At 43.2% G+C, this 112,712-nt stretch overlaps 1 protein-coding gene and 1 long non-coding RNA gene across 2 annotated transcripts; one reads left to right on the top strand and one right to left on the bottom strand.

The window, feature by feature from the left end:
• Window positions 1–11,353: 11,353 nt before the first annotated feature.
• Window positions 11,354–43,299, top strand: LOC112953247. The gene is made up of 3 exons (XR_003250549.1): window positions 11,354–11,447; window positions 13,737–13,824; window positions 43,249–43,299. It is a non-coding gene; the product is annotated as an uncharacterized LOC112953247 (long non-coding RNA).
• A 2,584-nt stretch (window positions 43,300–45,883) lies between these two features.
• EPAS1 (endothelial PAS domain protein 1) lies at window positions 45,884–90,977 on the bottom strand. The gene is made up of 16 exons (XM_026046241.1): window positions 90,970–90,977; window positions 77,003–77,193; window positions 67,727–67,878; window positions 67,083–67,167; window positions 66,569–66,687; window positions 66,263–66,465; window positions 58,194–58,300; window positions 53,664–53,811; window positions 52,724–52,932; window positions 52,203–52,390; window positions 51,338–51,448; window positions 49,063–49,547; window positions 47,837–47,960; window positions 47,626–47,743; window positions 46,910–47,098; window positions 45,884–46,330 (listed from the first exon to the last, which is right to left on the bottom strand). Exons 1-16 carry the CDS (start codon window positions 90,975–90,977, stop codon window positions 46,179–46,181), a joined length of 2,589 nt encoding a protein of 862 aa, XP_025902026.1. The 3' UTR covers window positions 45,884–46,178.
• Between the last annotated feature and the right edge of the window lie 21,735 nt (window positions 90,978–112,712).

Raw genomic sequence — 112,712 nt, 5'->3', positions numbered from 1 at the left:
ATTCTATGATTCTATGATTCTATGATTCTATGATGCTTTGGCTTGATGTGCCGGTTATTGCACAGACACAAACATCACGCACCGTTCTTAGCAGTGGGTTTAATATTCTCTGTCAAAAGATATCAGACTTTTAAGTCAACGGGCAAACTAAAAGAGAAATTATTTCAGAAGAACTCAAAAGTGTTTTGTTCAGCCAATACTAAACCCCAAAATACTAAAATAATTAAAATACTATAATCTGTAACTAAAATAGCTAAATAACTACATAATAAATGAATAAAAATAAATAATAACCAAAATAATTAAGATACTAAAAATACTAATAAGAAATAAAAAAAACTATTCTTTATTTTTTTTCTTTTTTATTCTTTTTAAAGAAGAAAGTGACAATTCTGAAATGTAAATACCATTTAGTGTAGAAAATAGTGTCATTTTCATTTAGAAATATATAATAGGTATAAATGTATTGTGTGATAGACTTCAAAGTTAAAACATTCTTCTGAATGCTCTGACCTAGCACCTTATATATATTGTTGCTTTTGCTCTGTCTTCACCTATGCAAGTTGTGCCACACTTTGGGGATCTAGCTTTCCTTACGAGCTGGACAAACATTGAAGTCATCAGTCAGGGATGTACCCTTTTTCAGGGTAGACCTCATGCTACTTTAATAACCAACCTTACCTACCTGAGGTACCTTAACAGGGAGCAGTGTTTTGGCTTTTTCTGTTAATAAGTTTGCACTATTGGCACAATCCTCAATCTCATTTAAAACAGGTTGAGGAGATTTCTGAAGAGTATTTCCTGAAGGAAATAAACATTAGCAAAAGGTAGAAACATTTAGCAGTTGAGCCTGGTACAATGTTTCTTTCTGTGTCCTTCCCAGCCTTCTTTCTCTCGTCCTTACTTACAGATTTGTGGGCCGACTATGGACATATTCCCTTCATTTCCTTCTCAGGCAGGTTTTAAGTTTCTCTATTTGTGTGTTTCACAATTCTGCTATATCCCTGCCCCTACATATCATCTTCAGTGATCTTCATGTCTCAAGGCTGTCCCAGCTCCTCCGGGCTGTTGGGCAGGGACAGAGCCCTGAATGAGCTTTGGCAAGTGTTCTCAGAACATCCTTTTGCATTCATTCTCCTGCAGCTTACCTACAGGTAAACCCAAGGACCTGACAATGACCTATACAAGTAAGAACTGAGAGGCTTGTGACACTGTCAGCTAAGCTTTGTCCAGCATGTAGTCCATGGAGAAAAATGATTTTCTATCTCAAAGCTTGAACTCAGCCCTTCATTGCTTGATAAATTGCCAGTTAAATTGCCTAATGAGCTGAGAGAAAACCCATCCATTATTCAAAGCTGGCAGAGTTTTCTTTCTCTTTAATAAGTGTTTTCTTCAGAGCATCACCTCTTTTTCCTTTCTGCTTCCTTCAGATACTGAGCATGAGGCATCTGTGACTCTGGTTTAAAGTCTTCTCTTGTGTTTTCCTTTTATCTGCTATTATAACTGTAATCACAGCACTTTTTGGTTATATATCAGTAGGTATTATAGCTCTCTGTTCTGGTATGCATTGATTTGAGTCCTCTAACCACATCTCTTTTTCTTCAGATTTAAGCGTAATACTTATACATCATATGTTTATGTTTTGAACTGGCATTTATTGATTGGCACTAAAATCAAGATACATTTCTGGTGGAAAATACTTATTCTCATTCCCAGATAGTTGATTTCTTGGAAATACACTGATTATCATAAAAGAAGGCATGTGTCGTTCATGGTCACAGTACTACCGCTAAAGACATTTTTCTAGTATTTACAAGATAATCTTAGGGCTCTCTGATTCTCACAGCAACATAAATGTTCTTTCCCTTTGTTTTCTTCTTTCTTTTCCTCCACAATAGATAATAAAAAAAAAGAAAATTTCAGATCTGACTTGTATGACGCTGAGTTTCTGAGTATGTTTGACTCCWTCCATGAGAGAAAAGACATGTTCACAGGCAAAGACTGAACTCTTCTACAGCCTCCTACTGTTTGTCTTCACTCCTACAGATTGGCATCTCCACTCTGCATGTGCACCTGCACTGCCTGCAGATCTCTCCTCTGTCTCCCTCTCATTCACACGTCAGCAGCCAACCTGCTCGATCCAGAAGTGCAGCTCCTGGCGTGGCCAAGTGCCTCCAGCAAGCACTCTAAGTCAGTGGAGCAACATCTTGTGAAYGAAGTCATGCTGCTATTGCCTGGTCCTGCTTGCTGATAGCATATTATGTAGTAACCCAGAAAGTATAATAAGGTAAACTATTCACACACATATTTTGTGCACCACCTTGAACATTGATCACTTTTCYGGAAACCTCAGTAATCTGGAGAAAAGTCTCTAATAGGCTGTTCCTGCCCAGTAATGTAATCATCCCATAGCAGTCTAATTGCTATTTGACTGGAGGAAGAAAACATGAACTTCAGTGTTCTCCATCTCTCAAAATCACAAATATTTTTTTACTTTATCATTGATCATCATTTTCTTAAAGATACTATGTTTCTGTTTGCAAAGCTCRATAATTTGTCTGTCTTCTCACTGTTCGGTGCATTCATCCTTCCTGAGGTCACTCCAGAAAGACTTACCAGCACATACATTASGATGATATGCTTTTTTTACCATTAGGCTACCATGGTAGTTTATGTTGGAGCAGGAATGACAGCTATAGCAAATCATTTTAAGGTGATACAACARTTTTCATCTTTCTTCTATGACCCTGTTCTTCCCCATAGTATTGTCTTTCAAATTTGGGGTTAAGGGAGACTTGACTGTTGATGATGACCAGCACCATTCCTGAGCTGTGCTGTAAAGGCACATGTACTCTATAAGGGCATGGTCTGTCCCTCTTCCTCATCCCACTATTGCATGATGTGGGCATTTAAGAGGATCGCTAGAGGAGCAGCAAATAAGCTGAAGAATAGGGCTAAGTGCTTACCAGCTACAGACCTACRTGTTAGGATTAGAGGAAAAGCTGTTAGCTGCTATAAGGAGATGTTGAAAAGGAAGCTATGGGAGCTGTTCCTTGAAAGAGGGTGTCCTTAGGCAGTTCTCCTTAGAGATTTTAGCTGACACAGCAGAGAACCTGCAAGTGTTTATCCTCAGGGAACAGGAGGCAGATAGCAAAGATAACAAAGATGAGCCTTGCTGGTAGGAAACCTCAGCAAGAGTAAGACTAAGGACTGAACATGAAGCTTCTCAGCCAGCAGGGAGGTCTGGATGGGTAGTACTGGGCTGCTTGTGAAGTTTGTCAGTAAGTGCCAATCCCACAAAGGGAAAGGTTCTCTAGGTCTTGCCTGGCTTGCTGGGGGAATGTGAGGGGAGCTGAGAGGCGCAGTGCCTGCAGGGCTGCCCTCTGCCAAGGGCTTGCGTGCGCTGGGATGGTGCTGCACTGGCACCCTCCCCGTGCAAAACACAAACGCAGGCTGAAGACAGAGACAGCCTTTCACATCAAGAGTGTTCAGTTAATATTTCTTTGCTCTTTGACTCCTCTCTGAGTCATCTACTGTTCTTTGTTCTTAGAGCTTCTCCATGAGGCAGTTCAGTCTTGCTGATATTAATTTGCTTTGTTTTTCAGGAGCAATTGCCATTTAAAGCTATTTGTTAGCTTCCTTTCTCTATTGAGTGCATGCACTCTGTTTGTTTCTTCTTTTTTTGCCTTTTTCCTGTGAGCATTTTCTTGTCTTCTGTTTTGCCTTACTTCTCTAAAAACACCAAACGTCATCTCCCAGATTACTCATTACACGTGTGTCCGCACTTATCAACTTAAGCCAGGCTTGCCAGGAACAACTTGAGTGTATGTGCCTGAATCCTCTGACCTTGGAGGACCTTAGGTCAGAGATGACCTAAATCCTCTGTTTATGTTGTAAGATCCTGAAGAAAGGATCACGTACGTATTTATATCAAGAAAGGAATATTATTGTTGCTCAGTAAGTTACTCATAAAAAGGAAAGAGCCACCCTCAAAAGTCTGTAGGAATGACAGATTTGTATTTAAAAAAGAGTAAAATGTTGGATGGTGATTTGATAACTGATTTTTTCTCTTTGCAATAATAATTTTTGGRAGGGGATGGCTGATAACTGAGAAACTTATTTCAGATGCTAATGTTTTACCAAGACAATTCTGAGAATATCGGGTTGAGCAGGCTGAGTAACTCGGCTGATAGGAGTATGAGTAGTATTAGTATGGGGATACTTCTACATACAGCTGTCATCCTGATCCAGTTCCCRGGGCAGGAGAATAAGAGAAGCTATCCAAAAGAGTCATCACGTCACCTTCATGATGTCTTTCCAGGCTTAAGCACAGGTCCAATTGCTAACAGCACGTGTCTTACCTGTCTGTTTTCAGAATACAAGAGGAGGTTTCCCAAGTAGCTATTATTCCATCCYCTCCCAATCTCGGCGTACATCCAAGATTTTTTGGGCAAAAATGGTTCAATAATGTTAGTGAATCGTCACATGCGTAGCTGCTTAGATATATAGGACACAAATATCCTGATTATTATGAGATTTGCCAGTAACTGAGAGTGTTCCTACTCTTTCAATCAATGCAGTCAACTGRTGCTAAAAAGGCACCGAGGAAAAATAGAATTATCTCAAACATGAGATACCACCCAGCTTACACGTAGTAAAAAAAATGACATTTTATCATTTTCATTGTCATTCTCTGAAAGGAGATAGTCCCATAGTCCAACAGATGCTTAAGTGCTTGGGAAACTCATGTAGAAATAAGCAATGGGAGAAATCACCTGATAAGATAAAGTCTGAAATTAGGGAACCTCCAAAATTTAGGCCCTGCAGATTATAAGAACTGGCCTGCCAATGTTCTATGAAATGTTGATGTAGGAAGCCATATGGATTTGGGGCTATCAGTACTACTTACTAAGTAAAAAAGCACAACTTTATTTTTAGGATCTCCAAACTGTTATGAAATATACTAGGCCAAATCCACGGATGATGAAAAGCAGCAAGATTTCATGGGAGTAAATGAAGCTTTGCTAATCTGATCCTGGGAGAATTTTTTATCTTTGTATCTTTGTACAGATCTTTTGTATCTTTTGTATTTTTGTGTCTTTGTAAATTAATACACCACCCGTATCTTCAATCTAAACCATTCCTCAGAAGATGAATTTGCCCTAAGAGGTAACAGAAATATTTGTACTTCCCATTCTGTTCCTCTGTGACATGCAAATTTCTTTAAGTAATTATGTATGTATATGTGTGTGTGGTAATTAAGTCTAATAGGCTAATAGGTTGAGATTTTCAGTAGTTAAGTACCAAAAGAAAAAGATATATATATAAAGGAGAGAAAAGTCTCTTAACAATTCAGTATGAATCATATCAGAGAGACTCAGGCACAGCTGATGACCATCTTTGGAACAACTGCTGGGTGTGAAAGGCCATTTACCACATCTGTCTCTGATGTGGTTCCAGTTTTGTCTCCTGATCCTTTCTATGCAAGTGAGATGGTGAAGCCAACATGGAGTAATGGACTATCTTCACCTGACAGAGAGGAGGAGAAAACAAATCTATTTCTAAAGTCCATGCAAAACACTCACTTCAAATTCATGAGAAGTAATTCTACCCTAATCTTAAATATGCTGAATCCCTTTAGCACTATTGTGCAGATGGAGTCACTATTCAGTACTTTTAACAGACAATACTGATTTTTTTTTTTAAAAGCTGTCTGAACTGTGTGGTATGAATTCACAGAAACTGGAACTAAAAAAAAAGTCATAAGTTTTAGTCTTATTAGCTACTTCTAATAGTCTTATTAGGTACTCCTAATATCTGTCTCTGCAGCATAACCTCTTTTGCTTGGTTGATTGCTCTTTATAAAACTTTGTGCTACCTTTCATCATTTCAGTGGAGATGCTCTTCATGACATCACCGCTACATGTGCTAAAGCTGTGCTTTACAGCTTCTCATAATCCCTGCTGCTAGCAAGGTGCTCTAAACTGGCCCTCCAAAACAGATGCCCACATGACTTGCAGTGGTCTTTCTAGAGAAATGATCTTCAAGGCTGCAAAACTGAAGACAGATTTTTTAAATCAAATGTGAACTTTTTTCTCCACTCAAATATATGGAGTTCTCCTAGATGTTATATACCCTGCTGTGTCCTTGTGGAATGTGGAAAAATTATGGCAACAAAGAAATGGAAAACAGCAGCATTTTGGAATCTCTGACAATAACAGCAGCACAAATGGCAGCAACTGTGTAGCTTCCTGCTGTGTGTTATCTTCAGTTCTGCTGTCAAAGTGACAAAGCTTGGAAAGATGCAAGGAAAGGAAAGCAGATCAAGAGAGATCAATAGTTGAAGATGGAAGTAGCAGCCTCTACTTCTTGGGTGGGAGATGACAGGAAACGACATTAGCTTCCTCTCCTGGAAGCTGAATTCCCAATTTGAATGTGAAGGCAAGTATATACAAAACAAGAAATCAAGAACAACATCCTGTGGGATGCTGAGAACCCCACAGTTTTTTGAAGTATCATCTGATGAGTCTGGTTGTGAAAGATTGAAAGGTGGTGGGGACAAGGAGAAGGTACAGTTTGGCATGTAGCTCTTTAATGTAGGAAGTTTACTCTGTGCTTAAGGGTAACATACACTTATGAAATAGTATATCATGCCTCCTACTTGCAAATTAAGTCATTCAGAAAAACAAATTGATTTTGTAACTGCACTACAATGTTTGATCTCTGGACAGAGAGGAAAATCCTTTTTACAGTTCTTCCATGAGATTTATGGGAAAATACTTTCATGAGAATGTCTTGAGACTGTCTGAATAAACATATCATTAGTAAGCATTTAAGGCAGCATGATGTCTGCACTGTCCTGCCGCGATTCAGGGAACCTCGCTGCAATAAAAGTGCAATAAATATACTGCCACAGTGCCATTTCTGCATCCACTTAACACATATTACCTTTGGGAGTTGTAAGGTAAATACACAAGCACACACCTGCATATCTCTTACATCCTTCTGAATCATTTTCTGATCACATGGTACTTAGAGCCCATATTTAACTGGGTGTTTGGATCATCAGCACAAAAGGSAGTTAAGAATTGTATTTGTTCTCAGTCAAAGGTAAAGATTGGTAGGCCTTGGTCCAGGCCTCCCTGTGTCAGTGTGCCTTGGACTTTCAAAATACATCTGTAAACTGACAAAACACCTGATGAAGGATTTAACAGCCTCAGTAACCTACTCTGTTTTATCTTCAGTGGATCTATCACCCAGCTCTCCACACATCACCCATCTAGTAAATACCCTCATTTTGCACTGATATGTATGACATGTGGAACAGGACAAAGAAAGGTTGAGATTGCTGTGTTTATTTACATGATGTAATGTCTAACTGATAGACAACTGTCTAAGATGTGCTTTATAYAAACTACTAATAGTAGAGAAAAATTGTCCCCTTACTCCTCCATAACCATAAATACAAAGGTTTTCTCTGGGGTTCTGAAAGGGCCCCCATTACCATCCTGTAAGCATGTCCTTTACTGTATTTGTCTCCACGAGGTCACTGTGAGCTTGCAATCCGTTCCTATGAGGGTTAYCCGTTTATAGATCAATAACTGAAATGCTGGAACATCTACAGAAGGGAATAGGGGACAGGGGAGGATGCTGGGCTGGCTGCATCCGCAGGGTTCAGTGTGATGCCTTGCAGACCAACTGTCCAGGCCTCGCTCTCTGGAAATGGGACAGGTATCACGGTGCTCCACCTGCCCCAGGAAACCTACCTCCCAGGAAGGCTTCCTGGCTTTGGCACAGGGATGTGCTGGGTGCCCACAGACTCTGGCAGAGAGCTTCACTGCACAGTGCATGTGTATTTATAAGGGAGCTAACAGAGGCCACACAAGATGGCCTTGTAACAGAAGGGGAGAAACCCAGGACTATTGAAGAGCCTCAATATTGCCCCTGCCATCAAACAAGGAATATGACAGAATATGACTTTGACAACATGGCCTCTGTGACTTCTTCCAGGCCCCAAACCAGTATGTCTTCTACGCTGCTTCATCTTTACRATGTTATTTATAACACAGTTGTGAGTGAATGACATTATTATCCAACAGGTTATTGGTTACTATCTCTCCAATAGGTTCGGCATCATTTGGAGCATTCCCCCATAGCAACAAAATGATATGCAATAAGAAATCATTTTGAAATGTGGTCTGTTTATTCCCACCTCTTTGAGGTAATACAGAGATTTGGCCTTATCATTAATGATTTTTCACTGAGAGCTTTCAGAAGYGAATTTATTAGAATGGAGGGAGGTGCTGGGGAGATTTTAATATTTTATGATGCTTTCACTATCCTGTGCTTGGCAGAAGCCTCGCACTAGATTAGAGGTCCACCTTTGGGATGGTAACGTTCCCCTCTGTGCCATGCCAACCTCTATGGCAAACATAGTTCCTATCAGCAATAGAGTGGCAAGCACTGGCAAGCACCTACTTTCTTTCTAATCAAGGTATCAAGATTTCTGAAGTTTCCTCACTGGTAAGGTCAGCGTACCAAATGCAGCCCCAAGAAAAAGGTGTTTTGTCTACTAAGAATATGACTAGATCCTTTCTGCATTATTTCATTCATGCAGGAGAGGACATTTCCAACTGAGAGACATCTACCATATGGTGTGTCAGGTTAGTGCAAGCGCATTCCTATCAACTTTCTGGTGATGTTAGAATCAGAATGCAACTCACCCATATGGCCTCATGAATTCCTGTATTTATTTCAGTAGTTCTTGTCTAAGTCTGCATGGTCTTTGCATAGTGTTAGTAACATGGAAACAACCTGAACGGTATTTGATAATCAAACTGGGTACTCAACAAACTGTTCAAATCGGGGCTTTCAAGGATGAAATGGGCATAATTTAGCTTCATTCAGGACTGGATCCCTGAGCTTGACCTCAGTCAGGACGATACTCTTTGGGAATGCCTGTGGCAGTGTGTTTACAAAACCAATGCTAACTACAGGACTGTCTGAATCAAGGGAGTAGAGGGAAGAGTGTCTCACACCCACACTCTGCTGATGAAGAAAGATCACAGGCTCATCYTGCACTTCCAGAGCCTCTATATTTCTGAAATAGCATAGAACTACACAGTGGGTCCTACAGACCACGTATGTAGAGAAATCTGCAGAAGATTGAAATCAACTATGAAACAACATTTCTGAAAGAAAATTTGACCAAGTCAAGTTGCTTGCTATGAGTGTGGCCTACATGTGCAGACGCAGAGAACTAGCACAATCAAAAATAAATAAGAGCTTTCTCCCAGCGGCAGCTCCTCTTTTTCCTGCAAAAGTCATCATTAGTTTTCTCTAAAAGCCAACAACTCACTTGCTGTGGGTTTGCTGTGGAAGGCAGCAATTAGAGTTCATTTTTGTAAAAGACCTGAGAGTAACACCCATAAATAAGCTACTCTGAAATCTTTGGCCTTTTCTTCTCTCTTAGTGAAATCATAAGAATGTCACCTATTTAGCTAACAGGTCTCTCTTGTTTTCAGCTGAGCCCAAAAATGCTTCCTGTACATAAGCAGGGTTTAGAGCAGGGCAAATGACTTAGAAGTTTTCTTTTCATTTTTGGTAACCATTGGGGTTTTAATCAGCAGGGGAGTTGCTATTGATCTGCATTTAATATTGCTAACCCAGAGACCCTGGGAATTATTCACAAATGTGATGCTGTGGGAAGTGCCAAAACACACAAGTTGCATAGTAGTAGTATTTTTAATGCCTGCTTGGTGCCAAATTTTGGAGGGAGGTAGAAAGGGTACTCTCTTAGCTATCTGGGTGCCCACACTGTATGTAAACTTATTTCATCATGGATGAGATCTGCGTTTTTTTCTATGTAGTTTGCTGGCTTCTGGGAGTTACAGCTCCCAAAACCTTAAAACACCATGAATCCAATGACAAAGTCTGAAAAACTAGTCATAGAGCAAAGAAGAGAAGATCCCAACTTCTCCCTAACTGCTGCAGGTAGAGCTCTGATCAGCTTCTGTGCTTTGCTGAGGTGAAAAAATCACCCTTTGAGTTGTCGGTCCATGTCCCATGTCCTTATTTTATAACAGCAGGCACTCCTCACACACAGGAGAGCAGATGGTTTCATGTGAAACCACAGGAAACTTGATGGTTTCAGCTGCTTCTAAGCATAAAAGTGGGCGATGTTTTACAGCTAGTTGGGATTTCATGAGAACCACCGCGAGCAAAAAGAGCTTTTCAGCCCTCAGTCTGGTAGCGTAAAGTTATTCCAAACTTTCAGAGGCCGCTACAAAGAACCCTATATTAATGGTTAAAATGATATTGTCATAATTTCCACGTTTTTCTGTGCAGCTGCCTTATACTCCATGAGCCCTGAGGCYGGTCATCACCGACCCAGCTCACCCGCTAGCCCGGACTGCCTTTCGTGGAGGGGGATTGCCACCTTCTCCCACAGCAAGGTCAGCAGCACCAAACTGCAGGGCGAGCTTGGAGGGGGAGGGAGACCCGAGCAGTAACCGCAGCAGTTTCATATTTAGCAGCTGGTTAGACTGAAATTCTGAAATTGAAGTGGAGATTTAAAAAAAAAAAAAAAAAATTAACACACCAAATTCAATGTATGATATATATTTTATATATTAACTTTTTTTTCCTTTTTTTTTCCTGTCTTTTTTTTAGTTATTATTTTACACGTAGGGCAGGGGAGGGGAGGGCCGTGCGGGGGGCAGCGGGACGGGCGTTTTTGCCCCAAAGCTGCCGCGGCTCCGCCCCGGGGCGGCCCCGGCGCCTCCGCCGGGCGCCAAGGGGAGCGGGGCGCGCGGGCCCTTCCAGCCGGGACTAGGCGCGGTTTTAGCCCGGTTTGCGGAGGCCGACTCGGCGTCCCGAGGCGAGGATGCGGGTTTTGGGGGAGCAACCTGGAGCAAGGAGCCGGGGGCGAGCAGCGGTGCCCCCCGATGAGGTGCAACCCCCGCTCAGGTCTCGTGGGGAGTGGTTTCAAGGTGAGTCGCACGTTTGTGGGGAGCACCTTCCTGCTGGGCTTGGGGTGGTGGGCGAGCAGAGGCTTCCCGGTGCCCTTCAGGGGTAGGTGGGTGTCGGGGCTGGGTGTCTGCAGGTGCTACCTGCTGGTTTCAGCCTCATTCATAGGACTTGCAGAGTGAAGCTGCTCCTGCCTGATGTTAGGGTTAGCTGCTCTCAGCTGTGCTGCAGTTACGGGAGCAGCTCCCCTTGCAGCGTGTGGGACCCGGGTGTGCTCCCACCTGCAGGTGTGGGGCAGAGGGCCTGGCCGCCCTCATGAGCCCAGGCGAGGCCTGACCCGCTAAGTGCTCACACCTGGTGCCACCGACCTGCGCTTTCCACAGGGCCCTGCTTGCCGTAAATCCCGCTCGCTTCATCCTCTTTAGACRTGCACTGTGTTGGTGAAGTAAATTTTGTTCTTGGCTTTCCTTTAAGGACAGGTATGTTTGTAATGYTGTGGCTAGGCTGGTTGCTTTTGCACTGAGGGGGTTTCTTTCTTCCTGCATGGAGCTTGGGAGCTTCAGTTTGGAACTTGGGAACAGGAGCCAAGTCCTTTCAAGCCCCCTGAATTATTAGATGGGTGTTATTAGCCCAATATTAGATGGGTGTTGCTGAAATGGTCATTTGGCTTCTCAGAAGTCAGCCTATTGAGATTTGATGGCTTGTTGTTGTGAAGATTTAAAAAGAGGATTTTAGAAAGATTAAGGGCTTCYAAGGACCTCACCATGTGGGCAGCCTCCCTGCTACAGCCTGATGCAGCTGAAATCAGAGAAGATGATTGTGTCAACCTGAGGGCTGGCCTGGAGGAAGCGCTCAGGAGCATTCATTCCTCTGTGGGTCGATGGGATGGTACAACTATGAAGTCTTTGCAGCCACAAAACTTCCTAGGTATTTTCACTGGACTCAAGCTTTGATCCAGGTTGTTCAGTAGTTTCCATGATGCTCTTCTGGTAGTAGCACCACATAGGTTGTGGGTAGGTGGTTTTGTTTGTTTGTTTTTRTRTATCTTCTTTTAGTGAGGGAAGCAAGAAAATAAGTCCTTTTTGGTTTTGTATTCCAGCCTTAGAATTGCAGTCAAGGTCTCTCATTTCCATTAYGGGATCTCCCCCACTTCTCTTTTGTGTCCCACCACTAGAAGTTTCATCACTATTTTTCTTTTTTCTTTTTTTTTTTTTTCCTATTTCACTGTCAATGAAATCTGTGAAAGTCCATAAATCCATACATCCATAAATCTTGGTGGAGTGGGGTGAAGAAAAAAGAAGAAAAAAAATCATGTGTGGCCTCTCTTGCCAGTCTAGTTCCACCATAATATAAGTGACCAGGGTGAATAAAGGTATCCTCATGCCCATGAGGCTAAATCATTGGCCTCCAGCAAGCCAAGAACTGAAGTTTTTTTAGCCCTCTGTGGTAGGGAAGGGAAAGATTAAGAAACTTGTCCCTTCTGCAACAGCATGGTTCCAGTAGGATTGGCCTAGCAAGGGATTCTTAATGCCTGTAAGGTGGAAATGCCTGGTAGGTTTGTACACCAGGACTCCCTGCTGCCTCTGAGTCCAGTGATTTTGTTCTAYGTTGTGAAAATGAATGTATTTTTTGGATACAAAATATGTCATCCTTTTGTTACAACTAAAGTTATGTCAGGCCCCCGCTGTCTTCATGCAGAAATAACTATGCATCTTTTTAATTGCTCATAATTAACACTCTTGTTTTCAGCTTGTTCTTAAAAGCCTGAAGGGATTTTGAGGTGGTTACTTTGCTGTTCTGTTTGTTCCAGTGTTTTGCTTGAAAATGGGTACCTGGACTTGGGAATACCACCTTTACTGCATTAATATTCTGAACTGTATCTGTGAGGTGTTACTGAGAAGCTTAAAATGGATGAGTGGACAGCAGTTTTGGAGAGACCAGATTAGGGAATGAAGCCTGAGAGAGGATCTTGTTCCTCACTTGGGTTTATGATAGTGAGGGGGCTTCTCCTTTGGCTAAGGAAGGTACAGAAGGGACCTTGTGAGCATAGGGGGGTAGCTCAGCACAGGGAGAGGGCAAAAAAAGGACGAGAAGGATTTTYCATTTTGTATGATGAGATAAATGGCAGAAAGTGGGGCATATTCTGCAGGTGTTGAGGGTGGTTCTGGCTGAAGGAATGGGCTGGATGGCAGCGGCACCCGTTGTGGTCCCTGCGGATCCAGGTATGTTCCACCGTGTGGACATGGTGACTTAYGGGAGTTGGGTCATTCCCAGGCACGTTTTCTTCCAAGAGCTGGGGATGTCCACCCGAATAGTGGTGTCCTCTGGGTCTGGGGACTGCCACCAGCTCGTGCTTAGGCTGGAAGTACCAGTATCAAAGTGATAACTCTGAAGCAGAGAGATTGCAGGTACAGAGTTGGTGGAAACTTCTCTCTTGGAGGCAGAGGAGGTGAAAACTTCTGTATCTTTCCGAAAATCCTTCCACTCACAAGAAAGAAGGCTCTGGACAATTTTTGATCTGACTTTCAACAGTCTGCATTGAAGATGAGAAGAAACATAAAGATGACTGTGCACTAGTCTGGTTCTCTCTGTACAGATTTTGGGGTAGCCAAGCTCCTGCTCAGAAGGAAAAACTGCAGGGCTGGGATAGTCTAGCTGGTAGATAGGAACTGAAAGCAAAAATGAGAACTTTTGTTTTGGGAGGGGAAATGCTATACACAATCCTTTTATTATTATAATTTTGATTGTATTAATACTTGCTCCTGCAGAATCTGTGTGGTTGCCGTGGCCCTGAGCTTACTACTGATGAACTTGGAAGCAAAGAAAGGTGCTGTACAAAGAGTGGGGTGTTTAAAGGTGAGTGTTTAACCATATACTTCTATATTGAACATACATGTGCAGAATGCTGTCCCTGTGCTTCATAATGGGAATATACATTATCTCCCTCCTCTTTCAAGCTTGCAGGAGGCTCGCTTACAAGTGTTGCCATATCTGGTGGTTCCTGATGGTCAGGGCTGGTAAACACCGAGGTTCCTGGATGCAGAACCTCCTGTGCAAGGCCGGAGGGAAGCAGGTTTAGCAGYAAATCCCCCTGCGACTCATCTCTAGTCTAAGGCTGCCCTCTTCTGGAGCTGGATCAGAGATGTTTCTCAGGATACTCCTTCTTACGCCACCTTTTTCCTTGGACACAAGGGGTCTAATGGGCAAACAAGGCTAGGGAAATGATACAGCAACCTTGCAGAACAGCTACCTAAATGCAACAGAACTACAGGCTGCAGGTCAGACCTCACTGAACTGTTGAGGTGTTTTGACGTCTAACTGCCTCAACACCACCAGAAACCTGATTGACTCACCAAGCAGTGGYCTGAGTCTCCTAACCTATCAAAGATAATTTAAAATCCAATTCTATTCAAATACTTTAAATAACATATTTTTAGTAATCTGATGAAGGGGATCAGGGAGATCATATCTGGATGAAAATTATGGTTGTCAGGGTTCATGTTATTTAGGAAGGTGAAATGGTGGAAATTTGGGATCATCCCAGTTTGATCTGACTGCAGTGTCTGTCTGGACCAGATGATGATTTTAAAAAGCCCTTAACTATCATGTATTCCAAGCAGTAATCTTCAGCTCACTGAAGTGGCATCTGTTGTCTGTTTACAGTAATTTCAATGGAGAAAACGGTTGTTTTGTTTTTTTAAGGGGGTTTGTTTGTATGTTTGCTTCAGGAGAAGCAAGGAAATCAACTCTTTACAAAATCTTGCCAAGCTTTAAAATCGGCCCTGCTAAAAGAAGAGCATATTCTTAATTTCTGTACCTGACAGGATCAACTTTTCAAGAGTGAAGTAGGTGACCTCCTGTGTTCCTTCTGTACAGTGAATAATCCAGACAGTGGTTGAACCAGTGGTACCACGCTTGTGTTCTCTTTTTCATACTCTGTCAGTGTTGGAGAATGTTCTCAAGGTGGTGGGAGCATGTTCTTTTAGAAGCCCAGAGTGAGTGGATAGTAATTAAGGCYTCAATTCATAAGTAGCTAGCCTAATGGAAAGAGTTTTAGGAGCATCCTTTGCTAAGGCGATTTAGAGTAAGTCAAGATAAAATAAATCCTTCAAGGCTATTTTTCTGATGCTTTGCTTTAAGGCTATTTTTCTGACACTTTGCTACCATCTGAGTATGGTGTTCGATTTGGATCTAACCTAGATTATTGCTGCAAGGTTTAGACTGTGTGTTGATTTTGTATATAAGCTACGATTTCTGAAATCCTGCGGGAGATTGTGGTTCACTCGGCTCATCTCTACCAAAAATAGAAGTAACTAGCTAGTCAGTCATCAGTAACAGTGTTTTCTATTGTGCCTTACTGCATTTTAAAGATTAGAGGTTTGGAGCATTTTCTGGTGTTTTCAGATTCCGGTGTTGTGACCTCTAAGTAGAGGGATTTAAGCACATTTCAGGTGAGACACTGAGCTTGCTGAGGAGCAAGTGGAAGAGGACAAGGAGGCAGCAGCCTGGTGGAGGTGTCTTCCCAAAAAGCTGGGGGTTGCTTCAGGAGATGTGCGGAACGTTGGAATTTTTGTGTTATTCTCTTTCTTGCAGTATAAGGGCAATATCTAGAGGCTTTTAACTTTCTGAAGGATGGTGTCCTTGGGGCCATTTCTTATGGTGATGAAACATCAACTCTTCGAGGTGCTGATTCAGGCCCTCTCTGTCAGGTTTGTGCATAGTGCCTTGTCTCAGAGAGCGAGAGACATCCAATGCCTGTGTGAAGATCATTTTTATAACAAAGGAAAAACTGATGGGCAAAAAGGCAGGGTTCTTGTAGTGGGCTCCAACTAAAGATTGCACCTTGAGATAAAATGTTTACTTGCAGCCACTACCTTGCCATGGTGAGAGGGGCAAGTGGGTGGTAGAAATGTCTGACTCAATGGCTTCCRCTTCAACACAAGTGGTGAAGACTTTTGCAGGAGCTCAGCTTTTGCATTACTGAGGTCTTCTGAAACCTCATGACCTGTTTTGATGTCAGATTGAAGGTGGAGCTCCTCTAAAAATCCTAAGGCAACACCTTTAGAAATCAAGTTTCATGCATGATATAAAAATGTCCTGAAACGATCCATGAATCTGAACACAACTCATCTGTCAGCTTCTAATTAKAAGGAAGCTATCTGAGATTTTTTTTTTAATTTGATATATTTCCACTGTGTCAAATGTGATTGAATCCGTTAGCCGGTTTCAAAAAGTGGTAGCAGCAGATGGGATGGGCAGCCTCTAAAAATGTGTATTATTCAGAACACCCTTTTTTGTTTGTTTCTTTTGGCTCCTCCTCCAGAAAGGCTCTGAAGGCCAGCAGAGGTCAGGGGTACCCTCGCAGAGGCTCTTCCGCCTGTGGGAAGTGAGCGGAGAGCGCRAGGCCGCGCCAGGAGGAAGGGAGGCTGGACGGGGAGGCCGGAGGTGCCCGCAGAGGCCGAGGCTCCTCTCCGGCCGGCCTCTCCTCCGGGAGGTGGCAGTCGGCGCTAGCGGGAGCGCAGCTCCCCGGCCCAGCCCGGCTTTTCCGCGCGGTTCCTTCCGTCCCCGCGCGCTGCCTGTCCCTTTCCTGCCTCCCCTCCTCCCCTGTAACCTTTATCTCTCAAGCGGGAGCAGCCGCCTGTATATTGGACAAATATTTGCCTTGCACTGTAAATGCACGCGGGCTTTAAAGTGACCTTTGAGCTAAACCAGAGCAGATTCCCACACAGAAAGGAATTAGTTCTAGTTGCCTTTTTTTTTTTTCCTTAAAAGCTGTACAAACAGAAATTATTAGAATGCAGCCTATGAGCGCTTCATCGCCGCCTCTGCGGAGTCTGCAGGTTTTTAGGGTTTTTTTCCCCCCTGCCTAAATGTCATCGCAGCTGTGGCCGGTCCCTAAGTCCAGTGCCAAAGGCCGGCTTGGTTAAGCCAGGCTCCCCGACTCAGCCGCTGCTGGAGACCCGTGTCACCCTTCGGCCTYGCCGGAGGCTGCGGTTGTCTCCCTGCATCAGGCACAGCCGGACCAGCCCCATCCGTGGTAAGGGGACCAGGGCAGAGCCCCTACCCTGACGTCTCCATCCCTGCAGCCCCCCCTTGTCCTCGGACACATGATTTCCTCATCTGCCTCTGCTCCTCTCCCTGGAGAGCTCACAATGAATGTAAGGAAAGGAGTGGAAAATGCCTGGAGAAGCAGCTAATTCAGTCCTTCCATTCGGGACAAGAGGCCCAAGGTTACCTCTTGGGACCCTCTCAAAGGCATGAGCTGCCTCTTGCTTAAAAACAAATGGAAAACAGACTTTACAGAGTGGACGTTTTGCAGCCTGGCAATTGTATTTCAGCCCTTTTGAGACAGGGTGAAATTAGCCAGGGTGTTCTAGAAATGTAAATCCCCTGGGCCCCATCCCTTTTCTCCTGCTCAGGCGCTCTAAGGGAGCTTGGTGTTTACAGCACAACAATTTCCATGTCCGTCTGGGTGGAAAAAGAGGATCTTCATACAAACAGTAATTTAAACTAGCATCATTCTGTTAGAAGTTACATTTAGCTAAACAGAAGCCTTTTTTGGTGACTCAGCGCTTTTTCTCCTTTTTTTTTTTTTTTTTTCCTGAGAAATCAAGGAGAATATCTGAATTTTGCTTTTATCTCTACGGTTTTTTCAGTGAGTCTTTGGTTTTGCTGTTGTCTGCACTGAAGCTTCCTGGGATGGGATGGAAAATGTCTGAGGGTTGTTTCACRTCATAAAAGATAGAGCAGACTCGGAGAAGATTTAGAACAGAACGACTGTGATTTTTGGAGAGGGGAACCGGCTTCTATCCTGTAGTGGATTAGCTTGAGACTGCTTTGGGGGGAAAGATGCAATTGGGAAAAATCCCTCAGTACCACAAGTGAGGAGATGATGAATTGATTGTTTACTGCTTCTTACAGTATGAGACTCAGAGGGCATTACAATTCTTAAGCTTAGGTTGAAAGCAACAAACAGGGCTCTGTAGCAATGTCTAAGCTGCTGAGCAGAGGCTGGGGATGCTAGAAGTTCACATGGCTTCAGGAGCCCCAGATTTAAGGAGTCTCACAGTCGACACTGGGAGAATGATCTGGTAAAACCTCACCAGGTGCTTGCTCTGGTCCTACATTTTCCCTRAGCATCTGGGATGTGGCAGGCTAGCCTGCTGCAGATACAGATGTGACATCCAGTGTGGGTGTTGTGACCGTGCTGCTGTGATTTTTTTTTTTAATACTATAATTAAAGTTACAAATTTTCACATGAGTAAAAGCTGTTTTGAAAGTCAAAAAGTATGATTTTTGATTTTTTTAAGTAATCATGAATTCCTACTAGTTTCTCCTAAAAATGTATTTCAAATTAGTGATAGGAAATATTTCACATTTCACAACCAGTAGAATTTTCATCCCTCCTCCRCCTTTTTTTTCCAAATCCCCTCTTTACCATCTTCTTGGCTTGGCCTACTGTAATTCCTCACTATGAGCTGGATTCTGGGAGATGAGTGTCCCAACTCCCACAGAAAGTTTCCTGGAGGCATTTGGCAGGGGAACCTCCCTCCAGCTTTTTCTATTATCGAGCTTGAGGTTTGTCTCTTTTTGCTTTGTTTTGTTTAACTGATCACATTCTGGAGCATTTGTTTTGCTCGTGTCTTGAATAAACTAAAAAAGGAAGGAGAAAAACAGCTCTCCTGGTTCCTCCCTTGTGGACAGCAGTAAGTGCAATGTCTGTCCTGACCATGTGCTCACTGCAGAGTGTTATTTAAATGCAGACAAGCTGCCATTGGCATTAAAGTCATTCATGAAAGTGTTCCCATTACAATTTTAAAGGATCTCCTTTTCCTTCTTTCCCAGCTAAGTTCTTTATTTATATTTGTGAGTTGTGTTCTGGACCCAGTAGAGCACTGGAAACCTACTTGGCTAGATGCTTTTTAAGCTTTCCAGGCTGCTGGTGCAACCAGTAATCTTTGTCTTGAAGATTTTGTGCTTGAATTAATTGAGAATGTCCCTTCTTAAAAATAACGACGGCAAAAAATCTAGCCAAGCCACAACTTTTCAGGCATTAATAAAGTTATATAACATTTTACCCCTTCACGATGTTTATATAATATCCTAGGAAATAAATTTCCTAATAACATAAGGAATGAATATTAAATACACATTGCATTAAAATAGACCTGGAGTTTTAGTTTGCTTGGATCTCTGTTGCAAAGATGTTTAGATCAAAGCTTCTTTCTTTAATGACAAATAAATTGTATTAAATACAATTATATGCCTTTCATGAAGATTCAAAGACAGAGCTTGCCAGCCATGCAAATATTTTGGTGCATGCATTACAGGTTTCTTCTGGGCTAGGCAACTTCTAATTTAATTCAAGAAATGAGTGGGGGAGAATTGTATTTATAATAATAAAATAGCTGTTCCAGAAGAAAAGGGTAGGGGCCTATTTACTGACTTCAGCGGGCTTTAGATCAGAAGCAAAATTATCGCAGTTATCTCTAATGCCTCTCAAATTATTATAATAACCTCCCTTTTCTTCTCCTCAGTATCCACGGGGAAAATCTTGTAATCTCTGCTAATTCTGAGGCAACAGTTTCCCTGACTTTATCAGAGGCTTTCCAGAACTGCATTAATGAAACAATGAGACATGACAGCTTGGGTGTTATGGTCCAACAGCGATGTGCCTGGGAGGTTAATGGCACTTGGCTYGTGGTACCAGTCAGTGTGTGCAGCCAACTGCCCAGGTGTAGCCTGATTAATCTCTTCTGGCTTAATACAGGCTGCATGTGTGTAAGGCAGCCCACTTAGAGCTTGTGTTTGAGAGAATCGCAAGAAGAGGCAAATGAAAGTATATTTATAATTGTTACATATATGAATATGTAACAATTGTATGAATATTATATATATATATTTATCTTTTTTTTCCTGGTGGTGCGTGGGGGGAGTGTTTTGTTTAGCTCAGGAATACTAGCTCTGGAAGAGGAAGAAGCCCAGAGGCTTGACAGCAAACTGCATTTGTGCTTTCGGATGCAGTTCAGCCCCTCCTCCAAATCCTTCTATTGTGTTTAGGGAAAAAAATTAAACCACTTATTTATTCCTGCATTAGCAACAGCAGATAGGCCTGGGGATGTGAGATCTGCTGCTGGGGGTGAYGCAGAAGCTGCTCCTGTATGCAAATCCACCTGCAATGCTGATGTTGTGCGTTGCTTATCAATGCCGAGTGATGTCCTGGGCATCTTGTAGAAAAGGACCCAGAGGAGCAAATTCACATCTCCCTGTTCTTACCCTTCCTGGTGACTTTTCCCAGTAGGAAGATGGGCCTGGGGCTGCAGCACTCGCCAGGTCTCTGCCCCTCGGTGGCTGCGGTTGCCATCACATGAGGTCTTGCTCGACTAAGAATAGCTCCCAAGGTGACGTGTGGCCACTGGTCGCAGGCAAGGCGTTGTAACAGGGCTGTGCGTTTGGCTTGCTGTTTTTGCGCTATAGTTTTTCTTTTATTAGTGTTAAAAATGGAAGTATTTTCTTAGCAGCCGTGTAACTAAACACTGCGGTGGTGTCTGGTGGCAAAAATAGGCCCTTACATGGGAGGAGTAGTCACGAATTCATAGTGCAAAACAAATCCCTTAAGCTCATCCCAGAAGGGGATAAACACCTGATTTGGAGCAAAGAAAGCTGGAGTATGACACTTAACTACCACATTGTGCATCTTCCCTGCCTGTTGCTGCCTGCCGGAGCCTCGTTTCCCAGACGGAAGAGCCACAGCTCCAGGGATGTGGCTGCTGCCTCTTCTCCCGGGCTGGGAAGCACCGATGCCGGAGTGGTGTTATCCCGGTGGGCCTCAGGGGGCTGTGGAAGCTGCCGCTCTGTTCCTGTCCCCGGCGGGGAGCTGGTGCCGGGCCCGGGCGCTCGGCCGCTCCGCGCTGGCCTGGCCTTTCCTGTTTGCGCAGGCCCTGCGGCCGTGAGTGTGGTGGGATCTGGTGTCCGGCTCCCCTCGCCGCCGGGGCCTGAGGCCTCCCTAGGGTGAATAACGGGGGCAGCCCCATCCCTCGGCATCCACTGCCCACCAACAGCCAGCGCACCTRCTCTTTCCCATAGGAAATAGGTGCTTCTTTCTGCCTTGGTTACTGTTGCCCCCTTGCCTTGATCCAAGGTCCAGAGCTTTGCTAGGATCGCAGCCGCTGCATAACTGCCTCTGAGTGTGAAAGAACAGGTCAAGGGCAGGAGTTTGTTTTTAAGCTGAGAATGGCCTTGGGAAGGGGAGAGCTGAAGCAGTCATCTGTTGCATATGTATCCRTTGAGGAAAGGAGTTTATTCTGAAGTATCCTTGTGGTGTGGAGGAGTTCCTCCAATATCAATGGAAGYAGTAATAATTCAGAAAAGAGCACCTGAATTCATTCTTTACCTTCCTAAATGGATAGGGGAGACGTGAGTAAGCAGGGAGACGTGAGTGTGTAGTTAGCCAATTCCAAGCCACCCAATACTCTCAGCATCTGAGACATGAACACATCATGCTTGGAAAAATGATGCAGTGAAACCAAAGGCAAAGCAGCATAGCAGCTTTTCCATATTRGCATTTCTTCTCTCACTCTCTTATTTCTCTTAAAATTGTTATCCAAGCTCTAAGCACAAAACTATAACTAGCATGTGGAGCAGATACAGCAATCTCGAATCTAGAAATCAAGAAACAGCAATCTCGAATCTAGAAATCAAGAAATAAGTGCCAGGGCAACGTAACCACATATGGGCTCTCACTAGCAGATTACAAAGGTGATAATGATGCACTGAAGTAAATTATTGCGAGGGAAGATGAGATAGAAGATGTTTATGAAAGAAGGTTAACGCAATTTCAGCACAAAAGCTGAAGAGCTTTATTGGCTGCTGCTGCTGGTGTGACAAGCTCCCTGTTTGGTCCTTGTGGCAGGTAGGTTGCTTGTCCTGTGGGTTGGTAAGGAAAAGCAAYGGATTCTCTCCGCTGCTCCTCTATCATCTAGTAATCAAACTCTTCTACAAACTACCAGCCTTCTTAGCAGTCTGGGCAAGTGTCAGACCTGAAAACAAGTCTGCCTTCCCCTCTCCGTACGCAGAAATGGCATCTTTTTTTCWAACAAATTAGCTGAAAGAAAGGCATACAACACGACCCTCTCTTTCGTGCAGTGGTGGGTGGTGCTTGCRTGTTCAGCACAGAGCAGCCTTTTACGAAGCAAGGCTCGCTCTCAATTTGAGCAGGCTGTGGCTGTTCGGAGCTCATGCGAGAGCTCGCCGGGGAMATGCAAATGTGTATTAGTTTGCAGCATAATCTGATAGCATCTCGGGTCTTGTCCTCACTGAAAAATTGTACCGTCTTGCGAGCGGCACTGATAGAAGGCCCTTAAGTCTAGYGGTTCGCATGTCTTTGCACCAGTGGTCACAAACGAAAGCATTTTCTTAGTGTGAGAGTGACCATTAACAGGGAGAGTGCAGCACGATCACACTGTGGGTGTCTGTCAGTGCATCTAGAAAAGTCCAACGGAAGTCAATAGAGCTGGTATCTGCAGGAGGCTTCTCAGTGAGAGCCACCCTAAATGCAGTTGTCCRTCTACTCAAGAGGTCAGTGGTGGAAGGAAGCAGGCAGGAAACGCCTTGCCTGCCCTGTCCCCTTGGGCTCCCAGGCTGTCTGYTTTGGAGGATGGAGGGCATCCTCCAAAAAGGAGGATGTTCTCCAGGGGCAGGGAATTGGCTAGGTGAAATGCAGCCTGGCCTCTTCAGGGTACCTTCTGTCTTACTAGAGCTCCACGAAAGTCATAAATACACATAAGGATTGGGTCAAATGGGAAAGAACAAAAGTTAGGGTTGCAAAATTTGTAACGCTGAAGTGTAACCTAGAAGAAGAAAATAGCATAATGCTTTGTGAAGCACAGGGAGAGGGAGGAAGAGAGTGCTGAGATTATTTTCCAGGTACTAACATGCGTTAGATTTACTTTGTGAGGTGCCCTGCCCCAGGAGGGCTCAGCTTGCTCCCTACACCGGGATTAGATATATTGTTGTGAGCTTTTCAGGACAATATTACTGTGTTTACCCTTGAAAAACTTCTTGTTATCTATGATAAACTGGTTAAAGCAACAGCACTTCAAAGTGAAGATAAAATGTAGATAAAGATGTTTTTCCACCTATGACCCTCCATGTTGGATATTCACCATTTTGGTCAGGGGGTTTCAAATTTTCTTCTCTTCCTCTGATAAAATAATTTGTATAGTTCATTGAGGTTTCTTGTACAGAAAACTGATGCCTGGCACTTTTTTCTTTCTTTCTTTGTTTCTTTGTTTTTTTTTTTTTTTTTTCTTTTTTTCCCACGAGAACCTCTCACTTTGTGGTTGCTTGAGGAAGTTGACTTAAGCAGTTTAAGATGTAGTTGTGGCTTATTTAGAAAGAGGCACTGGCCGTTAACACTAAAATATATGCCTAAATATGCTAACAGGTGCAAGAGCTGTCTAATCACATGATGGTTACAGGAAACCTATTAACCAAAAAGTTTGGGTTAAAGATGGGTCATGCTGATAATTAAGTACAGAAAGTTAAATTTTTGGTAATTTTTTTCTTTTTTTCTTTTTTTCTCACTTTTTTCCTGCTAATGCCTCTGCCTACAGCTGGAAGTTGAATTTTTCTGTGTTCTAGATTTAGTATGAAAAGTTGTGACTCTGGTTAAAATCAGTGACAGTCATAGCTGTAGTAGGAACAGAAATAGAGGTGTGAGGTTAAGCAGATGTCAGCATYGCTCTGACCTCCTGCACTCTTTCAAGTCTTGGGTCACAGCTCCCAAATCCTTTCTACTGAGTGTCTGTAAAATAAAGGTCTTGAAAACGTATTGTAAAAAATAAAGCCGTGGTCCTGCCCCTTAGATTGTCTTTGTCTTTAGCATCCTTGTGTTTTTTTCGAACCCCTAGTCAGGACTTTTAGTGGACATAAATTACCTGGAAGTTGAATGTTTGAAATCTGCTCCCTAAAGGTGTTTAAGGGGTTATCCTGGATAGCTCRCGTGCAGTTTTTGGCCTTTCCAGGGCAGACGGCAGATTTCCCTGTCCACGGCAAAGCCAGAGCTTCTTGGAAGTCGGGTCCTCGGCACTGTGCGTGTGCAATGGGTCCGCTTGTGTGGCAGCAAACAGAGCTATGTGATACTGTCCTGCCAGGGCCAAGTGCTCTGTGACTCATCGGGTTCCCAGGCCAAAAGAGCCTGGTCTCAGGAGCTTCTGGGGCACATTCTGTTCTGTTTTCCATCAGAGACCTCGTGGCTCTCCCCTTGTGCCGCCTTTTTATTTCTCTCTCCTTACACTGAAACCTCAGATGCTCCCTTCTTGCCTTGTGCCTCTCTCAGCAGTTTACAGTGTTCAGGATTCTTTGAATATCAAGCTCCTGATGGCTGTACAACCCAGCAAATCTTGTAGGCAGCGAATAGGGGAAAAGCAGGAGACCCCCCAAAGACAGGTTTGTCCAGCACAGCATAGGAGACTCTGAAGGCAGCATCTGGTCCCATCTTCAGCGGGAGGGTGGAATTTGCACCACATGGGCAAAGGCAGAATACACAGAAGTCGTTACCTGGTGCAGCAAGTTGTTTGGGACCAGTAAAGCAACTTTATTCAAATGGAGATGGGTCGCAACCATTGAGGGGCGGCCCCTTCCGTTAGCTATCCCCATCCAGGAGAGCCAGCTCGGCCTTCCAAACCCTGCACGCTCTCCAGTGGCAGGAGGAGCTCTGCCTTTTTCTTTTGAGGCAGAGGAAAAAGAGGCAGTGGGATAGTGTCTGCAGAGAGGCCATCAAATGGCCTGGAGTGGAACAGGGAGTAACTTAGGCACCTTGTGAATGCTGTGCTGTAGTTTGAGGTGAGTGTCTGTCACCATTGGCATGCCAAGGACAGGGCAGGGCTTTCCTCTTCAGCAATTAATCTGACTGCAGACAAAGCCTCTGTGAGAACTGCTCTCTTAAATCTCAAGTGTAGAGGGTTTTCTTGTTATTGTTTTAGTAAGCAATTATTGTCATTCCTTTGACTCAACTATTCCATCCTTGCATTGTTTTAGTATTGAGTTGCATAAATTTGGTTTGCCTACCTGATTTCTTTAAGATTTCAGTATTTTTGTGTACCCTTTTCAATACAGCACTTATGTTATTTACATAAGGATGAAGAAATCCAAACTAGGTGTTTTCTGAGTATTTCCCGGCAACCAGAGTAACATGTTTGCTTGTCTGAGCTCTCCATACCCAATCTGCTGTCTTTGCTTGAAACTGAAGAAAAAAAAAACAAACCAAACCCACAAACACAAAAACACTCCCAAATACTCTGCCCACCCTTTATTTTATATATATTTGTCTTTACATTTTTTAGAATTATGTAGCTGTAGGGGGAACTGTAGAGAAGGGGCAGAAGGGTGGCTTCTTGCTGTAATACAGATTTGTCTGTTGTGTTCTCTAGTATCACAAATTTCTTACCACATTTGACTGGAGAATGTATTCTGGGAGATGTGGACTCTACACATCAGTAAAAGCACCAAGAAGTTCCATTTATGCCCACGATAGCAATTTTTTTTGGTTGCACATAGTGTGTATATACATGTGCTTGTAACTAAATAATAAATATATTTTTTAAATGTATTTAAATATATATATTTAGTCAGCGGAAAGCAAGGGTGAAAACAGAGATATCAGAAGATTCTGGTAAGGTCCCTGGGCTGGAAATGGGGCAGAGCCAAGTAAATGAGATGTAGAAAAAGGTATTTGCATTGCAAAAGTGCGCACAGCTCTTTGCTACTCAGCACAATATTGAATAAGCCCCAACAGATGTAGCAATATGAAGTGTGTTCCCCAGAGAGGAGGAAGTGCCTTCCTTAATTTGTGGTAAATCTCAGAGGGAACTAGAAGATTGCATTTGTTAGTACTTCAACTGGCCTTATTTCAGCTTTAGGAACAATTTCCTTCACAAGAGAATTTGGATGTGGCCTAGACGTTACAGTTGTTCATCTTAATGTAGACTCATGCCATTCCTTGCATAAATGAGGAGACGTCCAGCCTTCTCCAGTGTTGTATCAATGTTATCTTGCTATCTCAGCCTTTTCTCCGGGCTAAATGTCAGATTTGTCCCCACTGTTTACGTCTGGCTTGTGCCTTCAGTGCAGCGTGGAGCAAGTGGGTTGACTCTTCTCCTGGGAAACGCCAGCTTTAAGTGGAGGAAGATTGTCACAGTCCTAAACTTTGCCTGAAGAGGCACCCTGCTTTATTCACTATGAAAGATGTGCGTAGGATCRTGTCTGAGTGTTGGGAATCTCTTCTGGAACTATTTTGGGTGTATGGGTAGCATGGCCTGTACTGTATCCTAGAGGAGACCAAAATATGTGTTAACAACTAGAGGGCAATTTTGAAGTTGGCCATATCAGAAAACAGGAATATGTAAAAATTGCACAGATGGCAAGGCAGATGTACCAAAAAGGTCCATTAATAATACAGCAATTCAAGAGAATGTATKTCTCAATCACAGAGGCCTTTAGTTCGTAAATATGCGTCTATCTTTGGAGGATTTCCAGAAAGTCAATGCAGAACCATTGCTGCTAAGCCAGTCAACAGTTGTACTATGTTTTCCTTAGAGTGTTTGTGTAGCCTTGAAAACTTTGGCTGTTTAGGTCTCTGTCAATGTCTTCGGACATTTGTTTCCATCCCTCCTCCCCAGTAGAGATCTYTATTAAATATGGTACCAACTTCCAGAGTTATGCAAGCATAATAGAAACCCAAGACTCTGCAGAGTAGGAGGGAAGGGATTTTGTTTTATTGTGGTACTGGATCATGCCCCAGCAATTTAGTTGCTAGAGACCCAGGGCTCCTTTTCACTTGCCACCTTCTCTCTCCTTCCCGCTTTACTGCCCAGTTTACGTTAGTCATTCGTGTCCTTGAGAACTGGAAGACCTCTGAAGGTAGAGAAGGCACCGATGCAGCCGTGGTCCTGAACAAACGGTGTCTCGGGATCCGCATATAACTATCTGCAATGACTGCTGCCTTGGGGTAGAGCAGAGGCTGAAAAGCAGGCACAGCCTTCAGACTCTACATGCCTGGTCCAGCACAGGATGTCTCAAGTGCCCTGTGTTGGGTTCCTTGCGCCTCTTGCTGGTAGAGGCATGGTGAAGAGGCAGAAAAGTCAGTTTAAATACTAAGGGATTGAGGTGGGCTGGTAATGTACTTGGCCTCAAGGAAGAAGGATGTTTTGTTACAAGGTGCACAGTACAGTTTGGTTAAGCAATATATGTAACCTGGAAGCCCGAGAYAGATGATCTTACAGGTATATGAGGTACCCAGGAAGCCTGAATGTGGTTATCTGCATTAATATGAATCATGTTCACCTGGTTCACTGATCATGAATCACAGTTGAAACATGACTACCAAAAGCAACAGATGTATCATGAGATACAAAAGCAAAAGTACAAAAAGTTATTTGAATGTTGCCATGGTTTTGTTGACAAAAGAAAATAATTTTGTGCTCTACTGAATCCATCCTATTCCATAATTAGAGGGAAAAATGAATGCCATATACCTAAGATAACAGTATCTGATCTGCTGGCTCATAATACCTGTTTGGTTGTTAATTTTTGCCATTGGCAGGAAAATATTTATTATTTTTTATTTTTTCTCCAGTTGGTTCCTTATTTAAAATACCAGACTTCTAAATTTGTGTTGGGCTAGATGTTGGTTAATAATAATAGTAATTAAAAAAAAAACTAAATTTAATAAAAAAATAACATAAAAGGGAGGAGGGTAAACATGAGGAAGTCTTGTGAGGCAGAGAGAAGTAACCGAAATACTTCAGACAGAAACTGAAATATTTACCTGGAAAGAGGTTAGAAAAATTTCTTTGTAAAATGGAATCTGGGTGTGGTTCTTGCATCCACATTTCTTTTGTGTYGAAAGCAATACCAGATCACATTGGTATTCATTTGTATATTGTAGATATGTGTGATAAAAACAGATTGAGAAATATTTTTCTTATTCTGCTATGACAGCTGCATTAGGGAGCAGAGTTTAGCAAGATATCCTTCGAATTTATTGCTTTTAGATGCTTACTGTGGATATTAAAGTTGAAAGAGAATTTTTACACGTTATCATGAGATATACTACAAAGAGCATTTTAGTCCCTAAATACTTTGGTCATATTCAGTAATGACCTATGCTTGTTTTTCACTTTACTCCAGGGAAAACTAAGACAAAAGAGTTTGTGTTATTTCCTCTCCAAGCTACCTCGGAACTTCATGCCAGAGCAAAAGATAMATTTAATTTTAGTCTGCAAACAGAAGTCTGGATAACTAACTCCACATTGATGCTTATGTTTCAGCCTTGTATTTAAAAAAAAAATATTGTGTGCACTTCTGACTTGATCTGGATTTTTTTTTTGTCATTTTAATTATTCATTTTTATGACAAAGCAGATATGACAAAGTCTCCACAACACTTAGGCACAGTTTATACTGTGCCTATATATGAAAAGACATCRTCTGCTCAGCTTTCTAGGATCAGTAAGCCCAAGGAGAATCTCTAGACTAATTCAAGAGGTTTATAGAGACGAAATACTTTGGAGCACATGAGAAGCCACAGAGAACACAGGCATGGGAGAGAACGCGGTGACTCATGTGTCTGCCCTCTTTCCCTTCCCCTCTCCATTCTCAGCAAGCAGGGGTTGCATTTTGTAAGTGCAAGCTGGGGAACCTCGAACAGAGCAAGAGGAGCAAGAGGTGAATACTTCTGACCTTCCAAGAAGCCCTACATGAAGTATGAAGAGGAGGGTTATGTCCACATGGGATGGGCATATCCCATCCCAAATCTCATAGGGAACAAGACACTTTTTAGATTAGGCTTGTGGGTCCGAMCTTGGCATTACGCACTGGAGAGCTTATTTTTCACCAGGCATGGTGAGACTTTTTTTTTGTCCCAAATGGATGACCCCATTTTTCACTGGGTAGGACAGATATGTTGGTGGGAAAGGATGTAAAGGAGGGATCAGGCAGTGCCTTTATATCTTGTTCTCCTCCCAGAGCAAAGCTAATGAACAAACAGACAACCTAATGAATAAAAAGACAAATAATTCAGGGAGACAAGGTGCATTGTTTCCATAAGAGACAAGCAAGGCTTTGGCCTTCTCTGATGTCTGAGAATGGACAATATGATCACATTTGATAATGAGAAGCTCCCGCTCAGAAAAGCTGCAAGGAACTTGGAAGCAAACCTGCTTGCTGGTTAGCCAGCTCTGTGAAGGGGAAGAATAAGCTTCATCTTCCTTGTTTGTCGGTTAAACTGTGCAATGCAGAGTAATTGCCTCTCTAGCAGCCTTTTAGCAATATTAGCATTTCACTTACCCTCTCCCTTTTGAGTGTTTTTCTCTGATAGAACCTTAATTTCAGCTTAGGAGATCATCTAAACTGTATCAAATGTTGCAATGGGAGCAGTTTATCATCTTACATTGCAGACGTAAGAAAATCTGATTCTGATTTCAGCCGAAACAACCAGCCTTAGTATGCTGCCGGAAGCCATGGGACTACCAAAGTCAAGCGTGCTGCACAGAAGTTGCYGTGGCGAGCACAAAACTCAAGTTTTTAACACAAAACTCAAGCTTTCAGTTAGGTCTGCTCTGGATTTTGCCTAGTATGCAAAAGGCCAGAATGTGCAACCAAGTAAGTGAAGCTAGGAATAAATTAGCTAGTCCACTGTTTTTGTGCATCTCCTTTCGTTATGACCTTGTGTTATATGGCCATCAGGCCTTTGTATGTACCACCATACCACCCAAGGAAGGCTCTTCAGGGCTGCTCAGTGTTGGCTGTGAGTAGTCCTTCAAAATTAGAGCAGTTTACTTCTCATCTTTGCTTGCAGAGTGAGCCTAGAAAGAGATTAGTCTTGACAGCCATTCCCAAAATGCATATGAAGTCACACCTCAAAAAGATTGCTGCTAAAACTTATATCTAGAAGAGTGAGTATTTTCTATTCCTATGTGGTATCTAATAATGGTTTTCCAATATTTGGATTTTTTTTTTTTTTTTTTTTTAAAAAGGAGCATACCAAGAACTGAGTCGCTTGCCAACATCTCAGGCAGTTGTGTATTGCAACAGATAATTATGCTCTTGGCAACAGGTTAAGCCAGATGTTCAGGAGCAGCTGCTATCAACCTGTTGGCAAAGGTGGCTATTTCATGGTAATATGGAGAGATTCCTGGTATCTTTCTGGGGAAAGGGGCRTGAAAATGGGGGAAGCTTGTGCTGAATATAAGCTGTAACAATAGGCCGTGATAACAGAAATGTATGGCATCAGTAGTGGAAAATAGGAAATCTGGAAAATGATGGCAGCTCTGCAGAGGGTAGAAAAAAGCCTTCTGGGCATCTTTAGTCAGTGATTTATGCTCATCAGAAAGGGCCATTAGGAGCGGCAGCTGGATCTGTTTCAAATAGTCTAGCTCTGGATTGTGGGAATATGACCTAGAGGCTTTTCTTCCATCACAGGTACTCAAAATTCAGGGAGCTGGGATCCCTTTGCTAGCAACTTTTGTGAGGAAGAGAAGTATAAGGTGTAAGTGTAAGGTCGCAGACACTTTACCATTGAAACAGTGGAGGGAAAGTGSGTGATAATGTTGGAGTATAAGATTTCTTGGCTCCCCCTGTGCTTGTGTAATTCCTCTGATTGTCCTTTGTAAACAAACCAAACCACAGGGACACAAGGTATCTTGGCAATTTCTCAGTGAAGATCAATCCCTATGGCAATTAAAATTGTGTGAGTTTCCCATAGATACATGGACAATTTTTGAAGCTTTATTTCTGTGTTCTCTATGTATTTTGAATTTAGAAGCCAGTTTTCAAAACYTGACTTTATGAACAATAGAGAATGTGAGGAGTTTTCTTTGCATTTTATGCCATGCAGGAAAAGGTTTTGGATGGGGTGAATTAGGAGCTGTATATGTGTCTGCACAAGTCTGTACTGTACTGTGCGTTAGCATGGACGGTGCAGTCTCCAGACCAGAGTTCACTTGCATTTTGTCATCCCTGTGATGGATATCCATGGCTTTGGCTGTGAAACATACCTGTGTGTGGCGTGCATAGGGAGACCGAGTAGTGCAAAGAAGAGGAAAAGTATTTCTTCATGTTATGTTTTCCCATTATGATGATTAAAGTGGTCTTGTTTTACGTACTGTGAGATGTATCTGTAGMTCAATGTGATTTAATCCAATTCCTTGCATGTCTGAGACGGAAGGTGTATTTACATAACAGACTTGTCAGCATGAATATGCGAAACACTTCATAGAGGCATCTGCCTTCAGAAGCCACATGTTGACCATAACTGATGGTCCTTATGACCGAGACCAGTTTCTCACCATGGGAGTTAAAATTCCAGTACTTGGAGCCTCTTGTTTTAGGAGTTTGTTTGCACCAAGTCATAACGTTTTTGCACCTTCAAATGAGATCCGAGGTCTCAGCCTTTGGTATTCCTGCACATGTTTGCGCATGAATGTGCTTACATAAATAGGCCTTTGTGTGCTTCATTACTTCACTTTTCTTAGGCAAATGCTAGCGAGAACATATGAATACATCTGAGAAGAGCCCATTAAAAACTTATTTCCGGGACTAAACTCTTTAAGCCATCCAAGAGGGATGGCTGAGATCATTCTCACATGGTTTGGTGTCCAAAGTATTGCTGAAGGGAAGTTGTGTGGAAAAATGAGGTAATTTTACCTGTTGTTTAACGGAGAAGCATAAAGAAAATGCGTCTTCTATTTTTTTTTCTTTCATTGTGTCGCATGCTTGTTTTAATGAAGAAGCATATGGTATAATACTTGTGTTGAGTTAGATGTCCGCTTGTGTTGAGTTAGATGTCCGCTTTTTGCTTAATTCTCCCAGAAGGTTTAGATATTACACTTTTTTAATTTAAGCATAAACACTGTCTAACCATTGGGAAGACTTTGTGATCAGATTAATGTTTCATTTAGGAACTAGGAACAGCTCAAGACAAAATATTTCCTGTATTGATGAAAGGTTATAAATAGAGTGGAGCCAACTGTACTCAGATTAGTGTTGTGTGTTCCTCTGGAATATGGAGGAAGGGTAGATGGCTACAAACATGTAACAGAAAGCTCCAAGAATAAATCTGAAAAATTGTTAATTTTCTTATTGTTGTTAAACTATTTTGTTCTTTTTTAACACTTCTGTCTTAAATTCTGCGGTAACTTTGGGATATGAAAGCTGCTCTTTAGTTAACAGTTTACTGGAGCATCTCAGATCTTGCCTGTAGAATGTGTGTATGGGAGGGAAGTTTATGGAGGATTCTTTTTTTCTCTCCTTTTTTTTTCCTTTTTTTTTTCTCCTCACCATTGTGTCTAGCAAACTGTAAATTCCTGTATCATTACCCCTTCTTAACTAGAATGCATTTAAGCACATCATTTTAGATGGGCACAATAACACGACCTCCTTGCTGGTGGACTGTTGGTTATCAGTTTTTCCAGTGTATGGTTGTTGGTTTTGAAATGAAATTGAGACACATTTATTGTTTTGTTTGTTTTTTTTTCCCTCATTTTATGCATCTGATTTTCCTTCAGAATGTAGTGGCTGTAAAACCTTAAAACTAAAAAAAAAGGAATATTTCTAAAAACTAATGAATAACCGGGGTGAGAAATAGTGAAGGAGCAGCAGAAGGGCTGGAGAACCAGCTCAGCATTTAACTTTGCAGGGACAAACCTATTAGCTTGCTAAGATGGGTCTGCTACTTTCTATGGATCTCATTGTGTCAGTGTTGGCCATGGCCCCAGKCCATGGTTTGTGTGGCTTAAAGTATGTTAAGTAATGCGAGTGGAGTAAATCTTGCCACTGTTTAGGATTAGATTTTGGGAGCCTGGCTATTAAGAATGGCTTAGCTACAGTGACACAAACTGCCAAAGACACAAGATGTTTCTTCATGTAGGGAGAGAGCCAGGCCCTGGGAAGCACAGGGGAGGAGTGGGGGCAAAGGGCTGCTCTGGATTTGTGATCCTCTTGCTGCTGCTTAGGATGTGCTCCAGCCAGCGCGTGCATTGTGCGAAAAATGCTGTTTCGTTTGTTGATCTTTCATGTAAGGGAGATGGGATGGGCACGAAGAGATGAAAACCAGGTATCTGGAGGATTCTTATGTAACGCTGATGCAGGGCATTGCTAATCTCCCAACAGGGTTGCAGTATTAGGGCAAAGGCACTGCTGGTGAGAGATGATGCTTGGAGGCACGGGCTAGTGTAAACACCTCCATATTGTCTAGGTAGTTTTTGTATTATTCTTACTTATGGAAATTTCAGTAGATCTGCAAGTGGCATCAAGACCCGTGGTGGGAGACATGAAAATRCCATTCAGGGAGACGATCCCTGAAGCCAAGGGCTTCACATCCAAATGGCGTCATGAGGCAGGAAAGAACAGGGGAAAGAACACCCCGCACTCGTGCGGGCAGCTTCTCCTGGGCCTTAGTTCTTCCCACAGAGCTCCAGTCTCCTTCCTCCTGTTTCTGTGTCTCGGGAATCGCCCGTGGCCCCTCCATTAGGAATCGCAGCCTCAGCGCTGATACAGGGATGTCCTGGCCATTCCCAGGAGATCCTCCGGCTCCGGAGCGGACGGACAGTGGAGCATTGCGGGCTCCGTGGCCCTCTCGGTGCCGTGGGGAGCTCCTGGCTCTTGGGATGACCGTGCTGGTGGTGAAGAGTGGGTTTAGGGGAGGTGTTGCACTCCGGGCGCGCTGTCCTTGCCTCTGCGGCGCTGCCCGTGCCAGCCGCCCCGCGCGCGGCCCGTGCAGCTGGGCGCGCAGCTGGGCGCCCCGCGGCCCCCGTGCCAGCTGGGGCCCTCGCCCGGAGCCCGCCGGCCCCCTGTCACGTCTGCCGGGGAGGCGAGCGACGTGGCTGCCGCCCCGTGGGCCGCAGGCCGCCCTTCCAGCTGGGCCGCAGGCCGCACCAGGCCCGGGAGGGAAACACGGAGGTGCGGGAGCGCAGAGGAGGCCATGAGGCCTTGCTGTGGGCAACGCGGCCGTCCTTTTCCAGCGCTCCCGCCGTCCCTGTGGTGACTCCAACTGGATTTTATTTCCTCCCTTGAGGCTCTCTTTCTGTTTTGAATGCCTGTTGCAGTGGCCCATGCTCTGCGCTGCGTCCTGCGCTTTCTGAGCTTCCCACCACGGTGCCTCCAGAAATCTGACTTACCTGCTTTCAAGCCAAGGATAGTCAGACCAGAGACGTTGTTGTTAAATGAGATGGCCCTGAATTGACATCTTAAAAAGCGCTGCTGAAAGAGCATGGTTTTCCCCTATTGTGCATCAGGTATAATGGAACTTCTTGAACCATACAGTCTGGGAATAACCCAGCTCCTTAATTATGTCCATTTTTGCTATGCCAGAACCAAGCTGCGGAGGCAGTTTTATTCTCTTCCCAGGTCTGGGAGGGAGCACGKTGTTTCACGAGTTCAGTAATGCCGCGTGATGATTTTAAGTAACACCTGCATCTAGGGGCGGCTTGTGGGAGGTCATTGTCTGTCATCAGTCCACCAACTTGTTTAAGCTTATTAATCAGTTTGTTGGCTTCAGCATCTTTTGTCACGAATACCTCTGGGAGAAATCTGACACCATTCTGCTTTATATCCTCAACAGATTAATTTCTTTTTCCCTAGCCTTTGTATGAAGGGAGTCTGTCACCATGGAACAAGCTCTGCTTCAAAATAACTAGCCTATGAAGCCTATTATATCTATGAAGTATTCATGAAAAGGTTCAAGGTTTTGTTTGTTCTTTAATTATATCTTAATAATAAGATCACTTAAGCTAGCCAGAAGCTAGGATGCTTTTTCTGCCTGAAACTATTTAGATCCATCAGTCCTCAATTACTTACCTTGCTAAAGAGCTGTTCAGGTTAGTCTGCTGTGAAGTGGAAAGACAAAAGGACTTCCCATTCCCTCCTTGTTGTGCATGGATGTGCTTGGCTGGCTGATGGTCATCGTTCACACATCCAGAATACCCTGGCTCCGTGGAACCCTTGTGCCTTGGATGGGTACATCCAGCCCCCCTGTGCAGGCTAGAGGCAGGGGTGGAGGGGCACGTGGCATCCACGACTTCGCTGCTCAGCAGAGGGACCCCAGCATGAGGTGGCCAAAAAGCAAAGAAAGAGGGTGTTGAAGTTATAGTTAGTATGAATCTCCTTCCTGCTCCAAAGCAGTGATGGAGGAGATGCTGTTCAGTGTAAGGGCACGGTTTTAAAAGGTGAGATACAAGCTCCTTGGTGTGTGTCCGCTCAGGTGGAAGCCACGAGACCATTTCTGTGACTCGCGGTGTGTGGTCCTGCCTGGTCTTCCCATGTCTCTGCAGCCAGGCTAGGCTGCCCGTGTTGGTRCTGCTACACCTATGGCTGCTGTGCTGCAGGGCAGGTGGTGAACAACTGCTCCTTCTTCCCAGAGATTTTCCTCCTTTCCTCCTTTCCCCCAGGGAAGTGCTGAAACGTGACCAGGTAGAGCTGCAGCCCGAATAGTGCTCACCTCTGCGGTGRCGTGATAAATCTGTTCCCCCTCTCCATGGATTGATGTGGTCTGTCATTCCATGCCTCTCATCCTCCAAAGCCCCACTGAATTCAACTGAGGGACTTAGCGGTGACACACGAAGGACTAAGGCTTCGTTCGTAGCCTGGTACATATGGTAGCTCAAATGTATTTCTCGTGCTTTGCTTCCAGGTTTGGGAAGAAATGTATCGCCTGGATTTTCTGTGTAGGCTCCTGATTTGAATGGGAGCCGTGCTTTGCCCAGATTTATGTCTTGCCACTGTGTTTGTTCTAATATCATCAAGCTAAGAAAGAGAACCTCAACACCCCACCCTCTTCTCCATCCACTATTAAAGGTAGATCCAGCATTTGTCAGATCAATCAGAACTGTGGGTTAACCTTATATATGTAATATATATGTAATCACAYTGAGCTATTCTAGAGACAGAGGCAGTAACATGACTGGTGGAGCAGTACTCTGTGGCTCCAATCTGCAGTGTGCTCTCCACTTGATCAGCAGATGCTCTGGGCTGCTAGGTTGGTATTTAAAGGGGTCAGGTTGCTATTATATACTAACTTTCTCTTCTATTATATATAATTACATAACAGAATCACACATAATTCTTATATAATATGTTATATATGCATAAATATATATAATAATATTAATAATATATATTGTATTACTATATATGATATAATATAAATTATATTAYGTAAATTATATATAATATATTATCTATATATAAATATATAAATAAGTATAATATAATAACATACTACATACTGAATTGCTTTCCAAGCAGCAGGGAAGGATCGCGTGTGTTTTATGAGCATGTGAAAACATTTCTCGAGAACACGCAAATTCAAGCTGAGAATGTTTTGAAGTCATGACTTCCAGTTTAYTGGAGTTGCATGACAGTTGACAGTGTTGTCTTTTGTGGCACAGTCTCATTATTGTGTCTGTTCCTTTGTCAGTCCCTTTGTACGTGTATCGCCTCATGACAAAACTCTGCTCTGAGGAGCAGATTTGTATTCCAGCTCGCAGCAGCTCAGCAGCGGATCCCTGAGTGGGAATTTCCATCTCCACTTCTAATTTCTATCTGCTGCAGTGAGTTATCTGTGGATGTGTGGCTCATACTTTAGATGGGCTTATTTACTGGGAAGGTTCCAGTTCGTGCCCATGTCCTGGACACATTGTACACTGGGGTTGGGGGATGGAAATGCAGCTCCTACATATGGGATTGGGTCATTGCAGTGTGTACTCCCTGCTGCCCACAGATGGGCATTTGCTCACTGGACCATCTTGTGCTACCARTGTGGGGCATATGGAACCTATTTGTAACCCCACCAAAGCAGTTCGCAAGGTTTTATTCTTATTTCAACGCAGTAATGAACTGGAAAGCACTGTGACTCCCTTATGTAAAGGTACAGTTCTGGCACCTGTGAATTAAAGGAGATAGATTGTAATAAAATTACCTTCTTCCTTTAAACTTTATTGGGGGGGGGAACACTGTACAGCTTTTTTTTTTTTTTTTTTTTTTTTTTTTTTTTTTTGCTATTACTTGCAAACAGAAATTGAATAAGCAAAGAAAGATCATTATAAATGTGGTTTTAGAGGCGGTTCAGCTTGAGACAAAGGGATTTCTTCACATTCAACCTCATTAGTCTGATTAGTGGCCTTGTAAAATGAAGCATGAAAATGAAACATGACATTGACATGCATTGATTGTACTAAAATCTACACTAACTGCTGGTTGGAAGTGGAAGTATAATCTTCTCTGAACTATAAAATGTTAAGTTTTTTTAAAGTAGCTCATATTTAGAGCCTGTGAATTATATTCCTTGTAGCTGTTAAGGGAGACACTAAGGAGCTGAAAAACCCAAAGCAATTCAGCACGGAAAAATCCGAAGAYGTGACTAAGTTACAAAGCAGAAGGAAATGTTGGGCAGGATCATTTTGTGATTGGGAGGAAATGCATGAAAGTCTGTGCTAGATTTTATTTTAAATGTTGAGAGAAAAGTTGGCATTATTTTCAAAAATCCCTCTCTGTCCTGCTGGTGTCTTCAGGATGCGCTCTGTCGTGTTTTCTTGRTTATAATAAAAATACCTGGATCTTAATTGGAGATCCTGAGGGCAGAGTGGTTGAACTAATGCGTAGGCAGAGTAGTTGAACTAATGCGGCTATTTCAGCTAGTTCAGTTGCCAGCACTGTATACAGATGCACACAGTCTCTTACATCTGGCTTTAGCTGTACAACTACAACGCAGTGTTTAAACCAGTGTTTGAATGCCTGGTTTTGGAGCTTAATCCCACTGTGTGGGATCACATATCTCTATCCATGTGTGGATAGAGTTGATTTAGCTTTGCCAATGTTTTGGACTTTTGCAAGTGCAGTTGTCAAACTCTATTTTATTGTGCTGCCAAGAATGCAGGATGCTCCGTGTTCTTGTAAGGCATGAAAAAAATAATCTGAATGTGTGTTTTGGTGCTGCTGCAACGTTATTTCTCAAGTGAGTCAGGATAGAAAAAATATCATCCCACAGCTCCTTTTGCAAAGGGTGGTCTGCATTTTCCTACAAGGGCATCTTGAAGAGGGTTTCTGAATGCCTTGGGGCGCTGTGGAAAAGCAGACTGGCAATATTCAAGGATTTCGGCCCCTTGCTCGTGAGGGGTGAAGGACCAGGGTGCAGGTTCTGGCAACTCAGGTAAGGAAGCGATCGCTGCCAGATCGCTGCCACGTTGCCTGTTGTGGGTAGGCGAGAGCAGCGGCTTCCAGAGCCGTCTGCTGAGCAAGGTTTGGCTCGAGGGGCTCTGCTCTGTTCCGCACACCTGCAGTTTAACCCCCTAAGCCCTGGACGTCGTGGCTGCCAGGCTGATGGCCCCACTCCTGCGCTGCGCACCAAGCGGGTTGCACAAGCGGTGATCGATGGCCCTGCAGCTGGTCTCCTGCAGCTGAAGCTTTGCACACATCGGGGCTTGTTTGCCTTGGGGTGAGTCACATTTTGYCAGAGGGACTCCAAGCAGGGAGTGATTTCCATGGAAAGGGGCACTGGTGGGAGCAGACAGCAAAGGGAGGAAGGGGGACGCAGCCTTTGCGTTCTTGGCCATCTCTCGGGAAATGCCTCAGCAGGAGAAGCTGGAAGTGTGTCCTGCACATGGAGGTGGCACATTGGGGACCACACAACACATGCCTGCTGTGGAAGGGTCTCTCCTGGAAGCCTGGAGCAGGTTTTGGAACCAACAGGGCAAATAGATGCAGCATGGCAGCTGCACGGTGCTGGGCACCGAGGCTCCTGCTCTTGTTTCTGAGCCCTGAACACAGGCACATTTCACTCTATTTGTTATTTTCAGCACCTGTTTGTGGAATTTATGTACTGGGCAGCACAGAAGAAATCCTGGGTGAACAAAATCCCAGTCAGGTGGGTATGGGCATGTTTATGATACAAAACCTCAGTGCAAACAAGCTCTGCCCACCCGGGACTGTGCTCCAAAAGGGAGAATGGCAGCACTGTTGCCTTGGGTGCTCCCTCTTTCAGAGGCACATCAGTGTTTCAGATGTTTCATTGGYTCCCAATTCCTTTGCTGGTTATCCTGATGAGTTATCTGGTGACATTCTCTTTCCCTGAAGGTGCTTCCTTCTCGATTATGCCTGAGGGGAGGGAAGACCTGTGAGGGATRAGGCTGGAGAAGGTGCTCTGAAAATGAAGGCCCAAGTTAGTGTTTATTAGATGTATAAAGCTGTCACTGCTGGTGTGCACAAAGTCAGGCTTCTGTCCCTCTTTCAGGGCATTTGGGTGGCATTGGATTTGGGGAAGGCGGAATRTGGTGCCAGGTAAGAGCAAAACCTGTATATAGTTTGACTATATAGTGCATATAGCCAGGCTGTTACCATTACACACAGGAACTTTTCTGCAGCAAAATGGGAGAGAGGTTTGGAAGAAAGCCACTTTGGGACCAAAAAGTGTTCTCTGTTGGTGTCTCCCTTATCTTTAAAATCTTGGCAGTGATCAGACTGACCCTAAAAATGGTGACACCATGTAATCCAGGAACCGACTCCAGTTTAAAACAGATTAAAGTTGTTACAAATTGTATTGAGGGATGGTTACATACGGTAATAAACAGCAGATTGATGTAGCTAAAACAGACRCAGGGAAGCGTCTCTTCATTCACTGCACTTCATTCACTGCAATTGCAGTTAAAATAACAGTTTGCAACCTGTTTTCATAGTAGTTTTGTTTTCCCTTGCCTTTGGTATGTTTGGAGGCTGCAGTTAATGACAGCGCTATCTGTGTTAGCAGTGGGGTGATAGAGACAATTAGGATTGCTCGTCCTTCCAGGAAAAAAGCCAGTGGATGTCATAGGCCGTGCCTAGAAATGAGCAGTGACTGCATCTATTTTATGCTTCATTTGCTGCAGTGTAGTAACTTCGTGGTGCTGCTTGGTGGAAGGGCTGAATTGAAAATACATGCGTTTGAATTGTCGTAGGATGCAGCTTCCCCTTGGAAGTTCACATAAATTCCAGCACCAAGTAATGCCGGGGAGCTACTGGCTTCAGCTTGGGGTTTTGGGCTGTTGTGGCTGTTTCAGATTTGCACTTTCCTCTTTCATCTTGAAGGTGCCCTATATGAACATCTCAAGAACAAAGAGCACAGGACAAAGAGAGAATTTGGCAGTAGCTGTTCCATTTTTTTTCTTTTTTTTTTTTTTCATTGAAGAATCTTTAATAAAATAAGTCAGTTGCCTAAATAGTTATAACTAGGARAAAAAAATGTGACTTGTCGACGTCTTTAGGAGCAATCTTATTCTGGGAAACTTTGCTGCAGAGTCACTGTGTTCATTTCACTGCCACTGYCCCCAGCTGATGAACCGGTGGGATTTAGTTTGTGCGAGAGAGTTACAGCATTATGTGTGTTTCCTTTGGTTGTGTTGCCTTGCAAATATAACAGCACAGGGGCATGTGGCTGGACGAGCTGTTTTGCTGCTGGCCTTGCTGGGGTCGTGCAGGGGCTCGAGGGCTCAGCAGGGCCCCGCTCCACAGCGCTGGGGCTGGCGGAGGCCCCTTCGGAGGCGGCGCTCGGGCCRTGCCGCTTGGTTTGGCTGGGCCAGGCCTACGCAGGAGCAGCCTGGGCCCTTCAGGCCCTCAGTGCGGCGCCCTTCCCTGTGGGGCACAGCCACGGGCAGGTCACACGCCAGCAGTCACCTTATAAACCATGGGCGAGAGGAGAAAGCGGAGGGGACTTCTCAGTGACAAAGGCAGGAGCGTCTGCAGGTTGTCTCTGCAAGCCGGGCGCCCCCTGAGCAGGGTAACAAGATAGCTTGGCAGCTCTTCACCACCTCACTAACTGAACGGCATTAACGAAGAGAATTAACTTGTTCCTTGATTACAGGAGTTTGAGGCCTCGAGAAAAATGCTCCCTGTGAGACCTGTGGTAAATGACAACCTGGCAAAGCTGCAGGCACGCTTTCGGAGGAGAGGAGCCTCGCTGATGCCTTTCAACAGKGCAACTGAGGCGTTTCTGACTTTATCTGAAGCCATTCTAATGTGGTCACATAAAAACAGGTTTCATGCCAACTGCTGGAGCTTCCTATGGGGCTTTTGTAGCTTCAGTTGACTAAGAGGGGAAAAAAGAAAAAAAAAAACAGTTTGTGTTACAGAAAAGGGGAATAATGAGGAGTGCCCGAGGGGCTGAGAACCCGTGCCCGGCTGCCCTTGGAGCTGTGGAAACCTGCGGGCAGGGATGAGCTCCCCGGCCTCGCGGGCAGGCCCAGGTAGCCCAGAGGCTGCTGCTGTCCCGTGCCTTGCCTKGCACAAGGGGAGCAGCCGCTTAGGAGAGCTGGGCTTGCCTGCCTAAGGAAAGAGGGGCAAAGCTCCTCTCACTGATCCTTGGGAATCATTTCTTCCTCTCTCAGGAAGTCTGCACTTGGGAGGTGTGGGGGAAGAAGAGAAGAAAACAATGCAGTTTATTTAAATGTGAGTAGTCCTGCATTCCACATGTACTGGCTGTACATGCGAATGGCTTTATAAAGCTGCTCAGGGAAATTAACTGAGGAAACCTCCACCAGCTGGAACAAGAGAGGGTGGGTGTTGGACTGAAGCACTATCCACACACCCACTCCTGTTGCAAGCAAACGTGATGAGCTGCCTCCTCTCCATGGCTTGGGAAACTGAGGGCTTGTCTGAAAACACGGACTTTGCGCCGAGTTCTCTAGGTGTTTTATATCAGGATGCTGAGAACTCTCCGTACTGTTTTGTTTACCTGTAAGGTCGTGATAAACAGCCTGACTGTATGAAACGGAGGCTGTAGTCGAGACACCCGAGAGCCAGGCTCCCACTGCTGTTCAGGACGGGGCTGAATCCTCTAGGGAAGGCAGGATGGGCACATGAGCCGGGGCTTTGCCAGGCACGGGCTGCCAAACCCACCCAGGGCTGGAGCAATCACTTGCACTACCTCGAGACATGGAGCACGTTTAYGTTGCTGTGTCTTTATTACTCAAGTCACCAGTACCAAGAAACAGTGCAGGAACAAATGCTGTTAGGTTTCCTTGCATTCCTCCCCCCAAAAAAATGTGTCATGAAGGTCTTTGACTAGTACCTATGGCAGGGATGGCTCATTAAGTTTGTAAATTTTTTTTTTAACATATAGCACAGTTCTGCTATATGTATATTTGTCACACTGAATACAAGTTTATTAATTGGGTCTCAAGTAAAACTGGGGCAAATGGTACTTTTTTTTTTTTTTCCCCCTCTAGTAATTTTTAAAAACAGGTTCAGCTGTTCAGGCTGGTACTAGGAAAAAAAAATATAGCTTGAACATTTCAAAAAGCTGAACTTGAAAAATTAGCCCAACTCTGAGACCAGCCTATATCATGTGATTTTTATATATATATATATGATTGTTATATCTATAAAATGTGATTGTATAGCCTGTTTTTCAGAAGGACCTAGTAAGGTCCAAACAACATAATTCTGACTATTTCTGTCAATGCCGTTAAAGATGCCAGATACAATGATAAAGATATGGTACTTTTAGGCAGCGAAAGATGCACATGGACATAAGCACATCTACTGGCCTAGTAGGAAAAAAGGTTTTCGAGGRAAAAAAAATCTTAATGAAACACTGTTAAGCAGAACAAAGTTCAGCTATTGATGCCATTTGTATATTACATGTCTGGCTTTTTGGCTAGGATTTAGGTCTTTTTTTGGTACAGAAATTAGAGTAGGAGGTTCACGCTCTAGCACATTCATAGGCTAACACAAGRCTCAATAACATAAGGATTTTTTGCTGGAGTAGAAATTAAAAATGAGCTGTAGGCGACAGGTGTGTGTTCTCTGAGAAAGTATTTGAGGGGAGAGGCGACTGGTTACTGCTTCTTCCCTGGAGACGAGCTCCAAGCTAGCACTTAGAAGCACTAAGCTAGCACTGCTAGCACTGAGCTGCAGTTGAGCACACAGAAACCAGCACCTGAATACGGAGAGTAAAGCAGGGTGTGCTTAAATTACAACTGGGCTCAGTCCAGGTCCTATGTAAGAGCTTGGCTTTGCCCGCGCAGGACCCTCAACGTGCCCTGAAGCCAAGGGGCAGCTTCCAGGGGGTGATGCAGCCACAGCATCAGGCAGGCCCCTCCACGGTCGGGATTTCATGGTGAGCTGCCCTTAATTACTCTTAATTACAGCAGATCCAGAAGCAAAGGATTCTGCTCTACTTTTACCTCTGTCCAGCTTCCAATCATGTGGAGATGTGGCGCTGATAGGGTCTGTCCTCTACCTCTCCCTGCTCCAGGTCGCTTCTTCAGTGGCTTCACTCTGGAGCTACATGTTAAATGGCCTCAGCAGAAGGGTTAAGMAGCAGTAGCTGCCACGGAGTCCACGCTGAATTTAAGTGTGTGGCTGAAAATGAGATTATTAACGTCCATCCTCCTACAGCATCGTGAGTGCTGCTGCACAGGCAAAAGAATATAAGAAAGAAGGGCAAGTTCAGTAAGGAGCAAGGTCGGTGTGCCCAGTGGAGAGCGTCCTTCACGGATGGGGCAGGAGTGCCAGAGGTAGTGCCGATGGCTCAGCTGCTGCCCCAAAACCTGAAACCAGCAACTGTAGCCTCTGAAAATGAACGAGCCTGCCTCGAGGCAGGTGGTCATCGTGTCAAATCGGCTTTCTTATCGTTTTTGTTTCGTTYGTTTTTGAGTAGCATTAAAAAAGGTGCCCCTTGCTCTCAGAGAGGAATCCACTTTCGGAGCTGAAGTAGTCATCTGAATGGCAAGAAACATTCCAGCAGGCCGGAGTGCGGGGCCCTGACACGCCGTCCGAGGAACCTGCGTTCCCCACCTGCAGACGGCTACAGTAAGATTAGCASTAAGGGCCTCGTCAGGTTGCTCCCCAGCTGCCAACCTCAGATACCTTGATTTGTTCTTTCAGTCTTCAAAGACCAATGCAAACCTTTATTTTCTATAAATAATTTAATAAATACTTTCGTTTTACAATGATACAACAAATGACAAATTCATAGCAAATGAGTCGCAAAGTATTTAGGATCAGTATACTTTAATAAGGTATCAGTGTCAAAATACATTTCCTTATCAAGTTAAAGTTCCCATACAGTTATAATATTGTCAATAAGAATTCAGCAATATAGATTACGAAATAATTATGATGAAAAGTATGATTAATATTAAGACATGGAATATTCTTTCAGAGTGTTTTAGTAAACTGTTAGGATATAACATTTTAATGCTGAAGCTACACAAATAAGAAACAGAAGAGCAGGATTCAAGTGTCATTAATCCTTGAAGCCTTTAAGCCCTTGCCACTGCAAATAGTTGGTCAAAGCTGGCTTGCCAATTTCCTGCAGATTTTTATACTTACAATACATTTTTCCATATAAGTTCACTTTAAGAGTAGCTTATTTCTGGTAATGAACTTTCAAAAAGATTTGCAGTAGGGGACTATCATACTTTTTTATGCTATGTACCAATAGCAAAAGATCTTCAGCTTTTTTTTTTTTTTTTTTTTTTTTAATTTAAGTGTGCATAGTATATATGGTTAAGACTCAATCAGCTCTGAAGTGCTCCATGAACTCAAGGCTCCTTTTCTGCAAGCGTCAGTTCATGATAAAAGCAATTGTAGGGAACCGGCTTCAGTGGAAGTCTGCAGGAATAGCTTTGCTCCAAGAACTACTTTCTGAGCCACGTTTTTACCTTGTGTAAATTGCCACTGTTCCATTTTCTTCAACGCAGCTACAATGATTTATACCAGTGGAGGAAGGAGGATGACATATTCCAGCAAATATCTAGGTTTGTGCATATTTCAAAATCAGAACTACTCACCTGCCTTTTATCATTAACTTGAATATTTTTGCTGTATTAAGTATTCTACAATTTATTCCTTCCCGTCCTTTGAAAATATTCAAAACCTTATTTTTTTTTTTTTAAATATGTGCATGATAATGGATGATAGTTGAAAAGGAGATCTGAAAATATCTGGCTGCCTTTTAAATGATATTTTGGCCATTGATTAATATAAGGCAAGTTAAATGGTAGAGAACTGTCTGCCAGCTACTGATCTCACTACACAATCCTTAATCCTTTTCTTGTCTACTTGTAACTGAGTAGCCTAATACACTGGGAAGTACTACTTTAAACTTTTAGTTCTAATGATTCAGTACTGTAGGTTATATTGCTAGCTGCATATAAAATGTATAGAAGCTAACATTAATCAGAGGTGTTAGTACTGGCCGCGGGACAGATTCTGGAAGTATCAGCAACACCATAACAAGTAGTACTAGTTCTAGCAGAAAGAGCTCTTAAGAAGTTGTGTCCTAGATATAGCAAAAGTACCAAGAGATGATTACCAATTGACCCAGAGAGAATTAAAAAAAGAAAAAAAAGCTGCTTTGTGTAAAAATAAAAGTAAAAAACAAGAACAAAACCAGAAAGCCCCATCACAAAGCAACCATACAGGTCTAAATCCTCCACTGGGGTAAATCTGTAGGGCTCCCATGGCCACAGAGCGAAGCCAGGTTAAGTCGGCTGAGAATCTGGCTTGCTTCTGAGGGGAAAAAAACTTCACTGTGCAACTTTCACAGATACCCACAAACATTGCAGTTCACCATTCACATTTCTTTCAACAAAGAGTATTAAAATAAGGGAAGGGGATAAGTCAGAAGACCTGTTTTTTTGTGTGTTTTTTTTTTTCCTTCAGTATGCTTTTCAAATGTTATTAGAGTTACAATATGATAAATGCTGGTAAATAGAAAGACTCAAAGGATTTTCATATGGCAGATCAACAACAACAACAAAAAACTGTGGTCAGAGATCAAATTTGTTGCATTTATCTTTGGCAATAAAAAGAAGTCTTTGCAGTACTGCAGCCAAAGTATCACATGATGAGGCATTTATACCACAGCTTTTTATTAGCATAAAAATTGAAGAAAATTTTAGAGTATAAATTACAGGCAACAAGATAAGGGGAGGGCAATCAAACTCTCTAAACAACACTTTAATTGCAATAGAGAAAATACAGTAGATGTATTTCTTTATATGAATAATAAAGTGAGTAACTTCAAAAGGCCACTATTTGGTAACGTGGACAGGTTCAATATCTAAGTAAAATCCTGTAAAAGTGTATTGGTATTAGAAATTGTCTACTTGCAAAAAAAATATATTTAAAAACTGAAGCTGTTTGAACAGTATAGGCCGAGGAATCTTGCAGGCTTGCTCAGGTGGCCTGGTCCAGCGCCCGGAGCAGTTCGCTGCCCTGCAGGAGCGTGGAGCTGCCCAGCACGGGGACGTTCACCTCACAGTCATATCTCGTCAGCTCGGGCAGCAGGTACGGTTCGAAGGAGGGCCCCAGCAGACGACTTGTCATACCTGAAAGGGAGCRCTCCCGTAAGCCACGGTGGCAGAAGAGCAGAGCGAGGCAGAGGCGCCTTGTTTCCTCGCTCCCTCTCTGCTGCTTGCACCCATTAATTTCGTTTTGTGGTGAGGTCAGTGTGCCCCAGAGCAAGAGCTGTGTTTGCAGAGTGTGTCAGCCGCTGTAGGCATCACCCTGACGGTCTCACTGCTGCTCCGGGGAGGCTTCCACCTCCGCCCCCGCTGGGGGAAAGGATACCAGCTCAAACCAAGAAAGATGGAGTCAGCAAGGGAGTTTTCTAAATTGACACCAACTCTATATGTTTCGCACCCCCCCCCCCCCTTTTTAATTTTGGAATCCACAACCCACAAATCTCTGGTATCAAAGCTGCACTTACTTAAGTTTACTAAACTCTAGCCAATTCTATCGAAAGACAAGAATATGCAAGAGGATGACTAGACCTCTCAGGTAAAAAGGTATTAAGTTCAACTGAAAACAAAGGGCAAAAAATCATTTAACCCATACCTGTCACATGTGAACATTACAGTTACAAAATTTGAAAGTTGGTTGTTTAGTTTGAATTTGATTGCTCTTACCTGACACTTTATGAGTTGGCTGGGCAGCAAAGTCCTGATAATGGGGACTGTAAAACTGAGAGGGGAAAGTTCCTGCTTTCAGAGTCTCACCAGGACTGCCGCAGCGGGGTTGCTGCTGCTGCTGCAGTTGCTGCTGCTGCAGTTGGTTCATTGGTTGGCTCAGACCTCTCGAGTTACAAATAAAGTCATCTTATTCAAAGAAGGAGAAGAAAAAGAAAAAAGGTAAATTAAGCCTCTCATATGCTACAGATAAAAGTAATGAACAGCCAAGTGACCTTGAGGTATATCTAGATGTGTAGCAAAGAAGTCCAGGAGCAGTGCTAGCTCTGGAAGCAGCACTGCAGCCAAGGTGAGTTTGCACAATGAAACACAGTCTTATGGACAGAAAGCATTGGAGCAGCTTTTCTAGCTCTGACATGTCATCACCTTGCTTGGTGCAGTGCAAGGGAACCACATCTCCATTGAGCTGATCTCTGCTATCTTCAAAGCAGTAAGTGTGACCATGTATGAAGTGACCTAGTTGGCAATTATCAATTGCACTTTGAACTATTCAGCTCTTAGTCATATAATCTGATTTTTAATTTTAGGTGATCGTAATTTTTTTCCAGGACTTGTTAACATCATCTTCCTCTCGAAGGAGTATTAGTTTCTATTCAAACTGACATAAAATTTCGTTTCAGGAGTGTGCCTTGCGAAAACAATTTAGTTTGTCTTACCAGTAAGAACACTTGTGCTGAGTGACTTCTTCTCTGTAACCAAGGAACAATTTTCACCTTTGAGAAACTTCATTCTCTTCCACATCAGCTGAGATGGGTTAATGACAGATGGGTCGCCCTAGGATTTGAAGAACAGCAAAGTGAAAAAAGACATTCATGATCTTCATGTGCCCAAGATCTGGAAGGAAGGGAAAGCTTTGCTTACAGTTACCCCACTCAGCTGTTGCAAYGCTTGCTCTTCATAATCCAGTTGTCGCTTCAGTTTCAAACTGTTGGTCAGAGCAATTCTCGCTGGGTTTATGTCTATACGTTGTTGCCCAAAAGCATCCAGTGGCCTGTTAAGAAAMGTTCTGTGGGTGAGTGAACGGGCAAGCAGATCTAAACCACCCAGTTCAGATACAAATTCTGCTTTCATTTAAGGTGTCTTTGGCATGTAACAGTAGATACAACTCAAGCATTTCATCAACTATTCTGTTTTGTTTTTGTCAGTTATTTTGCAAGCCTTGGAGACTTMTGGCTTTTCAGATCAAAGACTAATAAAAGTCTGGTATAAATTGCCTCTAGAAATCTTCAGACAGACATAAAAACTGCTGTGGAATAGAGGGCAGGAATTTGAGAGCCATGCCTGTCCTCTTGTTTTGCATGCCAAGTCTGGACACACAAGTTGTTCAGGGACAAACCTTTTTACAAATGCAAATTTCTGCCAACAACTTAAAAAAAAAMCAATGGAGATTTCAGGTAAACCGCACAGCTCCATGCTTAAAAATGACCMGTGCTATTTTGTGCCCTTCCTGACTGTTTCAGTGTGAGCAACACTTAAGCCCCACATTCTGCAGGCAGCCCAAGAGCTGTTTGAAAAGGGTAAGACACTTGTAGGGCTGTAGCCTTTGAGCTACAATTTCATCCAATGCTGTTCACATGTGCAAGAAAGTGATCAAAAGAAAGATGGCTGCAGGAAAAAGCAACTCTAAATCTTAGTTAAATAGCACCTGCATGAAGCAACAATAAAGGTAGTTGTCCTATTCACTCTTCCTCCCTCCCGCTCTCCTGGTGTGTGTTGAGCAAAAAATACATACAAGATAAGGTAAGCAGCGGTCTCAGCATCAGAGATGGAAGGAAAAAYCCACAGGTTTTTCAGAACTTTTCTAAACTGCATAAAGTAAAGATGATTTTGCAAACTTTGTATAGTAATTACCTGGCTACCAGGAAACCCACTCATGCCTCCTTACAGGTGATGAGAAGTTAACAGCCCAACTCCTCTCACTAGCTGGACTGTCACAGGGACAGTACCACACGGATTGCCCCAGAAGTGCAGCCTGAGCTACCATTACTCCTTATGTCCAGCAAAACAACTTATTCCGTCTCACAGATAAGAACAACTTTCCAACACTCTGACCAAAAAAAACCCCAAATCCTAAAGCACACAGAAACACTTACCTTTTTTTATATAGGAGCATGTTGGGGGAATGTAGTGGCGGCCCTGAGGAGGAACTTGATAAGCATCCTGAGTATTTATCCATGAGTCTCCATTTAGTAGGAACATATTCTATCGGGGGATCAGGTGGCCACTGCGTGTTTGGTCTTCCTCCCATTGAAGACAGGGGAGTGCTGGCTTGGTCATGGTATGGTGGCAGCGATGACCTACTCATGTTGTTGAAGAACACAGATGATAGGGACCCATGACCTGGGTTAATGTTCTTATTTGATAGCTGTGGGCAATACTTGTCTGGGAGGTACTGGTTCTGTGAAGCAGAAGCAAGAGGCTGGAAGATGGTACTCATGCTACTGAGACTCTGCTGGGTATTTTGTGCACTTTCAGGAAGAGGACGTTCTTCTTGGCAGATTGGGCTGAGCTGGAAATCTTCTCCATCCATAGGAATGTAAGGCGCCAAGGTTTCAAGGTCCAGTTCATTGAAATCAGTCTGCACAAAAATAAATGAAGTCCATAAAGAAAGGTTGATAATAAGTTTATGACAGTTAGTGTCACATGAAATACTAGTAGAGGTGAGCCTGAAGAATCAGCACATGCTAAATTTACTGAAATGAAACGTCTCTGCTCCTAAATTTACTTAAATGAAACCGGTCTGCTCCTATTTAAAGACATACCTTACTTCTGTGAATAGCATGTATATTTATCATAAAATCAGTAAAGGACAAATAGAGGAAAAACCCTGCTAGGCTCCCAGATGAGCAGTGCGTGCTAGGGCAGCTTCATGCAGCCTGTCACATGAGTGGGACGTGAACTAGTCTCTGTATTTCACTGAGCTTTCAATAGCTTGTCTGCCAAGACTCTACAACCTGTGGCATATAGATTAACCTCAGGCTTTATCTTGGTAATAGAAAACAAAGCTTTCTGCCTGTCTAGCTACATGAAAATGTACATCTAAAATGTAAAAAGGTTTCTAGAGGTGCAGTGGGAGATATACTAATGTATCTGCGTCTTATTATTATCTTGTCCCTATTATTATTCTTACTATTTTTTTTTCAGAGATAAATAGGGAAATTAATGTTAGCCCAGCAGACAGTTCACGAGAGGGGCATTACTTTAACACTCATTCCCCGGCCCCCAAAACTACCTGCTAATTTAATGTGACACACCTAAGCAAGCAGAGGCTGAACTTGACAGAATTCACATTTGCAGGTGTCAGGCTTTCGCACTGATTTTGATCTGGGTCCATATTTCCCCCTCACCCCACCTCTGACCCTGCTTTTTACTGTTTTTGTTTGCTTGTGTTTGTTTTGGTGAGGCTATGTCCAAACTTATACTGAAAATATACTGAAATATCTTCCAGACATGGACTGCAGTCTACTTTCCTGAAGTCCATTAAGACCCTCCATGAAGAAAGGTTAATAATAATTATCACAGTATCCTACTAAGTATCCTACTAAGCTTGCAAGGCACACTGGCAAACGGAGGCACTGCCTTTGGACTCCAGACTTCCTCCCCAGACTTTSCACAGGACTAGTGGAAGGAAATGGGTGTCTAAGGTCTGAGCTGCCATCCCCTCAATGCCTGTTTCCTCTCTCTTGATGGCTTAAAAAATATAAAMACTTAACAAAGGCACTTCAATTGAGTACCTAAAGTTACGTTTGCTGAATCGGGCCTACGTGTTTTATCCAGGAGCTCACTTGATGTACTGTTGCAACAGTGGATGATAAAGAGAGTTRATAATAGAGAGAATGTCTATGCTTATATCCCAATTACCGTGCAAGAAGATGGTGACTGCAGGATGTCACTTTATGTGCAAGAAATTTCTCTGTCTGACCCACACAGGAACAAATCCTCCAAAAGATAAGTCAAGAACAGTATGTCCAAAGTTACAGTTTTCATTTTGCAGTTACAGGAGACATGGCCACAAGAGGCATTTCCTTTCTCATTTTGATTTTTTTGTAGGACTTTATTTATATTTTGCTCTAGAAAGGATGTTTACTAGCTAAATTAAAAAAATGTTGCTTATATTCCTTCTCTAGCTCTAGAAGCTTCCACACGCTGAAGGCTGTTGACTTGTTTTTTCTTAGAGGTTTCACCAGTGACACCCAGGCCCAGAAATGTAGACCTAAGCTTTTAGAAGCCTTTTTGTTTGTTTGTTTTTTGTTACTGAAAAGTCTCAAAGTCCTAAAGTGCAAATGCAGCTTGCATGTTACGCCACTGTACCTGTACATACAAGATGCATCTCTACTACCTGCTAGGATGAGTTTGTTAGTTCCTTACCTGGGAGCTGCACTGATTCTTTGATTCTGTGTCCATGGCAAAGAGTTTTTCAATCACCTCAATCTTGAGATCTTCATCCACAGAGCTGTAGTAATCCTCCGGGCTGCTTGGCTACACAGAAATAAAAATCTTTTAGAAGCAGCAAGACAACCACTTATGACTTAGTATTGTATAATTTATATTGTGTTCTTCGGTAAGAGATCTTTGCAATGTAAAACAGACAGCAGGACTGTGTCTATAGGATCCTATAGGCTAACTGTTAAAGGCAGGAGCGGCTTTTGCTACTAGTCATTGTCATAATTACTGCGGCATAGCTGGGGGAAAGCAAGGATTGCAGTGCAAAGGCAGGGATATAGCTCCCATGGGATGATTTTGCTGTTGGTGTTTAGCTATATGCAGTGCAGTAGGGATACAGGTGCCCTGGCCCTCTGCATAAGCACTGAGACAAGATCGCTAACACGGAAACATCATCCGTGTAGGATGTAGGGAGGAAGGGGACAAGCTCTTCTCAGTGGTGGCCAGGGACRGGACAAGGGGCAATGGGTGTAAGCTGAAACCCAGGCAGTTCCATCTCCACGTGAGGAGAAACTTCTTCACTGTGAGGGTGCCAGAGCCCTGGCACAGGCTGCCCAGGGAGGCTGTGGAGTCTCCTTSTCTGGAGATCTCCCAAACCCGCCTGGATGCCGCCCTGTGCCCCGTGCTCTGGGTGTCCCTGCTGGAGCAGGGGGTTGGACTAGCTGATCTCTAGAGGTCCCTTCCAACCCCAGCCAGTCTGTGATTCTGTGAGATTATTCTGCGACCCGCCCACACTGATGAGAGCTACCTACAAGCTGCCAGTTCGAACGCTGTAGAAAGCTCTCCTCACCGTGGAACAGCTACTGTTGCTGCTTGCACTTGGCGTGCTGCTGCCAGGGGCCATCTGCGGCCTCGTGAAAGCCGGTATGGGCAGCGCGTCGCCCTGCGCAGCGCGGCTCTGCCCCTCCACCGGCCACGGCTTGCTTGGCGTCAGGGCCACGCTCGTGAAGGCAGGGCTCTCCTCAAACTTCTGCGTCCCTGGATGGAGGTTTAACAATATTAATAGATGCTTTTAGCTTGGTGATCTCGTGCTGTGCTATGATATAATTGCAGCTATTCATTAAAAATAAACTCTGCTCCTAGTTGCCAGGACAGTGAGTTGGCACAGACTCAGTGCACGCTGTTTAGTCAGCAAGAAAGCCAGATTCTGCTCTCATTCACAGAAATTTTCCATTGGTGAGAGCGTGTGGGCTTCTATGGCCACTACTGCTGATTTATACACACAGCAAACAGACCTGGCCCATTAGGTTGCTAAAGGTAGGCTCCTCTGCGGTTCTTTGTCTCACAAAATGTATTTATAGAAGTACCAACCAAAATCCAGGGAAATAATGGCATCGCCGGGTGTTGGTGCCAGCTGAGCAAGTTCTTCTGGTTCTTCCTTTAGTTTAGTAAACAAGAAGTCGCTCTTCTCGGCCACGGGGATCCCGTTCTCATAGGTGGTGCTCATCGTCATCAGGTGAGGTTTAAAGAGAGACTCCGTTTGGTCCATAGAGAACACAACATCATTCTTCTCAATTTCACTAACAAGAAAATAGGTTTTAGGCATTTTGCACTCTAAAAAAAAAGAGATGTGGATAACATAGGTAATAAACTCTTTAAAGATCAGGCCTTTAAAAAYGTTTTGGCCTCTCTCACTCGCATGCCAGACTCCTGACAGGCCAGGCACGGGTCCAGCGTTGCTGAGCACCACAATCTCAAATGACGCAGAGAATGTGGTCAGGATTTCTGTGGGAATACTCGGGGCTTTGTTGTTCTGGGTTTTAAAGGGATGTAGCTGAGGCTATGGTGACCCAGACTATTGCTCAATTAAATATTTCCTATTTTGGCCTCCTCTGTGCCCAAAAATACTTGAGCTTTGCCAAGCGGACTACCCTGCAGTGCTGATCTTTGAGGGGGAAGGCAGCTCRTCCTAGCAACGCAAGCTGCAACGACTACTTGATTTTATCTCTCCATCACAGCGTCAGGAAAACAAAAGGTATGATAGTATACAACAAAATCTTCAGCGCAGACTTCATCCTTTGTTCTAGCAGAGCACGGACTACAGAAGGAGCAAGGAAGCCTGCAGAGGACTCCAGCAGCTTGCACGGGAACGGGCACGCCGCACTTTCAACCAGTGCCTAACACCGGTAAACAGGACAGCACAAACACGACTAACCCGATGCCCGCCGAGCACCAGCACCCAGTGAACAGATCAACCCTCGGGAGATGCCTGCCGAGGGGCGCGCTGCGCCCCGCGGGGCGCCCGGCCTACCTGAGCACGTAGTTGACGCAGACGATGCACTGCGGCTGCAGGTTGCGCGTGTTGTAGATGACGGTGCCCTGCGTCTCCAGCCACACGTAGCCGCCGTGCTTGGCGAGCAGCCGGTACTGGCCCGTCACCACTTGGCCCTTGGCGCACACTGAGGAACAGGGGCAGGGAGACATGGATAATGGAGCAGCGCAGCGGAGCAAGGAAAGGCTCCCTTTAAACAGAACACGCGCGCGGGCAGGGACTGCACTGAAACGCTGGGCAGCCGTGCAGCGAGCCAGGGGAAAATCACTGGCACTGGGGGGGTTTTAGGATTCTTCCCCCAAACAAAGCTGCTGACTACAAGGTTCTCCAAAGCCCCGGTTCTACRTGTGCCTCAGTTTAGGTTCCCAAGATGATTTGTTGAAACAGAGAATTTAGTTGTGCAGACCAGTCAGGAGTTACCGTGTTTAGASGATATATAATCCCAGGAGCCAGATGATTTCAAAGGAAAAAAAACACAGAAAGTCTTAGAGCTTAAACCCTTGGCAGTCCTCTTTTTTTTGTGCTTTGGAGTTAAGAGATGGGGATATCAACACTACAAATAAAGTGAAGATGTTACTAGCACAATATGGGTCTTATGATGCTGAAGAAATAACATCAATCCTAAAAATGTAACGAAGTCACGAATGATAAATGGGACTTTTGCCTAGTAAAGAAAACAAGGATGCTGATTAAACTATATTGTTACTGTGGCTCTGTAATTGCTTGAAAATAGCAGGCTAGAAGAAGCCAGGACCCCTAAGAAAAACAGATAAATAATACAAATTTAACTCCAGGTATTTTTGAACTTGCCTGTGTAGCTCAAGAAATAAATTGACAATAAACTCCACATTTCATCTTGATGTTTGAAAGGGGACACTCCCCCAAAGATGTATTTTACAATATTTGAAGAGAAAGAGATATCAGTATGGAGTTTGGGACTTCTGGGATGCAAGGTTTTATGATGCTGTGCCTCCTCTTAGCCATTTCTTAAAAGCAATTAATATTGCTGTGCAATTTATAGTTGTCAATTGGGGAAAAATGTTATTGATAACAGTGATATGATTAGGGCTGAAGCATGCAAGCACTAATAACTAAACACCTAACATCTCAGAGGAATTGTGCTTGCAAGCAGAAGCAGTCACAGGGAGCGGGAACTGCCACAACTAACCCTTGAACACTTTGACAATCTTTCTTTTCAAGGAGCTTTTGTACACAAACATTGTATGTCACCAAATTAATCTGAAACAATGTAATTTGACTCARCAAGACTAGAACTTGATTCCTTGTTTAGAAAGATTCCCTATGAATGTGGCCAGTAACGGGGGCTATTCCATTTAATGAGCGTTTTTCCTACCTAGTCCACGTACAAATGTACAGTCCAGGCCTGTGAAAGGCAGCACCTGCTTTGCAGATGATTGTTCCTGTGCTTATCTTCCTACAAGTTTGCTGTTTTGTTTTCTTCCCGAGTATTTCATCATCCAGCATTTAATTTATTTAGACAAAGTAGAACATTACCTTTATTGATTAAATACTTCTGGTGGAACAAAATCAAAAGGCTTTCATTTCAAAGTGTTTCAGTGACTGGACTGTTCTGCTCTGCTTGTGAAACATAATTACCCTGCTTCCTAATCATCAGCTCATCAATAAGAGTCATAGTGTAGGCGCCTGTTACATTACAAAGAAGCTTTTTACTGCTTTAATCTTTTTTATTATTATTTTTCAAAGCATGTCATGTTCTGATATAATAAAGTACAGCAGAATCCCTCCTCGGAGCAATCTTGCAAATTACTAATGTATTTGTAAATGTGACTTTGTCACCACCTCTGCGTGCAAGTCTGGCTTCTGAACGAGCTTCTCCCTTTCTTTTGTAATACACATTACCTGCATCCTGATAGAACTGGGAACTGCCCAATGAAACATGTTCAAATTGTATATATTCCCTAGATATGGATGAGAAACAAGAGGAGGCAGGGGTGTCTTTAACTGGGCACAGAGTCTGCTTTCGAACTGCTGAGAAACCCTTGAAAAAATATGAATCATCTGGAAAGCTTGTCCAACTTCTGCTGTGTGCTTCCAAATGACACGGCCCACATGGTCACATCCAGCTCCCCACTCAAGGCAAAGGCAAAATTCCCAGTGGCTTTAATTGGAACAAGACCAGACCCTAAATGGAAGCAGTTACAGACTATTAAGTGCTGAATTGGAAAATGTAACTCTGCAGTCAATCTTTTATGCATAAAGATGAAGATTTTCATCTTGCTTGCATAACTTGTGAAAAAAACGGGTGTGCTAAATAGTGCCAAATAAATTCTAATCTTCCATTTGATGAGGACTAATCAAGTCCTTCATACTGTACATACAGCTATGCTTCCAGCCAAGAACACAAACCCCRTTATGGCTTTTTGAATGCCATGTTGTGATTTCATCTCAAGGAAAAATAATTGCAGTAGAGTAAAACTGCAATAAGCTTGACTTGCTAGTCAATAGGAGGGAAGGAGAGGGAATGAATTCTGCTGCTATCTAAAAGACTCATTCGAGGCTTCTCTCCTGCTCTCTCTTTTCTGTCTCCTCCCTCTCTTTCCTATGGGTCTTTACGACACAAGGGGGTTGGCAGTGTCAGAACTGATGGCTATGCTGTTGTATGAATGTATAGCCTATGCTTAATAAAAAAGGATTGTTTCACAAATAAAGTGTGGTGAATACGAGTTCCGTGCTTGCCTTTGTATCCTGGCTCGCGTTGCTTTGTATARGCTGTGGGATGGGTATTTCTCTGTATAAATGAGCATGGACTGGGAGAAGGAGCAACCTGCCTGGTTCCTGTGTGTGCTGGACATCCTCTCGGCAACGTGGCCTGCAGTGAGAAGCCAAGGGGCTCCTCGGCAGAGCTTGTGGCCTCCTTGCCTTGGTGTCACCAGGGCGCTGGCAGGAAGCCTCCCTGGCCTTGAGGCCAGAGGTCGTGTTTCTCTGYGGCAAAAATGGTCCCTGTGCTGGTGGTGGAGACTCATGGTCCTGCTACAGGCARGACCATTCATCTCCCACACTGATCCTCTCTTACTACATGCATCATGGAATCACCCATTATAGTCTGACCCTAAACATTTATTTTATTAAATATTTATTTATTGCACTTTGAGGAGCCAGGGGCAATTTTGTTGGTGTAACTGACCCCTTCAGACCTTTCCTTGACTACTTCAAGATCAGGGCTCACACCTAACAGCAGTGCTGGCGGGACATGGCCTGATGCAGGAGCCCCACATGGCATCAAATGTAACTTGTGCTCTACTTGAGCTCAACCTACTTGTCAAAGGGAGGAACATCATCCACCCCAGCCTGGTCGAGACTCTTTCTAGAGCCTGTCCCAGATTCCTGGCAGGGTCAAGGCTTGACTCAGTGGTCTTATCTAATCCATTGCCACCATGGAGCCTCTCTCCTGTTACCCAAGMAGCTGCCAATGCTCCTTGTCCATCCCCTCTAGCACCGTCCCATTCTTACACACRTAACTCAGCAGCCCCACGGCAGCCCCACTCGTTACTCATCGTGACTCCCCCAAACCCAACGTAGGACACGCACACCCCACCTAGGAATATCACTAGTTACTTTTATGCTGTTAGAAGCAAAAATAGATTTCCTAAGAAGCAATTTTAACAAACAGATTCCCAGACAACTTTCCATGAGTATGGTATATATTTTTTAACAGCTCTGGAAACAGCATGATTCATACCAACACTGTTCTACAGCATAAACTTTAATCACTGCCAAATATTCTTTCAAATAACATTTCAACTCTAAGCTGCGCTGTATCCTTGCCACTATAGCTAATACATATTCCCTTGGTGCTGTCAGGCAGTTATTTTTTGCTGCTACTTTTCTCTGAAAAGTACAGGAATACTTTTTCTAAGTATATTTGGAGGGACTAATTCCCTGCAGACACGATGTAAGTCGTGGTCTTTTTTGCTGAGGCACAGAGAGACCAAGATCACAGTTACTGTAAGGTGTGGTTTTGTTTTGTTTTTTTTTTCCCATTTGTACGTTAGTGCATCTATGCTGTCTCCAAACAAACAGACACCTCTAAGGACAGAAACTTAAGATGTGCCTCAAAATTATTTGATTGCAATGTTATGTGGGAGATAGGAAATGCAAATGTGTGGCCTGCTGAAGACAGGCAGCAGACAGACAAGCTAGCACAACCAAACTCATATTTTCCCAGTTTTACATTATCTGTGTGTTATCCCTCAGATAGACAGAGATTTCTTAAGAGTACCTGTCACTCAGAGGTAAAGTGTGGCAAAATCAAACCCCGTGGAAACATCAGCAGCAAGGTGCAGCCCGGCACACCCCGTAGCGCGTTAGCTGCTTGCAAGCGGTGAGTTCTGCCCCCAGAGAATATAAAAACCCACATAAACACCCGCCCCACGCACAAGGTGCACTGAGGTTTTCCACTGCGTATGGAGGAGCTGGGAAGCTGCCCTTTTAGCCCAAGCTGCGAARGAAAAGAAGAAGATGACTTACAGTTCTGGTGACTTTTGGTCATATTCTCCGAGTCCAAGGCATGGTAGAACTCATATGCTGAGCGGCCCAGTAGCTCCTCGGGATGATAACCGATCAGCTCTGTTATTCTTGGTTAAGAGAAAACCAAACAGTTAAAATTCATGTCACACTGGCCTTCCGTGTACACGTGACGAGCAGCTATTAGTTCCAGTGCTTAGACTCACACTACCAAAACTTCCAAACTTCCAAACACATGAGGAGCTCTYAAGGGTGTCTAATCATGTTCCAGAATGTTTCCATGTTCAGAAAAACTGCTTTTTACTGCTATTACTACTGAAAGTAAAATTCCTGGGGTAGTTATTATATATGTACTGCAGATTTTCCCAGGCTTATTGTACAGTAGCTCGTATAGGAAATCACAACTGGAAAACCATTGATTACAGAGTGATTTTCTCAAAATGACATTTCTCAAAATGCCTACTGCATACAGAAAGCCACACTAGCACCATTGGGAATAAAATGCATGCAAAGAATGGCGGGTGACAACATCAGATTTAAAAGTGTGTGTGTGTGTGTATATATATATATATAAATATGTTTATTTTACAAATAGATGAAACCATTCATTGACTACTTTGGGTATTGCATTTAATGAAATAAAAGTGCAAGATGAGAAATTACTATTGGTGGAAAAGAAAATCTGCTCTTCTACTTGAGTTTCTCAATTATATTAGAACTTTARCCCATGGATTATATTACTTGGGTGAGTAATCCCCAAAATAAGTAGGATTTTGCACAAAGAAAACCAAGAGCTCCAGAACTAGACTGTTTTCAGAGCTTTTATGAGTACTCAGGCCAGGATTTCTCACAAGTTCCTGAATAAATAAGAGCTCATCAAAATGTGTAGACTATTTTGTCTTAGTGAGGGGGTAGAGGAAAAGGGTTTGGGTTTCCTAAATTAAATCTGAAGTACTGTCACACACAACTTAGACAGGAAATATGGTTAGTAACAAAACACAATCCTCTATAARCTGTGAAAAGCAAAGATGCCATACCTGCTGGCAAAATAAGGAAACATCGCTGTTTTTCAAGCGAACCACAATGCTCTTGCATGCTGCTTTTTTCCCCGAGCTGCTCAAGTGCAATAATAACTTGCAAATTTGCAGAGAGCAGCAGCAAAACCGACTGCGAAGTGACTGCTAAGTCGCCGCGAGCGGTGAAGAGCCGGCACGTTTGGAAAGGGAGAGCCACGTCCCAGCACGTAGCCACCCGCTGCCAAGGCCGGTGCCATGCCCGGGGGCCCTGCCCTGCAGCCAGCCCCTTGGCAGGGGGTTACCTGCCACCCTAACTTTGGACTAGGATTATTTAGGATTATTTAGATTATTTAGGATTATTTGGACTAGGATTATTTAGAGCAGTCTCTGCCTGCATTTAGGACACCATCCTTGGCCGGGCCTGCGCCCTTGGAGGATGGTCTTGGCCCAACGCTCTAGCCAAAAGCTTGTCCTTACAAGACAGCCCTGTAAATACTGCGGAGCAAACAGCAGGAGGGCACGGCAGTCATCTCCTTGCTCACCCTCAAGCAGGGAAGACAAATAAGATGGAGCTACTTTGTATATGGGCTGGAAGCCAAGGTGTTGAGTCAGCTTTTCCCTGGCCTCCACAGAACCGTATAGCTCCTACCCGCAGGACACCTTGGTTGTGTCAGGCTGAGAATTACTCCCTGTCCTGATTTCCATGGAATGAGCCTGGCTTTGTAATGACTTAGTTAAGCAAATACCGTAGTTGATTTTAGTGGACTTCTCCATTGCTGGTCATCTATGTTCTGGATAACGAGTCCGACACACCAGGAGGGACAGACAGGCAACAACTCTTCCTTCCCCAAGGTCTGAGTATTTACAGCASTGACCCTCCAAATCACAAATAGCCATTTGCACATGTTCAAATAAGGAGGCTTAGGTCTTGCTATGAGTTAGACCAACAAAGGCCAAATTGCAAATTCTTGATAAAACTGGCCATTTTATCTCCTTTCACTGACAAATTTCTGAGCTTTTAAACTAAAAAGCTCCCAAGTCAAACACAGATCYTTTCTCCGAAACTACAACTGCTTTTCCTTTTTGATAAAGGCGTAAATTCTCACGACGAGTTGCTCAAAAGAACTGGAGCATCAGGAGAGAACACCAGGACAGAGGGAGTCTAAATAAAATCGAGGCTCCGGGAACGCAGTTGCTGCTTCCWTCCGTGCAGCCAGCTGGGACACGCTGATGGAACGGGCCAGAGGCCTTTGCCAGGACCAGTGTAAACACACAGCCTTCAGAAACAAATACTGCGGCCCTCTGGCTGGATAATGGCATCGAAGCACAAAACCACCAAAATGAGTCTGGAGTTCAGCAGGGAAAGTCCTAAAATTCAGGAAGTTGAGGATGAAATCTTAATCCAGCACTTGGAGGTCACACGTACGGAAGGGTTGGAAGGGGATAGAAGAAAAGAGAAACAGAAGTAACAGCAAAAGCAGCAGCATCAATGCAGATCCCAAACTCTAGCACTGTCCTAAATGGATGTCTGCAATGGAACTGAGATGGCAAGAAATAAAACGTGTGTTACAGCAAGTCTAGGGCCTCTTAACACTTAGCATATAGGAACTGCAAATCTRTGCCAAGTTTGTGATTCTAATCCAGAAATGTCCTTCTCACAACCATAAAACAACTCCTCCTGTTGTGCCCTGGCACGGAACTTGTGGTATAATCCTGCTGTGAGGATGTCAAATTACATTAGATCTAACGTAAGCTTGGATTAAAGTTGGCAAGCGATGGGTTSATGTCCCCATGCTACAAACAATTACCAAGTATAGAAAGCAAAGATAAAAATAAGAAATCAGAAAATGTGTCTCAATCTACACAATAATGAAAACCCATCCTTGGGAACAGGGAAATACCAGTTGTGAGTCATTAGTTTACAGAGCTACTTTTTAAAAAAATGGCTAAATTGCCTCTATACCCTTGTTATCTGCTGCCGCTACTGAGCTTTATTACATTTCCCTTCAAACACTCTTGGGAATAAAGTGTTGGGGTTTGGGGTTTTTTTGTTTGTCTGTTTTGTAGTAATTTAAGGGTTTTTTTAAAGAATTACACCATGTTTCTTTCTCCTACCCCCAAAAACTAAGACTGTCTGAAAACATTTCCTAGGTGTATTTTCAAAGGCTGGAGTTTTCACGGGAGCTCTCGGGGAGCTATTAGCAGTGTTGTTTTGTCCTGCTGGAACCAGCACATCAGGCCAGTATCCCTGCTCTTCCTCCTCCTCCTCCTTCTCCTGAGGGAGCTGCCCATGGGAGCAGCTGGGCCGGCCGCCGGCTCCCGGCTCGCGCAGCCCTCCCGCGACCCTCCAACTCCTGGCACTCGATGCCAGAAGACTCGGGCAGCAAAGAGGCTGCGTGGCAGCTGGGCCAGGACTGCAGTGAAGCTGTTAAAAGAGTCTCTGCACTGAGTTCCCTCGAGAATCACTTCTCTCCAACTCGAGAAAACGCGAAGAAATGGAGYGAAATTCGAGAAAACGYGAAGAAATGGAGCAAAACTCGAGAAAACTCGAAGAAATGGAGCAAAACTCGAGAACTGAGAATTGAGTTTTGGCGCTGAGGCGCCTGCTCCCGCCTGGCCACTTTCCGCGGCAGCCCCAGGGCCAAGCGCTGCCCCAAGGACGAGGGCAGAGCCGAAGGGCTGCAGAACCACATGGCACCCAGGGGACCACGTGGCACCCAGGGGACCACGTGCACCCGAGCCCGGCACGCAGGACACAGGCTTTCACTCGGGCCCTGGGCAGTAAACTGCTCCTTGTGCAGGCTGAGGAATGACAAAGCGGCAAAGCAAACTGTGTGGTGGGTTGGGTGGCATTCCTGACGTGGAAGGCTTTGTGTTGCCTTTGCACTTATATATATATATTTAAAAAAAAWAACTCTAAATTGGTGCTAATTAGAATAATAGTAATTTTAGCTGAAGGAGACTGGTGGGTTGAGAGGCTGTTTGTTTTCCTGCTAACCGCTCTCCTCTAAAAACACAAATACCTTTGGGAGAATCTTAATTTTGCCAAACTGGCACTTCGCTAAATTTGTCCCCATGATGTAACTGTGGTCAAAATCTCGGAAAACACATTAAAGAGAAGGGCAGTAGCCGTCAAGTGCAGATCTGTCCCTGCTACCACTATTTAAGTGCTCTGGGCACTGCATTTCAGTTCTCAACTGTGTCCATTTTTAAGAGTAATTGGCATTTGTTGGGATGTGGAGCAAAGTTTGTGCTTAAGGAAGCTGCTGGAGAAAAAAATTAGCTGGGGAAGGTGATGGAGGAACAAATCATCTGAGTCCTCTTCCTGGATTTGCATGACTTCTGCTCATTTTACTTCTCCGAGACACGGCAAAGCACAAGGGAAGCTCACTGCTTCAAAGACTACATTTCTTAGAAACTAGTTAYTTTTTTTTAATTAGGCTTTAGCCAGCTTTTCTGTCTCTTGACAGGAATACAAAGCTTTTTTAGTCCAYACGATTCCGTGAGTTAAAATAGTATCATAACAAATAAGAGGAATGAGAAGTCAGGCTCTTTGTGAAAGACTACCGTAATGTTTACTGCTCATAAAAAAATAACCAGGTATAGACTCTTACGGCCGTATGTGGACTGTGCGCGTGAGGGTGTGGGACTCCAGACAAAGTCTTTCTTTATTCAAGCTGTTACCAAGTTATTGAAGCTAAATTGGTCTTGACAGGAACAAACAACAAAAATTTATACTTTTTAAAGCAGAATGAGTTAAAAAAAAAAAGAAGCCCCACGCACATTTTCTCTGGGGAAAAGCTGGGTAAGTAACCACTGTGCCAGCCTGCTGCAGGGAGCTGCACGTTGTTGTGGCAATCCTGCTAAGCACCCAAGGCTGCTGCTGAGAGGGAGCCTCAGATAATCCCCAAAGGCAGCAAAAAGCGCAGACACGTTTCAGGGCTTCTCCCAGACCAAACCAGGCCAAAACCGGGCAAAAACCAGGGACCCCTGCCCACTGCTGGACACTGGAAACAAAATACAACACTGGGACACTGACGAGATCCCACATGTACATTCATATTAGAAGAAAGCTGATGTCCTAATTTAGTCTGACTGACACTATTGAAACTGCCTTGTTTCTCTTGTACAATCTCAAATGCATCTCACCATACACCCCACCATCATTCCCTCCTCTTCCTTATCTCCTCCATTAAAAAATTCCAATGAAGAAAAAGAAAGTGTTAACTAATCAAGTGTCTTGTAAACCCCAACCACATGGTTCTGCAGACTGTAGGTTCTCTCCCCTCCTCACAGCAATGGACAGCAGACACTTTGGCATCACTGCACGTTCCTCCAGTCCGCCCCGTGTCCCTGTGGTGATGCCCACGGTGCTSGTGCTCAGCTATAGCCCCAGGGAAACAGAGCTCCTTTCACACCCAGGCTTGCCTTTTCCTGACCTAAAACCACCCTCACCAGAGGTCTTCCCCAACACAAAAGCATTGTGTGGCTGCAATAAGCCCTGCTCGGATTATTGACTTGTACCAGTGATCAGCGTTTCCGCATTACAGCTGAAATAATCCTTCCCTTAAACCTCTTAGCCAAGATAAGCAGAGCAAGGGAATGTGTCTAAATAGTTCCCCATTAGTGGCTGAAACAGCCATTTAACAGAACAGCAACTTGAACTCTGAACCTTATTTTTAATTCTTATCTCAAAACTCTTTCACAGGTCCCTTCCCATGCTAACTCTGTTTTAAGAATACCACCATATTTCACCTCACCACAGGGGAGTCATAGGTCCTCATATATAAATCATTTATGGAGGGCAAAATACGTAGGCAGGTGCATTACACATTTGAAACGAGGGAAGGGGAATTTCTTCACAGCAGAAAGGCAAGAGTGCCTTGACAAGGGCTTAGCCATCTGACTGGCACGCGCTGCTTTTCCTCCCCCTTTTCCTCCGTTCTCCTTCAGACTGCCTTCCCACCCCTGGCATCAGCGGGCCCTTTCATACAATTTGTCTGTTGGCACCAAATTCGATAAGAACCCGTGAGTGTTTTGCCCTTTTATGTGTTTTCTGACACGTCTCGTGCTGGCGAGGGCTCAGCACCAGCTGGGCAGCGCGGAGAGCTGCCGGGCTCGGCCTCCTCCTGGCCACCATCCCACCATCAGCATCACCTCAATAAACCACAAATGAAGCAGCTAAAACCATCTAGCAAAACACGTGCTCATATTTAAGAGACAGTGCCGGAATTCCCTCCAGGTTAAATCACAGGAAGCTGATGTGTTACACTGACAAACAAGGAGTTTTCCCTGTAAATCGGCTCCCTCAGCTTAAAACAGGAATTTATTCTTTTTAAAACCAAGTATATGCATCTCTAATGGAAAGTATGGCTCTCTCTAATTCTCATTTATAATTGTACAGAAAGTCCGACAGAGACCTACCAATGCTGTAACGTAGGGAACCCTCCTCTTTCTTCTAGCCTGTCACCAAGTCAGTTTATRATAATTAGGAAGCAAGGTGCTTTTTATAATAAGTCACTACTACATTGTTGGATTTCTACCCCAACAGCAAAATCCTATTGGTATCTCAATACTTTAATCTTAAAATATTTTAAAAGAAAGTGTGATTTTTTTTTAGTAGCTGCATCAAAGTACATACCATGAGCCACAATTTTCAGAATTTATATCTAATGGATTTTTTCTATGCATACCTCCATGTGTGCCTAAGCATTGGTCCTGCATGCATTATAGGGAATAATGCACCTTCCTGGAGACCTTCCTACCTGAACTCTCAGTCACTGTATTTCTTCTCTGAGAACCCTAGCAGCTTTCTTTAAAGAATGGCTAACCTGTTTTCACACAACTACCTTGTACTTATCTGAGCAGAACAGACTCCTGGTGCCATTTACAGCACATTTCTAGTTACAACATATTTRCTGCTAAATTCTTAGAGAGGACAGAAGAAGGTCAGTCACAAGTTTCCCACTTGCAATCTTGCTGTCACCCACAGCTGCTAACCCTGTACAGTTGCTTCACTGCATTATTTAAAGCAATAATCATGCCTGGAACAAGTTTTTAAAAATCTCAAAAGCACAAGAGAATAACTAAGATTTCAGTTCTGATTTTTTCTTTCTTAAGGTTCAAGGGTACATATGATCCCATTGGCAGCTTCTTGGATGTCAGCAGTTGCAAGCAGCTCTGAATTCCTAGAGTCCAGTAGCACTAGTGAGAACCACCAACAGCTCCACATCACTTTCAGGGAAGATCTCATAAACTTTATARAAGGTAGCACAGACAAAATTTGCTGGAATAGGGCAGGGCAAGAGGAAGCTGCACAGGAAGGGATTTCTGGTTCACTCACACTTGCTGGGAAGAGGGTCCTACAATACCTAGACAGGAAGGRGAGACACGTGGTATGAGAGGCGCTGGGGATCCCCAGGGAAATTATGCAGGGGAATCTCCGTTTTTTCACTTAAGAGGGAAGCACGAGTGAGTGGAGGGCACAGGCCGCTCACCTGACCCAAGAGCTTTCCTTCTCCCTCGTGCCATCCCTAAATGCAGCAGATAACCAGCAATGATTGCTTTTCACTGAGCATGATAGACTAYAGCTTTGTTGCTGAGCAGGCAGATGCTTTGGTCTCCTTAGCAATTCTTAGCTTAGAATTAAGCATCTTCCAGTTAACAGATTATATTATCCTGGGTCAAACCAACCATAACACTATCCTTGGTTAAGGTCTGAAAGGGACATCCTTGGAGGARTTCTCTAAAATATGTAACAGAAATCCTCTTTACTCTTCAGTTTGTTAAGATCTAAGATTCTTATCACACTGAATTTTCTCATCTTCTGCCAGTGAACTTAAGCTCATCATTCAGGAAGAAAAAATACAGTGGCATTACCACCATTTTTTTCCTAAGCTAAGATTTCAGACYGATTAAGTGAGCCTCTGTCTTTGTAACGGAACTTGTTTTCTTCCAGTCCTTCCTTACCAGCTCCCCACAGCAAGGAAGTTTTGATGGACTGWTTGCTTGCTTAGTTTAGGAGGGTAGAAACATCCATGAAAAGGAGCAGGTTACCTGTCATCACAGTAGGTAAATTTCATGTCCATGCTATGGCGGCTCAGGAAGGTCTTGCTGTCCCGGGGGATGTCGATGTTTGAAGGATGCTGAATGGGCTCACACATTATTATAAGGCAGGTGAGGAGAGGCTCTTTATACCCACACAGGGTGTGAGGAGGGCAAGTGTTATATACTTTAACTTGTCCAGTGCAGTGCAAAACCTGAAATAATGATTTTGAATGAGGCACAAACTTAGAACGTACTTTACAAGCTAAAACATCTCTTTAAATTCATAATGCCTTCTTTATGGCTAAACTGTGGTACCTTCCACGTGGCAGATTTGAGGTTGACAGTTCTGCCTCTGTTGGTAACAGTGCATTTCATCCTCATGAAGAAGTCACGCTCGGTAGACATCTCCTTGCTTTTCTTTCCAAAGCCTGGACCTAGGTAAGAGAAAGGAAGGAAAAAAAAAAAAAGAAAAAAAAAAGAAAAAAAAAGAAAAAAAAAGGTCTTGTCACTCTTGCTTCTTAATTCCTACTTATAAGCATGAAGACTTGCAAGTAATAACTGACTAATCCCTAGTTAATTTACCTGCAGAGACTATCAAAGATGCATGGACAAACAAAGGGCCATTTTTAAGTCTGAGACCTAAACTTTGAGCAGACCTTWACTGGGTCTGTGCATTTAAATCTGTGTTTTAGCTTGCAGCACATAAATCTTTGCTAATAGTTACAAGTGAGAACATTATGCCTGTCTTAACTTGATGAAAGGAAAATACTAAACAAGCACTTCTAAATGGTATCATGCTTAGGCATATTTGGCAAAACAAAACAATTACCATTTTTCAGACTCAGATTCTCTCGAATTTCTTCATGGTCACATGGGTGAGTGAAGTCAAAAATGCTGTGTCCAGTTAATTCCACCTGTTTGGAAATAAAAACAGTGTTTAGCCCCTCCCCTAAAAACAACTTATTTATCTATTCACATACTCATTTATCTATTTCTAAATTCTACCTACTTAGAACAAACTGGTCAGTGGAACTAAGTGTACTGATAGCAGCTGAAGGATGGGGCCCAGTATTTTTGAGAGATGAAGCAGGACAACACGCTAAGCTTGACCACTGCAGTGGATCACAGCCAGGTTTAACTCAGCCTTTTTTATTAGTAATTTGTCCCATGTCTTGTAATGAATCCATTTACACTAACCCCACAGCCATATTCAACTGGTAACTGAATAGGATGCACAAAGCAGCATTGTTTCCATCTGATAAAAATTGCTTGAAAATGGTATAATAATATAATTTTAATAATATAAAAATGCCTATTCTGTCCTCCATAGCAGGATCCAGGAAGGTAGGGTTTTGGGTTTTTTTTTTTTTTTTTTTCCCTCTAGTCAACACAACTGTTTTTCTGCATTTAGGCATATGTCTGGTTCCTGGGAATTGTATTACAAAGGCAGAGAAGTGTCAGGGAACAAGTTACCTGGGTTAGACCCATATATTTGTTGACATTCTCTGACAAGAAGATCATGTCTCCATCCTGTGTCACCACGGCAATAAATCCCTCCAAAGCTTTCAGGTACAGGTTGTCCATCTGCTGGTCTGCCTCCAGCTCAGTCTCGTTGTCAGCACATACTGAAAGAAAGGACAAAAACATTTAAAATCTTCAACTTTCCCAGCTACTTTTTTTTTACAATTTTAGCAAAATACTTCCCTGTTAGAATTTCTTTTCCACAGTACTGTTCTGTGTTCTTGAGGAGAAACCCACCTGCATAGTACGTGGAAGGGAAATCCTTATTATTAGAAAGGTAAAAGTTTGAGAGTTTTCTTGATTTTCTTTTTCTCTAAACCTTCTGGTAAATATATACAACAAACTCTTTACTGACCTTATGTGTGTTTGCAGTAAGTAAATCTGTGTTAACACATATGTAACCAGACACTGAGGCACATACTCTATGGGGCACAGATTCTTTTGGCCCAAAGCATTCTTTTCATCTCCCATCAAATACAACACTGCAGTTCCTACAGAAGACAAGGTAAATGTGTGCATTTCTAGCAAATGCCTCACAAAACGACATGTGAATCCAGGTTTAGTAAGAAGTTCAAATACTTCTCCTATTAAGACTGCCCAAGTAGACTGCTCCACTCAGCTCAGAAAAATCGCCATGAAAAATACCTTTAGTATAAGAATAAGAAAACTGTAAGAAATAGAGAATTGTTGTCTTTCTGGATCATTTCCCTTTCATCCAACACATTTAAAGAATCTGCAGGAGAAACAAGCACCCGCTCCTGCTGAACTTGCTTTCTCAGTTGCAGACTGCCGAGCTCCGCACACGCCATCCCACCAGCTCCAACACGCTCCGTTATCTACCTATCTCCCATCCAGCCAGGAGAAAAGGCTCCATATCCCGTTCACATCCTATACGTTTCTACATGCAGGGAAAGGTTTGTGAATCCAACACATCTAATGTCTCCTGGAGCAGCCAGGCTACTGTTGTGACGAAATGTAAATCCATGCTGATGTATTTATGAGAGTGTTTGTGTTTTTTTGGCTAGTCATCTCCCTGTTGTTTTTTTCAACTTCCTCATACAGGCAATTGCCTCTTGCCATCTCTTCAAAACATTAGGACTGTTAAGTTTTCCGCTCCATGTATAGGAAACCCACAGCAGGTGAGTTGTAGGTGATTAGTAAGGACCAGTTTGTGTGTAGGAGTGGACGCAATAATTTCCTTGCCCTGTTTTGCCAGGGGTTTTCTCAGGAGATGGTTTATCCCAGCTCTTCTGTGCCCCTCAGCCGCCGAGGCTGAGCTTATCTTCATGGTTTTACCTGAAGGCAGCACATCTGCACAGAAGGGAGGGCAACAAACTCGGTCCTCCTCTGCCAAAGCCCTAGCGGTGGCTGAGGGCCCTGCTCATCGTCAGGTGCACGGGATGACGAGCCCCAGCACGTTGGGCTGCCCGGAAGGCTCCGGTCCTCTTTGCATCGGCCTTCGTCGATGAAGGAACCGTGGGAAGCTCCTCTGCCTCTTGGAGAACTTGGTTGTCTTTGCTGCTTTAATGTTGCAATTTCAGCATGCYGTTTTGCGTATCCTCTCAGGACCAGAGGATATTTCAGTTTTGTTCCTTTCCTCCCTATAACAACACATTCATCATTTTCTCTTCGTGTTTCTTGTGGAAATCCTTATTTCGGAAGAMGTGTAGAAGCATAAAGTCATTTGCATTTGTTTCTATTGCTTTGTATTTGTATTGCTTTGTAAAACATGTTAAAATGCATCTTTTGCTTTTTTTGGAGGGCTGTTTTTTGGTTTTGGTGGGGAGGATATACGGAAAAGGCTGAGTCACCTATACAGGTTTTACTTTAAAGCACAATCAGTTAATATTATAGGACAAGCCCAATTTATCCCTCCCGCAGTGGCTAAGGCAGGCTCGGGAGCAGGCGCAGGGGGACGGGCACTTGCAATGACCCTGGTGAGAACAAGGCCGCCAGGACGCCGCCTCCCRCCCCTCACCGTGGCCTTGGTCTGCAGGCCGGCAGCACCAGGCCTGCCCTCCTCGGCTTCTCCGGCCCTCCTCGGCCTCTCAGCATTCGGGGAGGAGAAGGCCCTGGCCAGGGAGGGCCGGCCCGGAGCGGGCCTTGGTTGCTGCGTCGCTGTGCGCAGGCACCGCGAGCACGGAGGACAAGGCCGCGGCCTTCAGGAAGCGTTGGAAACGCCAACAAAACGCTCAGCAATGTATTGAAATAAGGTTTTCTAAAAATAATAAGACTTTTTTTTTAAAAAAAAAAAAAAAAAAAAGGAAAATAAAAAATAAATAAATGAGCGACCATCTGCTCCCAAGCTTGTTTCTGCTGTGTAAAGGATGTCAAGGGTTTTTTTTTTTTACTTTTCCGGAAGCAAACAAATGGTTTATTCAGCAGGGATGGTGGCCATGGCCCAAGACAATCAGCCAAGTGTGGGCTCGGAGAAAAACTGACTTTTCAGCTCTAACCCCAGACCCTCCTTTCCCTTTTTTTCTTCCAGCTCATTAAGTTTGCATTAACAAAACATCACCATTCAAAGGCAGGAAGGCTATTCAAAGCGTTTGTATTCTTAAATGCCTCCAACAGTGAAAGACAAACACTTGACTTGTATTATCAGATGATTAAGTTTGCTTTTCCATGTATATAAATTATATTACTTATCCAAAGCCACACAGAGGGCAYGGGATCACTCGCATTGGGGCTGGAGGTTCAAACCCTTAATGTCCTAGCGTAGCCAAGCGCTATAGAGTCAGCTTTAGGGCACGTGGATGGGGATTATTTTTATTAAGATGACCTTAGTCCAGCCGGAGGCATCCGTGATGCGGACTGGGAAGAAGGGCAGARGGCCTATACACTAATGGATATGGATATACACTAATGTATAGGGAGGGCWGCAGCAAGGCCTGGGAAAATCACCAGCTACTAATATCTTTACACACATAAGGAGCTTGGTACATCAGAACCAATGCAGTTTTTTTTGCCACTAGCAAAAAATCTGGTTTTCTTAAAAGCAAATCAAGCCTTTGCTRCCACCAGCTGCTCCCCAATATCCCTCTAGCCTCTCGTTTTGCTTTAAATGTTCTTTATTAATTTACTTTGGGGCTGGACATAAGAAAATCTGACTTTAAGTGAAAAACAGCTGAGGGAGCTGGGATCCAGTGAAAGAAAGAGGTTTAGATGAGGAAGCAGGGGCAGAATTTCACCTTCAGTTTTCTATAGGCTTGGCAATACTTTTATCTAGGTGGTAGCAGCATCTAATGCAGGCTGGCCAGAATTTTCCAGGGCTTACGGAGATGCAATAAATCAGCACTGATTTTTAGGTAGGTCTTCTGTTGATTTCAAATGAATGGTCAATTAAATATTTAAATTAATTAAATTTTAAATTAATTAAATTTTGAAATAAGGATGAATTTTTTGTTTTCCCTGCAACTGCTTTTTTGTGGGTTTTTTTTGTTTTGTTTTCCTCATTTCTCCCTTCAGTTCAGGCACCATGGCAAGGGCAACTGGGCCGCAAATACTCCCATTTAACTATAAATTAGCATAAATACATGAACTACTTAACTATAGTTCAGTAGCAATGAAGTACTGCAGTATCACTGCTCATACTATAGTTACATTGATGGATCCCAGCCAAGGCTGTTCTCACAGAGCACTAGGAGGCCAATAAAGGAGAGAATCCCTGCCCAGTCTAGATCAGGGGATCAGATCAAGTTTGGGGGCACAGAAAAGTAAGGTGCCCTCCCTGGGGTGACTGTCACAGATATAGCAGGATCGTGCCTCGAGTCCCACTCTCATCCCCTGTTTCTATCACCCCAAGCAGTATTGCTCAGTCCATTTTTTCTTAGCTTTTTTTTTTTTTTTTCAAATTAGCTCTATTTCAAAAAATTTCAATCTATTAAAGTAGGAATTATTAATCCACAAGGAACCCTGAAGTGTTGTGGCAAATGCTTATTGCAGTGTTTATGATAACCTTTTATGCTAAAAATAGCTCTTGTAAACAAGCTTTGATTAATTCCCACTGTCAGGATGTGCTCTGTTCCCAAGTTTAAGAACACTTTTTCCGTAGATGCTTGCTCATTTCCTTCAGCCCGGCCTCTTGGAACAAATCTGAAAGCTCAAAAATCAGGCTCCCCTTGCAAGAAATAAGCGCTCAGGTATAAACAAGCTCCCAGCAAACAGTCAGGGATCAGCCCTGCTCCTTTCATGTGGCTCAGAGGAAGGGCCGTGATGCCTGGGGCTCAGCTAGAGCCCACGTCACCCCTCCATGCAGCCCTCAAGGCTTTGCCCCTTGTCCTGGGCRCCACAGGCACCACAGAGGGGTCTTGGCAATCAATGATGTGCAACAGATACCACGCCACAACTGTCCCCTCGCTCGCCGCCGTTCCTGACAAGGGCTCTCAAATCACTCCGTGATGTTGGCCTGAGGTAGGGAAGAGGCAGCAGCAGCGCGAGAGCTTTGGAGCTGGACTTGCCTCTCCCTAATTTCTTGTTTTGCATCAAAGGAAAGCAACGGGGGGCTATTTTCGTCCTGACACGACAGCACATCCTGTTCAAGGGGATATTTTCAATGCATTCAATAAAAACCAATCCATTTAGATACAGCAAGAAAAAGCCGCTCCTCAACTGGAAGCTTCCTGAAGGGCCCTTATCTCTAAGTGCACAAGCAACTTTTCTAAAGAAAACACTTGCAGGTTGCTTGCAGTTTTATTAGGGGGKTTGCATGCAGCCGGATTACACAGGCACTGCTCCTCTAAAGGTGCTTCAACCCCTGCTGTGCTCCGCTTTGAACAGGGCTCTTGGGGCACAGAGCYGCCCATCACCACATACCAGGGAGGCTTCTTCCACCAAAACCGACGGCGTGAGGCGCTTTCCTGCCCAAGAGGCCGCGCTCCGGGCAGTGGCAGCCCTCGGCCTCCACAGGACTGTTTTCCCAAGGCGACGGAGGCGCGCAAGCAGCCGGGCTATTTTTAAAGCCCTGTTTTATGCCACAATGGCCCCAGATTAGCCGCGGCTCGTCCAGACGGAGAACAATGCTCGCGCCGCCTCGCCCGATAGCAGGCGCTCCCTTAAAAGCGGCGAGCAGAGCTATTTTTTCCTCTCTGCTCCCTGCTGCCTTTCCGGCCCTGTTGTCTCCCTCCCTTGAAACAACTTCACACTGGCTTCCTTGCGGCCTCCCTTCTCCCAAGCCGCTTCCGGTCTGCTTCCCTGCTCCCTCCCCGCTCCTGCTACAGGAGCGGCTCCCGGGCAGCTTCCTCCGCTGCTCCTGGACATGGAAAAGGCACCCGGCTCGCAGGGCATGGAGGCAAGCTGGAAAAAATCCTGCTGGCCCCATTCGCCTCACTCCGACGCTCTGGCACACACCTCGGAAGCACATGGGGCTCTGCTCCCTGTATTACCTGCTGGTGAGAGCATGCATGGGAGGAGCACTTAGGCTATGGGCACCACGTATGAACAACGCGTGGCTCCCAGGGAGGACTCTGCTGCTCCCACATGTCAGACGCCAGCAGATTGGCTGGATTGGACTATGAAACAACTGCCATGCTAACCAAGACGGCTACTCCAACCAAAAAAAGCTACATTTGGCCATCTCTTAACTTCCTCCTCCCCCAAATTATGAGAATTTACTCACGTGCAAGCTGTTGTAGGTAACAAAAGGAGACAGGCACTGATATCAAACCTTCTGGCCAAATTAAAGCCCATAAGACCCTCACTCCTAAAGCTCAGCCACAGGTAAACACCAGGTGGTGAGTTTCGGTAGTCACTTGATGGGGTATCAAAACCTTCCCTTGAAAGGAACAAAGATCTCTTCTATATTTACCGCGACCTTTTTCATGCAATGAGGGTAAAAACTATTATGCCAATAGAATTAGGAGACATCTTGAGAAATATTTAAGGCGGCCATAATTAAATGATATTTCAACCAGCATTCCAATTATGCCGCGTAGCGCTCTGCACAACATGGAAACAGAATTATAAAGCTATTGTTTCAGTTTGCTTCCTGCGATACTAATCTCAATCAGGCCGTCAGAGCAACAGCCTGCGTTTCTAAATGTTCAAGGCTTCCTCTCCCACATTCCCACACAGAATTGCCTACTGTGAAAATCAAAGGGAAGCGTGTTACTAAGTAAAGCAGCCACTTTTATAAAGCAAAACCTGGTATTTTTTACCCTTTTGAACTCTGAGATACACAACCAGCTATTTCCTATTGTGAAAGGGGAGCGAGGCTGAGCGCGCTCGCTCCCGGCATGGGGATTTGCAGAGGCAGGGAGCACTGCACGGAGATCCAGCTAATGGAAAAGGCCGAGATCCACGAAGCAAAGGCCCCGTGCCACACCAGGGAAGAAGAAGAAGAAGCCTTCAGCACTTGATGCCAGCTGAGGCTGGCAAGTCGCCTGAGGCCATCTCTCAATTAAGGAGCAGGAGGTTGCAAGAAGACAAGGATGCAGCCCTGGAAAGTCCTTGCTCTCCCTGTTCCCAGAAAAGTGCTGTGAAATGAGGTGCTCCATCCCCATTTGAGAATCATGCCTGCAARACACAGCATGACCTCAAACCTGGTGTACCAGTAGTTTTTGATAACATAAATAATAAACACCAAAAAATGCTAATCAAGCAGCACTTTTGAAGCATCTTCTGTATTTTTCAAGCYGTGCTGCAACCTCATTTTATTGACATTGTATACACAAATGCAGTAAATGTTACTTACTTCAATGCTCTAAGATTACAGAGCAAACACTACCACTTGAGTCCAGTTTACATGAAGCATCTAGCCCAAATAATCACAGCCACTTCCACGGGGACAGAGCAAAGCCAAGAGGGGCTCTGTCTGCTGCGTGTCCCACATCAGCACTGCCCTCATTCCCCTTCCCCATCCCACCTGCCCAGGATAACTGACCCCCCTGCGTTGGCGGCTCCTCACACCATAGGAACTCGTGGGCATCTCCAGTCCCTGGAATGCCAGGCTGCATCCAACACAGATTTGCTTGTCCAGACCTCATTGAGACACATGCGAATCTTGGGATCCATTTGCCCCARAGAGGGGCAAATACGACCTTAAAGGTGGGATTCTGACCATGATAATACAAATTCTCTCTCTAATAATGTCTCTTTACGCTAAACCTTAAAAATCAGCTTTGAAATATTCAGGGCTATGTTAACCTCCAGCCTTCTTGCTTAACTTGGCCAATTAAATGTTTTAAATGTTAGCTGGATCCAAAATATAATTAGTAACCAAGGTATTTTGGCCTGAGTTCAGTCACTTCAGCTTGTTCTCACTTTCAGAAAATAAGACCCAACTTTTCCAGAAGAGTCCCCTTTAAAGTGCTTTAAGATCAGTTCGCCAAAATGGAAAAATAAAGGATTATAAAACCGTGATGCACATCTCAAGTGTCTAAAGATGCAGCTGTGGACAAAACTGTATTTGACTAACAACACTAATTTTAATGACAAGACCTAATTTAAATTGATATTTAAAATGAGGAAAGGGATCAGATTTGCTGCTACATTTAAAGTTAACCTAAGAACTGTCATAGGTAAAGCTTGAAATATTAAAACAGAGATTGACACAAATACAATGTTTAATTTCACATTCTTTTTTAGATTTTGGGTTATGGCAGTATTTCAAGTATATGGTGCTTCAAGACATGTAAATCAGATGCATGAATCAAATTATATCTCAAAACCATCACAGAAAAATCATATATAAGTTATATATGTGTGTGTATACACATATATATATGTGTGTGTATATATGTATTAAGCTATTTTATTTCAGCTTTCCAGATGCATGCACGTTATAACATCATCTGTTACAGCCATTCAGAAGTTTTATTTTCCTCATCTTTGACAGCCTCTGGCTCATGTCATATAAATACAAAAACACAGCATCAGCTTTTCAAATAAAAAAAAATAGCTAGCAAAGTGGTGAGTTATGTGGCATTTTAAAGAATACTTACCTATTTTATGTTAGCTTCCCCAAGCATTACTTATATTGGGAAAACAAAGATGACTTGCAAGCACTGCTCAGCAAATAACCTTTTCTTTCTACAGAGGTAATTGTTAAAGAAATCCAATTCCACAGGCCAAGGTTAGAAAGCTCCTATTTTATGCAAAAGTCTTTGCCTAGCTCAAAAAAGCTATAAAAACTACACCACACAGGAGCAGAATTTTATCTGTCATATTTCAGACTAGCCAACAGCATCCTCCTCCACAAAATGAGACACTTCCTAATAGCATTTATTAAAACAGTTGTTACAGTATGACTCAACTTTTCTAAAGTGAGGAAATGAAATCGTGACTGTATTGGGAGTTTTGCCATTAATGTGGGAAAAGACGGTATCTTGGCTTTACCTTTCACAAATAATTCAGGCATTGTTTTGTTAACATATTTTTGACACTCAGAAGTCACCATGTGAAAGTTCTCCCATAACCAACAGTTATTTTCATTAATCCCGTAGCCCACTCAAACCACAGATTCCCAAAGCGATTGCTTAAAGGCAGTTGAAAAATAAGAATATTTTGTGATTTCTATCAGTTTTCACAGCCCATGAAAATGGTGCTGGTTCACATTTCACCCTAGCCCAAAACAAGCAAGGTTCTCATTAAACAGAACCCATCTGTGTCAAGCACTGAAAAGTTGTTTGCTTTAGTTATCTGAGTCTACCAGGGTTAGACAACCTATCTGCTACCTATTACTGGCCTATAGGACAATTAGTCCTTTCAAACAAAGTATCAGGCGTTCAGCACTTCCAAGCTGCCTTTTAAAGGCACTTGAACAAACACATTTCCCAGGCAAATCAAGATTTACTTGTTTCGGCATGGAAGCCTAAGAGGCGCGTCTGAATTCTGATTAAGCTCTTGAAAGTGAAAGCTTAAAATCTGGAGCTTGCCAAAGCACATTCAGGAGTTTTCAGAATCTTTTGAGATAGGCAAAACTGCACCAGTTGCAGTTTTGATAAAGGAAGACGTTACGTGATGAGAAACACCATTTTCTGCTATCCTGATTAAAATATCCATATGGGGATGAAAAATAAAACCTTGCAGCTTAGTAGGTGGTCACATTACTACAGTGGCAATGGTTGTGCCCTGCGTTGACTTAGAGACCCCATGCTCAGAGAACATCTCGTATAGCTTCTACCTGAGGTGCTGCTTGGTGCTGAAGCCAGCTAGCACCCCAGACAACCTCGAGTGCTAGGCGAGCTCAGGACAAGCCGAGACTACCCACGAGCTGCGGGTAGGCCTTACCTGAAGACAAGAGCTTGTGCGTGCGCAAGAAGCTGATGGCCAGGCGCATGATGGAGGCCTTGTCCAGGTGCGAGCTGATGTTGGGCGGCAGCGGCAGCTCGTGGGCCAGCTCGTAGAGCACTTCGGTCTCTTTGCTGCGCCGGCATCGCGCCGCGTCTCTCGACTTCTCCTTCCTCCTCTCCGAACTGCTCCTGCGAGGTGGTGGGGAGAGAAAGGGACAGGCATGTCTTGAAAAGCCATCCACAGCTTGAGAGAGGCATTTGCAAGAGCAAATCTCCTTGGGTGGTGAATCATTTCGGTCAACTGGGTTAAATCAGTTTGCCAGGCGCTTATATCTGCTTGCTTTGTCTGAAAATGGGAATTTGGAAGGGCTGCTGCAACACCAAAGGGTTCTGATTCTACTAARGTTAGCTTGTGGTCTGCATTTAATGTGACAGGAGGAAAATTTGCCCCAGGCCAGAGATTCAAAATGWAGTAGCAAATCCTTATTCCCAAACTTCACTCAGCATATGTAAAAAGCAACAGAGATATCTAAATCTATTCTATCCAATCTAAATCAGGTTAATTGAAAAAGAGGTAGGGGTAACACTGCTTCCCAGCCGCAACAACTGTTGTGGGTGTGGAGATATCACCCATGAAATGAGCAGCGATGGCTGTTCCCTGCATTACATTACAAGCAGTAATAGTGGGCCAAATTGTGTTTATCCATACAAGGTCTCAGCTCTTAACCCAACATCTCTCTGGAAAAACACTTTTCCTTGACCATGAAGGATACAAAACAGGAAATAAAATACTGTCACATATAAGAAATYCCCTTAGGCAAAGTTTTTCAATTTAGGTCCCCATCTTCTCATGGTCCATCAAAGTGGATCCTTGAGTGAAATAGCATGACACAGAGTCAGCCTCCTTGGGCCTCCACTGAGAAGAAAAGAGCAGGAAGTAACAAAGACATTTTATGAAGCAATAATGTAAAGCTGAGCCACCGAGGGGCATAAAGCAAAACTGAACATATAAGAAATGTGAGGCCTACACTTATTACAAACTTGAGATAGGATTTTAAGAGAAAACTTCACTGACTGTAATGTTGCTTTAAAAATAAATAAATAAAAATTTGGAACACCACAAACCATTTCCACTAATAGGTGTTGAAAAACCTTCTGCTATTCCAACCCCATGTAGCTCTGCTGATAATACAAGTGTTACCTTCACTTGCATCAGTTGAGGTTTTGCACTTGAGTCATTTCATCACATAATAAACTTATTTTTTTGTGAACTCCTGAAACACTGTATCGGTTCAAACAGCACAGCCTGGACCAGCACAGAACATGATGTGGAAAAGATTAACCACAAAATTTTTGTTGCYGCTATTACACAGTCATTTCTAGAACCACCAGTGGCAGCTTGCCATTTGCAAGGCCTCCTAAAAACGAAGCATCGTATAATCCGCTTTTTCCAATTTTATTATAAGACAAGGAAGCTATAAAACAAAGTTTAAAGGGGAATGAATGAAAAAGTCAAGCAAAACAAAAAAAAAACAAAACAAAAAAAAAAACACTTAAACACATCGGAAGAGGATGAGGAAAAACAAAGAATTCAACAAATATTAGCCACATCACTTAATACTAGAAACTGTTCCAATCACGGCTAGCACAATGTAAAGCCGTGTAAAACAGAAGAGCATTAATATGTAGTAACACATTTTAAAGAGGAAGAAGATCTCTTAGGAGCTAGGCAAGTGTTGGCAGGTGCCTGCAGAGCCCATGCCCGGTTTGGTGTTCAGCATCACCTGGAAGGTGTTGCTGAACCTTCTTCTGCAAAGGAACCTTGTTCTGTAGAGCGCACAGGAAGCCCATGGGTACCCCTTGCTATTTGTTAGTACTGAAGKTTCCATATAGTCTAGAGAACAACTTAAGACACTCAAAGGCGRGCATCTGCTTTGGGAGTCAATAGGTGAGAGGACAGGCTAGTGGTTGCGCTACCAGAGAGCAGAGCCTCACAAACACTCATGACATCTCCTCGAGATCCACCATGACCCCACCACAAACCTCTTTCACAATTATTGTGCCGGAGGTGACGAGGTGAACGACTCCCGCGKGGTATCTGCTGCAAAGGGCATGCACGGGACGAGACAAACACGTGCCCAGGTGCATAACAGCGGGATCACGCTTTGCTCCTGGCTGCAGGGACATTGCTAAAGCAARTACCACGCGCGCCTACAAGCCAGTATCTAAAGGATCGGATATTCACCAGCTAGCACTAACTCCTCATTTTTACTATTTGGGCTTCTCTTTGATAATTAAAAGTTGGATCATATGTACATAAAATGAAGTCCCTTCATTCTGATTGCTCATGAAGGTAGTTAATAGGAAATGGAATAGGAATAGGAATAGGAATAGGAATGACCCTGTGTCATTCCAGGGCAGATGCAATAAATGGGAGAGCAGCACATGGGAATTCCATGCAGCCATATTGCTTTTGAAGTCCTTTTTTCTCTCAGAATAAAATATTTCTACACCGTGCCTATGGAGATTCCAACTGGGGAACAATTTTTTTCCAATACTACCAAATGAAATTAGAGATTAGAAAGAAAATTGAAAAAAAATCAAAAAGCATGCAGCAATATTTATGAGAATTTTCAGTTGCAGCTTCAAATATCTAACCTGAACCACAATCATTTGCACTCTGGTCTAAGTCCAGAATCCACAATTTTCACTTCAGAACCAATCTTGAGAAACCGAAAATCCAGTCCCTGCTTGTTTAAGTACCAAGATTTGGGTACTAAGGCCAAAACTGTGTCGCAATTCACGCAGTAAAAACGGGTTGTATAAGAGAGGGAGCTCTCATGACGCCACTCCAACCACAAAGAAAAATATTTAGCTTTTCTAACCTCTATAAATATAACTATGAAGTGGGGCTAATGAGACGAGCTGGCTTTATTAACCATGGGTTTGCTTGAGATTTCTAATAAGGAAGGCTAGGAGCAGAGAGTTTCATGGCACCGCAGCCGCGCACCCGCAGCACCGCTCCCCGCCACARTTCCCATCTCCCTGCAAGCGGTGCTGCTCGCTGCATCCCGCACCCGAGCCTGCTCAGATCTGAGCGGGAGCCTGCTTGGTTGCTTTAAATATGTCCCCCTCTCTCCCTCCACTACAAGCCAGCGCATTTCCCCAAAAGGGACCAACTGCTCTTCTTGCTTTCCAAGAGTATCCTGTACTTAGTCATCTTGGTTGCAAAAGCCTCCAAAAACTGCAGTCAAGAGACAGGATGCTGCAAGGCGTGGTGTTTTCATTAGCCACTGGCAGACCGCTAAGTCTCTCTGTAGTTTTGGCCCTGGGTAATGCCCCGTTTTATGCCCCGGATTAGCATTTTACCCTGGGTACGGCTTGASAAGGCAGTCTAGAGAGCAAGAAGGTGCCTGCTTAACAAGGCAGTGGCTTGAAAGCAGGTTTGCACGGAAAGGCTTGCACTGCCTCCTATCACACATCRTTAGGGTAACGGGAAAGGCACAGGCTCTACCYAATTTATGAATCATTCCCTCCCAGCCTATAAACCACCCACTTATGCGGCAGAAACGGCGCAGGCGCGTGCGTCACTGCTCCAAGGGAGTGACGCCAGCGGGAGCCTGCGCCTCGCTCCCCCGGCCTGAGCCGCAGCCTTACTAAAAGAGAAGGGGGAAAACGCAAACACATCCATCCATCCACAGGTCCGCAAATGTGAGGGMTGTCGGTAGGGCCTGGAAGGCGCCCGCGCCTTCCCCGGGGCGCTCGGCGATGTGCGGGGCCGCAGCGCTCACTCGCACGCAAGTCCGAGGAGAAGGGAGAGTTAAGGACAAGCAGGCCTTACTCCTCCGGCCCTGGAGCACAAGCACCTCACGATACCCCTAGAAAGACTATTTACACAGCTCGCCGCTCGCTCCTGCCCGTGTTTAGTTTCGATTCTGAAAACAGACTTTACGGGATATCGCATATCGATGTCGACAAACAATTCGCAAGTGCGCACAGTTCCGGGAAGCTCCCAGCCTTCCAGGAGCAGGAGCGCTCCGTGTTTTGCCCAAGAGCCCAAAGGGGAAGCAGGTCCAACGGATACACCCACACGCTGCCCAAACAAAGCCCACAATCCTCCCCAAACGCAACCCAGAGTTTTGAGGAATGCTCCAGAAGGAGCAGGAGTGGGATTCCTATCCCCTCGCTCACTCCGAATGGCCCCTTGCAACACAGTTTMCTGAAATCCATGGGAATGCCTGCCGGCCCGGGTATTACTCACTCACAGTTAAGATCCTAATCCAGCTCTCAAAGGCCTCTCTTGCCCCATTGCTGAAAACCCAATGCGTGGTGTTGCTGCTCACAGAAGCTGCGGCCCCTGTAGCTATTTTCATGTGGCCAGGCAGAACCAGCGGGGCTCGGGGCACGTTTTGCTGCATACCTGGTACTGCAGCAACACGGAGCCTGGGGGAGACCCCAGGCTTTGCACACAAAGGTCACATCGCTGCGACCATCCYGCCAGCAGCCGGGGTCTAAGTGCCCCTACACAGGGGTCGGCACAGCTCTGTGTGAGCTCATTTAGTTTAGGTTGTGTGTGTGTGTATATACATATACATACATATATATATTCACACACACACGCTTGCTCCTCTAGGACTGCTCCTTGAGCCACCAGCACGGTGAYTGCACTGAATTACACACCTTCCTTGCAGGCTCCAGATCGTTCATGTTTTCAGAGAAAGTATTATTTTCATCCTGCACGAAAATAGTTTTTATGCAATCTGGCAGCTTTCCCTCATACGTACATACAGTATCACATGCACATAAAATTTTTTGAACTACATACTTCAATTTTACTGACTTCAGTTTACCTCATTATTCTGGTGACCCTTGGACTTTGCTTTACACTGCCGTGTATGCCAACTAGTAAAACATCATGCATATACTGTATATCCAATGGCTGGTTTTTAAATGCTTCTAGCTCCAGCATGTTAAAGGTCAAGAATCCACTGTTAATTAAGCTGTCACATGCAATTTCTGTAATAAAAGCTCATTTCAAATGGTTTAGAGGTAAAGCTTCAAATGCTAACTCGCATTTAGATTCTAGGTGAAAAATTAGGAAAATATTTTACTGTATGCATAAAATAAATGAAAAAAGTAATCAGACTCTCTGAAAAGATTTTTCAATTAAAACCAATAAAGACCTCAATGAAAATATTTTAACGAGTAATAGTATCTTACGTAGCAACAATGTTTATTTCAAACGAGCAAACCCATTGTTTTTGTCACGTGTTTATGCTTTGCTTTACCTTTTACTTGGCAAATCCTTACACATATTAATATGGTATAACACCTAAGGAGGAGCTGCATTTGCTTTGAGGCACTCAGTAGCCATTAAAGACCACACTGCTTGAGAGCCCCAAAAGATGTGCTTAAATACACACCAAGTATCCAGCAGTCATGCTTATTTAGCCTTAAAATTCCTATAAGAAGTCTAAGAAGTTTGAGAACCATTCTAGCTTACAAGCAGTTCATTTTGGGTGTAATATTTTGCTTTTAAAAATAATAAAAGTGACCATCAATAACTATTTAAATAAAGTGTGCTACGAACAGTAGTTCACTCACTCACCAGGAACCCAGGTCAAAACGTGAAAGCTGTGAATGAAACCCATGCATGGCACATATAGATCCTGTCTAATACCTGCACTCTCTCCAGAGGAAATAGCATTCACTAAAATCTGAGAACAATCAGATGCCCATGATCAGCACACCAGCAAAAGCAATGGGAAAAGGATAAGACACAAGAGTTATTCTAGGACAGAGGGAACGGATGATTTGAAAACATACTTCTGTAGCGCTCTTGGCTATGAAGCAGTAAATCAAGCAATGCTGCACACCGGGATGAGGTACCCAATATACACACAAAAGACCCTACACCAAAACAGGGATGTTGTTAACACAGGAAATGAGAGTTTGAAGGCAACGTGAAGAGCTACTAACAGAAAGGGCAATTACAAAAATAAGGAAATGAAATACTTTACATCCTTCCTTCAAAGCTGCTTCTTAGTTTGATTGGGATATGTCTTACGTTTGCTGTACTCAGTAAATAACAAATCACTGTTAGTTCAATTAGTAGTTCCACCTACTGCCATATCAATTCATAACTTAAGAATAACCTAAAATAAGGCTTTCAGTGTAATACAATTCTTTCCTCTGAGTTTAAAACAAAAGGTGAAAAGTAACAAGGGCTCACACTACATTGGGCAAGTGAGACATACTGAAASCTCTTGGTAAAAGTTAAGAACTCCTATTTGTTTTCAAGGGGCCATTTTAAAAAGATTCTTAGCACAACCATACGGGACTTAGCTAGCAGAACCAGCATATCAACAGGCCAAGTCTAAAACAACAGAAAAACTTTAGTTTCTTTAAGCTAAGCATAATTTGTGCCCCACATCAACCCTCAGACCAATACAGCTTACAGTGACACAGGCATTCGTGGGCTTTCCAGAAAGGGGAACACAGCAATTATTTAGAGAGGATTAATCCCTTCAAACTTTAAAAGCATGCACAAAAATGGTAACTTCTCCAAAGTCTGAAGTTCTCCTGGTATCTATCCTCTTGATAACTGAGTGTTACTGGATTTGTATTTTATGTATTTTAATGAAAATTCCTGGCATGCATTTCTGAAAAAAATGTTTGCTGGGACAAAAACATTACATCTGTATTTTTTTTTAATGCTTATACCACTAGCATCTTACATTTTATGCGGTTATTATGATAAGATCTCTTTGCATCTGCAATTTGAAGCATCACTTGAAATATTAAACCTGTCAAAGCAACTAACAATATTTTGGGAGTTCAGTGCTGAGAACCTTACTGACAGTGCTGGAGCACTGAAAATACATCTTTCTAAAGCATTATGGTTCATCCTATCTCACTAAACTCTAGTAAATTTAATCATATTAAGCAAAACAATGTCTATAGGATTTATGTTCTACCATYTTCTCTCCAGTTTTATGAGTAACTTGAACTAGCAAAATAAGCTTTAGGATTTTAGTAACCATTAATCTGACATGGGGTTATTTTACAATGCTGCAAACCCAGGGCTCACAGGGCATGGCCCACTCCTGGGCAACTACGGGAGGCCCCTGACCCTCAGAAAAAATGTTAAGCTACTATCTGATGAGAACTTAAAGCAGATTTGGGACATTTCCTCTTCTGCCTTTTCAACTTTTTTTTTTTTTTTTTTTTTGGTGCATTAGGGCTAAATCAGGGAGTCATTTTAGAGCCCACACAGCCGAGAAAATTTGGCCAATAAATTGGTCCGACAAGGATAGGGCCAGCTATATGAGTGAACAGGAAGGGTTGTAGACAACATCTCAATGAAGAGAACCACATCTCCGATCTTCTCAACTACAAAGGAAATTTGGAGAGAAACAACAGTCCAGGACGTAGTGCTCTTCCAGCTGAGGCTTCACTAAGCAGACTAATCTGGTCTTCCTTCCTGAGACTGGAGTTGTGTCCCCTTTGCTTAGCCAAGGGCCATGGAGACAGTACCAGGGCAACCATTTGCTTGATACCAGCCAAGGCAAGCACCATCCTTCACACACACAAGGCGAGCACCTTCCAAAAAGGCCACAGAACAATAAAACAGAACACGTTGCTTCAGCATCGGTTGCCTCGAAAAACTGCATGCACAACGTTTTGGTGATAAGTTTATAGCTTCTTTCTCCATAAGTGCTCTTCACTTCRGCATTCAACAATTCTCTGCAGCAGAGCTCGAGGTGGAATCACCCCGCCAGGGCCAGGCCACAGTTACAACAACGCACAACACGAGATCCCTATCAGGGTTGTGCTGCTCTGAGACACTGCAGATTGCTATCTGGCGGCATTGCTTGTAGTCATCAGTCAATTTTGACAGCTAATCTAGAGGTCCATACAGACTGTTGCTCAGAAGCTCAGCAGGTCTTGCTGAGATCTGTTTCCAGATAATCCAACTATTTACCTACTCTACAAAACACATACCAAAAGCTCTGCTTTATCTCTTCGGCAGCAGGCTGAAACTGAAGGAGGGCGAAGTGCAACCCGCGGGCCTATGGGGCCCAGAAGTGGAACTCGGACTCAGCRCCAGCCTCATTTCTCAGATGGCACCGGCCACATCCCAGCTCGAAACTGAGCCACCACCAGCATTACGCAGATGGAGATGGGGCAGACGCAGCTAAACAAGGACAGCCTCTTAAATCGAGCACTGTTTTGAGCCTGAGGGACAAACATCCAACCCCATTTCAGGGTCAGGCCCGTGGGTCCCACAGCAGACCCCGGCAGGTTGGCGCTCGGAGGCCCTTTGTGGACAGGAACAATGGGAGCACGCGTGGAGCAGGGAAGAGGGTGGTGACACCATTGCTTGCCACCGGGAAAGAGAAAAAAAAGCTCCTTTCAAAGGAAGGTCTTTGAAAACAGGCCCAACCCCACCCTATTTTCACTACAATATTTCGGTACATAAAAAACAAGGCAGGAAAAATAAACAACCAGCCCTAAAATACGCTGCTGCAGGTTCTCCAATGCCTGAAGAAAATATCAGTGAGACGTAACACTGCAGAAATCTTAACTAAACTCGACCATGTAATGGAGGTCTACAAACATTCATCCTCACCTCCCTCTAGCATGTGCTCTGCCTAGGTGTCCCCTGCAGCCCTGCTGATATCAAGCCAGCACAGCCACTTGGACATCTTTTACTTCCAGATATAAGTAACAACACCTGAAAATCTCACAAAAGACAGAGAAGARCTACAGAGGCCATAAACCAAATATATTGCTGCAATTTTAAAAAGGTATTATATGAGTTATTATATGAGGCCTTCCACAAGGCATTTCAGCTGTGATGCTTTTTTTTTTCTTGCTAATTTCCCCAATTAAAATAGTAGTTGCAACTAATGAAATATTTGAGAAAAAAATAGCTACCAGACAGAAGAGGAACAATAAAAACAATCCAACGGTCCACAGGGAAACGACCTTTGAATTCATTAGATATTCAAAGACTAGATTTGCCCTTGGTTTACATCCCTTAAAATGCCTTTTTTTTTTTTTTTAAATGTGTAATGTTGCAGATGAATTTCTGGCGCCGTTGAAGCCAGTGATGAAATTATTATGAAATGTTAGCGGAGGTCAGCAGTTCACACACGCTGGTCCACATTGCAGTCAGTGAGGTCAATGGCAGAGCAGAAAGCTGAGCAGAGGGCACCTTGTGGCCTTGGGGACACCGCAAAGGGTAGGTCTCCTCCCAAGACCCTGGGCTGCTCCATGCTGCCCACAGCAGCATTTGGACCCTCCAAGTCCGAATGTATATGAGCAGGGCACTGCAAGGACAATACGCCAGCACCCTAGAAGGCAGAGTTAGAAATATCTCCTGGGTCACCACAGGCCCATGACTCTTAACGATCATTAGTGTTTTCTTATTATATTACTTTATGTGTGTGTGTATAAATATATATGTTTATATAATATAAATGTGTACATACATACTAGTGTGTGTATTATGTGTATATATAATCTCTTTATATATATAATTATGTCTTCAATTTCTTCTACAATTTCTTCTACTTTCACAGGTAGGTCTTTCTAAGAAATAATCTCTGAATATTTGACACCTGCCGCATAAGCCTGGGTGAACTCCGAGAAAAAAAACGTGCATGTAGGGGAGATTGCCCTTGCACACCTGAGTACCACGTTGTTTACTAACGTTCGTAGAGGAAATTCAGTGAGTTTGTTGATTATTTTACTTTGTTTTGAGCACAGTTTGGCTGTGGTGGATGCTCCAAAGAGCACAGTGGTAGCATGCAGGAGTTACAAAACACACATTTTGTGGTGATTATTTTGAGCATTCTCTCTAGGGGACAAATATTTCACGCTTTTGTCTGTTAATAATCTGTGTCTTGTCTTTTTAAGTAGCAACMTTTTCAGACACTATTGCTATTAAAACTGAGAAAACCGTCCTCATAATAGAATCTTTAAGAAATGAAGCCAAATATTTMCTTTTTTTGAGAATCTAATCATTTTAATGCATACGCAGTTAAATGAAAATTTCTATTTCTCTGTCTCTTGGTCATTTGCAGCTATTCACAATAAGACAACAGATATCCAGAGACCCAGAATGACAGAAACACTTGGCAACAGAGGGAATAATAATTCTTAACAATACCGCCTTTGTATATTTTGATTTTTTCCACCTAATTCTTTCTTTCAATACCTGAAACAACTCTCAGGTTTAAATCCTACAWGTCAGACCACATTTCTTTTTCCCCTTTGGTGGTGTGAGTTTTGCCTGGGACATGGTTCTTGTGTAGTTCCTGCTTTAAAAATAAGGAGGCTGTTACTTTAAACACTACTTTTTTAATTGTGAGCCTCAGTCTGAACTAGGCCATCAGGTAAACTGAAACAGTGATAACTTCCCATGGTGTGATTTTGATCTCCCATTAGTATTTAARCCTGCCACTATTTTCAGCTGGTAAAATAGGAGATTAGTAGTTTGAGCTGGAGTAAATATTGTCTCCTCTTACCGAAAGGGAAAACGAGTGACTGAATTGAAGGTGAAGTGTGCCCCAAAAGGTCAAACTACTTTAGTTATCTGGCTAAAAAAACAGCAGGCACTTGAGTACAGTTGGGGATTCTCCTAGATTTATAGCTAAAATCAGAATCTGGAGCCTCCATTTTAGGGGGTTCAGTATCCCTACCACCACCTGCTTGGAGCAGATCAGTATTTTTCTCTCCAATTGGTTCACATGSACACCAGCACCACTATATCGGTTGGAAAGAGCAAAGAAAATGGTGCTTTATTCTAGCATTTTCTTTCTATCGCTTTCACATCCAGTTTTCATGATGTCTCATAGCAAGCGAGATGTGCCCCGTTGCTCGAACTCGGGTTACGGCCTCCAGGCTAATGCAATCCGTGACGCAGTATCTTGAACGTGAGCCAGAGCAGATGGAGTCGCTCCCCGATGTTATCTTCCTGCATGACGGAAGCTGCGCCCAAGATGAACTTCGGCAAAGCACTCATCTTCACCAAACAGCAGCACAAGTTGCTGAAAAATCATTTATCCAAGCAAAAAAACCTAAACGAGTCTTCATAAAGCCCTCTGGAAATGCACCTGGCTGGTCTCACCAATGCCTCTGGAGCTGGCCTGCCTCCGTTCCTCCCACTACAYAGGAGAGGCATCAAAACCATAGTGTCTGAGGAGAAAGAGTCATGGTCTCTCCATACTCACCTGCAGCATCTCAAATATTTTAAAAATCACGGTTTGGTTCAGTCACACAGTGACTGCTGGCTCTGCTGAGGCCTAGCCCAGGATTATCCGCTCCATCAGCTTCCCAACACAACCGAYGGACACGGCGTGGTTCCAGCCGCGATACAAAGCGGGTCACTGCTGGCAATCCTCCTCTCTTGCTTTATCTTATGCTCTTTCTCAACTGCTGCCTCCTAACTCCTTAAACTTCTACACTCCTACTTGTCAATGGATGGTTAACCTACAGCAGCCTGGAAAAGGATCATGAATGGGAAGCAAAGCTGGGAAACGCTTGCTGTGTACACAGAGGTCAATGGCACGCAGCCACCTTTCTCCACATTTTCTCTGCTTTTTACTCTCCAAGCACGAACTAGCAAATCAGTAGCTTGCTATTATTCCCACTTGAGCTTTCATTCTCCTCAAAGTTAAGCATAGAAAGCTCAAGTTGGGCCCAATTCTCTTTTTCATCATGATTCTATTACTCCAAAAAATCAGAAAGTGGGAGTTTAAAAATGGTAATAAATTGAACTTATGTAGCAGGCATTTCTTCCAGAAAAGACTGATTTTTTTTTTTTGCCAAATTTAATACAATTCACAGCTGTTACCTTAGCATTAGAAGTCCCTTATATTCTAGAAAGGAGACATCACAGCCACCCAGATCCTAGACACATGAGAGAACTTGGGAGCTAGACATAGTTCAGCACCAACAGAAAAACAAAGCAAGTATGGGAAGAACGGCTATATTCTCTGCTCACGGGCATCAGCGTAACTCCACGGGCTCAGCAGAGATGCTCCAGTTTGCATCTGTCGGGGTGGGGGATCTTGATTTTTCATTATTTTGATTCTAAATGCAGAGCAGCCAAATCTCCAGCAAAAAAAGTCCATGGTTACACAAGCCAAAATGCATGCAGCCATAAGGGCACAGGCATAATGGGTCAGAAGAGCTACACAAAACAAAGATATTTCCCCCAAAGCAGGGGTGAGGGCCCACACGCACCTGCTCTAAACAGGCCTCAGCAACTATCAGCGTTGCTTTGCCACCATACCTTGTATCTCCTTACAGCTGTTGGAAAATGCAACTTCCTCCTGCTTATCCTTCTSTAAATTAAATAACTTAATCAGCTGAACTGAAGGATTTGTCCTAAAATGAGTTCTTTTTCAGGAGAAGTAGCAAGGAAAAAAGAGACAGAAAAGAGGGATAGAGGGGGTGGGAAGAGAAGCTACACACGCTGCCAAAAAGGACTTTGTCATTAGAAAGCACAGCTCGGATGGCACAGCGGCCAGCAGTGAGGTATGCTGAGAAACAGCAGAACTGCAGCCCTCGGAGGAAACGCTGGGAGGGAAGGAAGGAGGGAGGGAGGGAAGGAGGCGGCGCGCGGAGGGAGCGCCGCGTGCCTGCTCTGGAGCAGCCTAAAGCCGCCAGGCAGCACTGCTCGCATTCACGGCTCCCTTTGAACTGCATTAGCACGCAGGCTCGTTGACCATGTCTGTACCAAACACGCCACTAAGGCAAAGAAGAGGGATAAAAAGATTTTTTTTTATATATATTATATATACACCTTCATAAACAGAGAGAAAAAAAAAGAGCCTTCTCACACAGCAAATAATATTCAAATCTTCTTTTGGAAAAGTCATATGCCACTTTGCAATGCTTTTAGGATTAAGAACCTTTCAAAATGCAATATGTATGGCAAACTAGCAGTGCCAATTAGTTCYGAAAAGTCAGTCTTCTGCACACCTCCTGGAATTTACGTAATTTACTTGATTTAAGCGTAGATTTTAGTCAGTGGTGCATTTATGAAATAACCAACCTCAGAAAAAAAAAACAATTTATGAGTGTTCATTTTATTCACACACAATTATTTTTGATCTTATTCATTATTGTACATAATAATCACCAATATCAACTTTTCCCCCCAGTTCTTATTATCGTTTCCTCATACATGGACTGGACTTCCACCAATTTCTGTTGACCTTCCCACCAGCCTTTCAAAGAAAACTGGAAAACATTTGAAGATAATCTCCAAGGACTCCAAAAGAACAATAGTCATCAGCAGAACAGCCCCACACTGGTGAGCATTGCTACAACAGCTCCTCCACTTTGTGTGCTGGTCCAATATTGCGTATCACTGGCTAAAAATCAAATAGCTGACCTTTAGGAACTGAATTCTAAACAATACTCATTATTATTAGCAACTAATACTAACCAAAATACTATCGTTTCCCAATGCATGCTYATCACAGCTGAGAAAAGCTTTAGCTTTAACTGAATTACAAATAATAAGCGTAGGAAGAAAACTTTCTGAACATGGAGCTGGCAAACTTTTTCCAATAACGCAGCAAGGAACAGCAAAATCCACTGTTTTGCTGTATTTTCGTCAAAGCTTCAAATTCAAGCATAGGTGGGGCAGAGGTCTGTGCCTCTGCAGACAGAGGGATCTTATTCATTACCATTAGTGCATGTTTTATTAAAATCCTGCATGAAGACACCTTCTCCCTGAAGCTCTGGTCTGCTCAAAGTTCTGAGAGAGGCATGAATTACAGCATCAAACCCCTTCAGTCCAGAAAGGATGAATGCCAACGACTTGTCTAACCTGTAGATCAGAAGTTACAGGATTCACTTGAATTAACACCGTTTCAATCTAAGCATTTCTTCAAAAGAAAAAATCCAGCCAATTTAAACACCTTTCTGGAATTGAGAACTCACTGCGACATTTAGTCAGCTCTTCCCTACACAGAAGTTATCTTCTCTGTCAAAATACTTGCATAAATTTTACTGCTCCTCCTTAAGAATTAATTCTTATTGCCTGTTTTTATAGGCCAGGAGTTATTTTGGGCGTATAGGTGTGCCAACACCACTTGACTTTCATCCTCTATTTTTTTATTCTGAGGAAGAAAGAAGAATAATAAAAAAAGCTTCTAACCAACAGGTCTTCCATCACTGTTAAGTTCTGTGCAGAAACAACATACAAATTCAAAACAATTATTTGAAATGCGAAAACTTCAGGTCGAGTAGGAAAGAATGCAAAATTACAGCCTGAAATATGGCCAGAGGGGAAAGAAGAGATGGAGAAACAAGACAGATTAGCTACAGTGTTTAAACAACAACAACAAAGTTCCCAGAAAATACCGTGCTTGTTTTCTCCCCCTGCATTAGGTATGTGTCAGCTACAGCAAGCCCTTATTTAAGTGCTTTGGGAATGACACCATTCCCTGGCACTCACCATCATAGATCTTTGCCTGGCATGAACACTTCCACAGGCACCTTGTTACAGACAGGAAAAAATCAGACAAGGGCTAAACGTAGTTGCTGAAAGCCTGCTGTCATATGACATCTTCCAAGGATTTACATGGGAAAGGCTGAATTGTCACGAAACATGCCATACCCTCCGATTTAGGGTCAAAATTAGGGTCTAATTTAGAGTCAGAATAGCTTTGACAATTGCTCTCCATACAGGTCATTCTCATGGCACTTGTGAACTGTGGCTACCTAAACGATCATCCTGAAACTTCCTAATTTTAGGATTAAAAACACAATAGCAAGAAAACAACCAGGAGAAACTTCCTTGATGCGTAGGGCAGGATAATCCATATCCCATGTGTCCAGGGGCGCAGATGCCAGGACTACAGGACAGGACTACAGACAGGACACCACACGAAGGACAGCAAAGGCCACCAGGAACACTGCTGGAACAGGGGTGCTTGTGTTGCAGCAAAGAAAGGAGACACAACAGATCCCAGGGTGAAAGACCAAATCTCAGCAGTACCAAGSGGTAGCTCCTCTGCACAAGGGTCCCTTCAGGGGATCCAGGAGGTGATGCCTGTCCCTGGCATCAATTCTGACACTACATTGTCTTAAAATGGACCTAAGTTGGTTCTTACCAATAAGGGATTAAATCACAGCTCCTCAAAAGTATTTTTTTTCTGATCATTTAGTCTTTCTTCTCATCTTATGTCAATGATGAAAAGCAGAAAATACATTGCTCTCTAATTCTCTTCTGGGACTTGTCAMACTCTTTATGTCAGACCAACTACTAGCAGAAGGCAATTGCTGTTTGACATGGAAAGAAACATCTACGTTTCTACATCMGTTCTCTTACCTAGCTGCCAAAAGAGGAGGGCAAAGGTTTAAAAATAAAGTGGGTACAAACCATATTTTGAGAGGAACCTTTACTAAAGCAAGGGAGCCTCCATGAAGAAATAGCTAGTTCTATAAAGCCAGAGATGCCTACTATTACAGAAAGCTATGAAGATTTCACATAATTTCATAAGGAAAGCATTTATCAATGGCAAACTGGCTAATCRTATAGTATTTCTAATATGTCAATAAAATTCCTTTCTAGAAAAAAAAAAGGGGAATTATTGAGAAGTAATGCAATGGGTGCTGTTTTATGGAAAGCAAGACATGCCACTCATGGAGTTGCATTAAGAGATATTCTCTACCATGCAGCATGGGTCTGAAGCAGGGGGRGATCTCGAAACTAGATTGTTATCAGACCATCTCTGGAGGAAGCAGATAACACCATTCCAAAATGGGAGAAAGATTCGGGAACACTTTCAGCAGATTTGGGCAGGGGAATGGGAAAGGGAGAMAACCCCAAAAAAATCCCATGGGTGGAAAGACTTTGAGGGCATGGAAAATATTAAGTGCAGACCTAGAATTAGATAAAGTGGGAACCCTTTTCATGCTTCACCTCAGCAATAAGGTGCAAGTGTAGCTAAAATGAGGGAACATCTGGATTCTGGTGAATTCCAGTTATGCAAGCCCCGACCACCTTAATCAACCAAGCTTTGAGAACAGTCAGTAGGATGGGGCAAGAAAAATAACGGCATGTATAGATGCCCCAGAATGATCAGAATTGGTGATAAAAAAAACAGAGCCATAAACTAGCAGTGATTAATAGGCAGTTTCTACTGAGGACTTGATTCAGCTGCAACAAAGTTTATGCCACTATGGACCATAAGCTGCTCCCAGTGTCCCAGAATTAACAGATCAGTTTATATAGCAATAATTCTTTGTATTTACAACTAATCATCACACCGCTAAATACAATTTTGAGGGACAATTTTTTAACTAAACAATTCTAAATTGCAGAGGCCGCAATGTATGACATATAGAATACAGAAGAAGCAGAGATCACACAGAAATAAAGCTCAAAATATTATAATGTTATAAATTTACAACAGCAATATTCAGACAAAACAGGCAGTAAAGCATTTCAGAAAAACATGGGGTCACGTCRTTTATAAGATTAACTCATTTATTTATTTTTTTCCTCAATAAAGTACTCTTGAAAATTTTTGTGTGTGATATTCTGCAGCACTCAGGGAAACCAAGAGATTTGCACAGAACAAAATATCACAATCCTAGTAGCTTTGCATGMAGCTCTGTAACACAACAGCACACAAGCCTGCCCCTCTAGGGTCTTGTATTTGAGGGCAAGGAGAGCAACTTCATGTGCTTTTCTAGATTGCCTGGATCAAAAAGGCCTCAGCTTCCCAAAGCTGCAGTACTGCAAAATAATCCCTGGCGGCAACAGCTAGAGAAGGAGAGCCGGAGACAGGGCAGCTTTTCCGAAGGATGGTCGGGAGCAAACCGGTTAGGAATGCGCCAGGGTAACTGTCCTTGACATTTTCAATCTGGCAAGCACTGCACGGCAGCGCTCCGGCTGCAGAGACAACTTCTGCGTCCCGCAGTTACGAGTTCAGGAGTTGTTCCCTATTTAGTCACTCCCAGCTGAACGTCCTTAAATAAAATACTTGTGACAAACTACGAATGCACTGATCAGCAAGCCAGCTCTACACGGAGAGACAGAAAAGCAACGGTTCAACCTAAATACATGAACCCAAGAAGCTGAGCTTTTAAAGTAAACATCATATAACTCGTGAAAGTTTACAAGAGTTACCGCTGCTGCAGGGAGATAAAATATTCTCTCAGTTGTCGTCACTAGCAGAGACGCTCCTTAGGCTGAGATGGATAAAATTATACTGATACAACACTTAAAACTACCTACATGCTTTAACTCTGCAATATTATAGTACAGAAAAAGAGCAACCAGGTACTAGTTACCCCTCGGAACTGGTAATATCTTAATTTTACTGGTCTAGACCTATACCAAAAAGGCCCCTGTCAGCATGGGGAGGGGGAGAAGACAACAAAAAACAGAGGACAGAAGTAGGTTACAAGCACTAGCAAACATTACCCATTTAAATTGCTAATGGCAAGCTCTGTTGTTATATTTTTTATCATTGCTTTTCTGCAAATTACTTTTATCAGYGATAATTTAGCTTTTATTTCATTATCTAGCACAGCAGACTAAAGAAAAACAGATTTGTTTTACAGCAGCTCCAGCACTTGCTCGGTCCATTAACATGGACAGATGAAGGCAAATTAAAGCTCTCAAACTACATTTTCAGCATACGTGGTACTGAAACCTGTGCCTAACCAGCGTGTGTTTCCTGAGGAGGGCAGAGTGCATGCAAATGCTTTTATTCTCTCCACACAGTTAATAGAAGTTTTCACATTCTAAAGAAAATGACATAGCCTCTTCTCATAGTTTTCCCCTGTCCGATCTAGCTGCCTCCAAAAACATCAAAGTATAAAAAGGGAGAATCAGTATTCTAAACAAGAAATTAGATTTTAGTCAGCTGAACAGTGAAATAATGTTTCCCTTCCTCCCAGCTTTCTTCAGACCACAAACCCACAAAGAAATTGTGTTTGATGAAAATATTAAATAGGAACATTTTTTTTTTTTAAAAAAAAAAAGCACATTATGTTCTTCCAGGGSTTTTTTCATTTGCCCTTTTGTTTTCCTCGTTATGTTTTAAGCTATGTATTTACTTTAATAGAGGTAAACAGATTGCTTTATAACTTTAATAATGCACTTATTTATAGAAGCTAATGTAACTACACAGCTGTTCTGGGCAAAAGGTGGCCCTTCCATTTAAGCAATAGTAAAATGGCTTTGATTACAAACAATTTTGAGAGAAAAACAGCAAAACATTATTGACTATTCTAAAAAATGCAACCAATAGCAGTCATTCTCTTCAATGAAATATCCTTTCACCTGCACTTAAAAAAAGTCTCGTTAGCAGAATAAAAATTCAAAAATCTGAGAACTTACAGTAGGATGGTCTGTGTCRCTTTGAACTTATTATTATTAAAAAATTAGTTCTTTAATTCTTTACATTTGGGAAGTTGCAATTTGTGATATAAAGCCTATGTAAAAAGTCTTTTTCTCCAAGGCAACAAGTAACCAGTTGCTTACTCTGAAATTACCACAAAGTCCAAGCACAAAAACTTTCTAATATCTGACACCAACTTTAAATTTTGAGTTAAAGTACTTCAAATAAAAGCATTTTTCTAYGTTGCAAAAGTAAGTTTTGCTACCACAATTTTAAATGAATATTCAGCCTCGTGACAAAATGCCCACTGATATTTGTCAAAAGCTGGTGGCATTTCATTTGCTAATAAAAATACTTTATTTTTCTTAGAATGACTTTAAGTCTCAGATAAATTTAGTTTAGTTTTTATGTCCTTTCTTCTGAAGTCATTACATGACTAACCACAAAAAGAAGTTTTTCTGCCGGGGGAGGTCACATTGATGAAAATAGATTGATATTAAAGTACATGGAAATCTGGAAGAGCAAGAAAATACTTCTTGGACTTCCACCAAGGCAATTTCAAAGCACAAACATGACTATAATTTAATGATTTCCTTACAAGCAGGCTCCCAAAGTAATGATTCAGGGCTCCCAAAGTAACGATAAAACTTAAGTCCCAGAGAATGTATTTTAAGAGGACCTTTGCTGAGCATGGGGAGAAGGAAGAGCATGTCGGCTGAATATTTTTAACCAGATTTCCACAGATGGGTCTAAATCAAGCTCTTATGATTCTCCTCTGTCATAACCCACTACCAAGGTCAAAGGTCGAAGCTTTCCCAGAGGTTCAGTGTGCATAACAAGCACTAAAAAATCCCCAAATTTAGTTTATATATAACAGCCCAAGTGCTCTGGCCATTTACATCCCAAACAGTCCCTCTAGTACTGAGCAGGGCATAAGCAGAGCAGATACATACACAAAATATTCACATTTTCAATTAGTTGCTTTATACTTGCCTGCATTTGTTAATGTTTCTTATACACTTTAATTTAAAAAGTGCTATGAAAGGACCAGACAATTCCTCTGTTGCCAACATTTGAATGTTCTGTCAAGAACAGTGTATGTTTGATTTAAAGAAATAAAACAGCTAGTGATATATTAGTATTAAGCATTAAGCATTACAGGGGGACTTGGAGGTACTCCATTTTTTTGTTTTTAATTCAACTCTTAGTGAATACCTTGAGCATGTGAGCTCTCCAAGCAGGACCAGAAGAATAAGTTGGACATCCTATGGCTACCCTAGAGAAAATCTGGGGGCATATGGTCTGTGGGAGCTTGGCCACCCTAAGTCCTTGGCTCTTACGCAGGTATCTGACAACTATACTGCTCCATGATGCATGATTTATCCTGGGACACTGGTAGGACAGGGAAAACTGAGGAACATACATGTTAAACTAAAAAGGAAGTTTCACTCCCAACTGGCGTTAGGACTTATTCTTCTAAAATTCCTTCCTATCAAATATCAAAACCAATTATCAAACTTTCTCTTGAACTCCAAAGGTCAAAGCCTTAACAACGGGATGCCAACAAGATTTTTCTGTTGGTTGTTCTTGTGAACACAGCAGCCACCTGTAAACCCATCCTTCTCACACTCGGTCGATTGCTGACACTGTTGAATATCCTGAACTYGTTCGACATAGGGTGATGTCTCAAAACAAGAACAGCTTTGTAATTAYGGCTTTGTTTTGTATACAGGTGGCAGCAGCCACAAAACATATTTAAGGTTATGTGCAGGATATGCAGTTCTACCCAGCATGTAGGCCTCTCCCTGTCAGACAGGCCCTCTGTGCCCCGACACTTCCCAGGCTTTTCCGAGCACTCGGCAGCACCGTCTCCTCATCGCTCCCCACCTACACCAGTGGTCTCCCGGCTGTCAGTGCCTCATTTCTTCTGCTGCAACATCCTACCAGGCTCCATCTCAGATTTTACACTTTCCAAGCAGCGACTCAGAGGAGACTTAGCATTAGCATGTGYTGTAGGCCTTCAGTCCCTTATTAAAGTCACCTCCAAGGAAGCAAGTGCCAAYGACAGCTTTCCATATATACAACTCTGCCCTGGAGACCCTGTCATTAAGTCATTAGGCTTCACCTTTCATTTTACCTACCTTTCCTTTACTCAAGTTCTGCCTAATACAGGCTGGTTACTATTCTGCCCCACACTGCAATGTATTACAAAGCCAAGTATTTCACTCTATTGATCTAACAGCAACAAACAACTGAGAGCACCAATTTCTAAGCCGCAGGAAGCTAGTTCAATAATCATTTCAAAGGTTAACAACAGGGTCCCCATAATCCTTGCAAAAATCTGTTTGCTCATGGGTCTTGTTCAGTCACTAAAACAAGGTTTTCAAAGAGCCCTAAATGTTTTCCCTGCCCTCCAAGGCTAACCCTGTACCCTAATGATGCTCCAGTTTATCAGGGGATGATGCTAGCCATGGCTAGTATCTTATCTCTGTAATCCTCCAGGGTTAGACCAAGGCTAGAGTTGTCCTAAGGGTATGTAAAATGTGATTTTCTGTGGAAAAATATACATGTCATTTGCAGAAGAGGGGGAATAATTGGAATGGAATAACTATGGCTGCTAATGGCAAATGTTTATTTTCTGCAAAACAAGCACTGTAAAAGCAATAAAAATAGTTATTTCATAGAAGCCCTCTTTAATCATTGAATTGAAAGACAATTCATATAAAGACTCACATGCACATAAACATAAGATATAACGAAGAAGATGTCTGCTTAAGAAGTATATAAGACCACCAAAATCAGGAGTTGATTTTTTGATAATGATTTGGACAGAGCCGAAGTAAAGCTGATTGGCGCCTTAGGGTAATTTTGTGACCCAACTTCTTCAGGGTAATTTTGTGACCCAACTTCTTCAGTCTTTTCTACCTGCTTGTGGTGCCCTCACCCCACAAGAAAGCAGTGGATTGGCCCTGATGGGCCAGGCATAAGGCCTGATGTCTTGCAGGATCCCATCTCCACCAGCTGCACCTAGAGAAGAACATGGGGATGGAGCAGTGTTTCCCTAGGATATCCTCCTAGCTCCATGCCATCATGCATGGACCATTACGTGCACGCACTGAGGCACCAGCAAAGCCACTTGGTGTTCAATCTGAGGGTGACATGTGGCCCATACTTGTGGTGGGAAAGGCTCCAGAGAGGGCAAGAGCCCCTGCGATGCTCCCATCCCATTCCAGGGGTGGCACAGCCACCATGGTCCAGGAGCTACCTCACCAAATGCCCCTAACACTAAAATGAAATGTGCTTCTCTGTARTAGGTAAAATGCACATTGCATAATACTTTGCTTTAGAGATGTTCTCACCCTTTAGAGGAATCAGATTTTTTGATCTATTTTTATAATTTCACTCTGGACCCGCTGTATCATTCCCTAACACTTTTAAAGCCACAAGCAAGCAAACAAAACCCAAAACATTGTGACCAGTAAGCACATTTACCATTAATTTCTATCTGATTTGGCAGATCTGACACTCAGGAGTTTTCCAGATCTCTCTTTCAGGTATTCTTGTTGAGATGGCACTTCTTCACCATAGCATTCACCACTTCTTAATGCCAATCTTATAGTTCCTTCATTTCACTTGTTTTCAAACCAAATCAATTTCAGCTTTCTAACCATACTAAGACAGACAAATGTGCTAATTGCTSCTAATAAGGCCTGCCCTTTCAGAGGTTAGACATACTCCATGACTACCTCAGACAGCTCGAGAAGCTGCTGTAAGATCCTGAGCTCCTAACAAGACTGGATTTTATGGCATACAATAAAAGTCGTATTGCACACCTACAACATTCCTTTACGTGCCCGGAACTCTCATTACCCAGCACATGTTACAGTACTGCATGACGTACAGTGTATTTTGCAGTGATATCACAGCTTCGGCTTTTTTGCTGACAGCCTGCAGCCTACAGGCACGTTTGAGAAAAAGAGCATCTAGAAAAAAAAGGCAGCAGCCTTCCAGGCTCCCGTCTGCACATCGTGCACGCAGAGGTTTGCYGATGTTGCCTACTGCAGATTGCCGCTCATAAGTAATGCTCTAATACACAAAGAATAACCCGATTGCTAATGCTTCCAGCCAGTATTTACACGGCCTTTTCCTCAGATAAAACCTTTTTCCTGCTCCTGCAAAAGCCGAGCCTGAGAAACGCCAAGCAAGATCTTTGGCCCCGCGTATCGCCCGGCACACAAGGCCACGAACGCCGGGCGCCAGCGCCGCGGCTCCSGCTATCTGCGCGCGCAGGCGCTCGGGAAGCGCCTATCTGCCCCGACACATCCTCCGAAGGGGCGCCCTATCTCCCGGCACCAAAAGCCGGGTGACGGAGGCTCCTGCCCCTCGCCGATGCCTATCGGGCCATGGCCCCGGTGACACGCGGGTGCGCTGGCCGCGGCGGTGCCTAACATGAGGGCGCACAGCGCGCGAGGTGCACGTATGTGAGCGGCGCAGGGTGTTCCCCAGCTTCCCGRGCAGATACTGCGCAGAGCTACACGCTTGTTTACGTGGCCGAGATCCCTTAGACGTGTAGACAGAGGAGCGCACGATGCTGAGCTCTTTAGTCAGGCCAAACTCCTGCTGGAGGCAGCAGGCACCTGCCCGGGTACCTGCCGCGGGTGTCAACTCTTAGGTGTCCCAAGGCCACTGTTTTGATGTTTCTAAATCTTTCAGAAATAAAAATAAAAATAAAAATAAAAATAAAAATAAAAATAAAAATAAAAATATAAAAAGCAGGGATAATACGGCCACGCACTCCTCAGATACTCTCACTCTCAGATACTCTGTGCACTCCATGACTTTAGAAACCAAGGTTTTTTTGTGAAATCTTTTTAAAAAACTGCTCTGATGGTATTATTCTGCACTACATAAGCTATTTAAAAGAATTAATTTCAGAATTAATTTAAATTAAATTAATTAAATTAGAATTAAAAGAATTAATTTTAATTAATTCTTCAATTTAAATTCTTCAATTCTTCAAATCAAATTCTTCAATATTTGAATTCTTCAAATATTTTAAGAATAGACTGCTAAAGCCCTAAAATTCACCCCAAATCACTTCTATTTAGAACAACAGCCTCTCTTAACTGTCTGCATACCGTGATACCTCGCTGTCCTAGCTATGCTCAGGGCAATACTTATTGTATTTCCCGTCCTTTTCCCCCTGGTTTGGGGGCCAACCCACTATCACTATGCAATTCATATTTGCATGCCTTATCCAGGACTCCAAAAACATCAGTGAGAGGCCAGCTTGATACTGGCACAAAAAGGAAGTGGTATCTACATCACCTGCACAACACAGCCATGCAAACCAACTTGGCACCCATCCCGCCACAGCTGTGTGGTCGGGCTGCACCACGAACCGCGTTTTGCACCCGCTGCCAAAAATTCAGTTCATTTMTAAAGCCCTCCCAGGAGTGTTGACACTGATAATACTGTAGAATGGCCTGCTGGATATCAGCAGTATTGCCATGTATGACTCTGATAATTTACCAAGTATTTTATTAGCTGCACCACAACAAAGTATTTAWTACTCTATTCCCACAATTACAAGGTCCTCCCTCAGCCAATTTCAAATGACCAAAATTTTTTTCCAGAACAGCTGCCTCATAGCATACATTAACGTGCAAAAGAGAATTTTCTATGAATTAAATTAATAGAAAGTGTTGTAAAAAGTCGTGTGTAGGCAGCATGAATTCCTCTATGTCAAAGTTGCTATGACAACYGGATAACTCGGATTCATGGAAGAGATGATGGTATGAGATGATTTAAACAAGATCTCACCCAACTGTAATGATTAACTCAATACTAATGCATTCCCTTAAAATGATTTTTCTGTCTCTTTAGAGCAGATAAAATTGCACTGGAAGATCATACAAAATCTGAGAACTGTAACACATAAATSAGCAGAGTCTATCAAGTCAGTTCACAAGCATACTGAAAAAACTAATTTGAAATCTTTGCTATGTCTATTATTCAGCTTTTTGAATGGGGTTGCGTAAGAATGTAACAGTTTGAAAATTAAATTGAGAAAAGGGAATTCTAGGAAATGTCATGTTATGTGAATGTCTTTTTGAAAATGAGTTACTGACAAAGTTCAGTAATAACATGCCGTGTTTTAAGTATACAGATATGTGCAAACATAAGTGCTTATAAAAAAAATTGTAAAAGCAGATTTAAGTCACACAGGCTGCTGTGAAATTGATTACCACAACAGACATAAAAAATAACCCAGGCTTGTAAACAGTAAATATTAGTAATGCATCTGCTTCAGCAGCAATGCAAAACGAGCGTGTATTTTACCAGCAGACAACTGCAGAAACCACTTACGCACAAGCATTACATTTTGGCAGGATGGGAAGAGTATTGTCCCGCATACCCAGATTTACTACAATCTAACACTCTGGACACGTGGAACAGGGTATGTCAAGGCAAACACCTCGTCCCGGGGTTGCTACGTTCTCGGCTGCCCGCCGCTCCCGCGCCGGCACCGCGCTCCCGCCGGAGCCGCTGCCGCGGGCCAGGCACGTTTGCGGGACACGGCCGTCCCGAGCGAGCCGTGCAGTGACCAGCCCCAGCCGCGGTTATACAAGAAGCAAGGAAATATTATGCAAGAGCACAGGAAGCGAGAGGAGACAGTATTCTGGGCAGGCCTGGCAAGGAGTCTGTGTGAACGGCCGCTAACAAGCGCGGCGCGGAGCCTGGCGCCAAAGCCAGCAGAGAACGTTCCCAGCGCCGCRGAGGACAGCGCTCCACATGTTTTTGCCAGTGGGCCAGCTTCCAGGACGCCCTGTACCTGATGAAACGCAGATAAACCCAGGTCTTACTTTTTTCGCCAAGTCTTCATTTATTTTTAAGATTTTTTTGAGCGTATTTTTGTCCAGCGTTTGTCAGAAGTGGCAAACGGTTTGTTTTCATGGCTTTGCTAATAGACCRCTTGCTCTTGGGCTCCCTGTAATTTCAACTACAATAAGTGACCTACGAAGAAAGGGTTTGGCAGCAGCCTCACTTTTTCCATGCATCTTGCCCATCTCTACCTCAAGACGCTCTGCTAATAGGATATGTGAGGATTCTGGGTGCTTCTTTTCCTTGGCATTTAGGAATGATCACTGCTAGTAGACTTGGCAGAAAAAAAAAAAAAAAACACACAACCCCTTGCACACAACAATACTATTTTGATACCTGTTTCCACAGAGAAACAGGTATTTTTTTGGTTGCAAATTTGAGAACTACTTCATCCAAGTTTTATTTGAATAAAAAAAACAATTAAACCTAGCAAATTCTCTTTCAAAAAATGGCTGAAGTATTTGCCCTTACACTGGCAAGTGTTCAATGTCTAGCAATGCAGCCTGGTGCAGGAGACATTGCATGCTTTGYGCTAGGGAAAATGCAGGGATAAAGTGCTTGAGGTGGAAGTCCAGGGCGAGATTCACACATCCCCTGCCAAGTAAGGAGTGCAGCATGCGAAGCCGTTACACAACCCCAAACAATTACCAATTGTGATGTGCGCAGACAAAGCATTCTCCAGAGAATCTGGTTTACCTTTGTAATCACCCTAAAAAACAATAGCGCTCTCCTTCCAGCAAACACATAATACAAACAAAAAACAAACAGCAGTACTGCTTCCACAGGGGGAAAAAAACATAAGGTTGTGAGAAGGATGATAGATCTGTAGGAGATCTGGATTCCCAACAGAAAGGAAGCTGACTTAGTAAGGAGCTTTCGTCACCACTGCTTGTGGGAACAGCAAATGGATGCCATTTCTAACAAGAAAGTCCCGTCTTCCGCATGGTTTGCACATGAAAAGGTTCCCATAACCTACCACTTTTGCAAAATAATTAAACAAGCACCACGGTCACACAGGAAAGTGAAAATGCTACAGGTGACAATGCCTTGGCTGTTATTCTAGTATAAGAGTTACCAAACTTAATCACAAACATGACAAGCACCGTGTGTGTGCACACTCATACACACACCATTGGTCCTTTCCAACCAAAACAGACCAGATCTATCTGCAGATAGATCCAAAGTTAAGAGTTGTGCACAAGCTTATTTGTTTCTCCAGTTGAAGATGACGACTTATTTCCAGACAGAACTTCAATAGCTTTTCTGAGGTCTTGGATCAGCCATATATCAAGCACAAATACTTTACGATGTTTTTTTAAGTGCCACAGGAATTAAACTAGTAAATCATTCTACAAAGACAACAAGTTGTTCTGTCAACAAACAACAAAATCTCATTTCTAAGGGCTCTGTGTATCCTTGTTGGCACAGCGAACCGTAGCATGGAGTTCCTCCCACTGCTGGGGGACCAATGACTTCTTCAATCCCAGTTGTCCTTCAATCCCAGAGTGATGTTTCTGGGTTTGGCAGAGAAATATGCTTGTGCTGTGGCATATCTCTTTCCCTGAGGCCTATTCTGTTTCTAAACATCTATTTTTCAGGAGCTTAATACCCTTGAGATCTCTATTGCTCTGTTAAGGAATGGAGAAGGAGATGCAACATARCCTCTTGAACTTTGCTTCTTTAAGAAAACAAGCTAAAAGAGGGTAGCTCTTCCAAGCTTTGTCTAACCTTCTRTTAAAAATAAACCTTCTTTTAACATTTATTTTGATGACTGAATTTTTCAGTAGTTTAAAAGTAACACTCTTCCAGTCAAAACCACTCCCTGGATTTCATGTATGCAATTCATAATTAACTGCAAGAAAGCAAAATATACCAAAAAACATTTATGTGGGGAGGAGGAATATATTTTGCCTCTAAACAGCTAATATTTCTCCAAGTTGAGGCCTTCTCTTTATTATCCTTCATTACAGCCATTTCATATTCCACAGTCTCCCTGCAAGTTCTATAACAGCTCCTGGTATTCAAGCAAACTAAATACTTTCAAAATATGGTGCATTAAAAGAGATTTGCCTCCTATGCATTTTCTCCTTAAAACTTTGTAAATCAGAACTCACTTCTTACACAAATACAGTTTCTTGCTCTGCTTTAGCGAGCATATAATGATTTTATTTGCATAGCCCACTAGAGAGGAGAAGCAGAACTCAAGCGGAATGGTGATGAAATTCCACTGAAATGTTGGTGGGATTCTTTTTCCATCCATTCTACGAAATAATAAAATTCCCTTTCAGGAGGAATAAAGCTTCATGCTCAATACAGTTTACATCACATTTTCTCCAAACGCATTTTCACAAAGCAGCTTCCACAGAGGAACTGAATCCTACTTCAAAAGACTTTAGAAATGGATTTTTTGTATCCTAGCAGAACAGAGCAGCCTGCAACCAGAGCGCTCTGTTACGTAAGGCACATGGAAACCAAGAAGCCCAACAACTGCAGCACGCTCCCCTGTGTACAAGGGACAGCAGGTTCCTTCCAATGGCTCCAACATACTCGAAACACAACATAATGTGGCTGCTTCAGGCTACTGAAACCATTTTATGCTTGCACTGTATTCGTTAAAGATGCGCTTTAAGATGATTTCATGCTGGCACGATCCGTTCTTGAAGCTTTTAATGTGTCAGACTTATGACATGCGATCTCTTTAGGGGAACCCCACATCACCACGACACTCGGGCTCGGTTCTGTCACTTGCAATCCTGCATTTGCTCCCTGCAGTTTTCTACTCATTTTACTTCCAAAGTCTGAAGAATACCCAAAAATAACTACTACTTTTATGCTATCATCCTCCTCCTTAGAAAAAGGAGGGGAGAGAGGAAGGGGAAAAAAAAAAAAAACAGAAAGTAAAGATTCTGGTCACTTTATTAATTGCTTCATGCATGCCCYTTGAGAAGCTAGAAATTCATTACGCTGTGTTTACAGTGGAGGGGTTTAGAGTTGCGGGGCGGAGGGGGGTGACTTTTAAGATTTGGCAGGCAAAGGGGTAGGAGTGGTGCTATACAGATAACATGACTGGTTGTATTATCTTCCCCGATGCCTGCTCGGACAGTACACAAAGTTGCCAACAAAAGCTTGTGTGAAAAGTTCTGTTTTTCCCACTGTATTTTCTTTAAGCCTAAGAATGTGCCTACTCCCTCTTCAGGCCTGCCCGGCCACTCGTACGCAGGCAACGCCGTGATGGGAACCAAGCCGCAAGCTCCTGACTGCATGAAGGAGCTCGTGCTGGCCGGACACTTGTGTCTCCTCTGCAACCAYTTCACAGCAGGGAATGAGGGATGTGACCGTCTCTCAGAGGCATTCGGGGCCTYATGATCCCCTGCCCACAGGTCCCACGTCGCTTGAGGCACCTCAACTGCACCTTGATCCTGCATACGGCAGAAGGGCCCATTTCAGAGGTGACGCAAGCGAGGGTTAAAGTCCCACATCAGCACGTGGGTGCAGCCTATGTACGGAGAGGCCACACATGATAGCAGAGGAAGGGAAGCAGCTAGAGACTGGAGAAGAGCAGGAGATAACCCGACTGTTGCCATCTGACCACCTCCTGTTTAGGTATTGCTCAGCGAGGTTCGTCACACGAGGTTCTTGCCAAGACTGGTGTGGCATTGTATGAGATAGAGAAACAGAAAGTCCCCACTTGGAGAAGTTTACAGTCTAAATAAATAAGACACACAAAAGGGGGAAGGAAGGATATGCTACCATCCCAACTTTCCAGACTGGGGAGGGAGGGAGGATTAATGACAGAGAGCAGCCGCCCCGGCCACGGGCGCGCTCCCGACCCTGCAACCTCCTCCAGGTCCTGCGTAAGCAACGAGCCTGTCCGGCCTGAAGCAGCTGCTGCTCAGGAACCAGCACTGACCTCAGCAGCCACTTCCACCGTGAAGAACCAGAGAACATGCTCGAAAGACAAAATCCAAGGAAAAAAAAGTCATTTTATGCAGCTTAGCTGTGCTCAGTGCTGGCCCAGGTCCCCATTTCCAAGAGGCTTTGCTGGGGCCAGCTGTGCGGTTAGCAGACAAAAATGGGGTTGGGGGGGTGTTGTTTTTCTTAAGTGGGAAATAATGGGTGTTTCGAAACACCAGCATTAAGTTTCCTTCAAGATATCTGCCCTTGCTTCTACTCCACTTTCAAGTTCACACAAGCCTAATCAAGCAGGATAGTCCCTTCTGTGAATCATTTGGAGCATATATACAGCTTTACTGTTATGTAAAAGCAAGTACAGTAGGGTTGTTCCRACAGTTGGAGCACGGAAAGGATGTTCTCATGAAAAACCACCATCTCATTAGTAATGGTAATAACACATCCTTCCAATCACTTTCAGAGGGGGGAAAATAAAAACAAGAACTGAAGGTATTGGCAGTGGCTGATCATCTTAGAGCTTTAGCGCCTAAACAGGTCATCTGCTGCTCGAAGTTACCAGAAAGACATTCTGTTAAGTCAAACTGGAAACATTTGCCCAAACCACTAATTTAGAAGTGCAGAGTTAAGCTGCTGAAAATAAGAAAAAGAGGTCAACTATCAGAACAAATGGCTACATATTTTGTAGAAAGTAGACTTTTTCTTCTCGTCCAGCTGGGCAACAAAGCAAGGAAGAACAAGTTTCCYTCGCTGCCCATGATCAGAATCCTGCTCACACTGAAAATCTGGCAATCTCTACCCTCCACATCCTCCTGTGTGCTAGATAAGTACACTTAAAGGATGATGGAGGAGTTGCTTAGTCAAAACCAGGATACACTGTGAGAAGTAGCCTGGTCTCAGACATGACACTTGGTGATGGTTTTCCCTTGCAAAAAGGTGGTTTTCTTCTAAGTGTACTTCATACAACCAGCTTCAGATCAATATTCTCCATAATTACCTAMGAGACTGAAAAATACCATCATTGATATCAGCTGACAAGTACACTTTTCTATGATAACAGAGCATAAAACCCAGGCACAATGCCACATGCAATCCCAAGGTTTAAGATACAAATTCCACGGCAATTAAAGCTTGGCACCTCAGCACTAACATTCCCCATTTGAAAAAAATATGTAAAAACACAGACAGGTTTTCAGAGTGCTTGTAAATGTGAGATCTTTGAAGTACAGAGACAACAAGCACCCAATAGCACCAAGCATTTACTCATGCACAGGATGACAATTGTGAATGGACCCAGCTGGAAGACCAACAAGAGCCACCAGAATAGCCCAACAACAAAGGCTGAATAGGACTGCTTTGTAGTTTATCATACCAACCTAAGTGGGAAGGATCAGGGTGATACTGCAAGCTTAAGTACCTTTTTATGACATTAAATACCTTAGATATGCTAATGGAGGAAACAAGACACAAGGTGTGTTCTTCAAGCATGATGGCACCACGTTTATAAAAAGTTCTTCAAGGCCACTAGAATGCGACTTTGTACTTTCTTTAGCTCTCTAAGCAGATATTTTTACAAATACAAGAATGTACTTTGAAGAAAAAATAACATAAAACAACTCTTGAATATTGTCAGACTGACTAGCACCCAAATTTTCATCATAGTTTATAGATAGACATATATATGGGTTCAGAATATGCCTACCGTATGTACTAGGCAAAAGGTATCACCTGGAATCAACATAGTTCAAGATACTATTATATCCATTTCTAAAAGCAATAGCTTTCCTGGGAAAGGCAAACATTTCTATCTCTCACTGTACCTAGGCAGGTTTTCAGGTACGTGGCTCTAAAATTATCAGTCCTTTGAGAACAACCAAGTTAAGAAATTCTGCAGCCAACTTTTATTCAGCTGTACCAAGATATTTTGAATATCTTGTTCACAACACCAGAAGCTGGTAATGTGCATGGAGGGGTTACCTTTAATGCTATGTTTTCAATAATATTAACATTTCAACAAAGCTGTTCACGTATTTCAAAGCTAGAGAAGACCTTTGTCATCAACTAGTCAGACTTCCTGTCTAATCCAAGCCAAGAAGACTAAACATTTTCATCAGACCCAGTAACTCATGGGAGCAAATCCAAGTGTGCTCCAAGTTCAAGGCCTCAAGTGATGGAGGCTCCATCATTGTTGTTGAATAAATACTTGATATTTTAGGTTAGTAGATAATCTTTAAAAGAATCTTCCTGAAAGGAAGACAGGAACTCCATTCAGGTCAAACCAAACTCATCYGTGCATGTCATGGCCTTCTACAGAAAGAAAACCTGGAACAGTGAGCCAAATATAAAAGGTAGTCTTTGCGCTATATTACTTAAATCTCTGAAAATAAATTTCAAGAAGTCTTTTTTTTTYCCTCCAGCACTGTCTATATGCCTTGACATTTTCTTAGTCCCATTCYTTCATTTTAGGCTACTTGCAGCTCTGTTTTATCCTACGTTCTAGAAAATTACTTTCCAATAAATTATTTTTTCCAAAAGTATCCAGGAGTTCAAAAGCTGCACCAATTACACCTCCAGGTAAGTTCTTCCAAAGTTTAATAACTCAGCATTAAAAAAGGGTGCCTTCCGTCTCATCTTCATTTGCCTAACTCTAACCAAATGTGCTTTGATAGATAATAAGCATTACATTTTATTAGATAATGAGTAACAAATATTTGCAATAGATAAAGTTCATGTTGCAGTCATTTCTGTCAGAGCTTCTAAGTGATTCTGGCAGTCTTATTACACATACACCTTCGGACTGCTTGCTATCAGGTACCCTAAGCTACGCCTTCATGATTCATGCATTAGGAGAGTCACTTCTTTTTACAGAAACCTCCCCATGCCCCTTCTAATTTTAACCTTTGCTTGGATAATACAATTTCCTGCTACAAAGAGAGTGGGTCGGGTTGTTCTGACTCAAGTTCTTTGTGAAGAGGCAGAGCGATTCCCATGCAAACACAGAGGCTTGCCGCAGCGTTTCAGGGCTCTACAGGATTGTAGCAGTCAGTCCTCATGGCTTTTTGAAGGAAAAAAAAATGGCAATATTCCCTAGCTTTACATCTAGGGTACACACAAAGCGCCCAACACAAGAGTCTTTCGTAACTCTCAGAAACCAACRTAGGTTGCACAATAGCCAAATCTATAAGGAACACTGTTCTCCCATCACACACTTCRTAAATATATCCTTTATTTTAGACACCCGAAGTGCAGAATCAGGTACTGGCAGAGAAATCGCTATCCCGTTACATCCACTTTGTCACATTAACCACTGTAAAATGAGCACTGAATTTGTACAGCAGATGCCTATCACCTAATCACCTTCACACACAGCTGGAAAAAAGACAGTTGAAAAGACATCCTAGTCATCATACTACCACAGTAAGTTATTAAGTCCTAAGTTAACCAAAGATTTTGCAACTAATAATAGTAACAACACAATATACCATCAATTGTCACAGCCCTGCTGTACTCTACCAAGTGATTTTATTTTACAGCCTGCCTGGGTTTGTAATTCATGTAGGTCAGAGTTGAGATTTAGGGCCAGGCCTTGAGAAGCGTGGGAGGGTTTGCCACGGACAAGAGGTGTTTTCAGAGATGTGTTTACTTCATCTGTGTTTTGTTAGGAACATCAATAAATTATTGACATCTTTTTTTTTCTTTTTTCAAAAGAGACAGTTTGTTTCTATGTCTATTCCACAAATATTTGAGATGAAAACGTAAGGTACTAAATGTCCCTCTGCTTGTAATTGAATTGCTATATAAATGCATACAGAGCGGAATGAAGCAGAATTTTTGACTCAGCCAGTGGGGAAAAGGGGGGAGGGGAAAGTTTTCACAACACATTTTTTATTAGGAATGAATGAGAAAAGTGCTAAGGAACTCTATTCTTGTCCTACTTTTTGTAACCCTTGAAATAATAAAATACGAAAGCCTTTTTGCTTCTGCCCAGATGCCCTGAATTTGCTAAGAAAGCTGCAAGAAGCCAGTGCTAACTGCTCACCCACAGGCAAAAATAAAAAGCATTTGCAAAGTTTCTGACCTTCTTGGACAATCTTTCTGGAGGCAACACCCTAAACATTCCCCTAATCAAAGCAAACTGCTGAATCACACGCAGAGGAAGGGTCAAGACCAGGGCATCTCTTTGACAGAAGATCAGACATAAAAACTCAACTAAAGCAACTTGGCTTCTTGTTTGGCAAAGCACGTGATGAGTTCCTATAGAAGGGAATACTGARTATTTGCTGGGTCATGCAATACAGCGCACAGAGGAAAGGAACGGGTGCTTYATCCTACTGCAAACTCTTTATAATAACAGACAAGCAAATTAAATTTCAAGTCTAGCTGCTTTAAAATATGTAAGTGCTCATTTAATACTAATTTATTATGAATAGATTTTGTTACAGTTACATTTTCTAGACCTAAATAAAGTCACAGAAGAAAGACTACCAATATCATGATTAGATTTGATTAACGTTAGCTCAAAAAGTAAAAAGCATAATTAAATGAGAGTTACTTTGGAACATTCATTATTTTTCAGCCAGTTGGCCTATTGTACTTCACTGAATTGCTTTCCAAACCCAGAGTAAAATACAGTTTCCTATTTTTCATGTTTCAGAAAGATTCTCCAYGAAAAGTTACTCTATAAATCCAAGAAAGTAGTTACTATTTTTATATAAGCCAAGTCAAGGTTTATGCAAGTCAAGATTTTTTCCATCAGCAGCTAACTAGTTTATTATATTGCTTTCAAATGAAAGGAGTACAGGACTAATAAACAAGAAAAAAATACAGGACAGGTGTGTAATAACCATACCTGCATAGTTCTTTAAAACTGAGAATTTGGTAAACGCATTTGAAAATAAAGTTTGTGTTTTCTTCTCTTTCTTCAATTATATATTTTTAAAGACAGAAATCTTAGAGCAATTCCTTTTATAGACCACATTACAGCAAGTTTAACAAATGCACTCGGRAAAAAAAAATGCCCTGAACTTCAATGCAATTTCACAGTACCAACTGTAATTCCTTATACTGGGGCCCCCTTCATTCTTTGCAAATCAGKTCACTACCGTAGGTAAGAAACATCACAATTTCACTTTGTTCTTGTCCTGTTGCTATTCCCAGATAGCCTCCCCAGGCATTACACTGCCTCCTCCATGAAAATAAGACATTTTTGAAATTCAGAATGAGTGATTCAAGTCCTTTCTCAGCATATTCCCAAAGCTCTCGCACACATACATACATTCCCCAGAATTAAATTTTATATTTGTCTGAAGATGGGTCAGATTTKGGGGGAAAATGAACAACTTCTCCACACCTCAGAGCAGCTTTCGCYGGGAACCTAAAACTGGAATACTTAATTTCTGCAAATCCATCATAAGCAGATATTACAGAAGAGCAGGGAAAACCAGTATCAATACTTAGGATGGGTCTCCTGAATTAGCAGGAAGATCTCCAAACTTCTCTTAGCCAAATGATTCCAACAAGTAAGACATTCCCRACTATCCAAAAAGGACAAACCTAACAGAAGCCTACTAACATCAGCAGAACAAATTTAAAAAAGAAAAGACAAGGGAACATGCCATACTTTGGGATGCATTCGACTGTTAACTTGYTCTTGACACAAGCACAAACCATGAGTGAAACCAACACTTGCAGCCTCAGAGCAATCACCAGAAGACCAGGCAGGTTTTTGGAGGATTGGGAGCCTCAGGAAGCTCTCCCGGACCACCACGTTCCCATGGCCAAAGCCATTCAGCCTCCTGCCGCTCAAAGGCTGACAAGCAAAGCTGGAGAGAGGCTCTTCCCAGCAGGCTGGGATGCTCAGGCCAACCTCCAGCACGTGCCATTGCAGGCAAAGGGGAAACGTACACACATGGAGCCGTTCCTCATTGCATGAGCCTTTCAGTCACCCCCCAGTAGAGCAGTCCTCGCCACATCTGCAGAAGGACAAAAAGGATTTTGAAGGTGGAAACCAGAAGGGACAAAGTAAAATTCAGCATTGAGGACTTCTCTGTGCATTGATGCTACCAGTCAGGCTGCAGCAGTCTTCAGTGAAATATTCTCAAGAGATTCTCGCAGTTTTTGTAGGAAGCTTCCAAGGAGAAGCTCTGGCTCAGGTGTTTATGGCACTTAATTCATCCTCCTCCCCAAATAAGCCAACCACAAATCACCAAGCTTTAAACTAGCAGGAGAACTGGAGCCTGTCGGCTCCTTTGCACCCGATAACCAACCTATGGACAGCACCAGGGCATCAAGGGCTCTCGTTAGAGGGTCTCAGCACCAAGGAGGAGCAAACACAATTGAAAGGCATCGAGCGCAGCCAGGTAGCTGGCCGCTAACTGAGGATCATATTTTGGTATTCCAGTTGCTTGCTATCTAGACCGGGAGAAGTTAAACAGACCTAGATAAGGTGATGTCCCTGGGGTCACAAGGCAGCTATCCAAACCAGGGATCTCCTTTATAATTACACAGGGACCACTATTACATATGCCCCCC

Source organism: Nothoprocta perdicaria, unplaced genomic scaffold (assembly GCF_003342845.1).
Source record: "Nothoprocta perdicaria isolate Ctin4 unplaced genomic scaffold, notPer1 scaffold_43, whole genome shotgun sequence".
NCBI classification, from domain to species: Eukaryota; Metazoa; Chordata; class Aves; order Tinamiformes; family Tinamidae; genus Nothoprocta; species Nothoprocta perdicaria.
The sequence above is the reverse complement of the archived record's forward strand: the minus strand, read 5'-3'. Positions and strand labels throughout refer to the sequence as shown.